We start from the raw sequence: 144,179 nt of genomic DNA, 5'->3' as shown, positions 1-144,179 counted from the left end.
TCTGGATCAGATAGAGGACATAAATAGAAAGAGAAAGCGCAGTGCATTTTGGGTAGGAAAATGAAAGCCAGCCTATAGTTCTCCTCACATAATAGGCTGGCTTTCGTAATTCTGCCCATTTAAAATATATGTACCCAATCGTAGTTACATTGATAAGGTCCATGTGAACTAGTTTGTTGAAGCTTATTCATTATAATGAGCGAAATCGCTATCACCTCGCGTGGCCGTACTGCACGAACGCCGTGCTCCGCAGAGCGGATCGTTGTTGAAAGCCTGAAGCAACATTCTCCACTGCACAAACTCCACCCCCGATAGCAAAAAGTCAGGGGGTCTCAGGGACCAATCAGAAGGCTGACAAACGGTGGATTGGCATCCAGGGAGTGTGTGTGCTCAGTTTGGCAGCGACCGGGCCAACGCCTCCGGAGATTAGCTGGTAACAAACTTTGTGGACACACACACACACACACACACACACACACACACACACACACACACACACACACACACACACACACACACACACACACACACACACACACACACACACACACACACGGACGGAGGCGAAAACATAGTCTATGGCTAAAGTGGTTTATGTATGTTTTATAATATTATAATTTATACCTTTAAAGTAACTAGTAACTAAAGTTTTCAAATAAACGTAGTGGAGTAAAAGTACAATATTTGGATCTGAGATGTAGTGGAGTAGAAGTAAAAAGTATTGGATATTGGAAATGCTCAAGTAAAGTACAAATACCTCAACATTGTACTCAAGTAAATGTACTTAGTTACTTTACGCCACTGCGACTCACTCTCATACACCCTGCGAGGTCTTCCTTCTGCGCCTCCTCCTCTGAAGGGAGGCCCCGCCCTCCAGGGCTCTGCCCCTCCTTCCTCCTCGGCATAAGGCCCTCTGCCAGGGAGCGGGGCCAGGCTCAGGGGCCGGCCCTCCGCCACGGAAGGGGGAAGAGGCCGCGCTCCGTAGTCTCCCTCGTCATAGTAGCCACCCGCACTGGAAGTGGGAGAAAGAAGAGATGGTTTCAGTTTACTAATGCGGTGGTTTTCAACCAGTGGTCCGGGGACCACCAGTGTTCCTTGAGGGGGTTCCAGCTAAATGATGGAGAGTTGGTAAACAAATGAACCCTTATTGATCTTTAACTCTTGGGAGCGTAAAATCAAAATGGACCCGTACGGTTCCGTTTGGTTTCATTTTACATTTTCAAGAGTTAAATATGTTAAACAACCCCCCCCCCCCCCCGCCTCCAGTGGTGTAGTTATGACCCCATAGGAAAACCTTTGGAAAAACACACAGTGAAAAGCACAAAGCCACGTACAATGTTAATTGTAACAATATAAGAACAATAGATTAAAAAGTAGCCAAAGAAGTGGAAGCAGCAACATCAGCCAGAGAGCAGAGGGAGAATAAAGTGTACTGGTGTGTGTGTGTGTGTGTGTGTGTGTGTGTGTGTGTGTGTGTGTGTGTGTGTGTGTGTGTGTGTGTGTGTGTGTGTGTGTGTGTGTGTGTGTGTGTGTGTGTGTGTGTCCTGGTGCGCAATTGAAACAAGTAATTAAACGCCTTCCTTCATATAAGAGCCTCCCTTTTTTCTTTTCTTTTTCTCCAGCGCTGTTCACTACTATGACTGAGATCGGTAATTTACCGCGATACGTTGAAGCATAGTCCAAGAATCGTCTGGACACGGAGGTTATATTTAAAGCAGCTCTACACAGACAGACACGCAGCACGCACAACCTCTGTGCTGAAGAGGAATAGTGCAGTCAGACAGAGCGCGTCTCTCCAACTGCAGCCTGCATTCCTCCCTGCCCCCTGCCCCTCTCAAGACAAGTAGAAAGGAACAGAATAGCCTACCAACCTGTAGCAAAGCTTTGCTAAATTGCTGCCGGAATGAACCAAGTAGAATCCACAGTTCCAAACATGTCAGAGAGAGTCTAACATTAGCGCTAGCCTGTAGCCTAACGCAAGATTAACATCAGCTGTGTTTGTGTGTGTGTGTGTGTGTGTGTGTGTGTGTGTGTGTGTGTGTGACTTCCCCAAAAATGAATGGCAGGCCTAATATTAATGATAGAATTAGGCCATAATGTGCACTTATGCAACTGAAGACATATTACCTTTTATTAATTAGGCTATTTGATATTTGTTTTGTTTATTTTTAATTCAGATTTATTTAATTTGCAATAATTCAACTGTATGGCATGCAAATGTTTTGAGATAGGCCTACTACATTGTCTTTTATTACTACACAATAGTAAATAAATAATTCTACACACTAAATAAATGCTTTAAATAACTGATCTTAATATTATGGACCCATGGTGATAATAGGTTTTGCCATACTCATGTTGCTCTACAACAGAGGCACAGCCAAGACTGCACTGTTCATTTAATACAGTACTTGGTTTCAATAAATGAACCCAGTACATTTTACTGGGTTCAAACTGACACAAAATGTTGATTTATTCATTCTGATCTTTTTGAAAAATAGGAATAAATGCCTTCCTTCTTATACCCGCCTCCTTTCAATAAACGCCTGGTGCCCACTACTGTTGAGACAAATAAGAGCCCGGGTTACTATAAGGCAGGCTTGTCAACACTCCTGGATTTCCCAGGAGTCTCCTGGATTTTGACCCCATCTCCTGGCATGCTCCTGGATTGGCAAATCTCCTGGATTTCTCCTGGATTTGGTATCAAACTCCCAAAATTCACCAGAACACAGGAAATTACATCTACTATGTTAATTTTTTTCTGGGGGAGGACCCCCAGACCCCCCGCTTTAGGAGTGGGGCAATGAATGCAAGAAAGATCAGACACTATTCACTTAAGTAATGACTTACAAATTAGAAGTCAATATTAAAGATGTCCTTTGGTTCAGTCATCAAATCTGTACACCTACATTTGACATTTTAAGGCTGAAATTGTACCCATGCTAGTAAAGCAAGCCTGATACACATATAAAACATGCACAAAATTCACCAGAGCACAGGAAATTACATCTACTATGTTATTTTTTTTCTGGGGGAGGACCCACAGACCCCCCGCTTTAGGGTTGGGGGCAATGATGCAAGAAAGATCATTGCGACCGTCAGGGAGCAGTTTACTATGAAAACCTCCACCGGCCGTCCGTCCGTCGGTCGGTCCGTCGGTCGGTCGGTCACACGTCACACGTCACACCTTTGCCCTGCTCATATCTCCGCATCAGTATATAGGGCTTGTTTGTTTATTGTATGACATCACGCCACATCATCAGCTGTGGACTCTGTGATGTCATCGTATCGCATCAGTATATAGGGCTTGTTTGTTTATTGTATGACATCACGCCACATCATCAGCTGTGGACTCTGTGATGTCATCGTATCTCCATATATGGCCATCTCCGTATATGGAGATATAAGTCGTCCATGCCCAAGTATGGGCTGGTGAGGTCAGACTTTGTGTGATGCGTAGGTTATCTCCATATATGGAGATTCAACATTCCAGGCAATGCTCTCTTCCCTGGTGAGAATTGCCCCTTTATATAGGGCTTGTTTGTGTATTGTATGACATCACGCCACATCATCAGCTGTGGACTCTGTGATGTCATCGTATCTCCATATATGGCCATCTCCGTATATGGAGATATAAGTCGTCCATGCCCAAGTATGGGCTGGTGAGGTCAGACTTTGTGTGATGCGTAGGTTATCTCCATATATGGAGATTCAACATTCCAGGTGTAACTATGGCTACCCGTATGACGTGAGAGGTGGAGGTTGTGATATTTGTGGAGATAAGCGACCAACGGTCGCTTATCTCCCGATTAGGGAGTCTTACTGGTATACATGTAATGACTTAAAGATGAGAAGTCATTATTATTCACCTACATTTGGCTTTTTAAGGCTGAAATTGTACCAGTGCTAGTAAAGCAAGCCTGATAAAAGTATCAAACATGCACAAAATTCAACAGAACACGGGAAAATATATATCTGTTAAGAGGTTTTGGGGAGAGGACCCCCAGACCCCGGTAGGGGAGTTCCGCGCACCCACCAAAAAATAAATCTCCTGGATTCTGACCGTCCAATGTTGACAACCCTGCTATAAGGGGATTTACGGTACCCATATCCAGTGGGCCTGGAGGTAGGTATTCTCCCTCTGAAACGAGAACTGCTGCCCCCTGCTGGTGAGTAGTCATCATAACTACCATAATCTCTGCCTGGAATTACAGCCGGGGAGTAAGGAGATCCATGAGGAGGAGCTGAGAAGAGAAGAGAAGAGAAGAGAAGAGAAGAGAAGAGAAGAGAGGGTTAATTTCCTTTGTTGTTCTAAATGATCAATGTTTGTTGTTAAACTTTTTATATCCCCAACTGGGCAATCGTTCAGATCGTCTTATTATGCTTTACTGCATCACGCAAAGCATAATAAGAAGATGAGGGCTGACCACTCTAATAGATGCCACTTTCTTAAGCACTTGCTTATCATATATACTGTATACATTTCAGACGATCAATAATAGAACCGAGATAAAGTATAAGACAAGTGGTTACTAAATCTGCCTGGCCATTCATGACACTGAGAAGCTTGTGAAGATCATATAAAATCAATGCAGGAATGACAGGAATGCCTCTTCACACCAGGAAACAAATTCATCCTATATGCCTGTCTGATTCCTATGTGAATTGTTAGGACCTGATCATCATATCAACATGCTTACTGACATAAAAGCAAATCAATGCCATCATTATCATGTCATCTACTGTATCATACCTCCTCCTCCAGGAGCCAGTCTGGACCCAGAACCTAGTCTGGTTCCAGGTTCAGGTGAATATCGGTCAAGGGAGCTCTCTGGGAAAGGTGGGGGAAGGACAGAGCTGCACAGAGTAGTGCAGTCCTCTGGGAAGAGAGAGAGAGAGAGAGAGAGAGAGAGAGAGAGAGAGAGAGAGAGAGAGAGAGAGAGAGAGAGAGAGAGAGACATAGAGGCATACACAGATACACAGAGAGACATACAGAGAGTGATATAGAGACAGAAAGAGACACAGAGAGAAAGACAGAGAGAAACAGAGGTAGAGAGGGGGGGGGGGGGGCGGTGGGGGGGGGTCAGACAATGAAGCAACACGATCCCCATCCTTAAAGGACGACTTTGTTTTTTTACAACAAGGGTTCATATTTTAGATTGTAATTAGAGAAAAGAAAAAGTGAGTGTTCAAATGTTTTCATTTGCTCCGTTCTATTGTTTAATCGTGTTTTCTATTGTTTAATCGTGTTTACCGTGTTAAAATGTGGGGCATGCATACGCATGGGGGCATGCACACAAGTGGCTAAATATGTCTTTTTAGACACAATAAGCCAGCACTAGCCCCCATAAGTCACATCCAACCATGAACGGTTGCGTTGTATCTTGGGAATGGGCTTATTCTGTGTAAAATGACATATTTAGCCACTTGTACACATGCCCCCAACCACTGAAATAAGAATCTCTAAAACAATAGAAAGAAGTAAATGAAATAATTTTAACAATTATCTGTTATATTCTTTAATTACAATCTAAAATCTGAACCCTTGTTGTAAAACAATTAAGTTGTAACTTGTTAAGTTACAGATTTATTGCCGTCAAATAGTAATGTTATGTTACCATAAAAAAAAAGTTATGTTTGGTAAATCCAGAGTGCAGCCTACCCGGAGTGCTCTGGACTTTCAGCAATAAATCCAAAAATAGTGTGAATACTTCCACGGACTTACTAAAAGGCAAACTCTCTGCCATCTCGCAATCTCTGCCATGTCGCACATGTGTGACAAATGAATGTAAACAAGACTGTAACGCAGTCACTTGTGTGTGACACCACAAGTGGTGACCCATTGAATACGGTAGATTACAACAAGAAGACAGAGATGCAGACGAGCTCATTCATTTAGGAAAGAGCACAAATGTGTCAGGTGGATTCTTTTTCCATTGTGGCAACAGAAAGAACAGGGAAATATAGGTCTTAAAAGTAACTAAGCCTTGCCGAGCCATGAGGCCCCCCATAGGGCAGAAGCCTATCTCCTGATTCTGTACTGTGAGGCAGTTTGATAATACAAGTACACCCCCTGGACATGACGCTAGTATGTCGCAGGGACTTACCCCCAATCCAACCCTTGATGCTGAGTGCCAAGCAGGGAGGCACTGAGTCTTTGGTATGACCCGACCGGGGTTCGAACCCCGAGCCCCCAGTCTCAGGGTGGACACTAACCACAAGCCCACTGAGCTGGTACAAAAGTAACTAAGTAACGCCGTTATTTTGGAAATGGTAACTAGTAACTAATTCCTAAATTGCAAAAAAAATTAACTTGTTGAGTTACTCCGTTACCCCAAAAAGTTATCTGTTACAGTAATGCCGTTAATTCTAACGCTGTTACCCCCAGCACTGGAAGGGAGATGGTTAAAGAGAAGTCAAAATAGTGTGTGTGTGAGTGTGTGTGCAGTGCATGCGTGTGTGCATGCGTGCGTGTGTGTGTGTTTGTGCGCGTGCTAAGTTGTTCCTACCCATGGTGAGGTCACTGTAGTTGACACAGTTGCGTTGCGTATCGTCCAACTTTCACCCTGTTCAGTTTGCGTGGGGGCAGGCAGGATGGAAGGACTGAGGACATTTCTAACTAGAAGCAGTGCTCTTCCGAGCACAGGTCTCCACCAGGTCAGATATTCATTATTGTGGCCTCCTAGTGGCGCTACATGTGAAAAGGGTGCCATGTCTTCTTTGGCCTTTAACGGTGACGATCACATGACGGTTGCGATACTGGCAATTTCATTACAATTGCACGCTGTGTTCATGATTTGAGGCATTTTGTTCGAAACGGATCAATCCATTTTGGCCTCCAAAGTTTGGAGGCCAATCAGGATGGAATATTTAATATGGGGCAAATTCGTCTTGATCATATGACTGTAGAGATACAGTCTACTGATTTTTGAAAATCTGAAGGAATAATATCCAAAAATGTGTCTTACAGTCGGCCTCCTGGTGGCGCTATAAAAGGCTGATGTGAAAAAATGCAAGGAAAGGGTTTTTCCTTGGCCTCCAGGGAATGTGCTTACAAAGTTTGAAAGTGATCGGTGGAGTTATAGGTAAAACCACAAATCGGCCTGTTATAGCGCCACCATGAGGCTGATTTAACAAATGTGAAGTGGCATTTCTTCCTTGGCCTAGTGGGAACGTGTGTGCACGATTTCATGATAATTGCATTCTGTGTTTGTGATTTGAGGCATTTAGTTCAAAACGGCCCAATCCTACAAACTTTGGAAGCCAATATTAGCCAATCAGGATGGAATACGGAAAATCAGACAGATCCATGTCGATCACATGACTGTAGAGATACTGTCTACCGATATGCGGGATTTTTGGACAAAATCTGTAGGAGTACTGTCAAAAAATTTGTTTGACAAAAACAGCCTCATGGTGGTGCTATAAAAGGCTGATGTGAAAAATGCAGGGAAAGGGTTTTTCCTTGGCCTCTAGGGAGTGCGCGTACAAAGTTTGAAACTGATCGGTGGAGTTATAGGTAAAACCACAAATCAGCCTTTTATAGTGCCACCATGAGGCTGATTTGAAAAAGTTGACGTGGCATTTCTTCCTCGGCCTAGTGGAAACATATATGCACGATTTCATGATAATTGCACTTTGTGTTTGGGATTTGAGGCATTTTGTTCAAAACGGCTAAATCCTACAAACTTTGGAAGCCAATCTTAGCCAATCAGGATGGAATATGTAAAATCGGACAGATCCGTGTCGACCACATGACTATCGAGATACTGCCTACCGATTTGTAGGATTTTCGGACAAAATCTGTAAGAGTAGTGTACAGAAATGTGTTTTGCAAACATCGGCCTCATGGTGGCGCTAGAACAGGCCCATTTGAAAAATGTGGGTCAGAGGTTCTGAATTGGCACCCAGGGAGAGTGTGTGCTCATTTTGACAGCGACCGGGCCAACGGCGACTGAGATTAGGTGGTAACAAACTGCGAGGATGCACGCACACACGCACGCACGGACAGACGCACAGAGAGGAAAACATACTCTTCCCCCATGCCTTCGGCTGGTGGAGACAAATATTCTAGAGAATTTGATAGGCTTATTGCGCAATGACATCATCTTTTAAAAAAAGGCTGATGCACACCTCAAGGTTGGTTACCAGGTGCGTAGGACAAAAATGCATATATCGAAAAGGTTTCTCTGATATTGGAATCAAAGAAGTGGACCCGCACACTGTAGAACTTGCAAAAAAGTAGAAAAGTAGCTTTATTTTGACGTTAAGGTCGAAATGACCGAAACGTCAAAATAAAGCTACTTTTCTACTTTTTTGCAAGTTCTGTGTGCAGTGACATCATCAAAATATTAGCAAATAAAAGGGCAATTTTCCCTCCTTTTTTTAGATATCAGCGCCCGTTTAAAGTGAAACATTTGAGTACTTTTCCCCACCACTGCCGTATACTTGTAACATATAAGCGACAACACACTCACCATCCCTCGCAGGCGTGCGGATATCACGGACATTTTCCACCACAACGGCTGCCTTCTCGACCTTGGGCGTGCATCCCATCTTCCCCTGGTGGATTCTCAGCCCATGGTAGGTCGTCACCTTAGACCATCCACAGTGACATCGCTCAATTCTTTCTGAAAATACAGAATGAAAAACAAAAGTAATAAACACCACACACACACACACACACACACACACACACACACACACACACACACACACACACACACTCACACTCACACTCACACTCACACACACACACACACACACACACACACACACACACACACACACACACAGAGAGAGATTGATCAACACGAAAATGCCATGGCTAAACTGGACGCAACTAGAAGTGGGACGTTCGTGAACAAATCAAGTCTTTTGAACGGCTCTTTGAAATGAACGATGGGATCCGGTTCGCAGTAGGGAGCCGTTCCTTTCTAATGAACAGTTGTGGGAAAATTACTACATTTCTTTAATGAAGTAAATATATCAATACTGCAATCAATGTGGAAATACTCTGCCACGAGTAGAAGTTTGGAACGTTACTTGAGTAAAAGTACAAAAGTATTGGTATCAAAATGTACTTAAAGTACCAATAGTAGAAAGTACTCATTATGCAGAATGTCCTGTTTCATAGGTTTTCAAATGAATAAAACATAAATAAATAAATGTGAAAATAGCAGATCTACAAGCTGGTAGATCGTCTATTTTCAAAAGGCAGGTATGTGCCTATATGTCCGAAATAAATGTATATAGGGTTGAAGTTATTTGTAATTATAATCAAAATAGTAACTAGTAACTAGAATGAGCCAGTCTTTTGAACGGAACAGATTGTCTGTTCTGATGAAGGTGGAAATGACCGAAACTTCAAAATAAAACTACTTTTCTACTTTTTTGCAAGTTCTGTGTGCAGTGACATCATCAAAATATTAGCAAATACAAGGGCAATTTTCCCTCCTTTTTTTTAGATATCAGCGCCCGTTTAAAGTGAAACATTTGAGTACTTTTTCCCACCACTGCCGTATACTTGTAACATATAAGCGACAACACACTCACCATCCCTCGCAGGAGTGCGGATATCACGGACATTTTCCACCACAACGGCTGCCTTCTTGACCTTGGGCGTGCATCCCATCTTCCCCTGGTGGATTCTCAGCCCATGGTAGGTCGTCACCTTAGACCATCCACAGTGGCATCTCCGCTCAATTCTTTCTGAAAATACAGAATGAAAAACAAAAGTAATAAACACACACACACACACACACACACACACACACACACACACACACACACACACACACACACACACACACACTTTCGGCCTGGTGGAGATTATAACAAGGATACCATTTTATATGCCTCAGACGTTTCAGCAATCCAGCCCTCATCAGTAATACCAATACGTAAACGGCATACTGATTATTTGTAATTTGTCTGAAGGCTACTCTGGTGAAAGATAACATCCTGAATGTTATAGCCTACACCAGGGGTAGGCAACCTAAGGCACGGGTGCCAACAATGGCACAGGGGAGGGTGATCGAATACCAGTCACTTCGACAAAAAACCAACTCGCCAAATCAACTTGCTATAGGACACCTTGCCAATGAGCAGGCCTGTCAACATTGTCCAGGAGAATCCAGGAGATGTATTTTTTAAGGGGTGCGCGGAACTCCCCAACAGGGGTCTGGTGGTCCTCCCCCCAAAACTTCTTAACAGATATATTTGCCTGTGTTCTGTTGAATTTTGTGCATGTTTGATACTTTTATCAGGCTTGCTTTACTAGCATGGGTATAATTTCAGCCTTAAAATGCCAAATGTAGGCGTACAAATTTGATGACTGAAGAAAAGTAAGACATCCTTAGTAATGACTTCTCATCTCGGGGTCCTCCCCCAGAAAATATTTAAAATAGTAGATGTAATTGCCAATCATCCTGGCGAATCCAGGAGCATTGACATGCCTGCCCAATGAGCGTGGACAATTTGGCGAGTTGGATTTTTGGCGAAGTGACCGGTTACCGGGTGATCACTGGCACACTGGCAGAAGTATGAGAGAGAGGATTTTTATATTAAAATCAAATATTCTTTCAAACATGGTCAATTAAATTAAGTAATCTAATTTGCAGCAAATTACATCCTCCACATAATTTTACATTCATTAAAATTCTGAAGGGAGTCAGGGACATAGGTGGGTTATTGCTCTAATGATCATTATAACAATGTCCTGACAATCAAAATATGTCCAAATTTTGATGGGGCGTCATTAAAATGTATATTGACATGGCACACTGACTATCTGGAAATAAAAACATGGCACTTCATTTCAAAAAGGTTGCTGACCCCTGGCCTACACCCAAACCTATGAGCCCCCAAAAAAGTTTGTATAATTAGGGTGACCATTAACGGCCGGACTACACCAGAAAATGCGCGCATACACGCATACTGTCCGTGAAGACGCTTGCGTATGCGCAAACGCTCCAGGCTACACCAAGGAGGGAGTATAGGTGAGGAATACCAGATAGTCTGTGTACAAAACGCATACGCGTGCTTAAAAAATAGAACCGATCCTATTTTTAGGGAATGCGTATCCGTGGTTCCCGCTATCCGTACGCCTGGTGTAGCCGGCTGAATTGAAATACATTGGATCTATCCAAAACGTGCATACGCGCGCACGCCCCGCATACGCACGCATACGCACTGACGCGCACGAAACGGCTTGGTGTAGCCCGGCCGGCTATTCATCCGCTCAAACCGGGACGCGAACATAGAGTTACAATAAGTAGTAGTCTCGCGTGGCCAGACTGTTGACTCCGCGATTTGGAAATGCTCCCGTCATACAGTCTGGTGCATCGAAAGAAGAACGATGAGTACCGGTTAAAGCGGAAGTGAAGCCTCCTCGTCACTTCCGTTTCCGTCTCACATTGCGCACATTTATCATTATATAAATAAAAATCATATAAGCATGTTTAGCTTGATGCTTAGCAGAAATGACATTTTAAAATATATTTTCTTGAACGGTAATGCCCGTTTCCATTACTCTCCGTTCGGGAGCTGCTGTTCCAGACTCTATATAGCATTCAGAGATTGTGGAATAGTTGTCTGGCTACGCGAGACTATAATAAGTAGGGACGCGAACCACTGTTCCCTAAAACAGGGACCATAGACCGGGACCCTCAGAGGCCAAATTCCAAACCGTTGACTTGCTGACTCACTCACTGCCATCGTGGACGCCATCTTGAAAATGATGCCTTTCCGTTAGTTATTTTTTCCTAAACTTTTAGTATGTTGTTTATCATACCCAATAGTAACATCTCTTTTATCTCTTTTATCAATTATTTGGGGTTTCAACCATATACTGACAGATCTACTATTGAATTCATTGCAAACAGACCACTAGGGGGCGAGCCCAACTTGTTTGCGATGTTTTTTGAAAACCTTCACCCATACCTAAAACCATACCAAAAATCAAAAAGTGCTGATTAATTATGTTTTTTTACACATTACCAACCAGTTTACAGGCATGTTCAGCTCCCGGCAGCCATCATGGACGCCATCTTGAAAATGGTGCCTTTCCGGTAGTTATTTTTTCCTGATTTTTTAGTGTGTTGTTTATCATACCCAATAGTAACAGAATCCATTGAAAAATCTATTTCACCAATTATGTGGGGTTTGAACCATATACTGACGTATCTAATATTTGATTCATTGCAAACAGACCACCAGGGGGCGAGCCCAACGTGTTTGCGATGGTTTTTGAAAACCTTATACCCATACCTAACACCATACCAAAAATGAAAAACCTTTCACCAAGTGCACAAAATTGATGATTTTTGACCAGTTTCTACCCAGCTACAATGTTTTTGACACTTTAGATTAGAAATGTGCAGATACCCTCTATAAACTTCATGTTGGTTTGTTTCCTGTTGAGAAAACAATGTCACACATTACATTAATAATCATCTGGGGACCTCTCAAAATAATTTGCGGACCCCCAGGGTGTCCCAACCCACAGGTTGAGAACCACTGATCTAAAGTGCTGTTCGTTCCCTTTGGAGCTGTACCCTCTAGCTGAGTCCACAGAAGTTCCTTTGCTCACCACTAGGGGGTGTACCCTCAAGCCCTTACCATGTTGACGTCACCTAAGTCCATGAGTTAAAGGGATATTTCACTTTCAAAAAAACTTTTTGTCATTTTATCATCTAATCAGGCTTTTGGGAACACCCTGGACAGATTTTGAATTTCTTCATTCAGTATTTAGATATTTGATATTAATTTCCCCCCATTTTTCCCCTACCAGGACCTTCCTATACAAACCCATTATAACTTCAAACTCCATTTTAACCATGATAGATTCAATTAAAACACCTGTCCTTTTTTCTGGTGACTCCTGACACCCTTCAAATATGTGAGCAGGCCGTGCTTTTTTGATACAAATTTTCATTGATTTCTATTAATCTTTTGGGGAAATTAAAATTATTAAATACAATAAAAGATTATAAAAAATAAATGAAAAAAGTTATCGAAAAAGCACGGCCTGCTCACATATTCAGAAGGTGTCAGGAGTCACCAGAAAAAAAGGATGATTGTTTTCATTGAATCTATCATGGTTAAAATGGAGTTTGAAGTTATAATGGGTTTGTATAGGAAGCTCCTGGAAGGGGGGGGAATTAATTATAAAATATCTAAATACTGAATGAAGAAATTCAAAAACTGTCCTGGGTGTTCCCAAGAGCCTGATTAGATGATAAAATGACAAAAAGTTTATCACAAATAATTGATAAAAGAGATTTTTCAATGGATTCTGTTACTACTGGGTATGATAAACAACATACTAAAAGTTTAGGAAAAAATAACTACCAGAAAGGCACCATTTTCAAGATGGCGTCCACAGCCATTGTGCCGGGAGCTTAAAATGCCTATGGGTTTTAATGTGTAAAAATTCATAAAAAAAATATGCACTTGGTGAAGAGTTTTTGCATTTTGGCATGGTGTTAGGTATGGGTATAAGGTTTTCAAAAACCATCGCAAACAAGTTGGGCTTGCCCCCTAGTGGTCTGTTTGCAATGAATCAGATATTAGATAGGTCAGTATATTGTAGACCACAAGGGGATGAGCCCAACTTGTTTGCGATAGTTTTTGAAAACCTTATACCCATACCTAACACCATGTCAAAATGTAAAAGCTAGTTACCAAGTGCATATGAATTTTTACACATTAAATAGGCATTTTTAGCTCCCGCAGCCATCGTGGACGCCATCTTGAAAATGATGCCTTTCCGTTAGTTATTTTTTCCTAAACGTTTAGTATGTTGTTTATCATACCCAATAGTAACAGAATCCATTGAAAAATCTCTTTTATCAATTATTTGGGGTTTCAACCATATACTGACAGATCTACTATTGAATTCATTGCAAACAGACCACTAGGGGGCGAGCCCAACTTGTTTGCGATGTTTTTTGAAAACCTTACACCCATACCTAAAACCATACCAAAAATCAAAAACTCTTCACCAAGTGCTGATTAATTATGATTTTTTACACATTAACAACCAGTTTATAGGCATGTTCAGCTCCCGGCAGCCATCGTGGACGCCATCTTGAAAATGGTGCCTTTCCGGTAGTTATTTTTTCCTGATTTTTTAGTGTGTTGTTTATCATACCCAATAGTAACAGAATCCATTGAAAAATCTATTTCACCAATTATGTGGGGTTTGAACCATATACTGACGTATCTAATATTTGATTCATTGCAAACAGACCACCAGGGGGCGAGCCCAACGTGTTTGCGATGGTTTTTGAAAACCTTATACCCATACCTAACACCATACCAAAAATGAAAAACCTTTCACCAAGTGCACAAAATTGATGATTTTTGACCAGTTTCTACCCAGCTACAATGTTTTTGACACTTTAGATTAGAAATGTGCAGATACCCTCTATAAACTTCATGTTGGTTTGTTTCCTGTTGAGAAAACAATGTCACACATTACATTAATAATCATCTGGGGACCCCTCAAAATAATTTGCGGACCCCCAGGGGGTCCCAACCCACAGGTTGAGAACCACTGATCTAAAGTGCTGTTCGTTCCCTTTGGAGCTGTACCCTCTAGCTGAGTCCACAGAAGTTCCTTTGCTCACCACTAGGGGGGTGTACCCTCAAGCCCTTACCATGTTGACGTCACCTAAGTCCATGAGTTAAAGGGATATTTCACTTTCAAAAAACTTTTTGTCATTTTATCGTCTAATCAGGCTTTTGGGAACACCCTGGACAGATTTTGAATTTCTTCATTCAGTATTTAGATATTTGATATTAATTTCCCCCCATTTTCCCCCTACCAGGACCTTCCTATACAAACCCATTATAACTTCAAACTCCATTTTAACCATGATAGATTCAATTAAAACACCTGTCCTTTTTTCTGGTGACTCCTGACACCCTTCGAATATGTGAGCAGGCCGTGCTTTTTTGATACAAATTTTCATTGATTTCTATTAATCTTTTGGGGAAATGAAAATTATTAAATACAATAAAAGATTATAAAAAATAAATGAAAAAAGTTATCGAAAAAGCACGGCCTGCTCACATATTCAGAAGGTGTCAGGAGTCACCAGAAAAAAAGGATGATTGTTTTCATTGAATCTATCATGGTTAAAATGGAGTTTGAAGTTATAATGGGTTTGTATAGGAAGCTCCTGGAAGGGGGGGGGGGGGATTAATTATACAATAACTAAATACTTAAATGAAGAAATTCAAAAACTGTCCTGGGTGTTCCCAAGAGCCCGATTAGATGATAAAATGACAAAAAGTTTTTTTGAAAGTGAAATATCCCTTTAACAGTCAACAGTGTTTAGGGGGGAGATTGGAATTTGGCCAAAGCAATGCGCACTTTCACCTCCATTCTCTAACGTTTGTGCACGCGCAAGTAGCCTACGCACCAGAGGGTTGCATAATGCATACAGGCAGTGAGTAATTGACAAACAGCCTCAGCTTGAATTCAGACCATTATTCAGACACGCAATGAATTTTCATGTTTTCTGATTGGTTAGGTGAGCATTTCATGAAAAGAACAGTTAGACCTACTATTAGGCTATTTTAATTAAACCCCAGGGACAATTTTGTAGTGAAAAGGGAATGTTGAAAACTGGGACATTTTAGAGATATTTTCCGGGACTCTGATCTGGACACAGCAGCCAATATAGCACCCCCCCCCCCAAAAAACCACATCAAGTGCCCACTGCCCAGTTTTCTCCACGAAAACAAGCAAAAAACATAAACGTTCACATGCGGTTTGAACTTACTGGATAAAAGTGTAAATCTAAAGCATTTTAAATAAAAAAAAGACAAACGTGTTAAACCAGCGCTAAACAAATCCATCAAGTTAATAAAATAGTATGTAGTCTATATTTGTGAGAATTAACTACTAAAGTGAGTAGGCTATGTCTGATTGTCATTACCTTCATCTTGATTCTTCTTCATCTTCTCTCTTGTGCTGCATACAATTAAGTCAGTTTCAAGATTTTTTTAGCACAGTTTATTTTGAGCACTGTAGTGAGAAATTAATAGTTGTGCATTGTGCAAATGCAGGCTTTTCTCAAGTTCATTCCCCAATGAACCAGTGTGATCCGGTTTAAAGCCCGCCTTCTGTATCCGGTCATTTGCGCGCTCACATACATTCATCACGCCGTTTCCGTATCCGCTCTGGACCCAGACCGAGACCGGATCCTACAAAGACTGGATCCTCCTGCTGTTCAACTGAGTTTCGTTTCCCAGTAAATAGGCAGGAAGCGTCACGCTTCCTGCCTATTTACTGGGAAACGAAACGTGTATCTATTCTGCATCTAGCTTAAGGCAAGACCCACATTTGTGAACATTTTTGACACAAAGCTTTGCTTCTGGGGGTCTCTGGAACAAAACATTTTGAGATGGGGTCCACGGCTAATTACATATAATTCTGGGGGTCATTGATATGACAACCTTTGAGAACCACTGATATATAGCCTATATTTTATTTTATTTTAATTGTTAGGCTATTATTTATGTATTATTATTTATTTATTTTTTCAGGAAAGAAAGAAAGAAAGAAAGAAAGAAAGAAAGAAAGGGTGTAAAGTAACAAAGTAGATTTAGGCATACTTAAGTAGTCTACTGTTCTTGTACACTTTTGAGGTATTTGTACTACTTTTTTGTACTTTTGTACTTTAGTTGAGTATTTACTTTTGTACTTTAGTTGAGTATTTCCAATTTACAGTAGCCTTTTACTTCTACTCCACCACATCTCGGATCCAAATATTGTACTTTTACTCCACTACATTTAATTGAAAACTTTAGTTACTTTGCAGATATAAATGATTATATTATAAAACATACATAAACCACTTTAGCCTTATTTTATACCTTAATTGGCTCGTGTTGCATCGCGTTGTGAGCTTGTAGATCTGCTATTTATATTTTCAAGTTATTTTGTACTTTTGGTACTTTAAGTACATTTTGATGCCAACACTTTCATACTTTTACTCAAGTACATTTTGAATTCCGGACCTCTACTTGTAGGGTGCCCTCACACCAAAATACCTATCAGAGTGGAATCCGCGTTCCACCAATGCATTTCAATGATGAGGGAGCGTTTTTTGCAGAAATCCTCTGCTGGCATGAAACCGCTCCATTCTCATTGAAATGCATTGGCGGAACGCGGATTCCACTCTCATAGGTATTTTGGTGTGAGGGCACACTAACAGATAATTTCTGCAGTATTGATACTTTTACTTAAGTTAAATGTGAGTATTTTTTCCACCACTGAGAAAGAAAGAAAGATATTGAATTCGTACATTTTTGTATTCATGCAGGGTTGGTTTCTTTTTGGCTCAAGGCTGCTCCAAAAAACGAATTATGCAAATAACAGTTGTAGGCTACTTTGCAGAGGTTAGATAAATATACATTATTTATCTTAATCCCTTGTTTAATTAATAATAACTAGAAGCTCGGCCGCCCTTGGGGCGGCCGAGCGTCTAGTCGGCGCCCTGGCCAACTCGGGAACAATGTAAATAGGGAATGAATGCCCCGCCCTTTAATCCAAACCTCATTATACCTGTTGTCATAGGATCTGTTTTGACCATCTGTTTGCGTGTGTCCATTTATGCCCATGTATGGAGATATCTGTCTGTCTACGTACATTTTATGCCCATATATGGAGATCTCTGTATGACCCGTATTGACCATCTGTTTCCTGTGTCCATTTATGCTCATATATGGAGATATGCGGCCGAGTGTCTAGTCGGCGACCTGGCCAACTTGGGAACGATAGGGAATGAATGTCCCGCCCTTTAATGCAAACCCCATTATACCTGTTGTCATAGGATCCGTTTTGACCATCTGTTTGCCTGTGTCCATTTATGCCCATATATGGAGATATCTGTCAATGTCCATATAATATAATATAATATAATATAATATAATATAATATAATGCATTTTAGGAAAAGAAAACTCAATTAAACATCAACAACAATAATGTGATCATCACAAAACAGTGCTCTTTGTCCGTTTTGCTCTTTATAACATGTATGATGTCATAAACCCAATGATTTGGCGAAGAGAATATCATGTCATATACCAAATGGAGAAGATTTTAAAATAAGAAAAAATAAAACATTAACATCACATTCAACTTCTGACTGCTTTAAAATCAGCGGTGGGAAAAGTACTCAATGTTTTTACTTACAGTAAGTAAAAGTATCAATACTGCAATGTAGAAATACTCGACATGTTGTGAGCTTGTGGTTAATGTGTGTTTTGTAATAATAATCAAAATCTACAAAGTAACTAAGGGCACTTAAGTAATTAAGCTCTTATAGTGGTATGTGCTACAAGCTTTTATATCTGCTATTTTAGAAGAGTATAAAACAATGCTTTTAAGCTAAAATCGAAAATGACACATGCTTTCCCGGTCTTAAATACAATGTATATTTAAAACATCAAAGCTATCCCATAAATAAACCAAAAAAAAAACTTTCATGAGGTGAAATGTGTTGTGAGCTTGTACAGTAGATCTGCTATTTTCACCATGTTGGGTCCCAGGGAGAAATCAAACGTCTCTTTTGGGTCTTGAGCTAAAAGGTTTGGGAACAATATCCGGTCCTTAGGGTGTGTCACTGCATGATGTCACTCACGGAGGTGTGTAAAAATCGCTACAAGGGAGACAACAGACAAGAGAGAACCAATGTTAAATTTGGAGACTAAAACTAACTAGCCCTGAATGAACATAGCTGGTCTGTAACTCTGAGAGTGTTATGGGGGTCCACTAGCACCTGTGGACTCGTAATGTCATACTATCGTAGTAAATGAGCAGGCACGTGCACACATAGACATCAAAGGGGGCTTGAGCCCCTGCCCTTTTATCCGTCTGTAAAAAGTGCCCTCTCCAGTCCATGAATGCAGTTTTTACTATGGTTAAAGAAATGCAAATGCCCTCTTTCCATACCATACCTGAAGGCAGCATTCAAGAGAATTGACGAGTACCGGCTCCGCCCCCTCCAAAAGCTGCCTCCGACCACAATCACAGCGCACCGCTATTGGCTTTATTCACTTCAATGGGAAATACGGCGGATTGTACACACATTTTACACATTAAATACTAATTCAGTGTTGGACCCAGAGCTTCGAAATCTCTTCCTGGTCCGTCGGCAGGGCAAGGCATGCGTTGGAGGAAGGTGTAGTAGCCTACACGGCTAACGGAACAAAACTATGGAACAAAACCGCAGAGGAATATTTGGGGAAAAAAAGGAATGAGGAAGCCCCTGTCTGTTGGACCATAGATCGCCGTTTTTTATATAAAAAAGCCGATTTAAATATGAAGTTTTACAAAACACAGGATAAGATGTTAATTTCCTTTGTGCAGGCACATGCGTGTGAGAGTGTGTGTGTGTGTGTGTGTGTGTCATCTTGGTGGTGAATGACGGATGCAAGGGAGGGGGGGCTGGGGTTAGTTTTCAATCTAGGACGCATCATCAGTAGTGTTCCTCCAGGTCTTAGGGTGTTTCGGCCATTATACACTATACACCCTCTCCGGAGGCGGCCAGCTCAGGGTCATGAGTCCCGAACTTGCGTCATTTCCAATTAATCATGAGAGTATCGTTCATCTTATGGATGGCAGACTTCTCATGGGACTGTGCAAGGCAGGGGCGTCCTTTTCCCTGAGTCAAGCCTATAGGCTGACCGCATACCTCCTGGCTCCAGTTTAGGCATTTAGCAGAAGCTCAATGCCCAAACTGGAAGCTCCAAGCGACCCACAACAAGCAAAGCAATACAATAAGCAATACGCAATACAACCATCAAAGTGATTAAGCATGAGGATAGCGTTATGCCACCTCCTCATGGGACTTAATCAACATCAATACCCAAACTGGAAGCTTCAAATCCAAAGCGACCCACAACAAGCAAAGCAATACACTAAGCAATAAGCAATACAACAATCAAAGTGATTAAGCATGAGGATAGCATTATGCCACCTCCTCATGGGACTTAATCAACATCAATACCCAAACTGGAAGCTCCAAATCCAAAGCGACCCACAACAAGCAAAGCAATACAAAAAGCAATAAGCAATACAACAATCAAAGTGATTAAGCATGAGGATAGCGTTATGCCACCTCCTCATGGGACTTAATCAACATCAATGCATCAACTGCATAGAGATATCAATCCAGAACAAAGAACAAATCGTATATACCTATACGAACGCTATCTAGCTTGGTTACTTTGGGGCCCAGCAGGGGTCCTTCCTCCTCATGAAAAGCCACTGGCTGCTTCTTTCGGCTGCCTCCGATGCAGCTTTGATGGCTGAACGCTGGCTTTGGCCTCTAATTCCCAGGTCTGCAAAGAGCCTGGTTGTAGATCTTGCCACAAACCCTCTGCATCCCACCTCCACTGGGCGGACTTCAGTGTTCCAGCCGCGCTGTTGTGCTTCAGCCGCGAGCTCTGCATAGCGTAGGTGTTTCCGCTCGTAAGCCTCATCCACTGAGTCCTCCCAGGGTAATGTGAGCTCAATGATGCACACCTTTTTTAAAGAAGGGGACCAGAGCACCAAGTCAGGTCTCAGGGTGGTTGTAGCGATCTCTGGAGGAAACACAAGTTGTCGGCCAATATCAGCCAGCATCTTCCAGTCGCGAGCCAAACGTAGTTGGCCTCGCTCAGATGGTGTCACGCCACTCCTGGTTACCTTTGCCCCCTCACGGACAAAGGTGGTTGCCTGTTGGTGGTTGGATGCTGGTGACGGTAGGGAGTTGGTGGCAGCTCGTTTGTCCTCCAAGGTGGAGGCAAGGATCTTTAGGACTTGGTTGTGGCGCCATGTGTAACGTCCCTGGGCGAGACTGGTTTTGCACCCTGATAGAATGTGCCTTAGGGTGGCTGGAGTTGAACAAAGGGCACACCCCGGGTCTTCACCAAACCACTGGTGAAGGTTGACTGGTGTTGGAAGAACGTCATTATTTAGCTCTTATGATAAAGCTCAACTGCCTCGCTTCCATGGCCCACATATCCTTCCAGCTGATCTTCCTCCTCTCCACACTGTCCCATCGTGTCCACTGGCCCTGTTTTGCAAGAGAGACTGCCTTGGCCCAACTTCCAGCCTCCTCCTGATGGCGTACTTCCTCCACCACCATCTTTCTCCGTTCTGGTGCTGCTGCCTTACTTCAAGCAGGGCGAGTAGCTGTTAGCCCAAAACCTCCTCGTCCCTGCTGAACATAGCCCACAATGTCAGCATGTTTGAGGGCTGCTGTTGCTTCCTCCACTGCTTTGGCTGGTGTCCATTTGCGCCCGGTTGCCAAGGTCGGTGCGTTGTTGCTCACCACTAAATCTCTGGATTCATTCAGTGTCATCTGGAGTCTTGTTTTTGCACACTTGAACTCCTCTGTGAGACTGGTGAGGGGGAGCTTGAGGATGCCATCTCCATAGAGGCCTATGGTGGTCAGGCATCGTGGAACTCCGAGCCATTTCTTGATGTAGCCTGTGACTCCTCTTTCCAACTTCTCCACCGTTGAAATTGGGACCTCATAAACTGCAAGGGGCCACAACATCCGGGGTAGGAGGCCAAACTGAAGGCACCAGGCCTTTAACTTTCCAGGTAGTTGTGTGTTGTCGATGGACTGCAGGCCACTGCTGATGTCTTTGCGCAGTTGTTGCACCTGGTCTTTGTCCTTCAGGCTTGAATCATACCACCTGCCAAGGCTTTTTACAGGCTGCTCAGACACTGTTGGGATTGGGTCATCGCCGATGAAGAATTTCAGGTCGGAGAGCACTCCCTTCACAATTGAGATGCTTCGTGACTTGGATGGTTTGATCTTCATGCGGGCCCAACTGATGTTCTCTTCCAGTTTTCCGAGCAGCCTCCTGGTGCACGGGACGGTGGTGGTCAATGTTGTAATGTCGTCCATGTAAGCTGGGAGGCGCTGACCAGAGTCAACCCGCTGTCCGCCCACAACCCATTTTGAGGCTCGAATGATGATCTCCATTGCCATCGTGAATACCAGAGGTGAGATAGTGCATCCCGCCATGATGCCTACTAAAGCAGAACTGCATGTCTTGGAAGTAGGATTTAACCAGGGCTGTGATGGTGTCCGGTATGGAGAAGAAATCAAAGGCAGACCACAGAAGTTCATGGGGCACCGAGCCAAAGGCATTGGCAAGGTCCAGAAAGACTACATGGAGGTCCCTTCTCTCCACCTTTGCCGTTTGGATCTGGTGCCAGATCATGCTGGAATGTTCTGAGCACCCTGAGAGTCCCGATATTCCTGCCTTCTGTACAGATGTGTCAATGTACTCGTTTCTTCGCAGATACTCGGACATCCTCCGAGCAATGACACTAAAGAAGAAATTTGCCCTCAACGTTTAGCAGGGAGATTGGACAGAATTGGCTGATGTTCACTGCATCCTTCTCCTTTGGGATAAGGACTCCACCTGCCCTACGCCACACTTTAGGTATTATCTTCTTCTGCCATGCTGTTCTCATGAGCCTCCAGAGAAACCTCAGTACATCTGGTGCGTACTTATAAACCTTGTACCCCGGGGATGATGGATGTTTCGGCCATTATACACTATACACCCTCTCCGGAGGCGGCCCTGTGTTACACTGTGTTGGCTAAAAGGCCATTGACCCATGACTACAACACCTTATTTGTTATGTAAAATAGCTACTGATAAAGTAGCCTAATGATGAATGATAATGAACGCGTGATTCCTAAACCCACCAGGATTGAGTTAAGACCCGCCTCCTCTCGATAATCTTAAGTATGAAAGTGCCCATGAACGTTAGTGCTGCTCGCTCGCGTGCAAAGTACCTACTACCTACTGATCCATTACAATAATACATGCAGCATAATAGGCCCAAAGCCATATCCAAACCATAACAATTTAACTGATAATCAGTAAGAGTTTTTATTTTGAGCACAGTAGTGACAAATTAATAGCTTTCTCAGTACGTTTTTCTCTTTAGCAAAGTTACAAAGTTTTCCCTTTATTAAGCACAGTCAGTTTCAAGTTTTTTTTAGCACAGTTTATTTTGAGCACTGTGGTGAGAAATGAATAGTTGCGCATTGTGCAAATGCAGGCTTTTCTCAAGTACAAGTCTTCATGCCTCTGACTTTATCCACCCTCCATGTGTCAGTCAGGCAGGGATTTCAGCCACTCCTGGAAGTCCTCGCGTTTCCGCGAGGCGGGTCTTAACTCAATCCTGGTGGGTTTAGGAATCACGCATAATGAACAACGCAAAGTGTATTTCTGACATGCAGCAGGATTTGTGTAGGTGCGTCACAAGAGGGGGGAGAGGGACTGAGTTACTAAGGCCCAAGGTGGAAGGGCCTTAATTATTTTATACTTTAGCTATTGAAAAATTGCAGATATATAAACTCGAGAGTGCCGCGCTGCGAGCTTGTATCTGCTATTTTTGAAATCCCCAGATGAAGAACATTCATGTGGGCCCGCAGTGAATCCTTGTACCCAGGGCCCAGAATTTGGTGCGACGAAACCCTTGCTCGTTTTGTGACTCGCACGGCTAAAACTTTTCGGAATCGAGACGTTTTAACGCCAGAGATATCAAATGTTCTAGGTTTATAAGCAATCGGCATGATAAGAAACATGTAGGCCTAGCCTACATTTGAAGCAGTTTATTCTGGTTGTTGTGAAATAAGAGAAATAGACAGAGTAGGATACTGCCTACCTCATTCGTCGCTATAGGCTGTTTAAACACCATCATCACAGATCAAATAAATACATTTTAACACGCCGTTTAGGTGTCAAATTCACTTATAGGTATATTTATTAGGTTGTTGTCTTTCTTACCTTATGTACACAACTGTCCAGTCCAGTGATAAGTTGCTTTATATCAGATGAAGTAGCCTATTCCTTGGTGCTTCTTGATATAAACACATACAATGTTTGTGTTGGTATAAATGTCAGCCTACACATATTTTCTCAGTTCATATGACTTGATGAAAGTAACTCATTCCGCCCAGGTCAATAACACTAATCATTATAATGGCATGAATCGATCTAAACAAATAAAGTCTGTGCTGCTGATGATGATGATGATGATGTTGGTAGTATGCTTATGGCTGATGTTAGGCAGGCCACTTAATAGATATATAGATAGATAGATATCTTTCTTATCCCAAGGGGGATAATCAGTAGCTATTTAACATAACAAATAAGGTGTTGGTGTTATAGTCATGGGCCATTTAGCCAATACAGTGTATTCATATTTAAATCTTTCCGAGTCAGTGTAAAACGGCTCTGAATCCAGCAGAGAGATTTCCTTCTGTATTCTCTGCTGGTTTGTTTTAATAGGCCTACATATTTTTCTAATTTCATGCCAGGTCTTGTTGACGAATTTGGAAGAGATTTCGAGGCTTTGGGTCCAAAACGCGACATGCAGTGTGTCTGTGTGTGACATTCTCCTCCATTGTGCTGACAGTGTTAATGACTGAGTGGGGGCTGTCGGACTTCAAAGCTTGACGGACATAGCGACAGTAACGTGGAGGGAAAGGTGGGGGCGGAGCTCCCGGTAGTCATGAATTCAGGTTCAGGTTCAGGTTTATTAGTCAAATGCATATCCATACAGGTATAGACATACAATGAAATGCTTGTGCCAAGAGCACTCTCAGCCTTATTACACACAAAAAAAAAACAAGACAACAACAGGTCACCCAGGACAACCCAAAAACAACAAAACAACCATACAGTGTAACAGTGTACAGTTTAAAAACTGCGTATATTGCACATGACTACCTACGTCTCGCTTCCATCTCTTCGTTAAGCATCCTGATTGCTTGAGCATAAAAACTATTACTGAAACGGGTGGTGTGAGATTTGATGCTCTGGTAACGTTTTTTGGATGGGAGGAGATAGAACAGGGAATGGGCGGGATGACAGCTGTCCTTTAAGATGTTCTCTGTCTTTTGCCTTGTCTAAACTCTCCTGAACTTGAATGCAGCATCTTATGTTGAAAGAATCGCCCTCTCTGTGTAGAAATCCATGCCGTTACACCACATCTCCAGCATTGACTTGATTATGCTTGGTTCAGTGTGGTATCAAGCACCGAGAATAGCAGACCCCCAAGCTCACAACGCGTTGCAGTGTTGTGAGCTTGGAGGTCGGCTATGTTCGATATTCCCACCAAAAGGCCCTTTTAGAAATGTCAGCCCCTGCCTCTCTAACATTCTCTGCACGTCCCTGTAAATGAGTCATACAGATTCTGAAGAAAAGCTGGAGACTGACGTTTAGTAATTGGGTCATATGATCAAAATAAGAATATTATAATGGTGTGTAAGTAAGAAAATGAAAAAAAGACCACTGTGGCATATACAGTACCTGTCCTGGTATATTTTCCCATGACTTTGTTAGATTGGCTTAGTAGCAGATCTATTAAAGCCTAAAATGCATCATCTCGTGCCGCGTTTCAAGATTGTAGATCTGCTACTTCCGATGCTGTTGTCCGAGGCCTACGCTGTAGTACGATAAAGTATAGGGCATTGATTTAGAAAAACAGGGGAAAAAAATAAAGTAAATACAATATGGAGACAACTAGATGCATAACGCATAGGCTCTAATGCGTGACAGCGGGTTTGAGTCCTGTTCCCTGATCTTTGCTGCGTATCTCTCCCCATCTCTCTCCCTCTTTCCTATCAATCTTCACTTGAAAAAGTTGTAGTTTTAAAGGAGCAGTTCACTCCCAAAATTACTTTTTTTCCTATTGATTACTCATGCCATGGAGACTTGAGTTCTATAATATTTTTTTGTATTTGTCGAATTCCTAAGACAAAAAATATATTATAGTACATTTAGCCCCATTAATTCTGGATGGGGACCCAAATGCTTTTGGGTCATAATCAATGGGGGTAAATTTAGGGTCAAAGGTCAGGTACATTTTACCCCATTGATTCTGACTCTGAACCGGAATCAATGGGGGGTAATTTTACTATTATAATTAATGTTTTGTCTTAGGAATAAGACAAATACAAAAGATTATCAATGAACTAAAGTCTCCATGGCAATCAATAGAAAAAAAGTCATTTTGGGGGTGAACTACTCCTTTAACCCTATTGTAAAACAGTGTGTGTGTGTGTGTGTGTGTGTGTGTGTGTGTGTGTGTGTGTGTGTGTGTGTGTGTGTGTGTGTGTGTGTGTGTGTGTGTGTGTGCACACAGGACAGACCTGCAGGAAGTGGAGGTGGTCCTGGACCAGTGAGATCTTCTCCAGCTCAGTGTTTCTCCTGGAGCACAGAGATCTCCTCCTCCAGGTCTCTGATGATCTCCTCACCGCACGATGCCCTCCTCCTCCTCCTCCTCCCCACCACGTCTTCACAGAGGTCCACACAGCAGCGTCTGACGTTCTCCACTTGACTCTGTCTCTCCTCGATCGTCTGCGCGAGCCTCGCCATCCTCGTTCTTAATTTCACCTGATGTAGAATGAATGGGGGGATAATATAAGTATATTATACTTACGTACAGTATACTACATACATAGTATGTGTATATACTTAGTTTATACACACACAAATATGACAAGCACTTGGAATTGTAGGAGTTAAGGCATTGTATTTAGTTTGACTCCGTTCCAGAGATACAGTAGCCTACATATCGTGAAAGTAGCGTATCCACAAGCTCTGCTTTTCTCCCACAATTTTTCCAGTCCCAACCGGAAGCATGTTGGAGTCTATTATTTCCAATGGGAGAGTGAACGTGAACACATCAGCTTCTGAACCGTTCTTTAACCCCATGTTCAGTTGGTCACTGAACTAAATATTGGTCATGTTATATGAGATACTTTAATGGTTTCCTGTGGAAATAAGCTTAAGCCACATTCTCATAATATAATTTGGTTTAGTCGTGCGAATGGGAGGGGTGAAGTTGCCACATTCTTGCATATTTAATTGATACGTTTGCGCTCACACACATTGTCATCTGAAACAAGGAATCACTGAGTTCACGTCTATCCAAGCTGCATAATAATGCCTCCTCCATCTCCCTGTGTTTATTAATTCTTCAAGTTCAACTCACAATGTAACCGCAGGACCCCCGCAAATATTTATCTGCGGTCGACGGTCGTAAACGGGCGATCGAAAAATAAAACCATGCAGCGGCGGGAGGGACTCGCAAAATCTACCAGCAATAGACCAGACAGCAAATAGGCCTACTTTAGCAAGATATGAATATCCTCTCTCTCTCTCTCCCCCTCGTCTTGCCCTCCGCTGGCTCCTTCTCTGGGCTCCGCACGTAAAGCACCTCCATTTGGACATGATTTGGCACAGAGAGCAAGAGAGAGAGCAAGAGAGAGAGCAAGAGAGAGAGCAAGAGAAAGAGCAAGAGAAAGAGCGCGCGCGAGCGAGCAAGGGCGAGAGACCCACACATCGGCCTATATTATATTAGGCCTATAGCCTATATATGATATACAAGTGACTCCAGTGGCACTTTCCTTTCATCTAACTGTGAGCAACTCCTCACAAATAATACACTATGTGCGATCGAGGGAGCGGTGATCAGAAATTAAATCAATGAGGGTAGGAGGCGGCCAGAATGGTCAGAAATCTAATGAGAGCAGACGGTCTGGAGGGGGATTTAACCTTTTATAAATAACTTTGGATTCAACCCGCACATGGCTCTTTATATTGCCTGTATTTGAGACGGATGGATTCACACCAACAGTGAAGCGTTTGCTGTAGCGAATCGAAACCACTGTGTGTACTTACATGGCCAATAGGAATTATCCGTAATTACTTAAGCCCCACCCCATCTGCCTTCCTATTGGCTGGGCTTTAAACAGCCATGTCTCCACTTCCCAACACGTTACTGGTCTCAAACTCGGTGGGTGGTCCCACAGCCCCAACAGCTAACCGCTAATGCTAACAAATGCTAATGCTGCTAATGCTAACAAATATTAATGCTAACAAATGCTAATGTTAACAAATGCTAATGCTAACACATGATAATGCTAATGCTAACAAATGCTAATGCTAACACCAACTGCTATACAAGGTTGTGCATACTTAGTGAGCTGCAGGCACACTTAAAATTTCTTAGAACTTTTCTTTTCTAGTTATGTATACACTCAGTGTATGCATAACTGTATTGTCCAGATTAATCTAAGTATTTAAAAAAGTGGAGGTTAAGTTGTAATGAAGAAATTATTATGTCAAATATGGCCCTTAAAGTCATATACTGAGGATGTTTTCCAATAATTGTTTTATTGTATTTTTAATGCAAAGATAACACAGAGAATAATACAGTTGTATTTAAAACATGTAGAAGGACAATGAAAAAATATGCAGTGCAACATCAAAGCGTGCATCAGTTTGCGATCCAAATTAAGGCATGTTCAATATCTTTAAAATGACTACTATTTCATTATTAGTTTTTTTGTTTGAAGTTACATTATTCAGCGATCAGGTGTCCAGGATTTTTACCCTAAACCCTACTGTGTCACACACACACACACACACACACACACACACACACACACACACACACACACACACACACACACACACACACACACACACACACACACACACACACACACACACACACAGCCTAGATCCAGGGGGGTCCCCACATGATTTTAGGGGGGTACCCAGATGATTACCCATAGCTAAATGTGAAACATTTTCTCACTCAACAGTAAAAAAACAAAAAAAAACAATGTACAGTATAAGTGTATAGAGGCTATCTGCACATCTAAATTGACAATTTAAGGACTTTTAAGATCTTTTAGGTGATGAATAAACATTTTAATTTTGTCTAAAGTAATCAACAGCATTTTAGTTTCTGTGGATCCGAGTCAAACTAAATGTGATGCCTCAGAGACCCACACATCGGCCTATATTATATTAGGCCTATAGCCTATATATGATATACAAGTGACTCCAGTGGCACTTTCCTTTCATCTAACTGTGAGCAACTCCTCACAAATAATACACTATGTGCGATCGAGGGAGCGGTGATCAGAAATTAAATCAATGAGGGTAGGAGGCGGCCAGAATGGTCAGAAATCTAATGAGAGCAGACGGTCTGGAGGGGGATTTAACCTTTTATAAATAACTTTGGATTCAACCCGCACATGGCTCTTTATATTGCCTGTATTTGAGACGGATGGATTCACACCAACAGTGAAGCGTTTGCTGTAGCGAATCGAAACCACCATTTTTTTGTGGATTTGCATTCGTTTCTTTGATTCGAAAAAGAATACGGATGTGTCTTCACACATGCCCAAACGTTGTGTATTTTCCGACAATACGTTAGAGGATTCGTTTTAATCGCAATAAAACGTGCCTGTGTGAATGCCGCCTTAGTCTTTTCATGGATCTCCTTTTAGTAGACCTTGTACCAGTGAACTGTACCGTCATTAAACTGTACCTTTTCCTATGCAAACTTCTAATAAAGTCTTCAATCAATCAGGTCCTGATCTTCACAAACCAAACAATGCTTCCACGTTTTTCATACTAAAATAGCTTTTTTCAGAGGGACAAATCAAGAGAAAATCTACTTTGTTATCAACCTTTCTCTGTCCCAGCAACACTCTCGCGCGGGATGTGCCACCAACAAACATATAGGACATTCGTGAGAGTTGCAGTCGGATTCCGGCACCCCCATATAGACGGTGAGCCAGGACCCCAAACATGGCGTCATCGGTTTCATCTGGGGGGATTAATTAAGTGTGCCTGCCATGCAACGCAATGGCAAAACACTTATTGTAATCCGCCATACTTAAGTAAGTACGTAATTAAGTAAGTCACGTTCTTGCAAATTTCGGCACATAATAACTGCTGCACAATTTACACCACCGCCGCAATATATACATCAAAGCGTGCGGCTCGGCCGGGAATGGTGTGCTATTACTTTTCTTTCCGATCCGCGTTACCATTGCGACGTAATTCGCAAAAAACGACGCCCAAAAACCCCATTGACTTAGAATGGGGGAAATTTCGGCACGTAATAACTGCCGCACGATTTACGCCACCCCCGCAATATATACATCAAAATGTGCAGCTCGGCCGGGAATGGTGTGCTATTACTTTTCTTTCCGATCCGCGTTACCATGGCGACGTAATTCGTAAAAAACTATGCGCAAAAAACCCCATTGACTTTGAATGGGGGACTCGGGGGGAAAAAAACAGAAACTTTGGCACCACATAACTCTGCCATACTTTTGCCTAGCAACGTCATTTAAACTTTAAAATGCACACACAACTTTGGTCTTCTTCCAGCCAATACGGATGAGCTGTAATTGATTAAGCCCCGCCCCCTCTGTATTCCTATTGGCTGGGTTTTAAACAGCCACTACTCCAGTTCACAGCATGGTACCGTCTTGAAACTTGGTGTCTGGACTTAAACGGCCAATAGAGACTTATTACTTAAGCCCCGCCCCCTCTTAAGCCCCGCCCCTATCTAGCTTTAAACAGCTATATATCCAGTTTGCAGCATGGTACCGTCTCGAAACTCGCTGTGTGTACTTACATGGCCAATAGGAATTATCCGTAATTACTTAAGCCCCACCCCATCTGCCTTCCTATTGGCTGGGCTTTAAACAGCCATGTCTCCACTTCCCAACACGTTACTGGTCTCAAACTCGGTGGGTGGTCCCACAGCCCCAACAGCTAACCGCTAATGCTAACAAATGCTAATGCTGCTAATGCTAACAAATATTAATGCTAACAAATGCTAATGTTAACAAATGCTAATGCTAACACATGATAATGCTAATGCTAACAAATGCTAATGCTAACACCAACTGCTATACAAGGTTGTGCATACTTAGTGAGCTGCAGGCACACTTAAAATTTCTTAGAACTTTTCTTTTCTAGTTATGTATACACTCAGTGTATGCATAACTGTATTGTCCAGATTAATCTAAGTATTTAAAAAAGTGGAGGTTAAGTTGTAATGAAGAAATTATTATGTCAAATATGGCCCTTAAAGTCATATACTGAGGATGTTTTCCAATAATTGTTTTATTGTATTTTTAATGCAAAGATAACACAGAGAATAATACAGTTGTATTTAAAACATGTAGAAGGACAATGAAAAAATATGCAGTGCAACATCAAAGCGTGCATCAGTTTGCGATCCAAATTAAGGCATGTTCAATATCTTTAAAATGACTACTATTTCATTATTAGTTTTTTTGTTTGAAGTTACATTATTCAGCGATCAGGTGTCCAGGATTTTTACCCTAAACCCTACTGTGTCACACACACACACACACACACACACACACACACACACACACACACACACACACACACACACACACACACACACACACACACACACACACACACACACACACACACACACACACACACACACACACAGCCTAGATCCAGGGGGGTCCCCACATGATTTTAGGGGGGTACCCAGATGATTACCCGTAGCTAAATGTGAAACATTTTCTCACTCAACAGTAAAAAAACAAAAAAAAACAATGTACAGTATAAGTGTATAGAGGCTATCTGCACATCTAAATTGACAATTTAAGGACTTTTAAGATCTTTTAGGTGATGAATAAACATTTTAATTTTGTCTAAAGTAATCAACAGCATTTTAGTTTCTGTGGATCCGAGTCAAACTAAATGTGATGCCTCAACTCCTGCAATTCCAAGTGCTTGTCTGGATGAGGGGTCCCCACTCCCCAGTTCACATGTGATTATTTTGGGGGTGTTGCAGCCTGAAAAGGTTGAGACCCACTGTCAAAGATATCTTTATTTAGATACATAGAAAGAGAACATTGACATCACACCATTGAAAGTAATAGCTTGAAAAACCTCTCAAGATGGTGCCACCTGTCCATTGAACTCAATGGACCGGTGCGGGTCAGTCAGTGGTCACTAGTCCTAAATGTCTTTTACAGAGGACTCAAGTTATGGTTGAAATCAAATCAACTGTGTTCACATGAATAGTTTCTGAATTTCTACTTGCTGTGTGACTTGTTTGATTATGGCTATTTATGATGTTGTATGTCCCACAAGCTGAAGGGTCAGATTGTTCTTATTGGTAACCACATATTATATTTTTTTGTACTTGACTGGGTTTTAGATTAGTATTATTGTTTTTGTACTTAATTGGGTTTTAGATTAGTATTAACGTTTACTGTACTTGATTGGGTGTCAGATTTGACTAATGTAAAATAGAAAAGCCTCCTGTGGACAGGTGATGAGAATTAGTACTTGTGCTAAAATCACTTATATCAATGCATCTGGTTCGTCCAATGTGATTGTGATGTCCATATTCAAATAAATAAAACATAACATAAATATTGTACTGTACCGTACCTAAATATCTTTGAACCCTGTTTTCAAACTTAATAAAGTATCCAATCAATCAAACATATTATACTAATCAATTACCAATTTTGTGTCTCTCTCTCACACAATATTGTGTTTGTTAAACCAGTCCAAGATGTCTTGTTTGTTCTCTTGCAGCCAGTTGATGTTGGCGGTGGTCCTCTCATAGGCCTGTTTCAGAGCCAGCGTGGCCGAGCCCAAGTCACCGTTCTCCTCCTCAAAGTCCTTAAGCTACAAGGACACAGACATGGAGGTAAAATGGTAAATAGTGCATTTATATAGCGCTTTTATCCGAGGCGCTTTACATAGATTGTTCACCCATTCACACACCGATGGTGGAGGAAACCATGCAAGGCACCAACCTGCTCATCAGGAGCAACTAGAGGTTCAGAGTCTTGCTCAAGGACTCTTCGACACTAACTCTGGGGGAGCCCGGATTCGAACTGGGAACCCTTCAGGAACCCTTCGTGCTCTAATGGCGGTTTCTCTACCCCTGAGCTATGGTGCTCCTCTAGGTTCAGTTAATAGAAAATGGATCATTCTTCTACATAATACCACTAAGTTAGGCACTACGTTGATTATTCCAGCACAAACCTGCTGCAGTCCGGCTTCACTAGAGAATCTCTCAGTGACTCCACTGATCAACTTGGCAAAGTTGAAGGAGTGCGCTCCATAGCTGAAACAAAATGAACACGGTTCAAAGGTTTATTTTCCAGTGTCCAGCACCCCACTATAAAAATGCAAAGAAATGGACACCGAATCATCATCTCTCTTTCTTGCGCCATGTCTTGGCCGTCTGGACAGTGATGTATATCGGACCAGTTACCCATACATGGAGACCCCTGGTACCCATATACAGTATGGCGATCCATATATGAAGATATGTGAGAGCCCAAACATGCTTACTCAGTTAATCGTTATGTGAAAGTCCTATGACGTCTACGACATCTGACATCATACATACAATCCCTTTTAAGCCCATACATGGAGATCCCTGTCTGTAGAACCAGCCACACAGATACGGGCTGTCTTGGCCTTCTGTCTTGGCCATATATGGATTCTGTTAGTGTGGTATGTGGCCGATGTGGCCTCCATAAATAGGCATTCCCATATGTAGTCCTGTTAGATATGGACTTAATATTGATGACATCAAGGAACTCCATCTATGGGTATAAAAGGGATTCTGTTAGTGCCGTGGTGTGGTTCCCCTGACATCACAGTAAAGCCAGAGCGTGATGTCAGAGCAGCAAACCCATTCCGTTAGAGTGGTTCCCCTGACATCACAGTGATGTCAGAGCGACAAGCCCATAAGACCGTAAAAAAAAGTGTACACGTCCAGACAGACAGACAGAAAGTCTCAGCATGTGCCGTTTCACATACTAAATACTCACTCTGTGAACATGTGTCTCCAGTTCTCCCTGACAAAGTTCCAGGCCAGATCTTGCCCCTCTCTGTTACCGGCGATGGAGACGATGACTGAAGTGGCGTCCTGTTTCCGGAATAGTCTACATTTAAACGTTATGTTGGTTAATTGTTTACTATTGAGTGAGAAACAATGTTGCACATTAAATTAATCATCCGAGGACCCCCCCAAAATAATTCTGGGGACCACCTTGGGCCTGGGACCCACAGGTTGAGAACCACTGTTCTAAGAGATAAGAATAGGAGGCTACATAGTAGGCTAGCCTAATGAATTATGGTCGTATCTCACGACCGTCATGTTTCAGCCAGGCTGAATGAACTCCAGCAGCATTTTATTGGGCTGTTAAGAAGGTCACACGGATTAGGCTATTCATGTTAATAATAAACACTCACCATAATAACAGCGAAGCGTAATGACGTCTAGAGTTTAAGACGCTCACTGTTGTTTTATAAACTTTGGCGAGTTCTCTTTCAGGGGCTGCAGAGCAGGCTGCTGCACTTCATTTTGTTTGGGCTTTATTTAGGCTGGATCTTTCCAAAAACGAGTCAACAGTCAAGTCGGAATTCGCTCGACTTCTGTTCTGTTCTGTAGACTCTGATTCTGAGTGACTACGTTAAACCAGCCGTGCGTCTGGGTTCGGTTTAACCTGCCTTTGCCAGATGGTGGCAGCATGGAGTCATGCTACAGCATCACTCAATAATGTTTTATGCCCAAATCAGATTTGCTGATGTTGCCAGATTTTGCAACGTGCAGGTCTAAACAAGCTCAAAAGAAACGACTGGGACTGGGTCACACTTTAAACCGACTGTTTAGAATAGATACATCAGCTATCGTCACGTTTTGAGTTTGTAATTAAGTCAGCCATTAAAAAAAAAAAAGAAAGAAAAAAAAAGAAAAGAAACATGAATCTAAAAAGATACACGTGTTCATTTGGGGTCCTCCTTTTGATTGATTGATTTATTGAAGAATTTATTTGAAATTTGCAATAGAAAAAAGTACATGTTTCATGAAATCTACGAATCACTGGTAAGGTCAACTAAAAGGAGATCCTAGTATTGATTGATTGAAGACTTTATTAGAAGTTTGCATAGGAAAAGGTACAGTCATGACGGTACAGTTCACTGGTACAAGGTCTACTAAAAGGAGATCCATGAAAAGACTAAGCTTATTTCCACAGGAAACCATTTAAGTATCTCATATAACATTGAATGACAGACGAATAGAACACAGTACTATGCAGTAGATATGTAAAGAAAAGAAAAATGTGAGAAAAAAAAGAGTCTAAAACAGTAAGTAAGTAAGTATATACAAAGAAGGGGCAGGGGAGGGTAGGGTTGGGCTACGTTAGTTTTTTTACCAGTTGCGAATGGCTGCTGCCTGTAAGTGGTTTTTCAGGGCAATTTTAAAGGATGCTAGTGATCCACACTCCTTTATGGCCTTCGGTAAGGCTTTCCACATTTTGGTGGTATAGCAGAAAAAAAGAGTTTGACCCTTTGTTGGTTTTGACTCTGGGTTGAAAGTGATCTGTGGCGCTGCCTCTGGTGTTGTAATTATGGACATCCTTAATGTTTATAAAGTATTTTGACAGGTACTTGTATCATGGTGGTGTAGTGTATCTTGTACACCAGGCCCATTGCAAGTTGCTGTACTCTGTCATCTACTCTGAGCCACCCAACTCTGAACTGGTGAGTAGCGGTGAGGTGAGTCTGATAGGGAAGGTTAAGCAGGACCCTAATTATTAGTTTATTTTGGGCTGTTTGGAGTTTTGTTTTCAGGGCTTGTGGGGCGTCACGATACCATACGTGGACTCCGTAGTCAAAGAGGGGCTGGATTATTGCACCAGCTATGGTCTTCAGTGTGATGAAATTGACCATTGGGGTGATCCTCTGTAGGAAACGAGTTCGTTGGTTGATTTTATTTATTACTTTCACTGGAAAGATTAGCTTCAAGGATACATCCTAAGTAAGAGATTTTGTTTTTTCGTGTTATGACCTTGTCACCCACTTTGATTGTGAAGTTATCGACTTTTTTGAGGTTATGATTTGATCCACTTTATATTGGGGCCTTTTCCACCGGCAAAGAACCGGTTCCAGAACCAGTGCCGGTTCAACTTTCTTGGAACCATGGTTCGTTCTTGCGAACCGGCTTGCGTTTCCACCAGATTGAACCATGATTGAACCAGAGGAACCAAGGATTTTGTGGTTCCCGTTCGGAACCAACTTTAACCGTTCGGAACCAACTCCGGTTCTCGAAAAGCTAACCTCTGGTTCATCCCATAGTTGGGAGAAAGAACCAGAACCGGTTCTTTGCCGGTGGAAAAGGCCCCTTGTGTCTCAACATTGAAAGACGGATAGAATCATAGAACACAGTCTGTTTACAAGTTTTGAGTAAGCAGCCGCTTGTTGGTGACTTTTCAGACCGATTTTGAAAGAGGTTAGGGATTACACTCCTTTAGGGCTTGCGTGAAAATGAAAATGTTTGAGAACCATTGAAACTTTCAACCATAATAAAAAAGTTAATGACATTTTAAATTAAAGTAATTAAATAACAATAACGCCCAAATAAGCAATTCTACCCTTTCGTTTTAGACACACAATCCCCAAAGACCGCAAGCCACCTGTCCGTTCGCCCGGAGGTTTCGCCTAGCAACCGATTTTTGCTTTTAAGACATGTCCGTTCGCCATATGTGTACTATGTAAAACATATACTTTAAATAAACCCCTCTTTAATCAAGCCCTGTATAGTTGTGCATATCAATGTGAGCACATAACTGATTGTTAGGGTGACCACCTGTCCCGCCAGGTCAGGTATGTTATTGTGGCCTCCTGGTGGCGCTATAGTCCAATGTGAAAAGGGTGCCATGTCTTCTTGTGCCTTTCACGGTAATCTGACGCTGCATTCATGATTTGAGGCATTTTGTTCCAAAAATGTGTGTTGCAAAAGTGGACCTCCTGGTGGCGCTATAACATGCCAATGTGAAAAGGATGGTATTTGTTCCTCGACCTAGTGGGAATTTGCGTTAAAAATGTCGCGGAAATTGCACCCTGCGCTCATGATTTGAGGCATTTCGTTCAAAACGGACCAATCCTGCAAACTTTGAAAGTTAGCCAATTAGGATGGAACATGAAATATCTGACAGATCCGTCTTTGTTCACATGACTATAGAGATACTGTATACTGATTTGCGTGATTTATTACATTAATTATTAGCCAACATGAATAAAATCAGTTGCAATATTTTCTTGTGGCTCTGTCAGTAATTGTCTTCGCCAGGCTGAAAGGCATGGCTGAGACACTAGCCACTTCCCAATCGGGGGGTAGATCCTACTAGAGCTCTTCACGGGTCAAAAGAAATAAAGAAATAAAATCTTCAGATTCCGACCTGTTCCGGAATAATAATGAAATGACAAAACTAAACCCGAGTGGCCCAGTAACGGTCTAGTCCGTTTCCGCCCCGTTCCGACTTTCTTTCTTTTTTTACAGATCCGTTTCCGTACTGTACCCCGTGAAATTTGTCCCGGAATCCGATTATTTTCAAGATTCCGACAGACCTGACCATTTCATGATTATTAAAGTGCCTGCCTTTTCCTTTAATTCGCGAGGTCCACTCGCTCACTGCAGACGTGCATTGTCTCACTGATTGACAAGGCACTGTCAGAAGTCAGAGCGGAGGTGCAAACCTTTTATCGTGTAATTCATTGCGTTTCGCTCCGTCTCCTCATCAGTGCGCGCAGCTGCAGCAGCGTACGCTAGCGCACACACACACAAATTGATTAATTACTTTATTAACAGTTTGCAAAAAAAGTACACAAACAGTATGAGTCTTCTCGGACCCACTCGGGTAATACCTCTATGGGTAATATCTGTATTACCCATAGAGTATGTGTAATGATTGACAGTGTCCGAAACCCGTACGAGTCTCTCGGGTATTCGGGTAATTTCGGAATCGGGGGCCCCATGAAGAGCTCTAATAGTGAGTGGAGGTGGGTTAAAGTGGCATGGGTACAGATGGGTGAAAGTGGATGGAGATGGGTGAAAGTGGCTAGAGGTGTCTGTCCGTCCGACATCACAGACTGGCCCGGACACAGAACACCTTATATGGGCATAAAAGAGTGCCAGCCAGACAGACGGATACAACAGGTATTGCACAACTGGACCGGTCTGTGTTCTCCAACATTACTTCAGAGAATCCTCATAGAATCCATATTTAGGCACAGTTGCCTAATCCATATTTGTGCATGACTGACCCATGTGACCTCATAAAGAGGAACATAAGCATTCGTCTGCGCTACACTGATCAACATAGTGGCCTGCTAATCTTTGTGAGTACTAGAGTAGACGTCACTTGTTAATTCCCCACAAACACCACTGCACCCACGGATCTAAAAATATAATCCTTTTTTATTCCATTCCAATATTATTTGTCAGAATAATAACATAACATCATTGTAACGAAGGCTCTCAATTGCTCTCACGTCATACGGGCAGTTGACAGATTGCCATGGTTACGCATTGGAAGTTGAATCTCCATATATGGAGATAACCGACGCATCGTACTAAATCTAACCTCACCCGCCCATATTTGGGCACGAAAGACTGATAACTCCATATATGGAGACAGCCCATATATGGAGATATCTAGCTGCTGACAGCATCATGATGACATCACCCTGACATCACGCAGATGTCATGCCGTACACGAATGAGCCCTATAAATAGGAGCCTCTCTCAAGATTCAGAAGTATTCCTCGACTCTTACTCTATCTCCAGGATCACCCAAGCTTATAGCTTATCATCACATCCAGCCATCTCAAGACCTTCAGCTAGTTCTCCCATCAAGACAAAACCTCAGAGCCTTCCATACGATTCAAGACATCTCGGTTAGGTTCTTACCAGACACCACCGGACACCACTGCGGGTCCTAATCCTTGAAACCAGTCCCTTTGGAGAAGTAATTAATAATCATGGATGACCATAATCTAGACCTGGCACCACAGAAACAAGCCACAAAAGCGACATACTGTTTGGATCGCGACGAGCACGAACTAGACCTGACGGCGGCACAGAAAGCCACAAAGGCGAAATACCCTCCGATCAACAAGAAATACGAGTATTTGGATCACACGGCTGACGTGCAGATCCATTCGTGGGGCGACTCTCTGGAGGAGGCCTTTGAGCAGTGTGCCATGGGCATGTTCGGCTACATGACCGACACGGAAACGGTGGAGCCCCTCGACACGGTCGAGGTCGAGTCGGAGGGCGACGACATGGAATCTCTTCTTTTCCACTTCTTGGACGACTGGCTGTTCAAGTTCAGCGCTGACGCCTTCTTCGTGCCCCGGGAAGTGAAGGTCGTGCACCTCGACAGGGCGTGCTTCAGGATCCGTTCCATCGGGTGGGGCGAGGAATTCAGTCTGCCCAAGCATCCGCAGGGGACCGAGGTGAAGGCTATCACGTACTCGGCAATGCAGATCTATGATAAAGAAAAGCCGGAGATCTTTATGATTATTGATATATGAGGATGATGGTTGGTCAGTTGGGTGACTGCTCTCCATTCCGACATGTCTCCACTCCGACAGTGACTTCTTATTGTCGGAGTGGCAGCACTTCCATAGAGGTTAGGTTTAGGGTTAGGGTTAGAGATAGTGTCAGAATGGAGACATGTAACCGGTCGGTTGAATGGGAAAGGAAATGGAAAAAGTCTAATACAACTTAAATGGAAGAAAGAAGGACTACAAATGAATGGAAAAGGACTGCACTGGAGTGGAAAAGGACTACAGATGAACGGAATAAAGTCCACCACACGGGGCATCTGGCTTGGCTGAGCGTCAATTTCAGTGGCTCTCAGACATTTAGAGCGCTGCTCCCGGAACAGGAACTATAGCTCCAACATGTCCGCTCAAAAACTGATGGGAATATGTGTAATACACGTTTTTCCCTTTTTAAAAAATGCCCTGGGCAAAAGTAAACTTAAGTGTGGCATACAGCTTGACACAAACGGCTTCAAATCTTGAGCCGTTTGTGCCAAGATGTTGGCCAGATGTAGGCCACGATTCAGTTTACTTACGCCCGGACATTGGGCGTACAACAAACCTTGTTGTACGCTCACGATCCCATTGGCCAAGCTTCGCAGGATGCACTGTGATTGACCATAACTCTAAGGGTGTACAGATGGGAACCATGAGGACCCTTATGGGTATTGTGTTGTACTAAACAGACACAAATGGATCTCCATATATGGGCATAAAGGGACACAGACAACCAGTACGCTGACAATGGGCACAACGGATATATTGCATAACCGGGTGGGGCATGCAACAGGTCTCTAATTATTTCACTAAGAATTTCATCCAATTTTTGAAGCGGTGAAAGCCGCTTCCAAGGTGTGGCTTTGTCTGTCCCATGTCTGTCCCGTACATGTCCCGTGCATGCAGAATTGAGCTTCACATGACAATTTGGCCCTCCAGACGAAATCATTCATTAATTCAGAATTCATAAAAATATAGAACTAAAGCACATAGAAAGTATAGATCTAGAACACAGAATGTATATCTAGAACACAGATTTCATAGCTCTAGAACACATAGAATAACACATAGAATTCACCGTTTCACTTAGAACCGAGGTTTGATTTTTTTATACTCTAAGGAGAAAGATGAACTAGAACTGCATTCTGTCGAGGTGCCAACTTGCGACTTGTGCACTGAAGGCCAGAAGGCCATGTATGGCCTAATTGTGTGGCTACGGGCTTAAACAATGGAGAACACCGACATACATACCTAGCTGATCGCATTACTTGCGCGCTCTAGTTTCACAAGTAATGACTCAAGAGGTGAGCATCCTTATAGCTTAATCAAAGATAATATAACTAGTAAGACACCCCAGGGCAACAATCTGGCCATGCAGATGTATATCGGACCAGTTACCCATATGGAGACCCCTGCATGATAGTCAACAATGTAATGTCAAAACATTGCCATATGCAACACATTTTCCTACCACAGCCTGAGCATATGTGTTGTGTGTGCGTGGTGTTTGGTCAGCTTGTCCGTATGTGTGTGTATCTGTCGGTCTGTCACGCCTGACACTGTGGTTCTGTGGGTTTGTCGCTCCGACATCATGCTCTCTGATGTCAGGGGAACCCCTCTTAACAGAATGGGTTTGCCGCTCTGACATCACGCTCTGGCTTCAATGTGATGTCACACTATCAGAATCCCTTTTATGCCCATATATGGAGTTCCCTGATGTCATCAATATTAAGCCCATATCTAACAGGACTTCACATGGGAATGCCCATATATGATGGCCACATCGGCCACATACCACACTAACAGAATCCATATATGGCCAAGACAGCTGGCCAAGAGAGCCCATATCTGTGTGGCGGGTTCTACAGACAGGGATCTCCATGTATGGGCATAAAAGGGTATGATGTCAGATGTCATAGGACTTTCACATAGGCCTATCAAATAACTGAGTAAGCATGTTTGGGCTCTCCATATACAGTATATGGATCTCCATATATATATGGGTACCAGGGGTCTCCATATATGGGTAACTGGTCCGATATACATCACTGGCCACATGGCCAAGGGCGAGGTCGCATGTCGCCCTGAGGCGTCTTACTAGTGGTACGTGTGTTTGGTGTTGGGTGGCCATGTAGGTGGGAGGGGTGGTCCACTAGTGTTCCATGGACCACAAGTTGAGAAACAGTTGACTCAACTGGTGACCTAAGTTGAACACAAGTTGAGAAACAGTTTGCTCAACTGGTAACCTAAGTTATGGTTGACAGCAGTTGCTGCTGGGAAGTAGGAGGTCAAGAACTTCCTCGGAAAGGGCGCTAGATTCTCAAGAAGAGGATGTACCAGATTGCCTTAGTCACCATCAATTATTAGGAAATGTGCCCACGTAATAGGGGTGTGTCTGCTCACTCAAAGCTGGGGTGCATTCAGAAATGTGCATTGGGTGTGCGCTCAGTGTAGGGAGTGCAGTGGGCGGTGACGTTGTAGTTTGCACTCTCAGTGTATTTACGAATGACCAGTTAAGGGGCAGCTGTGTGCTTTTTCACTCTGAACTCTGAAGGAAAACTTTCTGAAAAGCAGCAGTTGCTAACGCAATGTTGCTACTGAAAGGTAATTTAATTCATAACATTGGCCTACATGCATTTAGTTTACACGTTGATGCGTGTGTAACAATGAAGGGGTTGGTCAGTGCGTGCATTGAGCACACTGGGGGCGCAGCGCACTGGATTTTCGAACGCCAGCGCACCAAGTGCACCGAATAAACGAACGACAAGACGGCACATCAGTGCGTTGATGTGCATTTTCGAACGCACCCATAAGTTACAACACACTGAACACAGTATATCAGGCTGGATTAAGACGTTCTAAAAAAAAGAAAAAGAAAAAAAAAAGTGAAAAGCAGTGGTTCTCAACCTGTGGGTCGGGACCCCAGGGGTCCCCAAATTATTTTGGGGGGTCCCCAGATGATTAGCTTAATGTGAAACAATGTTTTCTCACTCAACAGTAAACACACTAACATAAGGTTTAAGTGTATAGAGGGTATCTGCACATTTCTAAAGTGACAATTTAAGGACTTTTTTAATACTTCTAAAATGACAAATTAAACATTGGACAAATTGTCAAATATTAGAGGCAGAAATTGTGAAAATAGCCGATCTACATGCTCACAATGCCTCACGTTGCGAGGCCTTGTGAGCATTACATGTAGATCTGCTATTTTCACAATAGAACCCTGCTAGAAAAACCAGCACAGACCAGCACAATTTTCATGCTGGTCTGTGCTGGTCTATGCTGGTTTATGCTGGTTCATGCTGGTCTGTGCTGGTGCTGGTGCTGGTCTATGCTGGTCTGTGCTGGTCCCATGCTGGTCCACCAGCACAGACCAGCATAGACCAGCACCAGCACCAGCACAGACCAGCATGAACCAGCATAAACCAGCATAGACCAGCACAGACCAGTACAGACCAGCACCAGCACAAACCAGCACATGTTGTGTTTTACTGCTGGTCTGTGCTGGTGCTGGTGCTGGTCCAGCATAGACCAGCACCAGCACAGACCAGCATGAACCAGCATAAACCAGCATAGACCAGCACCAGCACAAACCAGCACATGTTGTGTTTTACTGCTGGTCTGTGCTGGTGCTGGTGCTGGTCCAGCATAGACCAGCACCAGCACAGACCAGCATGAACCAGCATAAACCAGCATAGACCAGCACCAGCACAAACCAGCACATGTTGTGTTTTACTGCTGGTCTGTGCTGGTCTGTGCTGGTCTGTGCTGGTCTAAGCTGGTCATATACAAATAGGGACAAACACCCATTTTAACTAACAGGTTCCAGTGGCGCCGAGGATGAGTGCAGGACTGAAGCGCCAGAGGTAGTAAGTTCGAATCCCACTCACAATGTCAAAAATAATGTCACAATCAAATATGGTCAAATACCCATGGAGCAGAGCATCAGAACAGGACTCAAGCACCAGAGCAAAGAGCAAATTAAACCTAAACCTAAACCAGCTAATAATACCAGCACAGCACCAGCACAGCACCAGCACAAACCAGCAGTAAAACACAACATGCGCTGGTTTGTGCTGGTTCATGCTGGTTTAGATGGTGGGACCAGCACAGACCAGCAGTAAAACACAACATGCGCTGGTTTGTGCTGGTGCTGGTGCTGGTCTTACTGCTGGTCTTGTGCTGGTTTTTCTAGCAGGGAAACGTTATACAAAATGTAATGCCTCAACTCTTAGTGAGAACCACTGGTGTAAAGTAACTGTACATTTACTCAAGTAGGCCTATACTTTATTTAACACTAAACAAGGCGCTAACTCGTTCTCCTGCTATACCATCAACATGTGGAACGCCCTTCCACAAGCCATAAAGGAGAGCAAATCCCTAGCCTCCTTCAAAATTGGTATGAAAAGTCACCTTCAGACAGCAGCTACCCGTGACTTGTAAATAGACTAAGCCCCCATGCTCCCCCCCCCCCTTTTTCTTTGTATTCTGCCTTTTGTATTTGATGTTATGCTTTTGAAACTGATATTATCCTAGATAAAGTACTATGTTCTATCCGTCTGTCTTTCAATGTTATATGAGATACTTAAAGTGTGGTTCCTGTGGAAATAAGCCTCGGCTTTCTAGGATCTCCTTTTAGTTGACCTTGTACCAGTGATTTGTACTGTCATGAAACTGTACTTTTTTCTATTGCAAACTTCTAATAAATTCTTCAATCAATCAAAAACTTAAGTACAAGTTTGAGGTATTTTTTACTTGAGTATTTCCAGTTTCCAGTGGCCTACTTTTACTTCTACTCCTCTACATCTGATAGGCAAATATTATACTTTTACTCCACTGCAATTATTTGAAAACTTAGTTACTGGAGTGGTTACTTTGTAGATTTTGATTATTACTACGAAATTACATGCACTTCAGCCTATATAGGCCTACATTTCGACCATTTGAAAATAGCAGATATACAAGATCTGCTATTTTCAAAAGATTTGTATACATTTGAGAACTTGAAAAAGGACATTTCAATTTATGTTACTTTATAAGTAGGCCTACGGTACATTTTGATGCCAATACTTTTATACTTTTACTCAAATACATTTTGAATTCAGGACTTTTACTTCAAGTGTCAGAGTATTTCTTCATAGCAATATTGAATTGATACTTTTACTCAAGTAAAACATTTGAGTACTTTTTTCTACCACTGATTATCTCTTGCAGTCTGCAGGGAACATGAGTGAAAAATGTCACCTGTAATAATGATTTTGTCCTCTTGAGGGCGACAAATGATTCCAATAAAAGTGGGTGTGGTGTGTTGCACGTGCAGCGTGGGCGAGGCTAGTGACGCATGATTTCCAGACCTAGGATAACTTATGAAGGAGAAGCCAAACATACATTTTTCAGTGGTGGAAAATTACTAAATTTTATCTAAGTAAAAGTCCGGAATTAAAAATCTACTTGAGTAAAAGTAGGCCTGGAAAGCCTTACCGAAGGCCATAAAGGAGTGTGGATCACTAGCATCCTTTAAAATTGCCCTGAAAAAACACTTACAGGCAGCAGCCGTTCGCAACTGGTAAAAAAAAATAACCTAGCCCAACCATCCCCTCCCCTGCCCCTTCTTTGTACTTACTGTTTGTTTAGACTTACTGTTTTCTTTTTTTTGTTCTATCATTTTTTTTTCTTTACATCTACTGCATAGTAGGCCTACTGTGTTCTATTCGTCTGTCATTCAATGTTATATGAGATACTTAAATGGTTTCCTGTGGAAATAAGCTTAGTCGGTAACAGGTAGAGTCGCCGGAATGAAGCTCGCCGAGAAACGGGGGGTGCGTTCGGAAATGCGCATCGGGTGGGGCAACGGTGCGCTTTTTCAGTCTGAACTCTGAAGGTAAACTTTCTGAAAAGCAGTAGTTGCTACCCTAATGTTGCTATTGATGTTTATAAACTAGGGTAAATTATAATAGAATATTAGAATATCAATTCATGTTGATACTGAAGAAGGCATACTGTGATTGTTTGTCCTACTGTACATGTTTGTTGTTTCTAGCATTAACATTTGTGATAGTGTGAGATTACGACTATCACCATAATTTACAGCAACATTAGGGTAGCAACTACTGCTTTTCAGAAAGTTTACTTTCAGAGTTCAGACTGAAAAAACGCACCGTTGCCCCACCCGGTGTGCATTTCCGAACGCACCCCCCGTTTCTCGGCGAGCTTCATTCCGGCGACTCTACTGGTATTCGCTTAGTCTTTTCATGGATCTCCTTTTAGTAGACCTTGTACCAGTGAACTGTACCGTCATGAAACTGTACCTTTTCCTATGCAAACTTCTAATAAAGTCTTCAATCAATCAAAATCAATCAAAGGCCTACGAAACTATTGGTATGAAAATATACCAAAAGCAAAAAGCACTAATTAAGCAGAAGTTTTCAAATGTCTAAAAATCTTTTGAAAATAGCAGATCTACAAGCTCACAATACGTCACATCACGACACATGGTGAGCTTGGAGATCGGCTATTTTCAAATGGCTGAAATGTATAGGGCTGAAGTGGCTAGGCCTATACGTTTTTTAATAATAATCAAAATGTACAAAATAACTAGTAACTGTATAGTTGTCTATTAATTGTAGGGCGGATTAAAAGTACAATATTTGCCTCTGAGATGTAGAGTCTGAGTCAGACTGTGGAGTAGAAGTAAAAGTATCATGTAAAGTACAAATACCTCAACATTTTACTTACAAGTACAGCACTTGAGTAAATGTAGCCTACTTTAGTTACTTTAGTTTACACGACAGATATATTTTATCGTTGACATCAGTGGCCTCTCCTTCTTTACATCACATCCTTGTTCTAGCCTGAACCATGACGGTCGCCCACAACCCTCCGTCATGGTTCTGCGTTGAAATGGTTTTGGGCAGAGCGACTTATTTCGCCCCTTACAGCTACACAAACATTCAGGTTTCACAAACAAAGTGCTTAGTAAAGACTCACACGTGTCTAAATACGGTACGGCTTACTATAATTACCCATATCCTCCGTATTCTTTAATAAGAAGTCTTTTTATCCGATCGTTTTCAGTTTTCCCATGTATTTCCGGACCGATTTGTGCAAGGCCACGCCCACATCTCAGTGTCCATAGATGGGGTTGGTGCGCATAGGGAAAAACAGGAAATTTCCATGGAAACACGGACAACGACCGGATAAAAAGGCTTTTTATTAAAGCATAATGGAGGCTACTGGTAATTATAGTAAGCCGTACCGTATTTAGACTCATGTAAGACTTTATTAAGCACTTTGTTTGTGAAATGTTAACGTTTGTGTAGCTGTAAGGGGAGAATTATGTCGCTGTGCCCAAAACCATGTCAACGCGGAACCATGACTGGTTCAGGGCTACATCACATGATCCTTGTTCCGAACGCGGAAGCCGACAGTCAGCAGTGAGTGTGTGTTTTGGGCGTAACTTCCATGTCAAGCTCATATTTTAGGTCTGTACTAAGTTGTCTATTCATTTGGATATTGGTCACCACACTGGTAAGTTACACCTCAAACCATTGATTCATATTAAACCGCTCTGAAAGCATTAGAGCAATGCTATTATGAACATGTCATTGTCATAGTAAATAGTTTAATTTCATTTGCTATACAAAAGGTGATCAGAATAGCAACAAGTGTATTTATTTAATAATGATCCTCTTCCTTAAATGGATCCAGGAAGAATGGGCATATGGCACCTCCTAAACATTGTGGGCACCAGGACACCTTATTATTTAAAAAATGTCAAAAGAAGTAATGAATAGGACAATATTGAAGTTCATTAACAGTTGACATTTTAAGGTCCAAATTTCACCAAACTTTGTAGCCAGTCAGTCAGTCAGTCAGTCAGTCATTGTGGGCATACAAAAGTTAAAAGGTAAATTTAGGTCTGATAAAGATGCTATGTGCATGTTCAAACTACTTTGCATAACTTCTCCATTGTCCAATTGTGTAGCTTTTTTTCCCCTTATATTTTGGGGATACAATAAATCTATCAATTAATTGTTACATTGATGTTCCCACAATGTTTAGGTGGCTACTCCTTAATGTGTGCAATAATTTATTTTAAATAGATGTCTGTGTTTTTGTGACCATAACTTTTAAGGTGATGTGGTAGGTACTGTATGACTACCTAAGCCATTCAACTGTGTAAAGAGTTGTGTGTAATATACACATGGTATTAAAAAAGCTAATGTTTAACAATGTAAATAATTTGTGTGTGTATATACATAATTACAGTTTAATAATGTAAATATAGTGTGTATATATTGTGTATTGAACTGCAGTTTAAAGGGGGTCTCATTTTGGACTGAAAACACATCCTGGGTTCAGGTCACTGATATTGCCTTCTAGTTCTTATGTATATGTATATGTATATGTATACATATATAAATAAAACATTAATAATCTAATGCAGGGGTCTTCAATGTTTTCAGGCCAAGGACCCCTTAGTTGAGAGAGAGAGAGAGAGAGAGATGAAGCAGGGACCCCACAACCTTTTCATAGAGTCCATATCGTTTGGCAGCACATTATTTTGGATTTTGGATTCATGTCAATTTGTGTTTTCAGATATTTAACCACTTGAACCGTCAATACTTAATAAACTTGACCTTTCACTCTGTACATAGTCTGCTCTTTTTCCCCTCTACACCAAAGCTCTTTGCCAAAGATAGCAGATCTACAAGCTCACAACGCCTCGCGCTGTGAGGCGTTGTGAGCTTGTAGATCTGCTGTTTTTGGCTAAAGTTCTCAGAATATGGACACTAGGGTTCAAGTGGTTAATATAAAAAAGGAGATAAAAACTTTCTATCACTCAAAGATTTGGAGGACACCCCCCTCTAGTAACTCTGAGGACCCCTTAGGGGTCCCCGACCCCTTGTTGAAGACCCATGATCTAAAAGGTTGTTTTATTTCTCTTCACAGCAGATCATCACCATGTCAGCCTCCTCCACCCCCCTGTCAGCCGCCTGCACCACCTTCTCCCTGTCTCTGTTCAAAGAGCTGACGGAGAACAACGGCAAGGCCAATGTCTTCTACTCTCCTATCAGCATCTCCTCTGCTCTGGCCATGGTGCTGCTGGGAGCCCGTGGAAACACGCACGCACAGATGGCACAGGTGGGTGCACGGCACGCACACTTGCACAGTGCACGCACATCTCATTTTGTCACGATTGTAGGGTGAATACAATCTTCTTAAACACATGAACCCTAGTGTCCCTGTTCTGGGCATTCTTAGTTTGTGGTTTTCGTTACGAGAGTTTGAGTACAAAAGGAACAGCGTCCCCGTCTGAGACTAAATGGAATGAAACCCAAATACATCTTTTATCTTTACATTTGAGAATGTACTGTAGGCACTTATCTGTTCTTTTCAAATTTTGTTGGTTTTGCACAGAGAGTAGTAGACAGTGTCCGATGTGATTGATACTGTTACTATATTATTTGCAGAGCAGAGATTTTGTACCTGGCAGTGGCACTGTGGTACACCCTAAGCATTGTAGCCTAGCCCTAGCAGTTTTACTTGAACATTAACATAAGTGGTGTATTTGCTACTGTATATTAAGGTGCAATGGCATTATGTTTATTATTTTTTGAGATTTCGTTTTTTTTCTCTTTTTGATATTGCACAGTAGAAAAAAATACTTGTTCAGAGTCATGTGGTTGGTTATATTTAGCCTAAAAGACTTGGCCTGAAAGACTAAGACTAAAAGACTAAGACTAATCGCAAAAGACTAAGACTAAAAGACTAAAAATAGGCTAAGACTAAAATGTCTTGATATTTAGTCGACTAGACTAAAACAATTTCAGAAGACTAAACCGGACCAAGTCTAAATTGTATGATTTAGTCTTAAGACTAAGACTAAGACTAAATCAAAAATGTCTGACAAAATTAACACTGGTGTACGATTATACTTTTGTTATGCACAATGAAGGTTCCATGCTCAAACATTATCAGCCTCATGTAGCATAATAAAGAATGTGCATCTGAGGTAACAGTATTGCATTTTTATTTTTAGAGTGCTGCTACCACACATGTAGTGCATTCTTTTTTATACACACTCTTTGGTCAGTAAAATTATCAACACTAGATTTAAACACCTGTTTATGCCATTTAAAGGAGTAGTTCACCCTCAAAATTAGTTTTTTCACACCATGGAGACTTGAGTTCAATAATATATTTTTTGTATTTGTCACATTCCTAAGACAAAAAACATTTATTATAGTAAATGTACCCCCATCGATTTTGAAATGGGACCCAAATGCATGGGCCTGGATTGGGACCCAAATGATTTGGGTCAGAATCAATGGGGGTAAATTTAGGGTCAAGTAAATTAACCCCCTTTGATTCTGACCCAAATGCATTTGGGTCCCCATTCAGAATCAATGGGGGTAAATTTACAATAATAAACTTTTTGTCTTAGGAATGTGACAAATACAATACATTTTTGGGGTGAACTCTCCTTTAAGCCATATAGTTGGTCAAAAAAGTTAAATAGCCAGAATGTTATTCAGCAATTTTGTTACAAAAGCAAAGAGGGGTGAGCATGACTATGATAATGCAGTATTATCTTTGACAACCAGAAAACCCTGTTTCCTCCTGTTCATACTTCCATTAGCCTTGGTAACCAGGATTTTCTTTCCTCTTCCATTGACTGAGAACCAGAAGACTCACATTGTAGGGCGGGTTTAACTTTCACATGGTGCATTCTGGAATGTTGTTGTAGAATGTTGTTGTGACCTGAGAAGTAGCATTACTGGTACTGGTATGGAGAAAAATAAATGAATATCAATGTGAGATCTTAAATATATTTCCACATGTAGGGCCCAAACTATTTTTTGGCACCGATCTGATAGATTTATGAATCAAATACATTGTGAGGTACTTCTTTGGTCTACTGGTAAGGACCATTCAAACCAAGCACTATAACGCTATTAGCTATAACTACCAGTAAGACTCCCTAATCGGGAGATAAGCGACCGTAGGTGGGGGCGCCACCACTTTTGCATCCGTTCTGGAGCAGCAGGAGTCGGTGGTCCCCGGGAATTCCCCGTGAGCAGCCCCGTTGGGGTGGACATTTGGTCATTTTTGCACATTTGGTCATTTTTTACATCTGGGGGTCCCCCAGGGACCTGGGGGTCCCTGGGGCTCCGGGGGTCCTTGGAGGTTGTAGTTTGGCAGGCAAGGAGTGTGTGTGTAAAATCTGGCATGGATCGGGTCAACGGGTGCGGAGATATAAGCAGGGAAAAAGTGTGACGTGTGACGTGTGAGCACATTTGGTCATTTTTTACATCTGGGGGTCCCCCAGGGACCTGGGGGTCCCTGGGGCTCCGGGGGTCCTTGGAGGTTGTAGTTTGGCAGTCAAGGAGTGTGTGTGCAAAATCTGGCATGGATGGGGGCAACGGTTGTGGAGATATGAGCAGGGCAAAAGTGTGACTGACTGACGGACTGACTGACTGACAGACAGCCCGTGGAGGTATAAATATATGTTTTGAAAATCCCTCTAATTCAAACCACAACTACAGCCGTTGTCAGGGGTGTTGCACCAAATCCTGGGCCCTGGGTACAAGGATTCACTGCGGGGCCCCCATGGAATGTTTTTCATAGGGGGAGGGGGTTTAACCCATTTATACTGGGAACACATTATTTTGTGCTTTAACTATTGAAAAATAGCAGATAGACAAGCTCATCTGCTATTTTTGAAATATTTGAATATTTCAAATCCTTCTAAGGTTCTTTTGAACAAATAATATGTTTTCTATGTCAGTGGTGCTCAAACGTTTTCATGTGAAGGACCATCTCAAAATATTTAGTTCCAGGGACCCCCCAGAAGCAACATTTTAGTTAAAAATGTTCGCTTATAAAATACATATATTCAAAGATTTGCATGTATTTTCATGAACTTTAAAAAAAAAAATTGCAGATCTACAAGCTCACAGATCTGCTATTTTTCAATAGCTGAAGTATCAAATAATTAAGGCCCCTCTACCTTGGGCCCTAGTCCCACTCCCCCCCCCCCCCCCCCCCCTTGTGACATCCCTGGCCGATTATTAGTATTAGTATTACTAGAGTGGTGGCACAGTCATAAAGTACAGTAAGTCCTACTGTAGGATGTGATAAACTATAATCTGCCCACAGTGTTGTGTTGGCTAATGTTTTATCAGTTTGTTACTTCTTTGTCATAACAACAGTACATACATACGTATCCAACACACATGCATATCCTTTTTAATTCACTATGTAATCCTGCCTTATCACCCACCAACCATAAAAGCCCAGACATAGAGCAGGCATATGTTATTGGCCTTTTGGAGGCAGGAGGAAGTATATTATCTTCACACATTCTGTATGGGTAAATTGTTAAAGGGGAGAACCACCCATTTTCAACATTGAACTATGTCAGGGTTCTTCAAAGTTTTCAGGCCAAGGACCCCTTAGTTGAGAGAGAGAGAGATGAAGCAGGGACCCCACAATCTGTTCATAGATATAGTTTCATTGTTTGACAGCACAATAATCAGTGTATTTTGGATTCATGTTAATGTGTGTTTTCAGATATTTAACCACTTGAGCCGTCAATACTTAATAAACGTGACCTTTCACTCTGTACTTAGTCTGCTCTTTTTCCCCTTCTACACCAAACGTCTTAGCCGAAAATAGCCAATCTACAAGCTCAAAACGCCTCGCAGTGCGAGGCGTTGTGAGCTTGTAGATCTGCTATTTTTGGCAACAGTTCTCAGAATATGGACACTAGGGTTAAGGATTGGAAGATTTGGAGGACCCCCTGTAGTAACTCTGAGGACCCCCTAGGGACCCCCCTGTGCTAAGGAATTCATGTTTTGCCATGTCGGGTTGCAACGAAGCCAATTCAGGCTTTTGCAAATCCCACCCCATTCTGCCCTGTTACTGTGGTGGGACATTAACCCTGGGCAGATTGTTTTTATAGTGGCAGTGAATGGGATTTTTTTATTTTTTCATAGCCTCATTACAGCTATATAAAGTACCAAAGGAAAAACATCTAGGTGATATTAATAAAAGGGGAAGACAAAGGTACAGTAGTTACATTGCAAAACAGGGGGTTTCCCCGAAAATATATGTTTTAATTTGTTTAATCCCAGTGGGACAGAATCACCCATTGCAGATTCTTTTATAGTGGCAGTGAATGGGATTTTTTAATTTTTTCATAGCCTCATTACAGCTATATAAAGTACCCCAAAAACACATCTACGTGATATTAATAAAAAGGGAAGAAAAAGGTACAGTAATTACATAGCAAAACAGTAGTTTTCCCCCGAAAATATATGTTTTAATTAGTTTAATCCTCTGGATCAGAGAGAGAATAGAAATAGAAAGAGAAAGCGCATTGCATCTTGGGTAGGAAGAGGACAGCCAGATTATAGTTCTCCTCACATAATAGGCTGGCTTTTCGTAATTCTGCCCATTTAAAATATATGTACCCAATCGTAACTCTTAGTTACATTGATAAGGTCCATGTGAACTAGTCTGTTGAAGCTTATTCATTACAATGATCGCAAACGCTATGGTCGCGAGCGGCCTGGCCGTGCTCCGCAGTGCGGACAGCCGGTGAAAGACGGCTGCCACTTTCTCCGACTGCAGAACTCCACCCCCGCTTGCAAAAAGTGAATGTATTTTTCTGGTTGGCCAGTCAGGGAGTCTCAGGGACCAATCAGAAGGCTGACAAACGGTGAATTCCTCTCATGGCAAAAAGCAGCCTTAATGGCACGTGTCCATTACACTTTTTTAACAGCTCCACACCCAACTTGGCACATTTGTTGAACTTTGCACATATACCATGCTTCAAATATTTAGTACTAATCCACCCACACATTGAGCTATTGCTGTTCTCAATAGGTTAATGCTTCAAACTTAAGTTGTCAGTTGGTAAAAAAGAAAAAAGAAGTTCATAGAAGTAACAAGAGTAGTAACAAAAAGGAATGCATATGTGCATGCATAGCAAAGATCGGAGTGCTAATTTAACACCCTCTCGTGTAATATTGCTTAATCAACCTTGAACATTGAGGATACACATACTTGCCACAGTGGTGACACAAAGCATTTATTTTTACACACATGAAATGCTGATCATCACGCCTCCAGGTCCTCTGCTTGTCGGAGGCAGAGCAGCCCAGACGGGCAGCAGCAGAACAGACACAGATGCAACAGCAGGTCCAGATGACCAGACTACCCGCTCACCTGCAGAAGGTTCTACCGGAGCAACGCTAACTAACTACGATCGCCTGTCGGGATCTTATCACTCGATAATGACCACTGAGGCAGACGTTATCCCGCTTATTACATGGCTACTTAATAAATACATTCAAAGAAAAATAACGGACATCCTCCGTTCTTCGGTGCCGAGCTAAAACTACCAACGCAGTAATACTAGGAACAAAGAAAGTAGCTCGCGCTCACTTTTTTGGTCGCTCCAAACATTTATTGACAAGCAAAAATAGACGTTTTCATGTCTATTTGTGCTTGTCAATAAATGTTTGGAGCGACCAAAAAAGTGAGTGCGAGCTACTTTCTTTGTACTTTGTACTTTGTACTAAATACATTCATAATTTGACCAAAAACTTGAAACAAAACAAAGTATTTCCTTGTTTACAGACTGCTGAAAGTGTCCCTCGGTCGCCTTGGAAAACAAGGAAGTGCAGAATCCATTTTCTGTCACTGCGTCGTCTATTTCTCGCTTCAAATATTTTTTAAAACCTTCTTGGGAGCAACGTTTAGTTGTAAATGACACTGTGTGTTTGTTTACATGGCTCTCACCTTGGATACGGCACTAAATCCACACAGTGCAGCCTGAGTGCAGCAGGTGCTCTGAGACGTTGATTAGACAGCGGTCCGTTATAGAGCGGAGAGGTCATTATACAGATGTAATATAATTCCCTGCTGATTTCAGCGATTGACCAATCAGAATCAAGCATTCATCCAAGCTGTGTAATAATGGGCTGTATTACTAACGGGCAGTTGTGTGCTGACTCACTGGTGATGGGAGCGTTCTCTCTGTGTTGTTGGACTGTGTGAGAGAGCCTATATGAGTCATTTGGTGTCAGGATTAATGGGCTGTGTCCACTGAATTGTTTATAATGGTAGCTGCCTCTTCTGGAAACCCTCAGCAACCTATTTTATACTTACAATGGTGTCATGCAAAGGCGTTGTTCTTTTGTCAGTTTTTCCCCAAATTCGATCATATTATTCAAATTGATTAGTACGATTAAAGGTTGCACGCCTAATAAAAACGAATGTACTTCTTTCAATGAAACCAGTCGACATCTGTCACTAGAACAATGTCTTCGCTCACTCAGGGCGCTTTCCGACCGGCAAAGAACCAGTTCTGGTTCTTTCTCCCGCCTATGGGATGATGAACCAGAGGTGAGCTTTTCCACCGAGAACCGGAGTTGGTTCCGAACCGTAAAAGTTGGTTCAGGAACGGGAACCACAAAATCCTTGGTTCTTCGCAAGCCGGTTCGCGGCCGGCTCACAAGAACGAACCAAGGTTCCAAGAAAGTTGAACGGCACTGGTTCTTGAACCAAGGTTCTTTTGGTGGAAAAGGCTCCTCAGTGGTGGTGTAATGTTTTGATCAAACCATTACCATTTAAATTGATCTAATGTGTGCTTTGATCGTCCACAGTCCCTGCACATCCACAATGTCTCGGGTGACGTCCATGTGGACTTCTCCAAGCTCATGAGTGAGCTGAACAAGACTGGAACGTCGTATGCCCTGAGCGTGGCCAACCGACTCTACGGAGAACAGTCCTACCAGTTTGTTGAGGTGTGTGTGTGTGTGTGTGTGTGTGTGTGTGTGTGTGTGTGTGTGTGTGTGTGTGTGTGTGTGTGTGTGTGTGTGTGTGTGTGTGTGTGTGTGTGTGTGTGTGTGTGTGCGTGCGTGTGTGTGTTAGGGCATTCACCAAATATACGAATATTCGAATATCAAAGTCACTATTCGACGTTGTTCACCGAAGTCGAATGTTCGCTTATTTAAATGTTCTTATTGTTTTATCTTTAAAAAATATATAATTTATAAAGCTTGGCTAGATAGGAAGTCATAAGAATGAGTTGTCAATGCCCAGGGGTTCTCAAACCTTTTTAGGCCGTGACTACCAAAATAAACATATTTGAACTGGGGACACCCACCCCAAGCACTTGGAATTGTAGGTATTACATTTAATGTGACTCGGTTTCACAGATAAATATTGTGAAAATAGCCGATCTACATGCTCACAAGGCGTTGTGAGCATGTAGATCGGCTATTTTCACAATGTTCGCCTGTTGCTTACTTAATATTTGACAGTTTGGCCAGTCCTGTCAAATATTCGACTATTAGAATACTTTGAGGTCGAATAATTCGAATACTAAAAATCACTATTCGTGAATGCCCTATAGCGGGGCAGGTAAATGCATTTTTGCACTAAAATACTTCACAAGTGGAAAGAAACCTAAAACTTTTCACAAGTACTCCTTAGGGGTTGTTCCTATGATAAAACACGTTAGACACTGAAAAATCAAAATGGCTGCCATGTTTCCAAGATGGCTGCCTCTGAACAGTACGCCAGCCAGTTAATGTCCGATTTTCATAATATTAGAGTTGTTTTGTAGGTTTTAAAACATCGTGAGTTCATTTATTACTCTTTTAAAGCAGCCAGAATAACTTTTCTGACTTTTGGTTGGGGTCTTTCCTCACCTGGGACCCCCCAAACAGACCCCTGAGCTTATCTGAGTAGTCGCTTTGCTCCTGCTCCAGAGCAATGTTAAATTAGATCATAACTGAAGCATTAAAGTTGTTGTAACTGGGCTCTGAAAGCAAAAATGAGTAGTAGCAAATACCCAGGGGCCTTCCACAGGGGTCCCGGACCCCTAGGGGGTCCTCAGAGTTACTACAGGAGGCCTGCCGAATCTTGATGGGGAAGTTCCTTTTTTTTTATATGTATATATATTTTTACATTTGAAACTGTTTTTATTAGTATTCTCAGTATTATTTATAACATGTGTGTGTTAGACAGACAGGTTCACAGGTATTGCAAGAATTAAGGTATTGCAACTTCTCACTTTGGGCGCACAGTCTAACATGTCCATTTATTGCATTGCACTAACACTGACAACACAACACACACACCTCTTTGTTATCGTCACCCCAAAACCCGCACCCTATCCTCTTAAAGAGCTCACGGTCAATTGTACCCAAAGAAATTCACTACTATACATGTCCTCCCTAATAATGTTGACAGTTTCCACTATATCATTTGCAGGGAGGAGAGTGCAAGGCAGGTTATTGTTTGAGCAGCTGCACAGTCCCTTGTAACCTGCTTTGCAAACACATTTGATGAGCTTTGCCTTTGCAGCAGGGATGGCAAGAAACCTGACTGGAACATACCCTCCACTCTCTGAATTCCATCTATTTTTTCAATTGATGGAAGCTCAGGGCAATTTGTCAGGTATGACGAAGTAGGCATCATAATACGATACCTTCATCAAGGGACATGATTTTGAGGAAGTGCAAACACATGAAGAGGCTGATACCCCGATTCCTTATCAAGTCCTTGCCTCCGGTACAAAAAAAGGAAATTGATATATTCGAGTGAGTTCAAGTTGATGTTACAAATGTCAAGTGTTCCTTTGCGTTTTTCAGGTGTTGACTGGGGAAGAACATTTGTTGGAATCACCAAAAAGACATGGGTCAATGCCTACTTGATGATGATGATGATGATGATGACCAAGCCACTAACCGCTTCAAGGACCTTGGCAAGGTCATTGGCCATTCCTCCTGAGCTTATAAATTGTGAGCTTCCATCAACATTGCAGTCCGAACATTTTGCATGCCATGTTTACAGTTCAAAAGGTCCAACAACCCTGGGATTACTCAGATGGGAACTATTTCTGTCAAATAACTTGGAGGGTGAGATGCTACCTCCAACCTAGTGCTGCACTGCTACCACATTACCTCCGTGCCAACTCCGTCACAATGCAGGATAAATCATACCTGACAAATTTCCCTGTGCTTCCACCAATCGAAGAAAATAGATGGAATTCAGAGAGTGGAGGGTATATTCCAGGTTTCAGTTTTCTTGCTCTCCCTGCTCCAAAGGCAGTACTTGAGCCCATCAAATGTGTCTGCAAAGCAGGTTGTAAGGGACGGTGCAGCTGCTCAAATAACCTGCCTTTCACTCTATGCTATGGTGGAGACTGTGTCAACACTATTAGGTTGGACATTGAAGATGATGATGATGATGAAGACGAATATATCCTGCATGTCTGAAATTACTGTAGTGTAGTGAATCTCTTTGGGCGTAATTAACCATGGGCTCTATAAGAGGATAAGGTGAGGGTTTTGGGGTGACAATAACAAAGAGGTGTGTGTGTGTGTGTGTGTGTGTGTGTGTGTGTGTGTGTGTGTGTGTGTGTGTGTGTGTGTGTGTGTGTGTGTGTGTGTGTGTGTGTGTGTGTGTGTGTGTGTGTGTGTGTGTACAAACATTCCCGTGTCATTCCATCCATGTTTCATCTCTGTGATAACTTGGAAATGTTTGCATCTTTGACAGCTAATACACCAGATGTTGTTGTGGTTGATGAAGAGTCCAGGGAAGTGTCTGTATTGGAGATGGCCTGCACCTTTGACCCTAGCCTAGAGGAAGCTTTCATGACCAAGGTCATTAAATACCAACCTCTCCTAAATACGATCTCAGAGCTGGGGTACAGGTGCAGACTATTTGTTTTCATATTTGGCAGCCTAGGACATACCCACAGGCTGGTTGTTAGAGGGTTTCAACAACTTGGAGTGCCTAAAAAAGAGGCAAAAAGGCTGGCAAAGTATTGTTCTGTCTCCGCTATAATCGGCAGCCGCCACATATGGCGGAGACGCTGTTACTTATACCCGTAGAGTACCAAGTGCCTTGCTATTGTATCATGAAGACATAATGCCATGATTTTGTAAATGTTACTCTACTGCACCTATACTATTTGTGTCCTTGTATGCATCTCCTTTGTGTGGACATAAATAAATGGTTAAAATGTGTGTGTGTGTGTGTGTGTGTGTGTGTGTGTGTGTGTGTGTGTGTGTGTGTGTGTGTGTGTGTGTGTGTGTGTGTGTGTGTGTGTGTGTGTGTGTGTGTGTGTGTGTGTGTGTGTTGTCAGTGTGAGTGCAGTGCAATAAATGGAAATGTTGTTCTGCACCCAAAGTGAAAAGTTGCAATACCTTCATTATTGCAATCCCTGCAGTAACAGCTGTCAACCATAACTGTTTTAACACAAAAAACATTATAAATAATACTGAGAATACTAATAAACCATCAAAGTACAATACATAAAACCAGGATACATAAAAACATTCAAAGTTTCAAATGTAAAAAAAAAAGATCTCATCGAGATTTGGCAGGCCCCCTGTAATAGCTCTGAGGACCCCACCAGGGGTCCCGGACCCCCCGTGGAAGACCTCTGTTATTTGCTACTAGTCATTTTTTATTTCAGAGCATATTTCAGATCTAATTTAACATTGTTCTGGTGCAGGAGCAGAGCGATTACTGAAATAGGCTCAGGGGTCTGTCTGGGGGGTCCCAGGTGAGGAAAGACCCCAACCAAAAGTCAGAAAGGTTATTCTGGCTGCTTTAAAAGTGTATTAAATGAACTCAGGATGTTTTAAAACCTACAAAACAACTCTAATATTATGAAAATTCGATATTAACTGGCTGGCGTACTGTAAAACATATCCAAAAAGGCGGCCATCTTTAAAACTGGCGGACATTTTGAAAATGAAGTGTCTAATGTGATTTTTCTAAAGAATGACCCAAGAGGTACACTCTGTAAAATTGTGGTGCTTCTTTCCAGAACTGAAGTATTGTTCTCCTTAACAGCCCCGCTACTAGTGTGTGTGTGTGTGTGTGTGCACAACTCGTGTAGTATACTGGTAATCTTTTTGTCCTGCACTGCCGATGTGATCATGAATGAATGTGAGAGAGGGTTAGTGAATGATCGCTCTATTGAGACTACCGACCAGCAGAATGAACGCCTTCTGGTTGTCATCCCTTAAAGGACAACTTTGTTTTCTTTACAACAAGGGTTCATATTTTAGATTCATCATTAGAGAAAAGAAAAGATGAGTGTTAAAATCTTTTCATTTACTGCTTTCTATCGTTTTAGCGATTTTAGAGAGTTTGATTTCAGTGGGTTTCATGCATGCAAGTGGCTAAATATGTCTTTTTAGACACAGTAAGCTGGTGACTTCTTTATTACTATTACTGGCCCCCATAATAAGTCTACATAAATCTACCCGTGAAAGATTGTGGTGCATCTTGGGAATGGGCTTATTTTAACTCTTCTTTTCTCTCATTACAATCTTCTCTCTTTTTCTCTCAATGCAAAGCACTATGTAAACTGATGATGATGATGATGATGATGATGATGATGATTATAATAATTATTATTACAATTATTATTATGATTATTGTAATACACAGTAAAACCGTATCATGTTTTCAACCAGTTTAATTAGAATGCAATCGTGTGTGTGCGTGCGTTCCAGGAGTTCTTAAGTGCCACCAACAAACACTACAATGCAGAGCTGGAGTCTGTGGACTTCCAGACCAAGGCGGAGGAGGCCAGGGTCAACATCAACAGCTGGGTGGAGAAACAGACACAAGGTACACAGGTGCACACTAGGGCATTCACCAATTCGAATATTCGAATATCAAAGTCAGTATTCGACGTTGTTCACCAAATTTCTTTTTTGTTTTCTCTTTAAAAAAGATATAGTTTATAAAGCTTGGCTAGATAGGAAGTCATAAGAATGAGTTGTCAATGCCCCTGGTGGATGAATTTGTTAATGCTCTATACCAGGGGTTCTCAAACCTTTTTAGGCTGTGACCCCCAAAATAAACATATTTGAACTGGGGACCCCCGCCCTGACAAGCACTTGGAATTGTAGGTATTACATGTGATATAAATATTGTGAAAATAGCAGATCTATATGCTCACAACGCCTCGCACCGCGAGGCGTTGTGATTATGTTGATCGGCTATTTTCATAATGTTCGCCTCTTGCTTACTTAATATTTGACAGTTTGGCCAGTCCTGTCGAATATTCGACTATTCGAATACTTTGAGGTTGAATAATTCGAATACTAAAAATCACTATTCGTGAATGCCCAAGTGCAGACATGCCATGCCATGCCACGCATGTCATGCCACGCCACGCACAGGACGTTAGTCAGAGTAAGGTCATGAGAGGCCATAGAAATACAAATAGGACATTGCGTGGCTGTCACCTGCCATGGAATGTCCACTGTGTTCTGAAATACAGTAGGTGTGGACTAGGAGTACCCACCTCACCTTCTCTGGTGTTTTCAGATGCTTTATACATAACCATTTAGTGGAAGAAAACGCAGTTGTAGTGTGTGTGTGTGTGTGTGTGTGTGTGTGTGTGTGTGTGTGTGTGTGTGTGTGTGTGTGTGTGTGTGTGTGTGTGTGTGTGTGTGTGTGTGTGTGTGTGTGTGTGTGTCGCTTCTCATCTGAAAAAGCTCTACATCATACGTAAACATTGTCCATTGAATAGATTTGTAGGGGAGTGCCACTCAGCTTAAAAACCATTACTATACTAGGTTTTGCATTGGTCACCATATACCTCCAAAACCTGATCAACCCCTACAACCCCACCCGTTCACAGATCAGCCAACACAGGGATGCTGACAGAATCCTCGCTAAAAACCCCAGGACAAAATCCACTCGTCCTAGACAATTTGCCCCCAAACTGTGGAATAAAGTCCCTGTAGCACTTAGAACAACAGACTCACTCCCTAGCTTCCGCCGTGGACTGAAGACTCACCTCTTCAGACTCCACCTAAACCCATAGCACTACTGTAACACTCCCCTTCCCTTGATGACCACACATGAAGCTAGACAGGATTTAATTTTTTTAGGTACGTGGTCTATTTGTTTTTTCTAGATTGATATTCCTATGCATTGTTATATTGTTGTTGATGTACTGACATATTATCTTGCTTATTATATTGATGTATATTACCTGCTTGTTGTAAGTCGCTTTGGATTAAAGGCGTCTGCTAAATGCCTAAACTGTAAACTGTAAATTGTATAACTCATGTAAACAGACCAGGGAGAGAGAGAGAGAGAGAGCAGGAGATGACAGCTGTTTAGTTTACCCCTCGCTTGATGAATTGGTAGGCCGGAGAGAAGAACCAGCAGAGAGTTGGTGAAAATGTTTATGAAGTGAGGAATTGCTTGTCCGGAGAAGGTACATCGAAACTAAAGGAACATTTAATATAAACAGCAGCGGGGCTCTGATATACCAACATGCTGTAATGTGAAGAAAGGTCTGACCCTGGAACAAACCATTGGCAATTATTTTGTCCCAGATGAAGATTGATATTGATATTGATAGGACTGGGAGAAGAGTTTTAGAGAGAATTGGGTAACATGTCCACTAGAGTTAGACAAGCTGCAATGCTCTCTTATAGATGAGAATTACAAAATCTCAAATGAATCTGCAAGGGCTTAATCCTTACTCTTGGGGAATCCCAGTACCATTACATCATGCTATCACTGTCTCAGTTCTATTGCCTGTGTTTCTATCTTAAGTGATTAAATTGGGTTCACTCCCGATAGTCACGAGAATTTCCCTATGTAGCTCACAGCCTTTCTTCTCTTACCTTTTAACGTGGTCACGAGAATATCCGTCGTGCACGATCGGACTTCAACCATGAAGTGTGCGTGTTTACGTTGTCCACAGCTTCAAAATAAAAATAAAAGTTTGAAAAAGTGTTTGAAAAAAAGGGTTGAAAAAAGCGGTTGAAAAAGCGACCATCCGTTCAAGAACTAGCTCCTATATTCAGTGTTGGGCAGTAACGAATTACTAATAATATATTACTGTAATATTATTACTTTATCCAGTAACGAGTAATATAAGGTATTACTCTGTCAAAACTGGTAATATGTAACGCTTTACTCCGCAAAAAAAAGCCCTCGTTACCCGTTACTTGAAGTTGCCGCATCATGCAAAAATAGAACAGACCTACAAACTATAACACATATCAACAGAGATGCTATGTAGCTTGTAGATCTGCCGCAGCTTGCGCACAGTTATGACGTAGCTTATGAGACGGGTGAGCGCTGCTGTCAAACAGTCATAGAAGATAGGCTGGACAGCACAACATTCTGTCGTCCACAGTGCACGGCGCGCTTACACAGCTCGGCCCCAGAGCCACCTGGAGGGACGGGGCCGGCTCGCAGGGGGTCGGGTCCCCCACCCTTGGGGACCCCCGCGGACCCCTCGCAGCCCGAAAAAACTAGGCCAAAACGGCCAAAAGCGGCCCGTCCACCGCATCTATAGCGGATCCCCAAGCTCGAAAACGCTAAGTGGATGGCTGGGACATTTACATTTAAAAAGCAATCGGGAGCGTGGAGTCCCGTGGACAAAAGCACGGCTTCGCAAATTATGCTTTGCATATCACCGCAGTACATCAAGCCTCAAGCAACGCAATGCGATGTTGCTGTTTAGCCGTTAGCTTAGCCTCCACTACACTGAGCCCTTGTGCTAACTGCTAGCCTCTCGCCTGTTGTAAAATGTAAACATAAGAAATACACATAGTTTCACTACTCACAGAAATAGACAGTTTTAGGGAGTTGAAAGCCTACTTTCCTTAATGGGAACCCCCCAGAGCCCTCCACATCACTTCTAAAATACACTTTTAAGCCAGAAAAGAAAATATTTATTTTAAGGATAACATAGGCAGGGGTCTTCAACATGTCGTCCGGGACCCCTAGGGTCCTCAGAGTTACAACAGGGGTCTCCATATATCCTTGTCTAATAGCTGATAGGACCCTTTTCTTTTATTTACATCACCACTGACTAAACCCTAATATTTATTTATTCTGAGGAGTGTAGAGGGGAAAGAGCAGTCCAAGTACAGAGCCTAGGATCAAAATACTAAAGTACTGGGGTGTTTTAAATGTAATATAAATAAGCAATGTGTTGTTGCTTAGCTTATATATATTAATTATTAATTGATTTGCTTGTATACCAAAATCCATTAAAAAGGTTTATCACTGTTCCCAGGTCAAATATTGATGTGCGATTAAAATGTGATTATTTGCGATTAATTAATTACAAAGCCTGTCATTAATTATATATATTTTAATTGCATCCCAGAGACTCTTATTGTTCCAATAAATTTGATTCAGTTCTAAAAGGAGCTGGCAAAACAGATTCTGTTGTAGGCCTACATCTATTTTCTTTTGCGGGGTAAAAAAAAAAAAGTAATATAACTTAATATATTAGATATTACTCTTGATTCCAAGTAATAAGTAATATAATATTATTACTTTTTCCAAGGTGTAATAAGTAATAAGTAACGATTACTCTCCCAAGTAATATTGCCCAACACTGCCTATATTGTATAAACAGTGAGTGAATGGAACCATCCCATGGCTCGGAAGGATCTGCTTCCGGTTGCCATGGTAATAGTTCCGAGAGGTTTCGTTCCGCTTTTTTAGTTCCGGTTTTCGATAAATAAAAAGTATTTTAATTAAAGCTTATTAAATTCTCTGGATTATCGGGCCTGGCAGGGAGCCAGGGCAACACATTATAGTCCTGGGGAAACTTTATTTATTACTAGGGTAACTTTTCTGCTGCCATTGGAAATGGCAGGGATAGGGAATCAATAGGGAATCAATAGGGAATCACTTGGTCGAGCTTCACTTGGTCGAAAATAGTCAGAAACTGTCAGCAACCACACTCGCAATTTCCAATTGCATCTTTTCTAGTTCTCAACTATAAGCCAACAACTTTGACAAAAAGAAAACAAGACTTTTCTATATACTGTAGGACGTTTTGTCCCTTGAAGAATGGATTAACAGCCCCATACTGTAGCCTAACTCCACGTGTTGTTGTGTGTGTTGTTGTTTAGATAAGATCAAGGATTTGCTGGTTCCGGGTGTGGTGGACGAGATGACCAGACTGGTGCTGGTCAATGCCATCTACTTCAAAGGCATGTGGGACAAGCCCTTCAAGGCAACAAGCACCGCTGACGCTCAGTTCAGGATCAGCAAGGTAACATCGGTTATACTCAGTTGGGTTTGCACACTGTCGGGCAGAAACCTTGTACTGTATCTCCAAGTTTTCTTTCATAAAGTAAAGGTCCTGTTTCATCATACAAGACTGTAACACAAAAGCAGTGAAAATAGCAGATCTTACAAGCACACAACGCCTCGTGGTGTGAGTGAGGCGTTGTGAGGGTGTGTGTTATCATGATTATCGTCACGCCTGCGTTGCTGCAGGAACGAGCCGAAGGCGCGTTCCGTAGGCAGCGCAAAAGTGATGACAACGATACGGCATGTAGAAATGAAATCGATTCATGTCATACTGTTGTAGGTTTATACAATGGCAGATTGGTTTGAGTAAGGTTTTTGTGTGATGCAAGCTGTCTGCAAGATTCTAAACTCGTTTCATCTCGTCGTGAACCGGGTGTTCAGAGGGTGTGTTTGCAAGATCTTGGATGAAAGAAAAGGTGATCTATCTCCCTTCTGACATATTTACTAGTCAGTGTGCTTACTATACCTCAGTGGTTCTCAACCTTTTCTGGATCACGGCCCGCGTGTAAATCATGAAAGCTTCCGAGTCATATTACCTTTCAAATCTTAAAGGTGATACACCATGAAATTTCACTTTTCCTATTTTAAAACCTTTTTTGGGGTCCCACTAGCACCTTCTATCCTCACAAAGTCCCATTTCAGACCGTTGTGTCTTTCTCTGGTTTTGGGAAGGTGGAGGTTAAAAGCATCCCACAGGTTCTCAAAACAGGCTGTCCAGATTTGCTGCCGTCGATGACGTCATCGACGGCCGTTTTTGAAGAAAAAACTTTTTTTTTTTTCAAAAATCTTTTTTTTTCAAAAAACATTTTTTTTTTTTCAAAAAGATTTTTTGGGGGGGTGGCGCAGTTCAGGCCAAAGGTGGTACTGCAGCTGAAAATGCTCTGAGAGCCATTCAAAAATGAGAGGCACTCTATTCAGGAGTGGTAATTTAGCCTCAAACCTTTTGAAAAACGTTTTTGGGACATAAACAATATGACATAAATACTTTTTAAATGCATGGTGTATCACCTTTAAGTGTTTTGCCAATTATTAGGGGGCCCACTTGCAATATCCTCACAGCCTCACCCGTGGGCCCCTGACATGTACAGACAGCTTATTTAATAATAAACTTTATTGTCCAAATTGGGAAATTTGTCTTACCAAGTCTGTTCAAACAGAGAAACAACACATAACCATTTAAGACAGCACAACATATCATAAAGACGGGAGGCTCTCTCCATTCTGACATGTCGCCACTCCGAAATTGACTTCTTATTGTCGGAGTGGCGACACTCCCATGGGCCTAAGGTTTAGGGTTAGGGTTAGAGATAGCTAGGGTTAGTGTCGGAATGGAGACATGTCGGAAAGGAGACATGTCGGAGTGGAGAGATGCACTCCATAAAGACAGATCATCAGGACGACCCCACTATACACAGAAAACCCTCTTAGCGACAGGGGCGAGGCAGATTGTTTAAACTCCTGCTAAACCCAACCTTGTGCCACTTCAAGGTTCTGTACCTACGCCCCGATGGGATGAGGTCGAAGTAGCGATGCAGAGGATGATCAGGGAGTGCTAAGCGTGTTCATATCAGCAAGAGTGGGTGTGGGAAGTCTGATGATGTTGGAAGCAATACGGGTAATACTGTAACGTTTGTTTCTGTTTGGCATGGACAGTCTAGTATTTAAGGGTGGATGAGTATTGCACTGTGAACCTGATAAAGAACACGTTTGTATGTACGCAGTCAGGGGCGTCACAAGGGGTAGGAAAGTGGGACTGAGTTACCAGGGCCCAAGGTGGAGGGGCCCTAGTAACTTTAGCTATTGAAAAATAGCAGATATACAAGCTCACAGCGCGGCACAGCGCGGCACCGAGTGCCGCGCTGCGAGCTTGTAGATCTGCTATTTTTGAAAAGTCGTGAAAATGTGCGCAAATCTTTGAATATATGTATTTTTTTAAGTGAACATTTGTAACTCAAATTTTGCTTCTGGGGGCTCCCTGGAACTAAATATTTTGAGATGGGGGGGTCCTTCACATGAAAAAGTTTGAGCATCACTGACATGGAAACATAGGTTTCTTGGCACACATTTTCACGATTTTTCAAAAATAGCAGATCTACAAGCTCGCAGCGCGGCACTCAGTGCCGCGCTGTGAGCTTGTATATCTGCTATTTTTCCGAATAGTTAACATTCATGGGGGGCCCGCAGTGAATCCTTGTACCCAGGGCCCAGAATTTGGTGTGACGCCCCTGTACGCAGTATGACTAAACGTTACAGTACAGACAGACACACCCTCTTACAATGGGAAGTGTTCACACAAAAGATGTGCTGAGTGGCACAACGTGCTCACCCCCCCTCCCCCCCCCCCCCCCCCCCCTCCACACACACACACACACACACACCACAGACACACCCTGCTTGTGCAACCTGAGCCGTCCGTCCACGCCTGTCCTTATGTCTCTGTGTAAATAAATGATTCACCAGGCTGGAGGTCACCAGGTTCCTGTGATCACACTGGTCTGATAGTCGGGGGCCTTAGGGTTTTTTTTTTCTCTCGTGCAAATCAGTCTAAAAGCACCACATTTTGTACAGATGTAGCCCAGGGCATGCTCTAATGATTTAGCTAGGGCGCCCGAGTCGGCAACCTTCGGGGTCGCCACAGCGGCCAAATCAAGTTGGGCTCCCATCGACTTTCTATATACAGAAGGAAAATACCCAGAAAGAAAATCTGCTTTAGGTAGGATGTGAGGGGTCTAACTAGGGGTTTGTCATGATTCTGAATCCATTGCAAGCATTTGTTTTACACAAAAAACATTCCTTGGGCTAAAAATGGCCCACAAAATGCCCACAAAACTGATGAAAAGTGATGACTCATCAGATCACTAAACCATCATTTTGTGGGGCCATTTTTAGCCCAAGGAAAGTTTTTTTGTGCGAAACAAATGCTTGCAATGGATTCAGAATCATGACAAACCCCTAGTTAGACCCCTCACATCCTACTTAACCCTATAAGTGCCTATCCCGAACAAGTTCGTCTTTATTTCAATCCAATCCAATATTTTATTTGCTATTTTACTTACCCCGAGCTGCTTGGAGCAACGTGGGTGGTCCTTGCTCGTCCAGCGCTAGCCAACGAGAGACGCTAGATGGTCCGACGATTTATTCCATTGAAAATGGTTTAAAATAAAGTTTAGAGCCCCCCAAAAAAAACTCAATATATACTGTCGGTGGCGCGACGTATTCCAGGGTGCCTATCCCGAACTAGTTCGGGATATTTAATAAAATGAATTATTTAATCGGAGGCCTCAACGAAGCCCCGGTCTAAACGTCCATCCATGGTCCAGGCCAACACTCGGCCATACACGGGCCGTAGTCGCGCTAACGGCCGCATCGCGCCGCCCACTCCAATAATAAATCACATCTTTAGACAGGATTTTCTCCGGATTGTGTTCCCAGACCCAAAGAGAAAGTTTTTTGCGACTGAAATAGCTTTAGATCGGGCTTCTAAATGGGTTAGCATTTTGGCTACGTGTCAGCTAGCTTCCTCCTCTCGTCACCCATAGCATTGGCTGGAGTGAAATCCCAAGGCACTTGGGACAGTGTCGACGGAAGCTAGAGCGAAGGTCTATAGAGAAATTTCTGGCACTCTAGCGCCCCTTGTGGCCGGCGGCACTGTATGAGTTAAAGGTGATACACCATGAAATTTCACTTTTCCTATTTTAAAACCTTTTTTTGGGGTCCCACTAGCACCTTCTATCCTCACAAAGTCCCATTTCTGACCGTTGTGTCTTTCTCTGGTTTTGGGAAGGCAGAGGTTAAAAGCATCCCACGGGTTCTCAAAACAGGCTGTCCAGATTTGCTGCCGTCGCTGACGTCATCGACGGCCGTTTTGTTTTTCAAAAATATATATATTTCTTTTCAAAAAGATTTTGGGGGGGTGGCGCAGTTCAGGCCAAAGGTGGTACTGCAGCTGAAAATGCTCTAAGAGCCATTCAAAATGAGAGGCTCTCTATTCAGGAGTGGTAATTTAGCCTCAAACCTTTTGAAAAACGTTTTTGGGACATAAACAATATGACATAAATACTTTTTAAATGCATGGTGTATCACCTTTAAAGCAGGGTATTTTCCCCCTGAATAGAAAGTCGATGGGAGCCCAACTTGATTTGGCCGCTGTGGCGACCCCAGAGGTCGCAGACTCGGGCACCCTAGCTACAGTAAATCATTAGAGCAAGTCCTGGGCTACATCTGTGGAAAAATTGACGCTTTTAGACTGATTTGCACTAAATGACAATTTTGTCCCCTTAAGGCCCCGGACTATGACTGCCTCAGAGGGCTCAGATGTGACATGATGACTTATGACCATGGTATACAGCGTATATACTATGCAATATACAGTACATGCTGTCGGGGAAACTGTGTATGCCCAATGCTGTTAATGTTCAGGAAATGGAAAACAAAGCCTGTGTTCCAGTGTAGTTATTGTGGGCTCGCCTATAAGGCGAGCACACTTTAGATATTGTCATTGTGGGCTCGCCAGTACCTGGCGAGCACACTTTAGATGTTGTCATTATTTCTATACTAGTCATACTAGTCAGTGCAAGTATCAAAAAACTTCGGTTCCTTTCTACTCCTACATACTTAGTGAGAAAATGAAAATAAAAACATCAATGTGTTCAGCTTACAGTGGTGAAGTGTGCTATTACTTTTTACAGCAATCGGCCAAATGGTGGCGCTGTAGGAAGCCTTCGAAAGTGCGATCTTTGAACAGGTATAGCTCATGCTGTGTTTGAGGTACAGCCATGAAACCTGTATACACTTATGCGTCTCCTCATGCCGAACAACTTTTACCCTCTAACTTTTGACCTCTGACCTTTAGGTCTCCCACAATTCGGAATTATATGAAAAACAGTAAAAATCTATCTCCTCCTGGGATTTTCGCGATACGCGCATAAAACTTTTTTCACATGAACTTTGGACCAATGCGGTCAAACTAATCTCGGCGGATTTCTTTTAAAGTGAAATATAATTTTTTAATAATTCAATCAATAGTGCGGTTTTATGCAAATTATTCTTCGGCCTCTAAATCATACATGCAAAGTTACACGTTCATGGCATTTGGCAAAGATGTGGAGGGTTAGTCAAAGTATCACTGAAACCAATTTTATTCCAATCGGCCAAAGGGGGGCGCTATACGAAGCGTCTGAAAATTCAAACTTCAAACGGGCATAAGTCATGACTCGTTTCGTTCGAAGACATGCAACTTGTTACACGCGTGCTTTGACTCAAGCGGAAGACATCTGTGTCGTTGTTAAGTAAGCTCCGCCCTTTGATTTTCCGCCATTTTGAGCAGTTTGTAAAACGCGTAAACCCGCTTTTATTCTGGAATTTTCGCGTCACGTGCACAAAAATTTTTTTACGTGAACTTTGGACCGATATCTAAAGATCTGTCAGATCGGATTTCTTTAACATTGAAACATGCTTTTTTAAATAATTCAAACAATATTGCATTTTTATGCAAATTATTCTTCTGCCTCTAAAACATACATGCAAAGTCACATTTTCATGACAAAATAGTGTAGAGGGTTAGTTCAAATATCACTGAAACCAATCTTACCCCAAATGGCCAAAGGGGGGCGCTATATAATTTTGAGCAGTTTGTAAAACGCTTAAACCCGTTTTTATTCTAGGATTTTTTTTGCAATTTGCATGAAACATTCTACACGCAATCTAAGGACCTTTATCTAACATGCCTATGAAGTGCACACAAAAAAATTATAAAATAATAATAATAAATATAGCTGCAAGCAGCGATAAAGTGTCCAAAGCCAAAAACACCTCAAATCATGAACACAGCCTGGGATGTGCGTGAAATCTTGCAAGCACATTCCCAATAGGTCAAGGAACAGATACCAACCTTCTCACATTGGCCTGTTATAGCGCCACCAGCGGGTCAACTTTTGCACAACACATTTTTGGAACAAGATGGACCAATCTTTGACGTCAGTAACGTCAAAGAGAGCACTGCCTGCGATCTTGACATTTTGTGCTTTTATAGCCATTGTTTTCCGGCTTGAAGCGAGCCCACTATTGTTTCGAAGGAACAATATTTTTCTAGTTATTTATTTGTTTATCTATCAGACAGTAGACGGGAACTTCGGTTCCTTTCTACTCCTACATACTTAGTGAGAAAATGAAAATAAAAACATCAATGTGTTCAGCTTACAGTGGCGAAGTGTGCTATTATTTTATACAGCAATCGGCCAAATGGTGGCGCTGTAGGAAGCCTTCGAAAGTGCGATCTTTGAACAGGTATAGCTCATGCTGTGTTATACATACAGCCATGAAACCTGTATACACTTATGCGTCTCCTCATGCCGAACAACTTTTACCCTCTAACTTTTGACCTCTGACCTTTAGGTCTCCCACAATTCGGAATTATATGAAAAACAGTAAAAATCTATCTCCTCCTGGGTTTTTTTCGTTACGCGCACGAAACATTTTTCACATGAACTTTGGACCAATACGGTCAGATTTATCTCGGCGGATTTCTTTTAAAGTGAAATATAATTTTTTAATAATTCAATAGATATTGCGGTTTTATGCAAATTATTCTTCTGCCTCTAAATCATACATGCAAAGTTACACGTTCATGGCATTTGGCAAAGATGTAGAGGGTTAGTCAAAGTATCACTGAAACCAATTTTATTCCAATCGGCCAAAGGGGGGCGCTATACGAAGCGTTTGGAAATTCAAACTTCAAACGGGCATAAGTCATGACTCGTTTCGTTTGAAGACATGCAACTTGTTACACGCGTGCTTTGACTCGAGCGGAAGACATCTGTGTCGTTGTTAAGTAAGCTCCGCCCTTCGGTTTTCCGCCATTTTGAGCAGTTTGTAAAACGCGTAAACCCGCTTTTATTCTGGAATTTTTGCTCCACGTGCACAAAACTTTTTTTACGTGAACTTTGGACCGATATCTAAAGATCTGTCGGATCGGATTTCTTTAAAATTGAAACATGCTTTTTTAAATAAATTCAATGAATATTGCAGTTTTATGCAAATTATTCTTCTGCCTCTAAATCATACATGCAAAGTAACATGTTCATGGCATTTGGCAAAGATGTAGAGTGTTAGTCCAAATATCAATAAAACCAATCTTACCCCAATTGGCCAAAGGGGGGCGCTATATCATTTTGAGCAGTTTGTGAAACGCTTAAACCCGTTAGGATTTTTTTTTGCAATTTGCATGAAACATTCTACACACAATCTAAGGACCTTTATCTAATATGCCTATGAAGTGCACACACGCAAAAAAAATATAATAATAATGAATATAGCTGCAAGCAGCGATAAAGTGTCCAAAGCCAAAAACACCTCAAATCATGAACACAGCCTGCAATGTGCGTGAAATCTTGCAAACACATTCCCAATAGGTCAAGGAGCAGATACCACCCTTCTCACATTGGCCTGTTATAGCGCCACCAGCGGGTCAACTTTTGCACAACACATTTTTGGAACAAAATGGACCAATCTTTGACGTCAGTAACGTCAAAGAGAGCACTGCCTGCGATCTTGACATTTTGTACATTTATAGCTATTGTTTTCCGGCTTGAAGCGAGCCCACAATTGTTTCGAAGGAACAATATTTTCTAGTTATCATTAATACTTTTCATCAGTTAAATATATAGAACCGTCGTCACCACTTTACACTTTGGGCATGTCATTATAGGCGGATTCTTTCAAAATCTAAAATAAAAAGTATTTCAAAATAGCAAAAATGTGCTTGTAGATCAGCTATTTTCAGCAAAGAGCTTGTAGACCCCTGGGTCAACAAAGTACACAGGGTTTACGTTTTGAATGATTTCCATGCCATACTGTACTTGGCTCAGTGCATGTGTCTGTGTGTTGTTTCTGCAGACTGAAACCAAGCCGGTGAAGATGATGTATCAGAGTGCCAAGTTCCCACTGGCCTTCATCCCTGATATGAACTGTCAGGTAATCAATTAATGCTTCCTTTTATTTTGATCTGTGTAAAAGCAAAATGACACTTTGGTAGGGACCAAAACTAAGGGATATTTTGATTTGAGAAACAAGGATATTGCTAATCGGCTCAACCAACCGACCAAGCATTATATTAGGATAAACATATATGTGTTTTAAGCGGTATGGCCCACTGTGTTTGTCAGGTCCTGGAGCTGCCTTACACAGGTAAAGACCTCAGCATGCTCATCTTTCTGCCTATTGAGATGGAGGACAACACCACAGGCCTGGAGAAGGTAGGACACAATGCTCTCTCTCTCCTCTCTCTAATCTCTCTTTTTCCCCTAAATTGTTATCCCACGATTTTGTAAGTCATTTTTCACCCGATGTCAATTATCTAATGCAGGGGTCTTCAACAGGGGGTCCGGGACCCCTAGGGGGTCCTCAGAGTTACTACAGGGGGGCCACCAAATCTTTGTGTGGTAGAAACCTTTTTTCTGCTTTTTATATTAACCATTTGAACCCTAGTGTCCATATTCGGAGAACTTTAGCCAAAAATAGCAGATCTACAAGCTCACAACGCCTTGCGCTGGGAGGTGTTGTGAGCTTATGGGTCGGCTATTTTTGGCAAAGAGCTTTGGTGTAGAGGGTAAAAAGAGCAGATTAAGTACAGAATGAAAAGCATTGACGGTTCAAGTGGTTAAATATCTGAGAACACGAATTGACATGAATCCAAAATACACTGATGATTGTGCTGTCAAACAACTATATGGAATCTATGAACAGGTTGTGGGGGTCCCTGCTTCATCTCTCTCTAAACTAAGGGGTCCCTGGCCTGAAAACGTTGAAGACCCCTGATCTAATGTAATCCTGGGCACTACACTCCCTCTGCCAACCTGGGGAGAGCAACAGACTGACCTCATGCTTCCTTCTATGCATGAGGAGTCCAAGTTGCTTCTTTTCACCTGACAGGGAGGGAGTTTCCCCCGGTTGGACATAGTGCGTGGAAGGAACACGTTATTCCAACCAGTTCCTTTCCCCTCCATCAGACACCCCGGCTGGCCAGGGGGAGGCAGAATAGAGAACAGGATTACTGCATGTTTGTTGTGAGAGTACTTACCCTAGGACAGTGGTTCTCGACCTGTGGTTAGGGACCCCCAGGGGGGCCCCCAAATTATTTTGGGGGGGTCCCCAGATGTTTAGCTAAATGTTAACATTGTTTTCTCACTCAACAGTAAACAGACCAACATACAGTATAAGTGTATACAGGGCATCTGCACATTTCTAAAGTGACAATTTACGGACTTTAAAGACCTGCTATTTTCACAATGGAATAGATTGTGTCTAAATTTAATACCAACTCCTACAATTCCAAGTGCTTGTGTTCAAATATGATTATTTTGGGGGGACGCGGCCTGAAAAGGTTGAGAACCACCGCCCTTGGAGACACGGGGAGAACATGCAAACTCCACAATCTCTGCTAATCTAACCATTGTATCTGCAGCTAGAAAAGGCACTGACCTACGAGAACTTTGTGGACTGGACCAACCCCGACATGATGGACGAGATGAAGGTGCAGCTGGGTCTGCCTCGCTTCAAGATGGAGGAGACGTACGACATGACGGAGGTTCTAACCAAGATGGGAATGGTGGACGCCTTTGACATGGGACGGTGCGACTTCTCCGGTACGTTCTGCTGCTACACAATACCACTCAGGGGTGTCACATCAGATTCTGGGCCCTGCCTGGGTACTTTAACTATTGAAAAATAGCAGATATACACGCTCACAGCGATCCGCTATTGTTGAAAAATCGTGAAAATGTGTGCAAGTCTTTGAATATTTCAAATGTTTCTATGTCAGTGGTGCTCAAACCTTTTCATGTGAAGGACCCCCAAAATGAGATGTATTTTATTTGGCCAATTCTTTCTGTCCGTCCCGAAATGCATCCGTCAGTTTTTTGTCCGCCCCGAATCGACGTCCGAGTATTAATCATTAAAATGTGTCCGACCCGTGCCGAGGCCTGACCCTTAGATTTCACCGCTTTTTCCCCTCATTTCTTTTTCTTTGAGGAAGCCACTGATTTACTCACTATCAAGCTTGTTCTAATGTGCAGTGCATGGCTGCTTTTTACCCTTAATGTGAATATTAAGCCACAGCTTGTGAAAGTGTTTAAATAGTAGGCTACATCGATTATTAAAAATAATAATGTGCGCTGCGCTAGACGTCTGACTAGTTTCTGTGCCTGAAAAATAGCAAATCTACAAGCTCACAATGCGTCGCGGATGCGAGGCATTGTGAACTTGTAGATCAGACACTTTCGGCACGGAACACGCCGTGATGAAGAAGTATAAGCCAAGATTTACTTGGTGCATGCACTGCACATAACAGCGCCGAAAAATAAACATCCAATGCAAGGGACAGTAGGAGCTCCATTCAGCGGCATGCCACTTCCAATCAAACCACAACAACGCGTTTACCTCAGCGTGGGACTTTTCTCCATGCTCAGAGTTATGTCTCCGTGGCTGCAGCATTAGCGCGAGCAGTACACACACACTGCCACACACAAATACGCTGTGTGCATCATCAGAGAGAGTGCATGATGATGCATGTCATAGGTAGGCAGAGGCTAGGCTATATCAACAATATGTCCGACCCGAATCGACGTCTGACAATTAATTATGAAAATACGTCCGCCCCGAGCCCGTCGGGCTTGTCGGGCCCCACGGGTTTTCGGTCGGGTATCCCAGCTCTAATTTGGCCACAGACCCCCATCTCAAAATATTTAGTTCCAGGGACCCCCAGAAGCTAAATTTGAGTTGCATACATATACAGTATTCAATATATACTTGTAGATCTGCTATTTTTCAATAGCTAAAGTATAAAATAATTAAGGCCCCTCCACCTCCTTGGGCCCTAGTAACTCAGTCCCACTTTTGCCCCCCTTGTGACGTCCCTGGTAGCACTCACAGCACAACAGATGGGTTTGCAAGCAGTGGTACCAATACAGCTGGACTTAAAGGACAACTTTGTTTGTTATTTTTTCACAACAAGGTTTCATATTTTAGAGAAGAGAAAAGATGGGTGTTAAAATGTTTGAATTTGCTGCTTTCTATCATTTTAGCGATTGTAATGATTTTGATTTCAGCATGCATGCAAGTGGCTACAGTAAATATGTCTTTTTAGATACAATAAGCCCATTCCCAAGATGCACCACAATCTTTCATGGGCAGATGTGACTTATGGGGGCTGGCAGTGTTACCGTAAATAGTAATAAAGAAATCGCTGGCTTATTGTGTCTAAAAATACTTAGACATAATTAGACACTTGTACGCATGCCCCCACCCACTGAAATCTAAATTGCTAAAACCACTAAAACGATAACAAGGCAGTAAATGAAAACATTCTGCCAAAACACCTTAGCCTGAGGTAGCAATACACACATGCGTCTGATTCCTCACCTTTACTAAATATTAGGGGTGTAACGATACATTTTAATAGCGATTCGATACATATCACGATACATGGTTGACGATACGATACATGGACGATATTGGTTCATTCATGGCGATACGATGCGATTCAATGATTTAAAATCGATATAGCAACTATTTAGCAAAGACATTAAATCTGTGTGAAAGGTGTCTGTGGATAGTGCAGGTTTTTAAGGGAAACATGTCCATTATTATGGATATAAATAAGTAAACACAGTGATTATCTGCCAAATACATGGACATTGTATATTGACAAACCTGCACCTTGACATGAACCCAGAGATTACACACATTTATCGATAGACCAGTGTAGCTATATGGAATGGAAAAGTAATTAAACTCCTCCTTTTAATTTTTTCTTCTTAAAAATGCAAAATACAATGCACTAGAAGGTAGTATCGATACAATCGATTCTTTGCACTGCCGATTCGATACGATACAAAATAAAACGATACGATTCGATTTTAGCTGTTTTCATTTCGATATACTTCGATACTTCAAGTTAAAAACGATATTTCGATACAGTTACTACATCGTTACACCCCTACTAAATATCCAAGCTGGAAATATTTGCCAGATGTAATATTTGTTAGATCAGTGTTTCTCAACCTTTTTTCTGCATGGGCACACTTTTCATGTCCCAAGAATCCATGGGCACACCAACATAATATGGGGGTATAAATATCGTCACTGTGGGGAAGAAACCTTGTATCTCCAAGTTTCAAATGTGTACGTTTCTTTGCAAAGTAAAGCCCTGCTTCATCCTACAAGGCTGTCGCACAACAGTAGTGAAAACAGCAGATCTACAAGCACACAACGCCTCGCACCGCGAGGCGTTGTGTGCTTGTAGATCGGCTGTTTGATAAATACAATACTGGCTTTCAAGCAGTTTCAAGGGGCACACTTGACCCTTCTCAGGGGCACACCAAAGGTCCCCAGGCACAGTGGTTGAGAAACACTGTGTTAGATCCTGTATGCCTTTCAATCCTACAAATTGTCTGTGAAATATAGGCGACACACCCAAATCAGCAATGAAACAGATGGGTTTCAGCTCACAGTACATGTCTTACTATGTTCAGCAGCACACTAAAATTCATTTTATGCTTTGTGTAATGAACAATGTGTTGCACGATGAAACGACTAAGGTGAGTCGCATATATAAACTTCAGAGAGGGGTACCTCTGGATTAAGGCTGGGCAATATATGGAAAACGTATCGATATCGAGGTATCAACATGCAAGGTATACATATCGACGAAGACGGCTTGAAATGAGGTATTAGTTTGTGTCAAATTCATTAAAGGACACACTATGCATGCACGTAGCACATGCAACAAAGCAGTCCATCTGTAACCAGGTGTGGTTATTTCAATCAAAGCATTGTTGGAAAATGGAAATAAGGCCTTTCATTTCTTTATTCTATGTGTACTGTGCAGTGTGCATACATGGATATGCTATTCATTATATGGGTTAGGCAGGCAGCATAAAAACATTTAAAACTATATAATGCAATTGGTTTTACTAATACCGTAATATTGATATCGAGGTATTCAACAAACGTTATCGAATATCTAAGGTTTTCCTAAAATCGCCCTGCCTGACTCTGGATAATCATAAAGGGCTCCAGTTTAGTGGTTAACCGGTCATGTGTCATTCTTTCTTGTCTTGCCTCTGGTCCTGCTCAGGCATGTCTCCAGCCAACGACCTGGTGCTCTCCAAGGTGGTCCACAAGGCCTTCGTGGAGGTGAACGAGGAGGGGACGGAGGCCGCGGCCGCCACCGCCGCCGTCATGATGATGCGCTGCGCCATGATGCCCGCCAAGTTTGTGGCCGACCACCCCTTCCTGTTCTTCATCCGACACAACCCCTCACAGAGCATCCTGTTTGCCGGCCGATACTGCTCTCCTCAATGAGTCGCTTCTCAACTCAACTCCTGGTCAGCTGGACCATAGTCTCTCTCACCAGACACAGACTATTCCACTATGAGCCCTATTCACGGCCCGCCCACTCAGCAAATTTCTCAGCAACTTCCTGGTGTGACGTCAAATTAGAAGGGGAAATTAATACAGAAATAGCTGGACTTAAAGCCAATAAATCATTATTTCGAACGGTAAAGTAAATTATAATGCTTTGTGCCTTTTACTATCTTGTGTTCTTGTTCATGCTAGCCGTATTTTATACTGTACTATTCGGAAATTGCATTAAATCTGCGATTTCTGTGTTAATTCTATGGGCTTAGCAGGGTTTTACCCCTTCAAAACGTGACTTCAGCACCGGGGGGATGCTGAGTGGGTGGGCCGTGAATAGGGCTTATCTCTGAATGCTACATAGTCTGTAAAGGGGTCATGACATCAAAAAAATACAAATATTTTTTATGGCTTTTTTTTATGTTTCCTAACCTCAATTACACCCCCAAAAAAAAGAACATTGAGGTCACGAAACATGAAAAAGCCACAAATCTAAAAAATGTTGATGTCACGAATCATGATCCCTTTAACTACACCTCCTGAAAGCTGAGAACACAAGCGGTCACCTGTTTGTCGTTTCCATTCACCAAAATATCTCTTACAATACATTTTTGAGCTTCTCCATGTAACCCGAGTAAATTCTTAGCTCTCCCAGAGGGCTAGCCTGCAAAATATTTCCACAAACGTAACACTTTAATGAACTTGTCCCGTCCCGTCCCGTGGCACCCGCGGTGGACCGGAGCATCGCGGAGGGTTAGATTTTCACCCCGGCGCTCTGTATCGTCGGTAGGTTAACATTTCACCTGCGTCACTTGAGGGGCCATGGGGACGTAAGACGGGCACACAGACCTACTGTTGATTATTGAGTTATTTTTGCTTTCTTGTTTTTATTTGATTTGTTTCAATGCAGACAGAGATAAAGGAGAAAAAAAAGTACTGTATTTTCCCAAATAAAAATGTTTTAAACTGGGATGGCAAAAACAAATGTGCAAATGATTAAAATAAAGAAAAACTATTGAAAAAACACTGTTGTTGGAGTAACGCATTCACTCTATATTGGTCAAAGACTCAAAGATGAAACGGGAACATGTTTAGTCTGTCACAAGATGGGCAACTTTCCTACAGTATGTGGTCGCATTATGAGATGAAACGTAGGCACTAGGCACCATTTAGACCTGGAATTATTTTACTTTAGCTATTGAAAAATAGCAGATCTACAAGCTCACTGCGAGCTTGTAGATATTTTGAATATATATCTTCGCAAAACTTTGAATATATCTTTTTTTAAGACACATTTGTAACTCAAATATTTGCTTCTGGGGGATCCCTGGAACATCATATTTTGAAATTGGAGAATTTGAGATTTTTGGTGAGGTGAGACGCAAGCAAAAGGTGATATAAATTGTTTACCCGGGAGAGACACAGGTTGGGTGGAAGAGAGGTTAAAGCCAGGAGGAGCAGACACCGTGTTGTTGATAGCTGTAGCTTGGAAAGGAGAGGCGGCCGTCGCCGTGAGATTGGGAGAAGCGATAGGCACGGGCACAGCTGAGAACCCAGCGTAATTCATTAGGGTGGTCATGGCTGTCATCAATAGGGCAGAGGCACTGGATTGCGGTGGGGATCCGCCGGGATTGTGAGCCGGCGAAGAGGGGCCCGGAGAGCCCAATGCATTGCGGCTGCGTGCCGCTGAACGCTGCGGGGTCGATACGTTCTTCTTTTTAGCCTTAGCTTTGCCTTTTGTTTGAGCTGGTGAGCTAACGGGATCGGAGGCTTCATCGGTCTGGGCCTGAGGCTGAGCCTCTAGAGTAGACAGGAGGAGATCCACAAGTTGTGGATGAGTCAGACCTGGTTCGGTGGTGACACCATGTTGAGAAAGAGTCGCAATGATTCGGTCGTCGGGCCATAAAGCGAATTCAGCTGCAGCAAGTCGATTACTGCGACGAGGGGTAGAGGAGACACGCTCCTCGGCGTCTGACATGACGGCGGTGCTACTGCTACGGTGTGCTGCTACCTGACCTGCACAGATAGCATAGGTGAGGCAAGGAAGGAGGAGGCGACATTTAAAGGGACGCCGTCATGAGATAGGCTAATCTGATTGGAACAGAAATGAATGAGTTGAATGGATTGGGGAGGGACAATAGAGATGACAGCTTGTTCAGACTCTCAGTCGAACCCACGTAATCAAACGTTCATATCTCCAAGTTTCAAATGTGTACATTTTTTCGCAAAGCAAAGCCCTGCTTCATCATACAAGGCCGTCGCACAAAAGTAGTGAAAACAGCCGATCTACAAGCACACAACGCCTCGCACCTGTGCTTGTAGATCGGCTGTTTTCACTAGTTTAAATCATTTTTAAAATGATAAATACAAAACTAACGGTTTTGGACATACAAGGTTTCCACCCGACAACGACGAAATATAACTCATGTAATTGGCCCACTTGTCATGATCTGAAATGGCAAAGTAGCAGCAGCGCTATAGAGAGAGATCTCTCTCTATAGCGCGCAATGAGGGCCTCGCCAACTCTTTTACCCGGGCTGAATCAGGGGCCCAGCACGTCCCTGAGTGGGAACGTTCCTGCAGGGTCGCTACAATAAACCAATCTACTCTGAATCACTCCATTAAAATAACCGAATCCAATCCATAAACATTTTCATACATGTTAGAAATAGCAATAATATTATAAAGGATCAAGGATGTCAATGAATGTTGTTTGTGTTGTTGTCTGACTCTGGTGCATTTGACTGACCAAAGTCACCACCACAGATTACACATGCGTGTTCATTGGGCCTAAGGTAGAAGCCCCACATATCCTGATTTGCATCCCTATTACCATATAGACTGCATGGTGCTGCCTGCAGTCAAACGTGTGATTGCTGCACACAAGAAGTCACAGGAAATCACACACACAATTAAGGTTGAGAGAGGTCAAGAATACCTAAACTAAAGTCTACTAAACTCCAGACTCCAAACATAAAGTATATCAATACTCCTTTGGAGGTACCTCTGAAGTGAACAGCAAATTATTTTCATTATTATTTGACATTGATAAACATATCACCACTGGAAATGAATGTAAATTTGCTGAAATTAGCGTGTTTCTATATTTCATGTTCAGGAGTAGATTTTTCAAGATTTATAAAAATGGTTAGATAATATCCGATATACAATCTCAAAACACATAAAGAGATAGCCCTGAATGACCAGGTCTGTGGTTACATTTGTACACTCTCAGAGTTATGGGGGACCTTGCACTGGATTCCTAATATGCCTGAGTATCGAGGTAAAGCAGTGTCATACTACATAATCTGAATAAAACCTTGGCATATTCAGTAAGTGGGTCTTGTGATCAAAATAAGAACATCAGTGTTCGGACATATTGATGACCCCGGTGGTTTATATATATATATTAGGGCTGGGATGCGATTTTAATCTAATTAATTACAGGCTATGTGATTAATTAATCGCAATTAATCACATTTTAATCGCACATGGATATTTGACCTGAGAAGCATTTTTTTTTTCAAGTGAAACACATTTTGTTGTACGAGGGAATCAACAAGTGAGTTTTTTAAATCAAAATTTTGCATCCACTGGGCCAAGCAAAGCACTCTGATCGGCTACTTCTCTCACCACTTAACATTAATTATACTTACTGTCCGGCATGTGACGTCACGGTACCGACCGTGCCACCCGACTTCATACAGTGCAGTCTGATGCCATTCACTGCCGTGTCGTCACCTCTGCCCTGAGGGGCCTCCACCTGTGAGAGACATGCAGACCAAGAAGAGCATGGAAACTTTTATTTTATTTTATTTTTACAGTGGGGGGAAGACATTTAGGGCTGTATTTTGATTGTCTTAAGTACCAGCTTTATAAAGGCCTGTCACCAAACCTTTCATCGGAGAGTTCCGTCTTTCCGAAATGCAGCTTTCCGAACTCTAATTCGGGGTAATGCTTTTCAGAAGATTCAAGTGATGACATTTTGTAGTTGAACCGGACCTTTCCGACAAAAAAGTTAGGTGGACGGAGCCACGGGCACGCGCGTTCTCCATATATGGGCATAAAATGAATGCCCCCATATATGGGCATAAAATGGATAAAGGGACACAGACAGACAGATTCAGAGCTCTCCATATATGGGCGTGAAATGGACGCAAATAGACAGATATCTCCATATATGGGCATATATGGGCATAAAATGGACCCAGAACTATATGGACGCAAATGGCATATATGGGCATAAAATTTACGCAGAATCACAAAGATCTCCATATACGGGCATAAAGGGACACAGACAGACACACAGACAGACGGATACAGAGATCTCCATAAATGGGCATAAAATGGACGCAAATGGCATATATGGGCATAAAATTTACGCAGAATCACAAAGATCTCCATATACGGGCATAAAGGGACACAGACAGACAGATTCAGAGATCTCCATATATGGGCGTGAAATGGACGCAAACAGAGATCTCCATAAATGGGCATAAAATGGACGCAAATGGCATATATGGGCATAAAATTTACGCAGAATCACAAAGATCTCCATATACGGGCATAAAGGGACACAGACAGACAGATTCAGAGATCTCCATATATGGGCGTGAAATGGACGCAAATAGACAGATATCTCCATATATGGGCATATATGGGCATAAAATGGACCCAGAACTATATCTGCAGTGATCTCCATATATGGACATAAAATGGACGCTGACAGACAGACAGATAACAGATATCTCCATATATGGGCATAAATGGACACAGGCAAACAGATGGTCAAAACGGGTCCTATGACAACAGGTATAATGGGGTTTGCATTAAAGGGCGGGGCATTCATTCCCTATTTACATTGTTCCGAGTTGGCCAGGTCGCCGACTAGACGCTGGAAGGGCGGCCCAGCTTCTAGTAACATTAATTATACTTACTGTCCGGCATGTGACGTCACGGTACCGACCGTGCCACCCGACTTCATACAGTGCAGTCTGATGCCATTCACTGCCGTGTCGTCACCTCTGCCCTGAGGGGCCTCCACCTGTGAGAGACATGCAGACCAAGAAGAGCATGGAAACTTTTATTTTATTTTATTTTTACAGTGGGGGGAAGACATTTAGGGCTGTATTTTGATTGTCTTAAGTACCAGCTTTATAAAGGCCTGTCACCGAAATGCAGCTTTCCGAACTCTAATTCGGGGTAATGCTTTTCAGAAGATTCAAGTGATGACATTTTGTAGTTGAACCGGACCTTTCCGACAAAAAAGTTAGGTGGACGGAGCCAGTATAGACAGTCCTTTAACTTAAGGCATAAGAGCTGGAACTTAAGAAAATCAAAATAGAGCCCTTAGCATTCAGTAGTAAAGTGATAAAACAAAAATGGGTGACATGGAATACATATGGTACATTTAATGATTTAAAGAAACTTTGTTGTTTTAGTGTTAAAATGTTTTCATTTACTGCTTTCTTTCATTTTAGAGATTTAGCAATTTGGATTTCAGTGGTCGGGGCATGCGTACAAGTGGCTAATTATGTATTTTTAGACACAATAAACCGCGATTCCTTTATTACTATTTATAGTAACATAGTACATACAAGCCCCGAAAGTCACATCTGCTCATGAAAGATTGTGGTAGATCTTAGGAATGGACTTAGCTAAAGATATTTAGCCACTTGTACACATGCCCCCACCCACTGAAATCAAAATCGTAAAAAAAAGAGATAGAAAGCAGTAAATCAAAACATTTTAACACTTTTCTTTTCTATGATTACAATCTAAAATATGTACCCTTGTTCAAAAACACAAAGAAATAAGTATATTTTCTCACCCGAATGCTGAAGCCTCCAGCCTGTGAGCCATGAGGGCACTTATCCATTTTTGACCAATGACCCCAAGTTTGGCCATTATTAACCGAGACTACTTTCCCTTCCGCCAGGGAGAGAGCGAACACGAGCAGGGTGGTCAGGAACATTGCTGCAGACTGCATGTTTTGAGTTGAAATCGCCAGTCTATGCGCAGTCCGTGGAATTAAGAGGAGATCCAGAAAAAAGTTAGCTAGTGACTCTCTTCCAGGGGTCAAATCAGAAGTGGAGACAAAACAACATGTGGACACAAATATACCTTTCTAGATCAGAGGCAGGGCATCGCTTTTAGCCAATCAATGAACAGAAGACCTATGCTAATCTGAGGTGAGATAAAGTCCCACAGGAAGGTCCTGTAACCCAACAATGATGACTAATTGTAACTTTTAATCTTTAACTATGTATAACCATCAAAGATATACATACAAGCATGCATGTTCAAACATATTCTTTTTATATGTGTACAGGGCAAAATCCATAGGAGCAGTTTCCAAAAATGTGTCGTGCAAGAATCGGCCTCATGGTGGCGCTAGAAGAGGGCCATGTGAGAAATGAGAATTTGTATTGTTAAATGTTGATCAAATCAATCAATCAAACTTATTGAAGATTTTACCAATTCAAATAGTAGCTCAATAAGCTCACAAAATGTGATGTGATGCATTGTGAGCTTGTAGATCAGCTATTTAATCAAACTATCCCAACGTTGGCCATTATTAACAAAGATTGTTTTCCCTTCCATCAGGGAGTTTGTAGAGAGAGTGAACACCAGCAGGATGATCAGGAACATTGCTGCAGACTCATGTTTAAGTTGAAATTGTCTGGGTTTTTATAATGCTCATACCATAAACCATGGCGACTAATAGTAACTTTTAATCTTTAACTATGTATAACCATCAAAGATATTGTAGCCCTATGGAAAATAGGAGCTACTAAATACATAAACTACCTGACAACGCCAGTTGGATTTTCACCAACGCCATTTAAGGCTTTTACTTAGGTTCGTTACAGAGCTTTAAGAACTGGGTAGGAGAGGTCAAGAAAACCACAAGGTTACAAAAGTTGACATTTTATTTACATTAAAAAAGGTAAAGGCAACATTGTAGGCCACATAATAAATCAGCTCTGGTCTTCCTTATAAATTACCATTAGATTTGACTCCATAAAACAGCAAATTAGACACAGCAAACACAGCACACAACACTACAAGGCGTTTACTGAAATCAAGATAAAAGGCAAATAAAAAGGTAGGACCAATACTCTAATAAATCAGTGGTTTTCGAAGTCACAAAGTAGAAATAAAAACAATCATTAACATCTTAAAGTAAACATTACGTGCACGTAATACTAACAAAAACACTTACCATGGGGCGAGCAGAGTGCAGTGCACCATTGCAGAAAGCTGCCTCACTTTTACATCTACATCTTCCATTAAAAACATACAATACATCATATAAGTTACCCCCATGCCAACAACCCCTTTCTGGTCACACTGTCCCACTCCGCTCACTCCATGATCTTCCAGTCTGCTGTTGTGCCTAAACACACTTCTTTTAAAGGCACCTGGACCACACCCACAATCACCTGAAAGCAATCACAACACAAGTGGTCAATTGGTTGTTCATGACAGACACACCCACACATGGGCAGTGGGAATAAAACACAAGAAAAAACTATAAAGTCCACCTGGTTACATTCACCCCAACTTTTACACAGCCATGTCCTCATGGCTCACACATAATAGAAGGGCTTCAGGATTGTCCTGCTCCTTTAGGAAGGGCCTCAGCTCTGTTGCATCTGGTTAGTGGCATCACACCTCACACACCAGCCGTTGCTCAGACTCAACCGGGTCCACCTTGATTCCAGAACCCCTCCAGGCTACACATCCTCCTAAAGGAGAGACAAAGCGCAACACAAAGCCTACCAGCAATTTACTTTTCAACCAGACCACAATGTTACTACATAGCATCCATTACAAATTTAGCATTGCCCAGCACCACCCCCCCAGTCACACAACACTCACATTTTGGGGTACCTCCACGCCACCTGCACTCCTACCATGCGTCCCCCCCTTTATGGGGTGGCTGCACCTCATGAGCGGTTTGACACAACTTGGGCAGGGACAGGTCCACCGGGTGCCCTATAGGCATGACCATCAGCATCGCCCATAGCACCTGAACCTCGATCCCCCTCACAGCCCTGTCACAGCGGCATTACAGAAAGGAGTGGCTCCAGGGAAATGGTCCCTTTGGACCACCTCCAACTTCCATTAAGGACTGGCAACCAACCCGATCAAGCCTCCTAACGCCCAGTCCCTTGACGGGAATGCCTGGACCCGCACTGGAGCTACAGAGGCTCTCCTCCCCATGTTCTCAAACTCAAAGAGGGCTAGTGGGGCAAACACACACCATTAATTAACACATAGCTTAAAAACATTTGCTGGTCTGGCAAAAGAGTAAAATAAAACATGGTGATCATTACCAGACTCCCACCCAGTGCTCTGTCCTGCCGACTAACGCCAAATGTAGCCCTATGGAAAATAGGAGCTACTAAATACATAAACTACCTGACAACGCCAGTTGGATTTTCACCAACGCCATTTAAGGCTTTTACTTAGGTTCGTTACAGAGCTTTAAGAACTGGGTAGGAGAGGTCAAGAAAACCACAAGGTTACAAAAGTTGACATTTTATTTACATTAAAAAAGGTAAAGGCAACATTGTAGGCCACATAATAAATCAGCTCTGGTCTTCCTTATAAATTACCATTAGATTTGACTCCATAAAACAGCAAATTAGACACAGCAAACACAGCACACAACACTACAAGGCGTTTACTGAAATCAAGATAAAAGGCAAATAAAAAGGTAGGACCAATACTCTAATAAATCAGTGGTTTTCGAAGTCACAAAGTAGAAATAAAAACAATCATTAACATCTTAAAGTAAACATTACGTGCACGTAATACTAACAAAAACACTTACCATGGGGCGAGCAGAGTGCAGTGCACCATTGCAGAAAGCTGCCTCACTTTTACATCTACATCTTCCATTAAAAACATACAATACATCATATAAGTTACCCCCATGCCAACAACCCCTTTCTGGTCACACTGTCCCACTCCGCTCACTCCATGATCTTCCAGTCTGCTGTTGTGCCTAAACACACTTCTTTTAAAGGCACCTGGACCACACCCACAATCACCTGAAAGCAATCACAACACAAGTGGTCAATTGGTTGTTCATGACAGACACACCCACACATGGGCAGTGGGAATAAAACACAAGAAAAAACTATAAAGTCCACCTGGTTACAATATACATACAGTCATGCATGTTCAAACATCTTTTTTATGTGTACAATATAAAGATATTTTAAAATCCCAAACAGAGATCCCTTGAGAGTTAAGAGGCTTTTCACACATGTTAATTCATCTAGAGTGGATGAATGGTCCTTCTCGTGAAAGTGGAGGCCTACAGCTTTCAATATAATAGGTGAGAAGTTTCTTTTTGTTTTAATTCCAATCAATTCCCCATGAAGCGTCCACTGTTTGGCCAATCTTATGCTTACTGTAAACACACTCTGTCAATGCCTGAAACTGCAAGGGTTCATTTGGAATACAAAGGGACAAAGGAGTGAGCCTCAGACTGATAAACATATATGATCTCTTCATTTGATGCTAAAAAGGCAGGCTTTAGTTTAACGTCACAAAATGTCAGGGACATACTTAAAGAGCTTATTTGTATTTCACTGTGTCTGTAAAGTTTCCCTCCATGCATGTATCTCCTTATTTGCAGAGGTGGAAAAAGTACTCACATTTTGTAAGTAAAAGTATCAATACTGCACTGTAGATGTACTACGTTACATGTAAACGTCCAGAATTCAAAATGTACTTGAGTAAAAGTATGAAAGTATTGGCATCAAAATGTACTAAAAGTACCAAAAGTAAAAGTACTAAATGTTTGAAAATAGCAGCTCTACAAGCTCACAACGTGAGCTTGTAGATCGGCTATTTTCAAATGGCCTTTAGGTATAAAATAGAGCTAAAGTGGTTCATGTATGTTTTATTATATTATAATTTATATCTGAAAAGTAACTTGTAACTAAAGTTTTCAAATAAATGTAGTGGAGTAAAAGTACAATATTTGGATCCCAGATGTAGTGGAGTAGAAGTAAAAGTACTGAAAACTGGAAAAACTCAAGTAAAGAACAAATACCTCAAAACTGTACTTAAGTACAGTACTTAAGTAAATGTACTTAGTTACTTTACACCACTGCTTATTTGCATCACACACTTGTTACAGAAACACATTACACATTCTATAAAGAGTTTTTTTTTATCAAGTTTCATAGCAAGCCATGACAGAATAGTTGATCTCATAACAAAGGACATATCCAAACGTTTTACATCTAAAAGTTCACAAGCTTGTTGATTGGCTATTTTTGGTTGAAGAGATTTGGTGTAGATTGAAACAGAATGTGCAATGAACAGCACAACTCTGCCAAGTACAGAGGCAGAGGGTTTAACTAAAATTATTGAATGTTTAACCAGTGAAAAATAGCAGATATACAAGCTCACAGAGCTTGTATATCTGCTATTTTTGAAAAAGTTGTGAAAATGCGTGCAAATCTTTGAATATATGTATTCTCAAAGCGAACGTTTGTAACTCAAATTTTGCTTCTGGGTGGTCCCTGGAACTAAATATTTTGAGATGGGGGTCCGTGGCCAAATAAATATCATTTTGGGGGTCCTTCACATGAAAAGGTTTGAGAACCACTGTCATAGTAGTCTCTCAAGAACAGAATAACTGAGCTCCAGTTAAGTGAAAAGGACCTTTTCTTTGACGATGGCTGGCCAGATTGCTGACATAGAAACATAGGTTTTTCAAATAACCTTAGAAGGATTCAAAAGACACTTATGTAATCGGGTCAAAAATCTAATTTTCACGATTTTTCAAAAATAGCAGATCTACAAGCTCGCAGCGCGGCACTCGGTGCCGCGCTGTGAGCTTGTATATCTGCTGTTTTTCAATAGTTAAAGCATAAAATATTGCGTCATATTGTGTTCAGGCCTAAATGGGTTAAAGGGGAAATCCTTCCAGACCAAAACATATCACCCCTGAATGTCCATGTTTTCATAAATGTTCCTACCTGGTTTGGTGGATTATAGATTTTAAATATTATCAAAGTATTCTGTGGAACAACTTTGAGAAACTTTGCTATAAGCAAATGTGGTCTAAAATGTGATATAGTAGACATCTCCATCGGATGTGATCTCTATGTGGATCAATCGCTATTCTAATTATTTGAGTCCGATATTTGGAGATGAGTTATGCAATTTACAGTTTTTTTTATCAATATCTATTGAATAATGGATTAAAATTCAATGTGCCATGGACCCCATAAAAGAAGATTTGTATTGTTTTTTTGGGGGGTCGCATCCTGAAAAGGTTGAGAACCACTGCCATAAACCACTGGCCTCATCCCGCATTTCATTTCACTGTGACAAGGAGACCTGCCGACCCGTTTCCTCCATCCACTTCATACGTGTGTGTGTGTGTGTGTGTGTGTGTGTGTGTGTGTCCAACTAGGGTCTGATGAATGAGAACCAGGTCCAGATTACAGTCATCAACCCCAAGTCGGTCACCATGGGCCAACTGTACGGCCAGTTTGACCCTGTCTCTCATGAGTGGTCTGGCGGCATCCTCGCCGTCAGCTACAGAGCCTTCGCTGTCTCACAGGTAGTGTGGTTGGTGCATGGTACAAATGGGTTTTGTTAGCCAAAAAAAATGTATCAGTCCTCTGACTGAGCCAAATGCCATATTTTACACGATTAAAATGTTCTACTCTTATGCCTCATTCACATACAGAAAAGCCAAGCTAATGGTTTGCTTGGTAATTCAATGTATTCTCTATGCCGGCCGATACTGCTCTCCTCAATGAGTCGCTTCTCAACTCAACTCCTGGTCAGACACAGTGGCGGCTCCATTAGCACCCCCTAAGCCCCACCCCCCACCCCACAAACCCAATACAGATGAAAAATATTTAAGGAATAAATAAAATGTATATGAAAATGGGAAAGCCAATTGACTGACTTCTATGTAAACCATACTATAAAATCATACTTTTTATGCTGGAAAGCATCTTCAGCCTCACAAAAGCCCTATTCAATCACCTACAGTCCTCAGATTTGGAGCTGGAAACTGCCAATGATCTGTTCTGTTCAATTATCCATACTCTTGAAGCGAGAGAATCTTGTTTATTATATTAGTACTATTCGTTATTGTTTGTTGCCAAAATTAATCAGCCCCCGCTCTAAAAAAGCCAGCTCCCCTAGCCAATCTACAGATCTGCTATTTTCAAAATTTCTGCCTCTAATATTTGACAATTTGGCCAATGTTTAATGTCATTTCAGAGGTATTAACAAAATCAATAACCAAAGACAATGCACAGATAATTTATAAAGGACCTTCCAGGACCATTGATCAATTCCAAAACTTTTCCAGTACTGGAAAAATATTTTTCTAATTTCAAAATATTTCCAGGAATTCCATGACCGTGGGAACCCTGTTTAGCTATTGAAAAATAGCAGATCTATAAGCTCACTGCGAGCTTGTAGATCTTTTGAATATATATCTTTGCAAATCTTTGAATATATCTTTTTTTTTAAGACACATTTGTAACTCAAATATTTGCTTCTGGGGGATCCCTGGAACATCATATTTTGAGATGGGGGTCCACGGCCAAATACATGATGTAATTTTGAGAACCACTATTAGAATTAGAACAAAGACTTCAAAGATAGCAGATCTACAAGCTCGCAGGACGGCACCATCTGCTATTTTTTTAATAGTTAAAGCATAAAATAATGGTTAAAGTGGGGTTCAAATCTAACGTGGCAACGATTTGGAATTAATTCTCGGAAGAACAGGATTTATGATGTTGTTTTTACTTTCTGGGGCCATGTGCGCGCGCGCGCAAAACAGTCGATTATACAAAGCGTTTAACATATATTCTTTTATTGACATGGAAGTCAAACAAGTCTGGAAAAACAAAACAAAACAAAACACTTAAGCTAAACAAATGTCAGCCCTCTATGTGCTGTGACATAAACAAATATTCTTCATAATAATACAAATAAAAATAATCAAACTTTTTTTCTTTTTAAATCCTCAATCAAAGCAACAAATTAAACTGGACACTGGACTAGATCAGCAGGTCACATCTTTTTATCCCCTCTAGACTAGGGGTTACAAACCTTTTGTCCTTCTCAACATTTATCTGAATAAAAATAAGAAAAATGTCAGATGCTTGGGCCACGTTGCATTTTCAGAGCACGTATATTTTTAACGATGTCAACGTAGAATATGACGTATAAATTATGTTAACAATAAATTAAATTCTTATTCTGATGTTGACATGCCTCAAATCAAGTCTGGTTTAAAGCTTTTCAAACTAAAGAATTTCAGATTTTATTGTTTTTTTTTAAATGAAGAATTTGGCAAATTAAAGACATTCCTTTTTTCCTGATTATTAAAAAAAGAAAAAAAAAAGAATTCAAGACATCGTTTCTGAGATATGATTTACATGACCGTTAAAAATATATAAAAAAATAAAACTTAAAACGATTATTTTAACTTTTACTCAAATGATAAGTATCGTTATATAGGATCGAGCCCAACAGATTGGCTAACCTCAGCCTGTGTGTGTGTGGATTACTGTACTCGTAAAATTTAAGAAAAATACTTTGTGAGGACAAATGTCCTGGTCATCACAAGATTATCTCAGGAAAATATTCAAGGTTGGGATTAGGATTAGGCATTGGGTTAGATAGGGTAAGACTGTATATTAAGGTTGTGGCTATAATGCACTTACAATGCTTCATAACACTCGTTATACACGTTTATAATCATGCATGAAAACGTATAACGTTATAATGTGCTCGTCTGCTGAAATTATGCATTTCAGCAGCATTATGACCAGCACTTATAATACTTCAGAAACCTTGTTAGAAGTTGTTGTGCATACTTATTATAAACATTTATAACCAGCGTTATAATCTGTTAGTCTTGCCAAGGTTTAATGATATAGTCTTACCCAACCAAAAAAGTAAAAAATAAATAAAAGGTTTTATATTATTTGTTTGTTGCTTGTAGAGTGGCCGTGTTCGACGTGCGGCTCAATTGTACGATAAAGAATGAATTGTATGAACTATGGCGATTTCAACACAAAAGACGGCAATGGGAACCGGGGAAATAGCGCCATCTAATAGCGGCACGACGTCAGGATGGTGGTGGTTGTCTATTAGGCGTGTGCGTTCAGGTAAGTGTTGATGGTGGTGATCAGCGCCCTCTCCTCTTCCAGGTCCACGTCCAGGTAGTCTTCTTCATGGCGAGGAATGTCCTCCAGAACCTCGTTCACCATGTCCTCTGCACACAGCGCGCAAGCACGCGCACACACACACACACACACACATGCACACATATTACTATGCTTGTGAGGAGATTAACGTTTTAAGACAGTGATTTTATCAATGACATTATGTGTTTAACCAATACCTTTACCTGGTAGAAGTCTTAAAATACACACTTAAAAGGTTAAGGGAAAAACGATTATTTCCTAAATAAAGTCGGTGTGCTTTAATCTTAAAGGAGTATTAAGCATTTTGATTAATTCCCTGGGTAAGAATTGTATCCGCAAAACAAATCGTTTGTTTGTGTCAATCTTTGTCAGCCTTGGACATGTACCTATAGGTTGGTTGTAGCTTCCAACAACTTGGGATGTAAAAAAAAAGCAGCTAAACGGCTTGCAAAATTCTGTGCAATGTCTTCTACTATCGGTAGCAACCAAACAACGAAGGCGTTGTTACTTGTACCCTTGAAGGGGTGTGTGGGCATTGGATATTTTGTCCAGGATTTGCTGACTGTACATTATTTACAGCACCTTGTAATATTTGTGTCCTTGTATTGTAGCTCTTATGTGGACATAAATCAATGATTAAAGTGTGTGTGTGTGTGTGTGTGTGTGTGTGTGTGTGTGTGTGTGTGTGTGTGTGTGTGTGTGTGTGTGTGTGTGTGTGTGTTAGGGCATTCACCAAATATTCGAATCAAAGTCACTATTCGAAGTTGTTTACCGAAGTCGATTATTCGCATATTCTTTTTAGAATGAGTTATCAATGACCCTGGTGGATGAATTTGTTAATGCTCTATACCAGGGGTTCTCAAACCTTTTTGGGCCGTGACCCCCCAAAATAAACATATTTGAACTGGGGACCCCCACCCTGACAAGCACTTGGAATGGTAGGTATTACATTTAATGTGACTCGGTTCCGCAGATAAATAGTGAAAATAGCAGATCTACATGCTCACAACGCCTCGCAACGCGAGGCGTTGTGAGCATGTAGATCGGTTATTTTCACAATGTTCGCCTCTTGCTTACTTAATATTTGACAGTTTGGCCAGTCCTGTGGAATATTCGACTATTTGAATACTTTGAGGTCGAATAATTCGAATACTAAAAAATCACTATTCGTGAATGCCCTAGTGTGTGTGTGTGTGTGTGTGTGTGTGTGTGCGTGTGTGCGTGTGTGTGCAACCTGTGTTTTCAGAGTCAGGACTGGAGGATGTGCTGGGCTCCTCAGAGGAGGAGGAGGGACAGGAAGGGGCGGGACTTTCAGACAGGAAGCCGTGGCCGTCCAGCAGCAGCTGGGTGGCTGATTGGACGTCACCGTCTGTCAATCTGAGGGCCGTCTGACAGCTCTCCCTGGGGAAGCCCAAGTATAACAACTACATACACACGCACACAAACGCACGCACGCACGCACGCACGCACGCACACACGCACACACGCACACAGCGACTTACAATAAGCAAGGTAATACATCAATTGCATAGAAATATATATAAATATAATATATAAAAATAACATAGGTAGACCAAGCACTTACTTAATCAGTAAAAAGTACAAATGCTATTAGGCCAGTCAATCTAAGCTAAAAAATCACACCCGTGTGAACTGAGCGGTGGTCGTGGAGGCTGCACAACAGCAAAACAAATATATAATAATAATCATATTCGTGTACACTGTAGGGAGCTACAATGGAAAAAACTATGGCTCGTGGACCAACCGGTGACTTTGTACACGACTTCGTACATTTCCCATAGATTCTATGGGACTTGACCACTTGCTCCTGCCCTTCGTGTACACGGTCTGTGCCGTCTATAGTTTCTTAATGGGGGGCAGCAGAGAGCCATATGTACACAGGCCCTAGGTGGTGTCCACGACCAGTAGTTTTACATGAACCCTCAGAGGGACACTGTGGGCTTAACAAGTGGTCCGTGGTGGTTCTCAAAGTGAGGTCGGGGGACCCTCAGAGGGACACTGTGGGCTTATCAAGTGGTCCATGGTCGGTTCTCAAAGTGAGGTCGGGGGACCCTCAGAGGGACACTGTGGGCTTATCAAGTGGTCCGTGGTCGGTTCTCAAAGTGAGGTCGGGGGACCCTCAGAGGGACACTGTGAGCTTATCAAGTGGTCCGTGGTCGGTTCTCAAAGTGAGGTCAGGGGACCCTCAGAGGGACACTGTGGGCTTATCAAGTGGTCCGTGGTGGTTCTCAAAGTGAGGTCGGGGGACCCTCAGAGGGACACTGTGGGCTTATCCATACCTTGGCTACAGGGGGGAAATAATTAAATGTACTTTTCATCGTGCCTGTTGCTAAGGTATGGCAACATGATTGGTGTCTTGCAAGACACCAGTCATGTTGCCATACCTTAGCCTTTCCTGAACTGACGCAGCTGTGAACATGTGTACACAGCCAGCATATTACTCAATGCCAAACTTTGCACACACACTCCTTGCCTGCCAATCCACAACCTCCACCCCTCCAGGGACCCCCAGGGCTTATCTCCCGATTAGGACACTTTCCAGCATAGTGACATGCAGAACAAACTGTCCATATAGTATGGTTTACATAAAAGTCAGTTGTCTTTCACACACACACACACACACACACACACACACACACACACACACACACACACACACACACATATATATATATATATATATATATATATATATATATATATATATATATATATATATATTTCATTTATTTATTTCATAAATATTTTTCATCACAATTGGGTTTGTGGGGAGCCATCCCTGCTTCAAGCTGTCACAGCATGGCACCAACACTTCAAACTAGTTAAAAAACCCAATACAGCAGATCTACAAGCACCTCACAGATCTACAAGCACCTCGCACATGCCAGGGACAGAGTAGGTTGGCCTGTATAAGCCTTGCTGTCAACACACTATACTACACCACTCAGGCCACCAAGCCAGGTGTGGTCAATTAGTGCCTTCTTCTGATCAGTGGCTTCTGCTTGATGAGTGGCACCAGTCTGTCTTTGTTCCCTGGTCAGTCAAGTTCACTGGGAGAGAATGTTTCAGATCAGTGCAAGTGTATTTGTTTTCCATTTGGACTTACTGTGTTTTGTTGGTACAGTATGCGTGCGACTAACTAATATTTCTGATAATTCCAATTTGTTTGTTGTTTAATTAGCCGGATTGTGAATGCCCTGCATTTTTCTTTCATCTTTAGAACCACACGTGTGTAACAAAACAGAGTGGTGATCATTTGGTGTGGGTGAAGAGAAGAAAAACATTTCATTAAAGGAGTAGTTCACCCCCAAAGTGACTTTTTTTCTATTGAACTCAAGTCTCCATGGCGTGAGTAATACATTGAAAAAATAAGTCATTTTGGGGGTGAACTACTCCTTGAATGTCAGTTTTGTGGTGTTTTGACTGGACACCCTGAGGATATTGCCAGATAGACAGACAGACAGACAGACAGACAGACAGACAGACAGACAGACAGAGAATTGTAGGCCTTGCATTTATTTGACTTGGTTCCAACAGATGGCGAAAATAGCTAATCTTCAAGCTCACAATGCCTCACTGTTTGGACAAAGAGTTGAGGCGTTACATTTTGTAAAACACGGCCTTGTGAAAATAGCAGATCTACATGCTCACAACACCTCACAACGCAGGGCGGCGTGAGCATGTAGATCTGATATTTTCACAATTTCTGCCCCTAATATTTAATTTATCATTTTAAAAGTATTAAAAAGTCCTTAAATTGTCTCTTTAGAAATGTGCAGATAGCCTCTGTATACTGTTGAGTGGAAAAACAATGTTTCACATTAAGCTAAACATTTGGGACCACCCAAGATCATTTGGAGACCCCTCTAGGGGTCCCATAGTTGAACCACTGACTTATAAGGGGAGTATGGAGACCCCTCTAGGGGTCCCATAGTTGAACCACTGACTTATAAGGGGAGTATATGAGGCTGGATCCGTCTGGAACACTGCACTAGGCTCTCGCCAGCTCTGTAGCTCTCCACACTTGAACAGTTGTGTCCTTAAATTCAATTATAATAATTAACCCCTGTATATACGGGCAATAGTTTCACATGACTTTGTGTACACAGCCAATAGTTTTACATGAACATGTTCAGGCTTTAGTACTGTACTGTCTCGTGTAGCCCAACAGAGCCCATCACAGCACAACACGGCCCACCAGAGCCCAATACAGCCTACCAGAGCCCAATAGACTCCAGCAAACCTAAGTCCAGCCCAGTCCTGCCCAATAGGAGTATAGACCAGGGAAGGGGGGTAGTTAGATGACTGCACCAGACTCCACCAGGCTGCTCCATGCTCCAGCCAGCTCTGTAGATCCTGTGTACACGGCACTCCTAACTCGAAAGGTCAAGGAAAAGGGTCGTTTTAGGCGTCAAAACAGGCCCTTTGTCCTTAAAATGAATAAAAAAATCAAAAAAATATGTTTTGTTTCAGGCAGGACACACGTTTCATATTTGAAGCATGCCCGATCTGGTCCATGGCCGGTTCTCAAAGTGAGGTCGGGGGGCCCACAATGTCCCTCTGAGGGGACACGGCACAGATTGTGTACACGAAGGGCAGGAGCAAGTGTTCAAGTCCCATAGAATCTATGGGAAATGTACACAGGCGTTTACAAAGTCTCTGAGTGTCCCACCAGGCTGGAGCAGCCTGGTGTTGTCTGGTGCAGTCCTGTCTACCCTAGTCTGGCCTATTCAAGCCAGATCTGGACAGTAATGGCCTGGTGGAGTCATCTAACTACCCCCTTTCCCCGGTCTATACTCCTACTCGGCTGGGCTGGACTTAGGTTCTCATGACCCTTTACGATTGCGAAAAAGACACCGAAACCCGGATTTTTGTCCTTAAAATCAATAAAAAAATCTAAAAAAATCTGTTTGTTTTACGCAGGAAACACTTTTCATATTTGAAGGATGCCTGATCCGATGGAATGGGTTTCGTGTCTCTCCGACACTTTGAACCCTTTATGATTGCGAAAAAGACACGAAATTTGCACGCCACCAACACGATTACACATTCTTTCGGATAAAAGACACTTATTCTGACTTACTTTTTGACGCTGAATCCAACAAACCCGGTCTCGTGTCTCTACGACACTCCTAACTCGAAAGGTCAAGGAAAAAGCCACTGTGTACACAGGCAATAGTTTTACATGACTTTGTGTACACGGCCAATAGTTTTACATGAACATGTCTAGGCTTTAGTACTGTACTGCCTCGTATAGCCCAACAGAGCCCAGCACAGTACAGCACAGCCCACCAGAGCCCAATACAGCCCCCCAGAGCCCAACAGAGTCCAGCAAACCTAAGTCCAGCCCAGTCCTGCCGAGTAGGAGTATAGACCGGGGAAAGGGGGTAGTTAGATGACTCCACCAGGCCATTACTGTCCAGATCTGGCTTGAATAGGCCAGACCAGGGTAGACAGGACTGCACCAGACTCCACCAGGCTGCTCCAGCCAGCTCTGTAGATCCTTGCACATGCGATTAACCACTGTGTACACGGGCATTAGTTTTAAGTTTTACATGAACCCTCAGAGGGACACTGTGGGCTTATCAAGTGGTCCATGGCCGGTTCTCAAAGTGAGGTCGGGGGGCCCACAGTGTCCCTCTGAGGGGACACGGCACAGACCGTGTACACGAAGGGCAGGAGCAAGTGTTCAAGTCCCATAGAATCTATGGGAAATGTACACAGGCATGTACAAAGTCACCAGTAGTTTTACATGAACCCTCAGAGGGACACTGTGGGCTTATCAAGTGGTCCATGGTCGGTTCTCAAAGTGAGGTCGGGGACCCTCAGAGGGACACTGTGGGCTTATCAAGTGGTCCATGGTCGGTCCTCAAAGTGAGGTCGGGGGACCCTCAGAGGGACACTGTGGGCTTATCAAGTGGTCCATGGTCGGTTCTCAAAGTGAGGTCGGGGGCCCACAGTGTCCCTCTGAGGGGACACGGCACAGACCGTGTACACGAAGGGCAGGAGCAAGTGTTCAAGTCCCATAGAATCTATGGGAAATGTACACAGGCGTGTACAAAGTCACCAGTAGTTTTACATGAACCCTCAGAGGGACACTGTGGGCTTATCAAGTGGTCCATGGTCGGTTCTCAAAGTGAGGTCGGGGGACCCTCAGAGGGACACTGTGGGCTTATCAAGTGGTCCATGGCCGGTTCTCAAAGTGAGGTCGGGGGGCCCACAATGTCCCTCTGAGGGGACACGGCACAGATTGTGTACACGAAGGGCAGGAGCAAGTGTTCAAGTCCCATAGAATCTATGGGAAATGTACACAGGCGTTTACAAAGTCTCTGAGTGTCCCACCAGGCTGGAGCAGCCTGGTGTTGTCTGGTGCAGTCCTGTCTACCCTAGTCTGGCCTATTCAAGCCAGATCTGGACAGTAATGGCCTGGTGGAGTCATCTAACTACCCCCTTTCCCCGGTCTATACTCCTACTCGGCTGGGCTGGACTTAGGTTTGCTGGACTCTGTTGGGCTCTGGGGGGCTGTATTGGGCTCTGGTGGGCTGTGCTGTTCTGTGCTGGGCTCTGTTGGGCTATACGAGGCAGTACAGTACTAAAGCCTAGACATGTTCATGTAAAACTATTGGCTGTGTACACAAAGTCATGTAAAACTATTGCCCGTATATACAGGGGTTAATTATTATAATTGAATTTAAGGACACAACTGTTCAAGTGTGGAGAGCTACAGAGCTGGCGAGAGCCTAGTGCAGTGTTCCAGACGGATCCAGCCTCATATACTCCCCTTATAAGTCAGTGGTTCAACTATGGGACCCCTAGAGGGGTCTCCATACTCCCCTTATAAGTCAGTGGTTCAACTATGGGACCCCTAGAGGGGTCTCCAAATGATCTTGGGTGGTCCCAAATGTTTAGCTTAATGTGAAACATTGTTTTTCCACTCAACAGTATACAGAGGCTATCTGCACATTTCTAAAGAGACAATTTAAGGACTTTTTAATACTTTTAAAATGATAAATTAAATATTAGGGGCAGAAATTGTGAAAATATCAGATCTACATGCTCACGCCGCCCTGCGTTGTGAGGTGTTGTGAGCATGTAGATCTGCTATTTTCACAAGGCCGTGTTTTACAAAATGTAACGCCTCAACTCTTTGTCCAAACAGTGAGGCATTGTGAGCTTGAAGATTAGCTATTTTCGCCATCTGTTGGAACCAAGTCAAATAAATGCAAGGCCTACAATTCTCTGTCTGTCTGTCTGTCTGTCTGTCTGTCTGTCTGTCTGTCTGTCTATCTATCTGGCAATATGTTCAGGGTGTCCAGTCAAAACACCACAAAACTGACATTCAAGGAGTAGTTCACCCCCAAAATGACTTATTTTTTCAATGTATTACTCACGCCATGGAGACTTGAGTTCAATAGAAAAAAAGTCACTTTGGGGGTGAACTACTCCTTTAATGAAATGTTTTTCTTCTCTTCACCCACACCAAATGATCACCACTCTGTTTTGTTACACACGTGTGGTTCTAAAGATGAAAGAAAAATGCAGGGCATTCACAATCCGGCTAATTAAACAACAAACAAATTGGAATTATCAGAAATATTAGTTAGTCGCACGCATACTGTACCAACAAAACACAGTAAGTCCAAATGGAAAACAAATACACTTGCACTGATCTGAAACATTCTCTCCCAGTGAACTTGACTGACCAGGGAACAAAGACAGACTGGTGCCACTCATCAAGCAGAAGCCACTGATCAAAAGAAGGCACTAATTGACCACACCTGGCTTGGTGGCCTGAGTGGTGTAGTATAGTGTGTTGACAGCAAGGCTTATGCAGGCCAACCTACTCTGTCCCTGGCATGTGCGAGGTGCTTGTAGATCTGTGAGGTGCTTGTAGATCTGCTGTATTGGGTTTTTTAACTAGTTTGAAGTGTTGGTGCCGTGCTGTGACAGCTTGAAGCAGGGATGGCTCCCCACAAACCCAATTGTGATGAAAAATATTTATGAAATAAATAAATGAAATATATATATATATATATATATATATATATATATATGTCACCGGATGATAGAGAAACAGGACGGTCGAGAAACGTAGCACTCGTCATGCAGCACGGGGCGGAGCGGAGCCGCTCGATTGTCCACGACATTGCAAGCGGCGCGCAGGCCAGCGGACCTTGGTCCTGCTCTTCGCCCCCGAGCACCGCAGGTGCGAGTGGCCGCGAAGAGCGGGCCAGGGCCGCGCGGCCGGCGGAGCGCCGCGCGAGTTACGAAGCCGTGGTGAATGCAATCGTTATATTTATGCCCAGGCCGTAAGGCCTGGGCAAGCCCACGATAAACGCCCTGTCCAAGTGACTACAATGGAGCTAATGGCTAAGCTAGGCTAGGCTAGGCTAGGCTAGTAGATAAAGTCGCAAATAGAGTCGCACACGAGTGACGTCAGCGCCTTCACTAGTGAATGGCTGTTGTCGCCACCTGGTGGTGATTGGTGTGTGGTGAACGACAAAACAAGCGCTCTTACATAGAACGTCCTGCGTTACCCAAACATCCGGTAACATATATATATATATATATATATATATGTGTATATATATATATATGTGTGTGTGTGTGTGTGTGTGTGTGTGTGTGTGTGTGTGTGTGAAAGACAACTGACTTTTATGTAAACCATACTATATGGACAGTTTGTTCTGCATGTCACTATGCTGGAAAGTGTCCTAATCGGGAGATAAGCCCTGGGGGTCCCTGGAGGGGTGGAGGTTGTGGATTGGCAGGCAAGGAGTGTGTGTGCAAAGTTTGGCATTGAGTAATATGCTGGCTGTGTACACATGTTCACAGCGGCGTCAGTTCAGGAAAGGCTAAGGTATGGCAACATGACTGGTGTCTTGCAAGACACCAATCATGTTGCCATACCTTAGCAACAGGCACGATGAAAAGTACATTTAATTATTTCCCCCCTGTAGCCAAGGTATGGCAGCTGCCATAGCTTGCCATACCCAATTGACGCCCCTGCATGTTCACCTCCAGTAGGTTGGGAAAGTAGCCTGCCACCCTGTGGAAATAGGCTTGAACTGCAAGATAGGACCCTAAAACAAATAAAATGGAATAAAAAAGCATCCGTAAGACGGATGGGCGAACAAGTGGTGTCCATACGTAGATGGGGTCCCAGAGGACATGTAGAGCCCACCCCCTTATTTTTCACGCCCCCAGGGAACACACAGCGGGGTTTGGAAATTTGTCGTGTACACCAGCCCTAGGACCTCGGCTTCGTGGACCGATTTAACGATAGGGGTAATAATAATATTTAAAAAAAATATTAATAATAAAAATAATAATAATATGGGGGGGTGCTTGTTTGCGTGCTAGAGAGAGAGAGCGCCATCCATCCATCCATCCATGCATGTCACTCAGGCCGCCACTGTTGCAGTTGATGCTCAGGGCAGACTAGACTCAACAGCACCTCTCTGGTATCCATCCATCCATCCATCCATCCATCCATCATCCATCCATCCATCCATCCATCCATCCTTCCATCCATCATCCATCCATCCATCCATCCATCCATCCTTCCATCCATCATCCATCAATCCATCAATCATCCATCCATCATCCATCAATCATCCATCCATCCATCCATCCATCATCCATCCATCCATCCATCCATCATCCATCCATCCATCAATCATCCATCATCCATCCATCATCCATCCATCCATCCATCAATCATCCATCCATCCATCCATCATCCATCAATCATCAATCATCCATCCATCCATCATCCATCCATCCATCCATCATCCATCCATCCATCCATCCATCCATCCATCCATGCATGCATGCATGATGTCACTCAGGCTGCCACTGGTATTGCAGTTGATGCTCAGGGCAGGCTAGACTCAACAGCACCTCTCTGGTCACCCAGGGTACTCAGGCTACACCAGAGGCTACATACAGACACACATACATACATACACGGCCACTCTATGGAGACGGTGTGACCACCGCTCAAAAGGGACATGACCCAAAAGAAATCCAAAACACATGTTAAAAATCTTCCAAAATATTCTTAGTGCATCAAGGTAAATTCAGGGGGTTCAAGTTTGGGTCCCTTCAATCTAATGAGCTCTAATGAGCGAGATCTGCTCGTTAACCAGAATTACCCTAATTGTGAAAAATAAGTGAAAATCGATTTGATTCGTTTTTTATTCTTCCAAAGAAACCAATTTAGATTAAAATCGATTAAACTCCCCGCCCTATGCGACACACACACACACACACACACACACACACACACACACACACACACACACACACACACACACACACACACACACACACACACACACACACACACACACACACACACACACACACACACACACACACACACACACACACACACACACACACTAGCTGCCGCTGATTGGTCCGGCCCGGGACTTTACGAGTGATATCAACTCTCCCTGAGCAGGTTCAGATTTTTTTTTTTTTATCTAAAAATGCAGTTGTCTAGTTTCTGCCGGATGGCATGAATTTCGTAGACATAAATTGCAGCCTTTTTTTTGTCAAAGAAAAGATAGCCGAGCTCAGAGCTACTGATGTGTTGTGGGCTTGAAGAGCTGCTATTGACTCGCTATATTCTACCAATAGGCTAGTCAATCTAAGGTTTGACCCAAAAGAAATTGCAATAGTAATGGTTCAAGGTTTTTTATGATCCTTAGGGTCATCCAAATAACATATTAAAAGTTGTGAATTATATATTTAGTGGATCAAGGTAAATTTAGGGGGTTCAAGTTTGGGTCCATTCACTTACTATACAGGAAAAAAAAGACCCCCCAAAAAATCTTCTTTAAGTAGCATGTGAGGGGTCTAACTAGGGGTTTTTCATGGTCCTGAATCCATTGCAAGCATTCGTTTTGCACAAAAAACATTTGTCGGGTTAAAAATGGACACCACAAAACGGAGCTGACCCCAGAAAAGTGATGACTCATCACTAAACCATAGTGCTATGGGTCCGTTTTTAGCCCAAGGAATGTTTTTTGTGCAAAACAAATGCTTGCAATGGATTCAGAATCATGAAAAACCCCTAGATAGGCCCCTCATATGCTACTTAAAGAAGATTTATTTTAGGGTCTTTTTTCCTGTATAGTAAGTGAATGGACCCAAACTTGAACCCCCTGAATTTACCTTGATCCACTAAATATATAATTCACAACTTTTAATTAGGGATGGTCCGATCAGGTTTTTGGGAACCGATCACCGAGCACCGATCACAAAAGTTTGATCACCCGATACCGATCAATCACCGATCCGATCAAGTTATTATTTATATATTATTTATATTTTCTAAATGTTAATGTTTTAACTTTAATTAATTAATTCACTCATGAATTCATTTATATATTTGTCTTATAGTTATTTACCAGCATTACTATGTATTTATTATCATAGCAGTAACTAATTATTCCTTCAGCACTGTGGAAATCAATACCCCAAAATGGCCTCAAGTGGGCATACTGAACGGCTGGTTGATCGGATGCACCGATCGGATCGGATCGGTGAATTTACCTTTTGATCTAAACCACCGATTATCGCCGATCACGCTTTGATCGTCCCGATCCGATCCATTGCCGATTGATCGGTAACATCTCTACTTTTAATATGTTATTTGGATGACCCTAAGGATCATAAAAAACCTTGAACCATTACTATTGCAAATTATTTTGGGTCAGGCCCTTTTTTTAGCTTAGATTGACTGGCCTACAATGAAAAGTGAGAAGTATTAACAAGAGCTAGTGACTACATAATAACAATATTGGATCCATTGGGACAGATTTTTATTTTTTTTTTACATTTCCCGAAAATGAATCGTTTGGACAATGATATATCAATCATAGTTCATATAAGCCCACCTGTGACAGCTTGTCTTCACTGACCGCCTCTCCTGTGTTGTTATTGGTCGCCTGGCTGGCCTGGGCGGAGTCTAACAGGATCTGAGAACACAATAATAACAACAACAATTACAACAGTTATGCTGGGGTGAAGTGTCCTCTCTGGTTTGTTTTTGTCAGGCGCAGTACAGACATTTGCATGAAACATCTTCTCCGTATCGTCTGAGAATGGCCACTGGGAACGCCGTACTAATGCATTGTCAATGGAAGGTTGTTTGGTGTTTTGTCGTTGCCGTGTCTCTTGGCCAAAAGACAGGCTGTGGTTGAGCTAGAGACACGGCAACGACAAAAAACCAAACAACCTTCCATTGACAATGCATTAGTACGGCGCCCCCAGTGGCCATTCTCAGACGATACGGAGAAGATGTTTCACGCTTATGTGAGCAGTCTTCTAGTCCCATGCAGCCATACCATCAGAGATCTCCGTCTGCTGTTATTTACTGAGTTTTATTACACAGCTTGGTTGAATGCTTGATTCTGATTGGTCAATCACTGACATCAGCAGTGTGTTACATGCAAAAAAGCAGTCCATCTGTAACCAGGTGTGGTTATTTCAATAAAACCATTGTTGGAAAATGGAAAGAAGGCATTTAATTTCTTTATTCTATGTGTACTGTGCAGTGTGCATGCATGGATATGCTATTATCTGGGTTAGGCAGGCAGTGGACCTAAAGCAGAAAAAACATTACAAAAACGATATAATGCAATTGTTTTTACAATAATATCGTGAGTAATATCGAGGTATTCAACAACGTTATCGAATATCGAATGTCTTCCTAATATCGCCCAGCCAACACAAGGGTCTTCAACAGGGGGTCCGGGATCCCTAGGGGGTCCTCAGAGTTACTATAGGGGGTCCTCCAAATCTTTTTTACCCCTTTTTGCTACAATAACCGTGTAGCAAAACGTCCATATTCTGAGAACTTTGGCCAAAAATAGCAGATCTAAAAGCTCGTATATCTGCTATTTTTGGCAAAGAGGTTTGGTGTATATAAGGAATATAAGGAATCTATGAAAAGGTTGTGGGGGTCCCTGCTTCATCTCTCTAAACTAAGGGGTCCTTGGGCTGAAAACGTTGGAAGACCCCTGCTCTAACATTCTCTGCACTAACCACACTGATCAGGAGGTCTCCAGACAGATAGACAGACAGACGTACGTTGTAAGCAGTGTTGAGGTCTCCGTCAGCTTGCTGCAGGGCTCTGGCTGCGTCTCTCCTGTTGATTCCCATGGAGGTGAGAGAAGCTATGTTCTCCATCCTGGTCCGCCTCTTCTCTCTCTCCCTCTGCTTCAACTCCTCTCGCTCCTGCACGCACACACACACACACACACACACACACACACACACACACACACACACACACACACACACACACACACACACACACACACACACACACACACACACACACACACACACACACACACACACACACACACACACACACACACACAGAACTTCACTGAGAACTTTAGCCAAAAATAGCAGATCTACAAGCTCACAGTGAGCTTGTAGATCTGCTATTTTTGGCAAAGAGCTTTGGTGTAGAGGGGAAAAAGAGCAGACTAAGTACAGAGTGAAAGGTCAAGTTTATTAACATAAACTAAACTTAACATAACCCAGTGGGTTCTCAAAGTGGGGTTCGGGGTCCTCCCGGGGTCCTTGGGGGGGTTCCAAGGGCTCCCCAGTGAAATTTGCTAATATAGTAACAAAATATAAGATCTACAAGCTCACAATGTCAAGGGGTCCTTGACCATAAAATGAGAACCACTGACCGTGTGTGTGTGTGTGTGTGTGTGTGTGTGTGTGTGTGTGTGTGTGTGTGTGTGTATGCGTGCGTGTTACCTGTCTCCTGTTAGTGATGTACAGCACAGATGATTGGATGTCTCCCTCGCACGCCCTCAGTGCCAGCCTGCTCTCTCTCTCACTGAAGCCCATGGACATCAGCTGAGTCATCTTCTCCGAGTCGTCGCTGAGCCTGCTGTACAGCGCCTCCACCTGGACGACAATGGAACAACAACATATGGACCGTTTTCACCAAGCACTCCCCTGTAGAGAGCACCGCCGCCATTGCCGCGGTGCAAACAGCAGCCAGTGGTGGAGTAGAAGTAGAATTATTGAAAATGGGAAATACCAGGGGGCAGGGGCGTCAATTGGGTATAGCAGGGGTATGCAGCTGCCATACCCTGGGTCCAGGGGGGAAAATAAAAGTTACTTTTAAATATAAATACATGAATGTCTCTTTGTCTATCTGTGCTGCATGGTTATTATGTTGTTAAAATACAGGAAAATAACTACAAATGCAACATTTTACAAAATGGTCACTTCAACAAGGTATTATAATTATATTCCCCACATTTTTATTCATCTTGACAAGATGGTATATTCCCAGGTTCCGCAGTTCAGCTGCAGAGGTGCAATGCATTATTGTTAATTGTGGCACGTTTACGAACATGTTTAGCTGCACTTGAACAACCGTTCCAGGCTGCCATATCCAGCCCAAGAAACCGTAGAAACGGGAAAAAAAAAAGAAAATGTACTTCTCAAAATAAATGAATCATGCCTGTTGATAAGGTATGGCAACATGACTGGTGTCAGTCATGTTGCCATACCTTAGCTTTTTCTGAACTGACGCCACTGGGAAATACTTAAAGGGGCACTCCACCACTTTTCAACCTATCTTCATATAATAGGTCCTCACTAATGTTCATGATAAAATATCACAATTTTTTTCTACTCAGTTTGGGTCTCATAGGAGAGCTGTGGGTGGGTCAAATCCTTCTACCGGTGACATCATCAATGGGAAATGCAAGCTAATAGAAACTGCAGGCTTTCTATTCCTGAAAAAGTTGCAATGTTAAAGTGGAAGCCATTGTTCTCGTGATAATAAAAATCTTTTTTCAAAAATATATATATATTTTTTTTTTGTCAAACGATGATGTCACCGGTAGAAGGATTTGACAGCTCTCCTATGAGACCCAGACTGAATAGAAAAAATGGTGCTATTTTATTATGAAGATTAGTGAGGACCTATTATATGAAGACAGGTTGAAAAGTGGTGAACTACTCCTTTAAGTAGAGTACAAATACTCAAAATTGAACTTTGATAACTGAACACTCATGGGGGCAGGGGGGCGCTGTGCCATGGCAGAGCTATCTCAACCACAAACAAGTTAACTGTTGCCATGGTTACCAGCTGAACAGGTGCCGCGGTAACGGGCTGGTGAGCGAAAACACTACATATCCCATCATGCAACTCAGCCGCCAGCATCATGGAGTGTCTCTTCTCCATAGGCTCCGGTTCATTGCTGATGCAAAGAAACGCCTTTATCTCAGAATCTTCTTCTATAAACGCCAAGAAGGCCGAGAGCCATTCTTTTTCATGGCGAGACTGGGCCGTGACGGTCGGCCAAAACAATGGCATTCCCATGTGTTAAGGTGTACCTGATGCAGTTTGTCTCTGGCCAGGGTGTCGTTTCCATCGATGTAGGACAGCAGACTCTGCAGGAGGTAGAGACGTAGAAACAGAACCTCTTCTTTACCTGTGCTCCCCTGAAACACATCATGATTGTAGATGATGATTAACTTGATGTGCAACACTGTTCTCTCACTCAACAGTAAACAAAACAACATAAAGTTTAAGTTTATAGAGGGTATCTGTACGTTCCATAAGTGACAAATTAAGGACTTTTTATTGGCCAAATTGTCAGATATGAGAGGCAGAAATTGTGAAAATAGCAGATCTACATGCTCACAACGCCTCGCAACGCAAGGTGTTGTGAGCATGTAGAGCATGTAGGTTCTATTTTCACAATAGAACCGTGTCATACAAAATGCAATGCCTCAACTCTTAGTGCTCGTCAGGGTGGCAGTGTGTGTGTGTGTGTGTGTGAGTGTTTTAACTTGATGTTTATCAGGCAGCTGTACTGCGTTCCGTAGCACTGTGTGTGTGTGTGTGTGTGTGTGTGTGTGTGTGTGTTACCTTGATGTTTATGAGGCGGCTGTACTGCGTTCCGTAGCACTGTGTGAAGCACTCCTCCGCCCTGAGGAGGCGGAGCTTGCCGTCGTCCAGACAGGACAGCGCCTCCAGAGCGCGGTAGCACCACACGATGTCCAGCTGCAGTACTGCATAGTTATCCACTGTACTCAACAGAGCAGAGTCACATTTCCTAGAACACGCACACATGCACGCACACACACACACGCATACACACATACACGCACAGCCACACACACCAGTGTTAATTTTGACGACTAAAGTGACAAGGTCGCCCTTCTGGCCAGTGATGTATATCGGACCAGTTACCCATTTATGGAGACCCATGGTAGTACCCACGGATATTCACAGATATGGGCTTAAAATTGATGACATCAGGCATGGCATCACAGGTATCTCCATATCTCCATATATGGGCATAAAGGGGATTTGGGTCCCCTGGCATCACAGGGATCTCCATATATGGGCATAAAAGGGATTTGGTTCTCCTGACATCACAGTGAGAGCGTGAGAGTCAGCGTGATGTCAGAGCGGCAAACCCATAGACCAGGGGTGTCCAAAGTCCGGCCCGGGGGCCAAATGCGGCCCGAGGACACATTTTATATGGCCCTTGGCTTCATCCCTAAATTGTATTATAAACGGCCCGCCAGTACCGCCAAACAAGAATATTTTCCCTGAGTATAATTTGTCAGGATTGTTCCCTGTTGTCTCATTGTGAAGAGGTTGAAGAAAGGCAGTTTTATTGTATTGTTTTACCTTGCATATCTGGTTACATTTGGTAATGTGAAATAAGGCTGAGTTATTTGTGTTTTGTTCAGAGCACACATGACAAAAGACCATTTTATATTGAATGTTGATGATGATAGTTAAATAAAATCCTTTAAAATCGATACATTTTGTTATGGTCCAACCGAAAGTACATTATTTGAGGAGATAGTCGGCCCTTGGGTGTTTTAAAATGTTCTAATGTGGCCCCCTTTGAAAAAAGTTTGGACACCTCTGCCATAGACCGTAGAAAAGTGTACGCGGACACGGACATGATGTGCCGTTTCTCAAAGTAAACTGCAACCTTCGGTAGCAATATAAATACCAGTAAGACTCCACAAATAGGGCAAAAATTTGTTTTTCCAAAATCTTCCTGATCCATGTTGATGAGATGAGTGTATATTTTCGTGATTTTAGGGCAAAATCTGTAGGAGCAGTGTCCATAAATGTGTTTTTAAAAATCGGCCTGAAGGTGGCGCTATATGGGACAGATTCATGTTGATGGGATGAGTGTAGACATACTGTGTAGCGATTTGCGTGATTTTAGGGAAAAAACTGTAGGAGCAGTGTCCAAAAATGTGTTTTAAAAATCGGCCTGAAGGTGGCGCTAGAAGAGGGGCATGTGAGAAATGAGGGGTGGGGTCTCCGCGTTGCCTTGGCGGACGAATAGGTACCGGCCCCGGCTCTCCCGGACGCTCCTAGCCCGAGTTACGGCATTTTATGTGAGCTGCAGTGGAGGGGGTCCTCCACTGGGGGCGCCACCACTTTTGCATCCGTTCTGGAGCAGCAGGAGTGGGTGGTCCCCAGGAATTCCCCGTGAGCAGCCCCGTTGGGGTGGTCATTTGGTCATTTTTGCACATTTGGTCATTTTTTTACACCTGGGGGTCCCCGAGGGACCTGGGGGTCCCTGGAGCTCCGGGGGTCCTTGGAGGTTGTAGTTTGGCAGGTAAGGAGTGTGTGTGCAAAATTTGGCATGGATGGGGGCAACGGTTGTGGAGATATGAGCAGGGCAAAAGTGTGACTGACAGACAGACAGACGGACAGCCGGTGGAGGTTTTGGTAGTAAATGCGACCTACGGTCGCAATAATTGACAATTTCATCAACGAATAAAAACTAGACTAAATGTTAGGGAGGGACTTGTGGAGAAGAGATCCAGTAGAACTAAGACTTGCTCCTTGGGGATATACCTTGATTTGATGAAACATAGGTTTATCGCCTCGGCACTGATAACATTATTAAAGGCTGTTTCACGTGAATATGAATGAAGTTGAGACTTGACAGTTGGACTTTTTGTGTGACTTGGACACACATACCGTTCTAATATCTGATTGTGTGTGTGTGTGTGTGTGTGTGTGTGAGCGTGTGTGTGTGCAGACCCAAAGTGCTGGTCGGCCTGCAGCAGATGTGTGTGTGCGTGCGTGCATGTGTGTGCGTGTGTGTGTGTGTGTGTGTGTGTGCGCGTGTGTGTGTGCAGACCCAAAGTGCTGGTCAGCCTGCAGCAGATGGCACAGAGCATCATCGTAGAGCTTCCTCTTCATCAGGGCGCGACCTTTCTCATGTAGACCCATCGCTACGATCAATGCCTGGAGACACGCACTAGTGTTAATTTCGTTGACTAAAACTAAGACGAAAAATTTTAGTCGACTACCTTTTTTTCACTGACGAAAACTAAATAAAGAACTAGATAAAAACTAAGCTGATGACTAAAACTAATACTAAATGTATTGACAATTTTGACAACAAATACAAACTAATAAAAAAAAACAGTAAGACTCCTGGTTCTGACCAGACAATATTAGGCTGTACTGGGATAACCAGGTGTTGTCTTGTTGTACTGTATATCTTAAAATTGTGTTTTTCATCAAAAGGATGAGAGAAAATGCTATGTGAAATAATTTTGGATAATATGTTCTATATTATTTGCTGACCAAAAAAATGTAAAGGGGTAAAATAATTGTCCTGACTAAAGCTAGACTAAAATGTCAATAGTTTTTGTCAACTAAACGAGACTAACTAAAATGATGTTGTCTTGGACTAAGACTAAAAAAAACTAAAAAAACATTAATAATTATTTTAAAATATGTTTAAAAAAGAATGGCAGTAATGAACTCGACACCTCGGTATGCATTACAAAACCGCAGTGTTGCACATTTCTAAAGTGACAATTTAAGGACGTTTTAATACCTCTAAAATGACAAATTAAACTTTGGTCTAATATTATAGAGAAATTGTGAAAATAGCCGATCTATATGCTCACAACGCGAGCATGTAGATCTGCCATGTTCACAATAGAAACGTGATATACAAAATGTAATGTCTCAACTCTTAATGCTCATCAGGGTGGGGTTAAAATATGATTATTTTGTGGGTCACGGTGCTGCGGTTATTGCACCCATCTCTAAAAATCTATTTCTCAAATGCTGCTATACTTGTGGGGGCGTTGGGTATAGTCACACACACACACACACACACACACACACACACACACACACACACACACACACACACACACACACACACACACACACACACACACACACACACACACACACACACACACACACACACACACACACACACACACACACACACACACACACACACAACCTTCTTCTCCTCGTGGGGGATCTTCAAAGGGTTTCCTTTCTGGTCGGCGATCTCCAGGAAGGGGGTGGAGCCTGGGTCATCAGTACCATCTGCAATAACACACTTTTATTAGTCTCAACACTTGGGATGCCATTATTTTGGTAATTATTTGGCTACAGAGGGCCGTCATTCACTTGCGCTTTATTCTGAAGAGCCCTGGAAGCCACGATCGTGTCCACGTTGTGGAAATTCACATGTTGTAATGACGACCAGTATGTTTATTTTCACACGGAAACGAAAAATTCTAACTCCGACCGCCGTGGCCCAGTAAAGCGGTTCTCACCGATCAAAGCGTTTTTGGAAGTAGATTCCGAGATAAAGCCGTTTCTTTGCAGCAGCAGTGAATAATAGTAGGCTACCCCCTTTTCCTGATTGCTGAATCCAAGCAATCGACAACATTTTGATTAGAAAATACTGACATCAAAAGTCCAGTTTTGATGTAAATATGTAAGTAGCAGTAGCCTATTGTTTGCTATTCAGTAACAGTTGTGCTAGTCAACATTCTTACTTCATTTGGTTTAAAGCTTTCCAGAGCAGCATTTTCACATACATGTGTCAATGTTTTATCATGAGACATAACAGTAAAATAAATGTTTCCATTTTCTCTCAAGTACCCCCTGTAGTACCTCTGAGGAGTAAAAGTACAATATTTGGATCCGAGATGGAGTAGAAATAAAAGTACTGGACATTGGAAAACACAAAAGTAAAGTACAAATACCTCAAAATTGTACTTAAGTACAGTACTTGAGTAAATATACTTAGTTACTTTACACCAGTGACCCTACATTTGAGAAACACTGAGATAACAGACCTAACAGACCTCTCTCAGACTAGGATGGATGAGACCAGATAATAACTGATCTCACAGACCTCTCTCAGACTAGGATGGATGAGATCAGATAATAACTGATCTCACAGACCTCTCTCAGACTAGGATGGATGAGATCAGATAATAACATTTCTCACAGACCTCTCACAGACAGGATGGATTAGACCAGATAATAACTGATCTCACAGACCTCTCTCAGACTAGGATGGATGAGATCAGATAATAACTGATCTCACAGACCTCTCTCAGACTAGGATGGATGAGATCAGATAATAACATTTCTCACAGACCTCTCACAGACAGGATGGATTAGACCAGATAATAACTGATCTCACAGACCTCTCTCAGACTAGGATGGATGAGATCAGATAATAACAGATAGGGGTGTCTTCAAAAATTTGACGAATCGACGCGTCGTTTTAAGCCCCCGGAATCGACGCCAATTGTTTGAGTCGAGCCGTCAAAAATATATTATTTTTTATCACACCGGTGCGGTATGAGAGCGCTGGACTGTCATGTTCTTCCTATTTAGTCTATACTTCCTACTGCTTGCAACTAGACTTAAAAATAAAACCAGTTCACGTGACTTGAAAGTTGCCTTGATCATATAACAAGGTGCTCTTATTTTGAAGTTAACCGCTTTGAGAGGAAATGCGTCGACTTGTTGTTATTCTACTTGTTAAAGCTGACCAAGAAGCAGCAGCGCGATGCGCTTTCACTTTCACTCACTGCCGCTGACTCGCTGAGTGTGGCTCTGTGGTGGTGGTCTAAGGCAGAGGACTGCGGTGGAGTAGAGGACTTCTTAAAAAGTTTTAGATTATGACAATTTGCTTGCATTGTGATGCTGCCGTGTGCCGCCCTGCATCGACGCAGTGATGTTAGATTATTGTTACCTTTAGCCTACTTTGGTGTTGTTTTTCCTCCTGAAGGAACAGGGCTAAATCGTTAGCATGCTAGCGCTTTAGCCCTGTTCCTTTAGCCTTGGAGAGGCATACAATCATTACAACCAGGCAGTTTTCAAAGCAGAGAATCCACCAATCATAGTGGTTTACAACAGCTGTTGTACCGGTACTCTATCAATGCGTCGCGGTCGCGCCTCCTCTCCAGTCATTAAAGCACAACTTTTTTTTTTTTTACACATAAACGATTCGTCGACGCGTCGGATTAACCCCCGCGACTCGAATCGACTTGATAAATCCTGAGTCGAAGACAGCCCTAATAACAGATCTCACAGACCTCTCAGACAGGATGGATTAGACCAGATAATAACTGATCTCACAGACCTCTCTCAGACTAGGATGGATGAGATCAGATAACAACAGATCTCACAGACCTCTCAGACAGGATGGATTAGACCAGATAATAACTGATCTCAAAGACCTCTCTCAGACAGGATGGGTTAGACCAGATAATAACGGATCTCACAGACCTCTCTCAGACAGGATGGGTTAGATCAGATAATAACAGATCTCACACACCTCTCTCAGACAGGATGGTGAAGGCGCTGCTGGTCCTCTGCAGGTCGTGCTTCTGTTTCTTCTTCTTCTGCTCCTCAGAGATCTGACGCTTGCGGTCCTCCTCACTGACCTTCAAGACCATCACCTTGCTGTTGTTCCTGAACTGCTGCTCGTCCAGGCGCAGATCTACAAAACATGCGCACCACAACAAGACCATCACCTTGCTGTTGTTCTTGACCGTTATTGAAAGTGGCTATATAAATCAAATGTATTTAATGTTCTTGTTATTGTGTGTGTGTGTGTGTGTGTGTGTGTGTGTGTGTGTGTGTGTGTGTGTGTGTGTGTGTGTGTGTGTGTGTGTGTGTGTGCATGCTCACCAGCTGACACAGTTCTTCCGTTCAGAATCAGTTTGATGTATTTGAGTCCGTATTCCTCCGCGATCCTAGACAACAATCAATCATGGTGATAAGAGAGATGATCATTTTTAAATGCTTTCATGAACCATTAACCATTTAACACAAGGGTCTTCAACAGGGGTCAGAGTTACTTCCAGGGGGTCCTACAAATCTTTGGGTGATAGAAACTTTTTTATATTAACTACTTGAACCCTAGCGTCCATATTCGAGCTTGTGAGCTTGTAGATCGGATATTTTCGGCAAAGAGCTTTGGTGTAGAGGGGAAAAAGAGTACAGAGTGAAAGGTCAAGTTTTATAAGTATTGACGGTTCAAGTGGTTAAATATCTGAAAACACAAATTGACATGAATACAAAATACACTGATGATTGTGCTTTCAAACAATGAAACTAAATGGAATCTATGAAAAGGTTGTGGGGGTCCTTGCTTCATCTCTCTCTCAACTAAGGGGTCCTTGGCCTGAAAACGTTGAAGACCCCTGATTTAACACATTTAACTGATAATGATTAAAATGCACTATTTTGAATGGACACATAATGGACTCTCTCTCTGTGTGTGTGTGTGCATCTGTGTGCATACCTGTCCATGACATCCTGAGCCAGAACATCCAGTTTGGTTTCCAGATAATGTTTCTTTTTAGCTTCCTGGAAACAAAGACAAAAACAATGGTTGAAGCAATAAGCCACAAGAGGCATGTGGTTACCTGGTATTTTATAGCGGCTGAGAGGTGTGGTGAGACACGAGACGAAGCCGAGTGTCTCCAACCCTCTCAACTGTTATAAAATACAGGTAACCACATGCTTCACGTGGCTTATTGCTTATCTAAAACGGTTACAATATGGCAACATGAAAAATCATAGACATGATGTACCAATTAAAACTGTTCTATTTCACTAATAATTCACTACAAAGTCTGCAAGAAAGTGGATTATAGTCTCATATACCACAGCAATTAAAGGGCAACCAGCCAATCATAATCAAGGAATGGAATTAGACATTTTAGAATAAATCTTTTACTCTTTATTTCCCACCAGATATCAAACCTACACAAAACTACAATTTAGGAATTTAGCAGACGCTCTTAATCCAGAGCGATTTACAATAAGCAGATAATACATCAATACAATAGGCAAGGTAATAAATACATCAACATCAGTACATCAAATGCATAGCAATATCAATCTAGAAAAAATAAGATAAAATAAAAAAAATAACGTAGGCAGACCATTAAAAAACTTTATATAAAACCTAAAAAATGCTATCTACTTTTTATGTATGGTCATTGTGCTACGATAAGTGCTATGGGTTTAGGTGGAGTCTGAAGAGGTGAGTCTTCAGGCCACGGTGAAGCTAGGGAGTGAGTCTGTGCAACAGGGGAGTTTATTCCACAGTTTGGGGGCCAGGAGGGCGAATTGTCTAGGACGAGTGGATTTTTGTCCTGGGGTGTTTAGCGAGGGTTCTGTCAGCATCCCTGTGTTGGCTGATCTCTCATGACTGAAAACATTTGTTGGGGCAAGTTCCAATCTGTTATTGGTGAGAAAATTGTGAAAAGAATCCTCCTCAATAGCGCTACGTTCCCTATCCCAGTGGTTCTCACACATTGTCATATCAACAACCCCCAAATGTTGTCCATGGACCCCCATCTGAAAATATTGTGTGACAAGCAGACCTGGGTGGGTCCATGCTCAAGTGCCCTCAGCCCTATGTTCCCTCAATGTTAAACCACTATACCAAACCCAAACCCTAACCCTAACCTCAGTGAGGGAACATCCAACCCTCATCATTTTAGTGGGCAAATGACAAGGTAGGAAGGTCATCAAAAAATATATATGTCACGTTTTTTTTGCGTCTCAGAGAATTAGAGAAACGGAGCGCTTGCCGTGCCGCACAGGGCGGAACAAGCGGTCGCCACAACAACGTCCTCCAGGCGGAGCCACTCGATTGTCCACGACATTGCAAGCGGCGCGAAGGCCAGCGGACCTTGGTCCTGCCCTTCGCCCCCGAGCGCCGCAGGCGCGAGTGGCCGCGAAGAGCGGGCCAGGGCCGCGCGGCCGGCGGAGCGCCGCGCGAGTTACGAAGCCGTGGTGAATGCAATCGTTATATTTATGCCCAGGCCGTAAGGCCTGGGCAAGCCCACGATAAACGCCCTGTCCAAGTGACTACAATGGAGCTAATGGCTAAGCTAGGCTAGGCTAGGCTAGGCTAGGCTAGGCTAGTAAATAAAGAAAGAGAGTCGCAAACGAGTGACGTCAGCGCCTTCACTATTGAATGGCTGCGTCGCCATCTGGTGGTGATTAGTGTGTGGTGAACTACAAAACGAGCGCTCTTACCACAGTCTCCCTGAGTTACCCAGTTACCCTGTAACATATATATGTCAAGTTTTTTTTTTGTTTCAGTGAAATTGAGAACAGGAGCGCTCGTCGTGCGGCGCGGGGCGGAACAAGCGGTCGCTTTGATCCACAAAAACGACAACGTAGCGCCGGCAGGAATGATAGCGCCTCACCCCACGGAGGTTAGGGTTAGGGTTAGGCATAGTTTTACAGAGGCTAGGGTTAGAGTTAGGCATAGTAAGCTAATGGCTAAACACAGCTAAGCTAGGCTAGTAGATAAACAAAGAAAGAGGTGTCGAAAACGAGTGACATCAGCGACTACACAAGTGAATGGCTGTTGTCGCCATCTCATGGTGAATACGCAGAATTACACAGGTGCGCTGATAAGAGACTATCAAGGTGAATTGATCCAGGTGGTGTTAGGGTCTTCAACAGGGGGTCCTCAGAGTTACTACAGGGGGTCCTCCAAATCTTTGTGTGATAGAAACTCGACTTTTTTATTAACCACTATATTAACCACTTGAACCCTAGCGTCCATATTCTGATAACTTTAGCCAAAAATAGCAGATCTACAAGCTCGCTGCGAGGCGTTGAGAGCTTGTAGATCTGCTATTTTTGGCAAAGAGGTTTGGTGTAGAGGGGAAAAGAGCAGACTAAGTACAGAGTGAAAGGTCAAGTTTATTAAGTATTGACGGTTCAAGTGGTTAAATATCTGAAAACACAAATTGACATGAATCCAAAATACACTGATGATTGTGCTGTCAAACAATGAAACTATATGTTATCTATTAACAGGTTGTGGGGGTCCCTGCTTCATCTCTCTCTCAGCTAAGGGGTCCTTGGACTGAAAACGTTGAAGACCCCTGTACTAATAAAAGTAGTAATACCTTCCTGAACTCTGGAGGCAGCAGCAGCTCCAGCGTGGCGATGCTGGTCTCTCTGTAGGTCTGGTTTCCTCTTCCTCTGTGGACCGCCTGGGCTCTGATGCACTCCAGAGCGCCCCCTACCAGCACCACCGAGACACACAGCAGCGATGCATAGCGCTCTGCAAGCTCCTAGAACACACACACACACACACACGCACACGCACACACACACACACGCACACGCACACGCACACACAAAGAGAGAGGAGAGAGAGAGAATAACCACCTTACAGGAGTAGTTCACCTATATGACCTTATATCACCTTAGGCCGAAACGTTGGTCATCTTCGTTTAAAATGTTTTCCTTTGCTATGAAGTAAAATACAATATTTTGTACTTTGAACTGAACAGAGCTGCCTTGGATCCTTTTTAACTCATTTCTAGCCGATCCCGAGTATACTCGTGAAAAATACTGTATATAGAGTAACGCCGGTTCTCCTACCCAATAGCCTGGCGGAAGGTCCTGGCACTATCGGCCTCGCCGATTCATCATCATCACGGATCCACGTGCACAAAATAGTAATCCCATAACATGGAGGCCGACGGGGAATCTCATCTTTAATGTCCATTTTCTCCAAACAACACTTTTAAAGCCAAGGATGGCATTAGATTCTCGCTACAAAAACATAATAACAAAGGCATCGATCGGCCATTTTAGAAACCACATGGTGTGACGACCGCTCCCGTTGTATGACGTCATGACGTCAACCCGGAAGTATTTACGCAATGGACTTCTGGCCTTCAAAATAAGACAATGGAGCGTAATGGAGCCCTGCGAGCGGCACGCTACACATTTAACCCGTTCATGTCTGGAGCACTAAATGGGTTAAGTTCTCCACGTCATCTGTGCACTTTTCCTGATACCCTGTTAACGGAAGTGAACTTGAACTTTTTGTTCTCTAAGTAACTGTACCCTCTCCGAAGAGCACCTGTTTGCCATACTCAGTAGACAGGGAATTTTAATAAGACCCTGGGAATAAATACCTTACCAAACAATTTCTTCACCAATGTGTTCGTAAAGTTGTCTAGTAACATATCTAACAAAGATTGAAATTCAACATCCCTAGCAAAATATTTGACAGCTAGGGTAATTCTGGGTCTCATTCACTTATTATACACTGACTGTACTATAAGGTAAAGAATCACTCCCAAAAATATGCTTTAAGTAGCATGTTAGGGGTCTAACTAGGTGTTTTTAATTATTCTGAATCCATTGCAAGCAATTGTTTTTTGCACGAAAAACATTCATTGGGCCAAAATCAGACGCAAAAAAGAAAACGATGGTTTAATGATGAGTCATCACTTTCACAAGGTGTATGGGGTCCATTTTTGGCCCAAGGAATGTTTTTCGTGCAAAACAAATGCTTGCAATGGATTCAGAATAATTAAAAACACCTAGTTAGACCCCTCACATCCAACTTAAAGCATATTTTTGGGATTGATTTTTCCCCTTATAGTACAGTGTATATAGTAAGTGAATGAGACCCAGAATTACCCTAGCTGTCAAACATTTTGCTAGGGATGTTGAATTTCAATCTTTGTTAGATATGTTACTAGACACCTTTACGAACACATTGGTGAATAAATTGTTTGGTAAGGAATTTATTCCCAGATTTGACAGGTATTCTGCTAATTTTCCCTGACTACAGGGACCCACGTAGTGCTTCTTCATCTATTATCTATTCATCATTGAAAAAATATTGCTGTCAATAGTATCAAACGTTTATCCCAAGCTAACCTTTTCCTATGTGGACGTATAACTAGTTCTGTTTTCTCATGCCGATAAAGCCCCTTTGAATTGGACTGAATTTTTCAATTGGACTGAATTGAAATTGAGACAGACAGTAGGACAGGTGAGAGGCAGACAGTGACATAGAGTAGACATTTCTGTCTACTCACCTTGCATCTCAATGGAGGGGCTGTGGACAGTTTAGAAACCGGCCTACAGACAGTCACACCTGTGTGTAATGGAGTCCAGGTTTTGTATCTACACACCTGCATGTGTTGTAGTCCAGGTTTTGTGTCTTCAGTAAAAGGAGGATTCCATAGCTCAACCTTCTCCTGTTTGAGACGCTGCTTCAGTTTAGCTTCCAGATTCTCCTCTGACATCACTGCTGTTACAGAGAGAGAGAGAGAGAGAGAGAGAGAGAGAGAGAGAGAGAGAGAGAGAGAGAGAGAGAGACAGAGAGAGAGAGACAGAGAGACAGACAGACAGACAGACAGACAGAGACAGACAGAGACAGAGAGAGAGACTGATTAAGTATCTAAAGCAGTGGTTTTTAATGCATTGGGCTTCCTACAAACAGTAAAGTCATATATCCTCTCCATGTCGTTTGAGAATGAGGGGGCGAGGGTTCATTCTCTATGGAGGTCACATGGTTTCATGTCTCTTCCAAGCCTCTTGGGCTGGACTCACACATATGAGTGAAACATCTTCTCCGTATCGTCTGAGAATGGCCACTGGGGGCGCCGTACTAATGCATTGTCAATGGAAGGTTGTTTGGTTTTTTGCCGTTGCCGTGTCTCTAGCTCAACCACAGGCTGTCTTTTGGCCAAGAGACACGGCAACGACAAAACACCAAACAACCTTCCATTGACAATGCATTAGTACGGCGCCCCCAGTGGCCATTCTCAGACGATACAGAGAAGATGTTTCACGCAGCTGTGTGTAGGGCGCCTTGGTCAAGAGACAAGAAGATTCAAGCCAAGAGGCTTGGAAGAGACATGAAACCATGTGACTTCCATAGACTTCCCTCGTATTCAAACGACACGGATAGGATATATCACTCTTTAGTGTGAATGCGGCCTCACAATCTGCTCTTTTCTGAGAAAGATTTCCTCACAATACGGAGGGACCGTACCTATGTTCCCCAGGTTCTATGTTCCCCACTTCCCCCCAAAAAAGGTTCTGTTTCCCAGGTTCTATGTTCCCCTTGCCTGACTGCGATGCAGGTAATGGTGGGCGCAAACCAAAAATGCAGGTAATGGTGGGCCCTGGTAATGGTGGGTCCTGGGCAATTAGCCTTCGGTATATCCTTTTCAATAGAGGCATGATCAACATTAGCCATCATCTGCAGTTCCCAGGTGCTTTATTTATAAAGCAGATAAGAAAAGTGTTTTACACACAAAAGTAAATAGGCCTACAATTATACAAGCTGAAAGGACAACTTCACCCATTTTCAACTATCATCATATAATTGGTCTTCACTAATGCTTATTATAATATGGTATAACTTTTACTCTGTGTGTCAGAGGAGGTCTGTGGACACTACCAGTGACATAACAACTGGTGGCCCCATCTTCACTTAATGTGGCCCACAGGTTAACATCAGAATTCTGATATATTGTTGATTTCAGCTGTCAAAAAACACGAATTCTAATTCAGGTGAGCCAGTTGTCCAGGTGCCCACATGTCCCTATAATGAACAGATGTCTCCACCCCTAAGTGCCCACTCGACTAGGTGCCCACTTGTCCAAATGCCCAGTCATCCCAAAGATATGGTGCCCAGATTTCCCTAGTGCCCCCCTGTCCCACTATATAGTATTTGTAATTGTTTCTTGCATTTTTGTATGAGCGGGGAACATAGAACCTTTTTTAGGTAAACGGGGAACATAGAACCTTTTCTTTGTGAAAGCAGGTGGGGAACATAGAACCTGGGGAACATAGAACCTGGGGAACATAGGTTGGACCCCCACACGCACACACAGGAGAGAGACAGAGAAAAACACGGTGAGGTGGAACGTTACACGGGCGCGCGCGCGAGAGAGAGACACACACACACACACACACACACACACACACACACACACACACACACACACACACACACACACACACACACACACACACACACACACACACACACACACACACACAACGAACGCACATGACACGCACACATACCGTGTGTTTGTTGGTTTGTTGTTGTTCTGGTGTGTTGCTGTTGTTGTGTTGTCTTCTGGTCGATCACACACAGCTGCTCTCTGCTTGTTGTTTTGGTCACGTGATCGTGATCCCACCGTCACGTGACCTTAGGTTCTTGTCGCATCTTCTACGGCGGCCGGGAGGGGACAAACCTTACAAACCCGCTTCCATTTGCAGTTTATATGCTCCGAAAATGAGCAGATCTACAAGATCAGTGGCGTCAGTTCAGAAAAAGCTATAAGGTATGGCAACATGACTGGTGTCTTGCACGCGCGCAGCAAGACACCAGTCATGTTGCCATACCTTAGCAACAGGCATGATACATTTATTTTAAGAAGTACATTTTATTTCATTTTTATTTTTTCGGTTGTGCAGTGCAGCTGGCATGTTAGTAAACGTGCCACATATTGCACCTGTGGAGCTGACCTGTCTGTGAAACGGTGACCTAGGAATATACCATTTTGTCAAGATGGGGAGAATAGTCTACAATTGTGGAGAATATAATAATAATACCTTTGTTAAAGTGACCATTTTGTAAAATTTTGCATTTGTAGTTATTTTAGTGTAATTTAACAACACAATAACCAGAACAGATAGACAAAGAGACTGATGGATCCTGTTTGTTAATATTATTAATATAATATATAGTAGTGTGTACCAATTTGTGTATAACGGTCAAATATCATAATTCTTTAATTATACTGTTTGTCCCTCTATGTTCCAACACAAAATTATTGTTATTCTAACATTGTGATGCACGTGATGAGATATGCTTCACTGCAGGTCTGTACAAAGGATGTTGACCCGAGAAATGATATCTCAACTAGAAGCAGTGCTCTTCCGAGCACAGGTCTCCACCAGGCCGTGCGTCCTGGTGGTGCTACTGTATAATAGACCAATGTAAAAAGGGTGGCATATGTTCTTCACCTTAGATCTTTCATGGCAATCGGACGCTGCATGCATGATTTGAAGCATTGTGTTCCAAAAATGTGTTTTGCTAAAGTCTAGCTGCTGGAAGCGCTATAACAGGCCAATGTGAAAAAGGTAGCATTTGTTCCTTGACCTAGTGGGAATATGTGTGGCAAATTTCACGGTAATCGCAAGCTGCGTTCATGATTTGAGGCATTTTGTTCAAAAACGGAGCAATCCTGCAAACTTTGGAAGCCAATATTAGCCAATCAGGATGGAATATGAAATATCAGACGGATCAGACTTAATCACATGACTATAGAGATACTGTGTACCGATTTGCGTGATTTTTGGATAAAATCTCAAGGAGTAATATCCAAAAAATTGTTTTACATAAGTCGGCCCAAAGGTGGCGCTATAAAAGGCTGATGTGAAAAATGCAGGGCAAAGGTTTATCCTTAGCCTCTAGGGAGTGCGCTTACAAAGTTTGAAACTGATCGGTGGAGTTATAGGTAAAACCACAAATCGGCCTGTTATAGCGCCACCATGAGGCTGATTTCAAAAATGTGCAGTGGCATTTCTTCCTCGACCTAGTGTGAACGTGTGTGTGCGATTTCATGATAATTGCACTTTGTGTTTGGGATTTGAGGCATTTTGTTCAAAACGGCCAAATCCTGCAAACTTTGGAAGCCAATCTTAGCCAATCAAGATGGAATATGCAAAATCGGACAGATCCGTGTCGATCACATGACTGTCGAGATACTGCCAACCGATTTGTAGGATTTTTGGGCAAAATCTGTAAGAGTAGTGCACAGAAATGTGTTTTGCAAACATCGGCCACTAGGTGGCGCTAGAAAAGGCCCATTTGAAAAATTTAGGGCAGAGGTTCTAGATTGGCATCCAGGGAGTGTGTGTGCTAGAGCTGGGATACCCGACCGAAATCCGACGGGACCCGACAAGCCCGACGGGCTCGGGCTCGGGTCGGACGCATTTTCACAATTAATTGTCGGACGTCGATTCGGGTCGGACATCATTTTGATTCATAGAAAATAAAGTGTAAAACGATACAACTATCTGTGTGTGCTATTTCCTTGTCTTTCTGGTGCACTGCATGTGGCTACGCTCAGTGCGTTGTCTTGACAACCATGCACACATGTTCATGGGGAAAAGGAAGTGGGAGACGGAGTGTCATATGTGACAGAGAACAAACAAACAAACAAACAGATACACGAGAAGAAAAAGCGAATGAGTGAGAGATAATGTTGCCGCCAGCCGAGATAAAAGTTAACTTGTCTACGGTAAAGTTTAAAGCAATTGAAAACGAAAGAGGGAAATCAGCGCCGCGGTATGGACGCATTTCAACGTAGTTGTCAACGCAGACATAATTAAAAAGTCCGATGTTGAATGCAGCCTTAGCCTAAAACCCATAAACCATAATGGTTGGATTAATAATAGTTTTTGATTAAGAAAGACGGCCAACTGGCCGTGGACTGGCCGTTTGTGGACGCTGGATATTAAAAGCAGATGTCAGATTTGTCTATGCTGGTAAGACTGAATACATTTTGATATTGATTGAACATGTGGAAAAGGTTTGTGTGTGAATACTTTATTAACAGTTTGTAAAATAGGATTTTAAGTGTGTGACTGCAGCGAGTCACTGACTGCAGTCAGACAAGAGTCACCAGACGCGCAGTGCACGTTATAGCCTATTATTTAATAATCTAACGTAGCCTACTTGTGTAATTATTTAAAACACTTTCACAAGCCACAATGTGGCTTAATATTATTAAGGGTAACAAACAGGCACGCTGCATGCACTCACTGCACATTATAACACGTTTGCTAGTGAGTGTAAATCATTGGCTTCCTCAAAGAAAAAGAAACGATGCGAAAAAGCGTTGAAAACATAAGGTTCGGGCCTCGGCTCGGGTCGGACGCTTTTTCATGATTAATGCTCGGACGTCGACTCGGGTCGGACAGAAAACTGTCGGACACAGGTTCGGGTCGGACAGAAAAAATGGGCCCGATCCCAGCTCTAGTGTGTGCTCACTTTGGCAGCGACCGGGCCAACGGCGACTGAGATTAGGTGCTCACAAACTGCGAGGACGCACGGACGGACGGACACACGGACGGACGGACGCACGGACGGACACACGGACGGACGGAGGAGAAAACATACTCTCCCCCATGTCTTCGGCTGGTGGAGACAATAAGGTCATAATGCCCAGGACACTGGATAACACATTGGCTTGTCCTTCGGGCTACTGGGCCCAAGAAACGAAAACATCTGATATCCATTGTTATAATTGTCCAATCAGAAGGTGACTAATGCCTTCTGTATTACTCCATATATCTGTGAAATTATGTTTTGTATAGGCAGAAGGTACTATGGGTGAATTGCTATACTGTACGTTGAACTCTGCACTATTCTTGATACAACTAACAGAAAAACGAACTTGCACAGTGTGTGGACTCATTTCTTGTGTGCGAGTACTTTAATATCTTGGGGGAAACTGTCTATTCATATGGAATATAACAATCTTTCCATCAGAGACATTCATGGACCCAGGGTATGGCAGCTGCATACCCCTGCCATACCCAATTGACGCCCCTGGTTCATATTTTAGATTGTAATCAGAGTAATTAATAAAGTAACTAATTACAATGTAATTGTAATCAGAGAAAAGAGAAGATGAGTGTTAAAAATTTCATTTACTGTTTTCTATTGTTTTAGCCATTTTAATTATTTCGATTTCAGTGGGTGGGGGCGTGCGTACAAGTGGATTTCAATCGATAAAGATGTATTTTAGACACAACTAGAAGCAGTGCTCTTCCGAGCACAAGTCTCCACCAGGCCAGGCGGCCTGTTATAGCGCCACCATGAGGCTGATTTGAAAAGTTTGAAGTGGCATTTCTTCCTCTGCCTAGTGGGAATGTGTGTGCACAATTTCACAAAAACTGCACGCTGTGTTCGTGATTTGAGGCATTTTGTTCAAAACTGACCAATCTTACAAACTTTGAAAGCCAATCTCAGCCAATCATGGAATATGGACAATCAGACAGATCCATGTCGATCACATGACTGTAGAGATACTGTCTACCGATTTGCATGATTTTTGGACAAAATCTGTAGGAGTACTGGCCAAAAGGTAGTTTTGCACAAATTGGCCTCCTGGTGGTGCTAGAACAGGTCAAGTCCCGCCCATTGTCCTGCCCCTCTCCACACCCATTGGTTGCTGTGTCTTGGTGGGACATTCAGTGGGACATTCCATCCACTGCCATGTTAATTCAGTTGCTTCATATTGTTATTCTGTGTGCTCAATTCTAATTTCAAACTTTGTTTCAGTCAATTGGAGCTGCTCAGTGGCAGCATAGGGAATCAGCATGTTTTTAAATGTTTTTATTTCTCCAAAAATGATGTTTTAGCTAATTCAACATAAAAAAGGCGGAACCAGGGCGGGACAAGGCAGATAGAGCCTGCTGGTTGGTCAGTCAGGGACCAACCAGGAGGCTAACAAAGGGTGGCATGTGTGTGCTCAGTTTGGCAGCGACCGGGCCATAGAGTATATATAATAGAGAGCGGACAGCCCCGCCCCCAGCCATTCACTTCAATGCAAGTGCTCAGTGGCGTTTTGAAGCATGCGGAAGTAGCTGAATCCAGGTGCATTCTGGGGGAAATTGGAACCAAATTTGGTTCCAAAATGTTTGACGTCGAGACGTAATGACGTCACGAACGACGTCGACGTCCATTGAACCCTATTGTAGACCCCGCAGCGGCGCGCTCTTATGTTCGTGCATGTATGTTTCCGTGCATGTATGTTTCCGCCTGAAATTCCAGCTTTGGCAAGAAGGGCGGCCGCTTCAACGTTTACAAGCCATTCTGGGGGCTTGGACCGGGCCAACGGCACCGGGGATTAGCTGGTAACATACTGGAGGACACACGGACGCACGCACGCACACACGGACGGACGGACAGGGGCGAAAACATACTCTCCCCCAGGTGAGTTAGGGCCTTGGTTTGATGCCTGTGGATCTCCATATATGGGCATAATGGGGTACCCTAACATTCTCATTTTCGGCCAGGGATTTATTACATCAGAAATCTCCATGTATGGGCATAAAAGTTTTTTTTCTTTTTCTGGGAATGACCATATATGGACTTTTATACCCTGAGAGATCTTGTAGCTTGTCTGACTGTCAGTACAGGAAGTGATGTCACGCATAAAAGTTTTTTTCTTTTTTCTGGGAATGACCATATATGGACTTTTATACCGTGAGAAATCTCGTAGCTTGTCTGACTGTCAGTACAGGAAGTGACGTCACATGACATCCTTTTTATGCCCATATATGAGTCATTCTGTACCACATCACTGTGACTCACTGACATCACACTGACATCACTTCCTGTACAGCCAGACAGACATACAGACAGACATGCTACAAGGTTTTTCAGGGTATAATGCGACCTTCGGTCGCAATTAGTGTTGCCCGATCCCGATCACGTGATCGGATCGGCCGCCGATATGGCCGTTTTTATAAGATCGGAGATCGGGGGAAAAAAAAACGAAAAAAACCCCCCCCTTTTTTTTTTTTTTTTTTTTTTTCAAAAAAATATTTTCTGGGAGTACTGAAAGTTACAGGTAAGGTGAATGCGATATGAAATGTAAGCTTACCATAATCACAGTAATCCTTAATCATTTTCAATCATATTCAAGGGCTTTTGGAGAAATGAGACAGAGCACTGCAGAGGGAAGGTGATTGTGTCAGACTCTGTGTACAGCTGGCAGCTGATGCCAATAAGTAGTAATTGGCCCCTTGCTAATGGATCAAAGGAAGGCAATTATGTCTCTCTGCACTGTCAACTAGCTCAGTGGTTCTCAACCTGTGGGTCGGGACCCCCAGGGGGGTCCTCAAATTATTTTGGGGGGGTCCCCAGATGATTAACTTAATGTGCAACATTGTTTTCTCTCTCAACAGTAAACAAATCAACATAAAGTTTAAGTGTATAGAGGGTATCTGCACATTTCGAAAGTGAAAAATTAAGGACTTTTTAATACCTCTAAAATGACAAATTAAACATTGGCCAAATTGTCAAATATTAAAGCCAGAAATTGTGAAAATAGCCGATCTACATGGTATATTTTGTATAACACGGTTCTATTGTGAAAATAGCAGATCTACATGCTCACAACTCCTCGCGTTGCGAGGCGTTGTGAGCATGTAGATCTGCTATTTTCACAATAGAACCGTGTTATACAAAATATACTTCCTCAACTCTTCAGGGTCGGGGGTCCCCAGTTAAAATATGATTATTTTGGGGGTCACGGCCTGAAAGGGTTGAGAACCAAGTGATAGAATGAATAGAATTTTTTTTTCTTCTTAATGCCTTGCCAAAAGATCGGATCGGGAAAGATCGGGATCGAATCGGAAGCAATAATATTTGATCGGTATCGGATCGGGAGCAAAAAAACCCTGATCGGGGCATCCCTAGTCGCAATAATTACATTCACCCATTCACACACACATTCATACACCGGTGGCAGAGGAAACCATGCGCAGCACCAACCTGCTCATCAGGAGCAGTTAGGGGTTCAGAGTCTTGCTCAAGGACTCTTCGACATAAACTCAGGGGGAGCCCAGATTCGAACTGGGAATCCTTAGGGAACCCTTCGTGCTAACGGTTTCTCTACCCCAGAGCTATGCCGCCCCAAATCTTTTGAAATAAGAATTAAACTCAGATATTGACTTGTTTGGGAAACATTGCTGTAGATCAGCTGTTTCAACAGCAGCACATTTCACCCTACAACGCACACGTGTCCAAAGAGCGACCCGGTGACCAATCACATTTAATATGTTAATAAAATGTATTATTTCTGTCCCGCCACACATAGACCACCAGTGGTTCATTTGTTTCATTTCAAGGACTATTTGGTTCCATTTGTACACTCTCAGAGTTACAGAGCTGCAAGGGTCCATTTGGTTCCATTTGTACACTCTCAGAGTTACAGACCTCTAAGGGTCCATTCGGTTCCATTTGTACACTCTCAGAGTTACAGACCTGTAAGGGTCCTTTCAGCCCAGCTCCTCATCCAGACATCTGTCATATCAAAACTTGACTACTGTAACTCTCTCCTCACTGGCCTCCCGGCATGTGCACTTAAACCTCTCCAACTGATCCAAAATGCCGCGGCACGACTGGTCTTCAACCAGCCAAAATGCTCATGTCTCCCCCCTTCTTCGCTCCCTCCACTGGCTTCCGGTTGCGGCCCGCACCGAATACAAAACACCGATGTTGGCCTTCAAAACAGCCAAAGGTACGGCTCCTCCATACCTCCAAAACCTGATCAACCCCTACAACCCCTCCCGTTCACACAGATCAGCCAACATAGCTAAGCAGATTAATGAGGGAATCGTTCACTTTGTGATACAAGCATGACATTTGGCACATATACTCTTCAAATCCCTCTCTTTTCAAAAATAGCGCTGGCCACACAAAATTCCAAGATGGCGGCCCCCAAAATCCAAGATGTCGATCCAAAAAAATTTGTTTTTCCTTTATAACTCAAATTGCATTGATTTTAAGACTAATAAATGTATTACAGTTGAATATAATGATGGGCATTGCGGACGTTTTGGTACCAAGTACATGTCTGTATCTATTACGGTATTGAGATACAGCATATAGTTGGAGCAGATTAATGGCAAATTTCATAAGAATCGTTCACTTTGTGATGCAAGCATGACATTTGGCACAAATACTCTCTAAGGGCCACTCTTATGGAAAAAGGCGCTGGCCACTCAAAATTCCAAGATGGTGACCTTTTTTCCCAAAATGGAAGCCACCTTGTCAGAGGAGATCTTGATATAATAAGAATAGAATACAAGGATGACATTTGGCACATTTACTCTGTAAGGGACACTCTTATGGAAAAATACACTGGCCACTGAATAATTTGTTCCTATTTTCAAAATGGCAGCAACCTTAGCGGAGCAATCTGTGATTGCGACCATAGATCGCAGTTAACTATGAAAACGGGCACATCTTGTCCTGACGTATCTTGTCCGTAACGCCTCAATGTCTATAGCTGCTGACCTGTTTGTTGACATTGTGACTTCACATTGTTGTGATGTCATCAAAGATCAAACACACTTTGGAAATACGGCACGTTAACCTCTCGGAATCTCCGCAGCAGCATATATGTGAGTAGAGCATCTCACCTGTCTCTCTGTCTGTGTCTCTCATGCTGGTTTATGTCGCATCACAAGGCTTTCACGTTGTGGGAGCAGAGCTTGTTGCTCCAATAAAACGCTTGCTGTGCAGTTATCAGGTGCAAACGACGCATCGCCGGCGTCTTTTCTCTTTACTAGGCTATTATTTATATTGTCTTGCATGAGCAACTACGAGGTGTGCACTGTGCAGCATATCTTGATACAATCTGCCATAGTTCTCCATCTATTCATCATTGCTTTTAAAAATGGCACTGTTGAATAGGATAACTATTTAATGTGCAGCTCTGAAAGGCTTGCATAGACCTAGTGTTCTATTTATTTGGTCATGTCAGAGCCTATTAAAAAAAAGGTGCGCACCAAGCAACATATCCAGGTCCTCCCCTGAAGCCCCAAAGACACCCGAAAATGACTTAATAAAGGAAACCCGTTTTAGTCGTTTTAGACGACTTTATAACCGCAAATAACCGATTTTCGCGGCGCCGCAAAAAAAAGAAAAGAAAAAAAGATTCCAGGATTTGTGCTCCCCCTAGTGGGGACAGAGTTAGGCGCCGGTGCTGGGAATGGCCATATATGGACATATTGTGTCAGTTTAACCAGTGTGGTTGCCGCGACACAAGTCACACTTGCAAATGAATTATGTCCTTGTCCCTTTTATGTCTATATATGGAGATCCCTGCCCTCTACATCTGATTCTCAGATGATGCCCTGTTAGGGCTAACCACACTAATATAATCCCTTTTATGCCCATCAATATTAAGCCCATATCTGGGAATGCCCATACAATAGAATCCATTAAGCCCATATCTGGGAAAATGGCCATATATGGACATATTGTGTCAGTTTAACCAGTCCAACTTAAACAACCAACCACAACTCGAATAACACTGCAAATGAATTCCGTCCTCTGCAAATTCCGTCCTGTGTGACCTCGCCCGGCAAGGTCGCATTTCACCCTTAGGGTCGCATTTCGCCCTCACTCCCTAGTTTCTGCCGTGGACTGAAGACGCACCTCTTCAGACTCCACCTAAACCCATAGCACTACTGTAACACTCATTGACCATACATGAAGCTAGTTAGCATTTTTTTGGGTTAGGGGTTATAGTGATGTGTATTACCTGCTTATTGTAAGTCGCTTTGGATTAAAAGTGTCTGCTAAATGTCTAAACTATAAAACTGTAAAACATTGGTTCCATTTGTACACTCTCAGAGATACAGAGCCGTAAGGGTCCAGGACCATTAGTTCCATTTTCAGGAGAATGTGTAAATCAGAAGAGTCCGAAGGGCTTCTGCTGTAAAGGTCTTTGCACACTGCTGCGTTTTTAGGGCCGTATATCGGAGTGAATTTCGGAGTGTGTGAATAAAAAAATCAACCTCACGTTATGTCAATCACGTTTGCACACTGCCGCCCGTTTCCTATTTATTTTCGGACCAGGGTTGATTTTTTTCCGATTTTCGCAGCTGTTGCACTGAGTACCTTGCTCGCTCTCTCTTTGCTCTCTCTCTCCCTGGCTTTTGGATTTCGGATTTCCAAAACACAACGAAAACACGCAGAGCAGTGTGCAACCAGCTTTACTGTTGTCTATCAGTTCACATAATGTTCACATGCATAAGTAAATATACTAATAGAGCATGAACAAGAGTTTCACGGTTTCACTTTATAGGCTATTTACAACAGTTATAGGCTACGTTCCATTTCTGACAAATGAATCCGTCTGTCTTTCAATGTTATATGAGATACATGAAGTGGTTCCTGTGTAAATACATCGAGAAGCTTACTAGGATCTCTTTTTAGTTGACCTTGTACCAGTGATTTGTACTGTCATGAAACTGTACTTTTTCCTATGCAAACTTCTAATACATTCTTCAATCAATCAATCAATCAATCAATCAATCAACCATGAATGGTTGAAATAACTTATATCATATAATTGGGTTTCCATACACGATCAACAGTAACAAGCGAGACCTGTGTGAATAAATAGTTTTATTTAGATCATTTATGATTTCCAAGATTTCAAATAAAAGATGACATAAAAGGCTTGAAAAAAGACATCAAGACATCGTCAGCACAATCACTAGCAGCAGCACCTCCACATGTGCAGGCTGGCTGACAACGACAAAGGTATGAAAATAACAGATAACACATTAGCTTACTCAGTTATTCCTTATGTTAAAGTCCTATGACGTCTACATCTGACATCATACATACAATCCCTTTTATGGCCATACATGGAGATGTCTGTAAAACCAGCCACACAGATATGGTCTGTCTTGGCCATCTGTCAGTATGGATTCTGCAAGTGTGGTATGTGGCTGATGTGGCCTCCATATATGGGCATTCCCATATGAAGTCCTGTTAGATATGGGCTTAATATTGATGACATCAGGGAACTCCATATATGGGCATAAAAGGGATTCTGTTGGTCAGAGCATGATGTCAGAGCGGCAACCCCCTTTTATTCATTTCATTATTTTTATTTTCATACCACAGCCACAGAAAATTAAATCCACAGATAGTCTTTTCAATAAAAGATACATAAATCATTTGCTTGATGTTTAGATCACACACTGGCATTGCAATATAAAACAATGTTTATCCGCCTCCTGGTGGTGCTATAACAGGACAATGGTGGTGTTTCTTCCATGGCCTAGTGGGTGTTGAGGTTGACCTTTGGACTAGTGTTTTATTTGTTTTATTTTTAGGTTGACCTTTGGCCTAGTATTTTTTCTTTTTTGGTTGACCTTTGGCCTAGTGTTTGTTTTTCTTCAACAGATCCAGGATTTGTCCGAGAGCGTTCTCCACCTAGTGGACACACACACAGTAAAAACAACATGAATGTCAACATTTAAACCAACATGTGTAGTAAACTGTTGAGGAGTCATATTTTTAACTAAGGAGGCCAGAGAAGGAGGAAGTTATCACTACCATACAGGGCCGGATCTAGCCTTTAGCACTAGGTGGGGCAGGAAGAAATAATAGGGGTGTCACCTCCAGCCCATGCCACGAAGCGGCGTGGGCGGGGAAGAAAATGGGGGGACAAACCCCCTAAAACAACCGAAATGCATAGAAAACTAAGCATTTTGGCACACTTATACCTATAACACACAATACAAACAACATGTCTTATCAGTGTATCTATCCATCTACATAGTTGCAGCATAACATTTCAAATAGTTTAATACTTTTGAAATTTTAGATTTTTGCATGCCATCATGTTAGGTGGGGCAGACAGGGCATTTAGGGGGGCATTGCCCCCCCTTGCCTATGGCTAGATCCGGCCCTGCTACCATAGCCAGAGGAGGAGGTAGTTATCACTTCTAATTATGTTGTCGCATTCCTAAGACAAAAATGTGATTACAATAAATTTACCCCCATTGATTCTGGATGGGTACCCAAATGCATTTGGGTCCCCATCCGGGGTACATTTACTATAATCAAATTATTGTCTTAGGAATGTGACACATACAAAAAAATATTATTGAACTCAAGTCTCCATGGCATGAGTATTCAAAAGAAAAAAAGGAATTTTGGGGGTGAACTCATTTAATGTTTATCAGTAGAACAGACTTTGAGGAGAGTATTTAAATAAACATCTGGACGTTACCTTGGTCTCCAAATCTCTCTGTCTCTGCTCCAGCTGTTGCAGTTGTTTCTGTTGTTGCTTCTCCATTCTGTACACACACACACACACACACACACACACACACACACACACACACACACACACACACACACACACACACACACACACACACACACACACACACACACACACACACACACACACACACACACACACACACACACACACACCACAACACAACACAACACAACACAACACAACACAACACAACACAACACACACACACACACAACATACATTAACCACTTCAGCCCCTATACATATGCAGGCTATTTGAAAATAGCAGATCTACAAGCTGTGTTGCGGTGCGACCCGTTGTGAGCTTGTAGACATGCTATTTTAACTCTTTCTGTGCCACTTGGGGCGCCAAAGCCAAAGTCTGTTGAGTGGCCAGGCTCCACTCCATAGACGAGCGTTGCAACAGACAGGGACCCACGTAGCAGTCACGTGCGTGGTCACATTTGTGCATGTGATGAAAAAGACCCGGATGAAAATGGCTTCAGATAGCTATAGGCTGATAGCTCATTTAGAAGATAGATATTCGGCGATTTAAGCCGTAAATAAAACGTTCCCGCTACGATAAGAACACAGTTCAGAGAAAATGCTCACTTCAAACTTGGGTTTGATTTTTTTTTTTCAACTTTCAACTTATGTAATCTCATGATGGAAATCGACTTATATAATCAAATCGATTGAATCGATTTGTCGACTTTTTGGTTAATGCCCTAATGTGTTGAGTGTGTGTGTGTGTGTGTGTGTGTGTGTGTGTGTGTGTGTGTGTGTGTGTGTGTGTGTGTGTGTGTGTGTGTGTGTGTGTGTGTGTGTGTGTGTGTGTGTGTGTGTGTTCGTGTGTTTGTGTTCGTGCGTGCGTGTGCAGTCAGTGGAGTGATTTAAATGAGCAGCAGACTAATATGTATATAGACATTTAAATTATTCATCATTGATAAAAGTGAACAACCTGACTGTTTCTATCTGTCAGGACCTTTAATGATTGACATGAAGTCATTATCATCTCACCTGTCAGTCATCTGCTGAATCTTCTGGTCAATGGTTTGTGTCTGCTGGTCCAGCATCCTGGACACTCTGTCCTTTCTGTCCTCTGTCTGCTGTTTCCACATGTTGGCCACTCTGTCAACCCGCCCTGAACAACTCCAGCAACTCCTTTTGTTCCTCTGATCCTCTCAGTTCCCTGGCCGCCTTTAACAACTCATCCCAGTAATGTTGTGTAGATGCTGTATTAAAACCACAGTTACACAGAGTGTTGTACACATTAGACCAGTTGTCATGTAAAAGTCCTCAGGAACGATACATGATTTGTGCATGTAGTATACAAGTAAACCAGGGGTGAGGAGAAGTCTTGTGTTTTCCTCGCAAGGAGAAGAACAGATGAGACAGTCAGGCCGTAACTTTATAATAGTATAATAAAAATAGTTTATTGTACACAAAGTCCCAACAGTCAACAGGTGATCCTGTCATCGGTAGTGGGAGTCAAGGCAGTTTTTCCAGGGTATTTACGTATGCTCCGTCCTACTCTGAATGTCTGTCCACATGCACATGCTACATATGGGTGCATGTGCATGTGACCCTGTATGTGTGTGGGACTAGGAAACATGCAGGTTCATACCATGTTTGGAAACATTCTGACAACTTGTGCGTGTGCATGATAGTGCATGTGAGAATGTCCTTCATCAATCACTTTTGGCACCAGCTAGTCTGGTCTTTAGTTCATCTCTGTTGCATCCTGTTATCGGGAATCCTAGTGTTATCACGAGTGTGTACATAAATCCATATGTGTCTATGGTGAGAAGGGCCTCACCTAAGTCTAGTGTTAATTTTGTGAGCCATATTTTTACTTTTTGTCAGTCTTAGTCCTAAGACTATCGGCCTTTTCAGTTTTTATCACATTTAGTCAACTTCATCCGGTTTTTATTTAGTCAAGTTTTAGTCGACTAAAAGTCGAGCATTTTTAGTCTTTATCTTAGTCCAAGAAAACGTCATTTTAGTAAGACTAGTTTAGTCGACAAAAATTGTTGACATTTTAGTCTAGTTTTAGTCAGGACATTTATTTTACCCCTTCACATTTTTTGACAGCAAATAACATAGAACATATCCAGTTATTATTTCACATAGCATTTTTGCTCATCCTTTTGTTAAAAAAAACAAAAACAATTAGACCTTTAGGAAACACCTCTATTCAGAAGATTGACTTCCATTATTCCAAATAGAGGTGTCACCTAACCCTAACCTAAACCCTAACCCTAACCTCAGTGGGGGTATTGCTGAATGGGGTGTTTCTAAGTAGGGGTGTTTCTGAATAGAGGGCTGCCCCCAACCTTTAGATGAGCTCATTTAAGTCTGTATACAAATGGAACCAAATGAACCCTAGCGGGTCCATTCGGTTCCATTTGAACACCAAAATAAATGTTAATAGTGCCGTACAGTAAATTGCCCTTGATTTATTGTTCACACTGTCGGCTGTTTGTAAGCTTCAAGGCTCACAACTTTCACAAGACATCTCCGCCGATTTACACGCCCACAAAGCGTCGAGGATGCAACGTGCTGTGGGCTTGTAGATCAATGGTGTTGCTTCCCTGTGTTGTTCAGTGCGTTGTACACCGAAGCATTAGGTAGGCTGAGAGAGCAGCAGGCGATACACAGCATTTAAGATTAAAGCAACGTCAAATGTAAACTGTGAACAACCAGCCGCGATTTTCCATTAGTTCACCGCGGGGACATGTTGTTGTGTTGAACGTGCACGTGAAGCGACACACTCCCAAACTAAAGTGCTATGCTACTAGCCTAGGTAGCAGCCTGCTACGCTACGTTCCATGGATTGGCCCCGTCACATCGCCTCTCAGTCTGGCCGGACAGGCTCGAGGCACGGGAAACAGAAAACCAGTGGAAAACACTTGAGAAGCGTACTGACAAACTAATAGTCCATGAACTAAAATGACCATAGATTTTAGCCTACTTTTTATTTAGTGAACTACATTTTTGTCTCGTCTTTATTAGTCAACAAAAATGCTTACTGATTCAGTCATAGTTATTGTTTATGGGCGTGGTGTTTCGTCCATTGAAAAATGGTAGTTGACAAACATATATCGTCATAGATTTTGTTAACAAAATGAACACTAGCTAAGCCCCCCCATGGAGCATGTATCTGTGTGTAGTGCGTCAGACGATACCTTGGGTTATCAATCGTTGTGGGCTCGTATGGATGTGTATGTAGGTGTTGAGTGTGCGTGTGTGTGTGTGTGTGTGTGTGTGTGTGTGTGTGTGTGTGTGTGTGTGTGTGTGTGTGTGTGTGTGTGTGTGTGTGTGTTACTACAATGTGTTGGTTATGGGGTGCCACTTCATATAATATTGTAACTTAATACTACTCATCATTGTAACATTGTGCATTAATCAATCAATCCATCCATCCATCCATCCATCCATCCAGCCATCCATCCATCCATTCATTCATTCATTCATCCATTCATCCATTCATTCATTCATGTCTTTGAATATCTTTGACCCGATTCTATAAATGTCTTCATACAGTCATACATGAAGGTTCTCATAATAAAATAGACAGTTAGCAATGTTTCTGCTTTGTTCAAGTCTTCACCCAGTATTCCAAATCACACAATAACCTTTTCCTACAGATACAATATGTATTATTCAGTTGTATTTGTTCCAAAAGAAAATACTGACAATCTTTCCGATGACTGGCGGTTGTGCTGGAAGGCTTGCTGTGGATTTTCTTCCACAGAAAAGAGAAGAAGAGATAAAGGTGGTTGATGATGATGAAAGGAGGAGCCAAAACAGGACGGGCCTGGTACTCTACGATGAGGTTGTAATGCTGGAACTTCCAGTGGTGGTCGTTCTCGTCCTCCACATTCTGGAATGTGTTGCTGCATGGAGGGTTGAAGGGACAATACAACAAACTATTAATCATATTCAGGGTTGATTGGATCTTGCATTCATCATACCTGTCCTTTTACATGCTGGGTCAGTTTAGCTTGGATGGGAGGCAGGATATCAATAAGGAATGTGCTCTACTCCATTGTTCAATTATTTTTCTATGTGTGACGTACATAAGCCGCTTTTTGAGCGGTGCCAGCCGCTCCACCATTTAACAGTGTGTGTAGGTATGTCCGTATGAGATCTGTATTTATGTATGAAGATGTTGAGCAGCCTTGAAACTGGATAACACAATAATTCACATAAAATGTATGTTGAATTTATGCTTTGGGTGCTAATGGTCATACCGGTAATAAGTTATAGTTTTATAGATAGATGGATTTAATCACAAATCAGAATGTGTTTCTAAAGCTAATATAAAATCAACACCAAATTTGCCGAAAGTGTCAAAAGTTACATTTTCGAAGGAAGGTGGCTAACAGATACAACAGGGAACCTACGTGAGCATGGCGATGAGCAAGTTGAGGAGCAGTATGACGGTGACCAGCAGGAAAACCACCAGCAGGATGATCACCAGCCAGTAACTCAGCCAGTACTCGTTCCTGCATGGCTCAGCACCGCTCTCTATCTCTGTCACGTTGGAAGTGCAGCTGTTGGTCTTGTCCCAATCTAATCCCACTTTGATTAAAATAACAGCAATATTATCAATATTATTGTTAAAGGAGCTATAGTCAACTTTTTTCTTGAAAAACGGATGCTTAAATAAAAATGTTTCGAAAATATTTTACATCCCTCTTCTATTCTTTTATATCCATATAAAAGAATAGAAGAGGGACTAAACAAAGTCAGCCCAAGGGCCAAAATGATTATTTTATCATTATTTTACGCTTTTTGTGGTCATTTTTGAAAAGAAACACATATGAAGCTTAATCTGTTTTATAAAATATTTTTGAAACATTATTTTAATTTTAGCGTCCTTTTTTCAAGAAAAATGTGACTATAGCTACTTTAATAATAATAATACATTATAATGCATTAACAACTGATCAGTCAGCATATAAGACTCAAGCTGAAATTTAGATTTACAAATAAGACAAGTTAATGGGCGATGGCATTTTACGATGTTGTAAGTGATACAGTATATATTTAAAACAAAATGTTGTAATTATCAAGTTAAATCTCTATATTGTGACAGTAACAAACCACATTTTGTGCAAAATAGCACAAACACACACACACACACACACACACACACGCACGCGCACACACACACACACACACACACACACACACACACACACACACACACACACACACACACACACACACACACACACACACACACACACACACACACACACACACACCATCTATTTCCTCTCCGAAGATGTGCAGGTAAGGTATGTAGAACACTTGAAGGAAGATACGATATGGGTCGGGATCGTAGTGATACTTCAGCCCCTGATTGGCTACTCCATATGCCACTATCCACACCCCCAGGAGTAAGATGAATGAGAAGATATCTTTCACCTGAAACAAGACATTTAGTGTTTATTTAGTCTGTCTTTGACCTCTCCCTCCACTCTAGCTCCGGAGCTATAGAGCTGAGGGAGAGGTCACAAACAGGGCTAGAGTTCATTATAATATCAGTGACCAATGCGACCCTCACAGCGTGATAATAGAACATTAATCCAGCAAATCTTACCATCTTGCCAACAATAATGATTTTTGGTCCCATCTGTTTGTCTACAGCGAAGATGTGAATGAGACGGAGTGTGAAGACCATGTAGTCGATACACAGGACACATCGTCCAAACTCATAGCCGGACCCCTCAAACATCCTGAAGCACACAAAAATAATACATCATTTTGTTATTATTTGAAGATTATTAGTGTGGTTGCCCAACAGGGGCAACACATTATAGTTCTAGTGTAGCTTTATTTCTAAATAAACTTTTGGTGACGTCACATACGTATGTGATCGGGTTCATGGCTGTGTATTCTGTGGTCCATGCGTGCTGATTAACAGTGAAATATCAACATTGCTGCCAATATTTATGGCAGGTGAATTTTCCCACAGGGATCAATAAAGGTCTACCTACAGTATATGGATAACCCTAAACCTAGCAGCGGTTCCCAAACCTTTTTTTGTCTGTGCACCCCCAGTTACCTCCCTACCTAGCTGTCGCACCCCCCCCCCCCCCCCCACATGGAAAGGAATTATATGAACATATATGTTTATATATATATATATATGCAACATATATGTTTATCCTATGTGTGACATATTATTTGAAACTGTCCGCCTGCATAGAGCGTCGCAGCGGAAGTGGATTCCTGGGGTCACTTAATATTCCCCATTCATTTTCGCCATAGACTTTTACAAATATATTTATAACAATTATGTTAAGCCTCGAACCAAGCCATCCAGGATGGAGGTGAATCATTACCATATAACCTTTGATCCTATGTGAAAACATATTTTAATATTACATTATTTGATATACTACATTTAATAACTACCCTTTGTTTAGCGATTTTCAAAATGTTCTTTTCATAGAAAAAAAGGTTATATGGTCATGATTCACCTCCATCCTGGATGGCTTGGTTCGAGGCTTAACATAATTGTTATAAATATTTTTGTAAAAGTCTATGGCGAAAATGAATGGGGAATATTAAGTGACCCCAGGAATCCACTTCCGCTGCGATGCTCTATAACGTCTCTCTATATATAAACATATTTATATCCATATATGTGGCATATATGTGGACATATAAGCTACATGAGACATATTTCCTATATATCCACAGATATGCACACAGGGTCGATTCATACTCCACTTTTAGAGCCTAATTTATTTTGGTCGGTTCTGTCTAAACTATGATATGGCGTCATTGAAAGCCGAATTAATGACGTTACCCCTGTGTTACCTGCCCCCATCTGTAGGAGCAGTGTCCAAAAATGTGTTCGAAAAAATCGGCCTGATGGTGGTGCTAAATGGGACAGATCCATATTGATGACATGACTGTAGACATACTGTTTTCTGCTTGGCGTGATTTTAGGCTAAAAGCTGTAGGAGCAGTGTCCAAAAAAGTGTTTTGCAAGAATCGGCCTCATGGTGACACTAGAAGAGGGCCATGTGAGAAATGAGGGGCGGAGGTTGTGGTTTGGCAGCCAAGGAGTGTGTGTGCGAAGTTTGGCATGGATAGGGGCAATGGTGGCGGAGATATGAATAGGGAAAAAGTGTGACGTGACGTGACGTGACGTGACTGACTGACTGACTGACTGACTGACAGCCGGTGGAGGTTTTGATAGTAACTGCGACCTGATGGTCGAAATAACCCAGATAATGTTTACAGTTTTATTTTTTTTAGTTTGTTGTTGTTTTTTCTGTCCTTGCTTGAAGTACTATAATCCCTAATAATGAATCATTTGTACCAACCTGCTGATGAGACCAACAATGAACAGAAGGATGGCAGTGCAGTCATACATGGTCCAGACATCCTTCATGTACAGCTTCATCCTCTGGCGTAAAGTCATGTCACGCATGAAGAATGCCTGAAAGTTCATAAACACATCAATATATAGCAGCTACTGTAAACACACCTGCATTATTGTGTGCAGAGCTGTTCCCACCAGCAGCTTTCAGAGCACTTTGTAAGAACTAGACTGAAAGCTATGCGGACGGTCACTGAGTTATTGACATGTGACTTAAACACTGCTTTAGTGCTCCATGAGTCTGCAATTTATTTGTTTCTCCTACGTGACTATTTCCATGGCAGACCCCTGAACAGTGTTTGTGCCCAGTGTGGATGTGGCAGGTCTGAATGTTGCGTCCACCCACCCTCTAGGTAAATGTAATATAAGTGTCACATGTAACCACATGTAGGCTGCCTTAGGGTCGATTCACTCCACTTATATACCCTAATTTATTTTGGTTCGGCTCTGTCTAGCACCAACTGTGTTCCGTCTTACTCTAGAAAAATACAGCGAGGACATGCAGGCATGCACAGACACACACACACACACACACACACACACACACACACACACACACACACACACACACACACACACACACACACACACACACACACACACACACACCTCCTTCCACTCACCTCATAGATCTCCTGACATAAGAAGGTGAACACCCAGAAGTACAGCACGTATTCACTGATGGACGGCCCACTAGGGGGCGCTGGCTTAAAGTCCGCCAGCAGCACGTAGGCAAACAGGAAGAGGAAGGGGAAGTACATCAGGGCATTTCCCACAAAGGAAGTGACGGGAGCACTCCAGAACTGACGCCATCTTGATACGACGAAGGAAGGCTTGGGCTTCTCGCTAAGCCCATTAGCTAGTTTTTGTGATTCATCTGGTTCCCTGCAAGTGGAGCATCAACATAAACACACTCAACTTAATGAATTCATATAGTTTCAGTAACAAGTATAATATGCATATGGCACGACCCCCATATGGCACGACGTTTATTATTAGTGTTAAGGCTGGGTGCTAACCTGTAGGAGATGAGGTTGGTGAAGCAGAGTGGAAGGCAGAAAAGGGTGAGAAGGACTTTCCACACTGCTGTATCCTTCTCCATGTCACCACACCAAGCCTGAGACAGAGTGGACTGAGAAGCAGAACGGTTTGTTTTAGCTGTTTCTGTAGGGTCAGAAATGTCCTTCTACTAATGTGTTTCCTGATAAACCTGTTTCTATTTTTCATTGTCAAGGACCCCCAAAATTATATGTATTTTGCCGTGAGCCCTATCTCAAAATATTTTGTTCCAGGGACCCCCCAGAAAAAGATTGTAATGTTCACTTATATATAAATATATATATATCTACAGTATGTATAGATTTGCACACACGGTAGGCTATTTAAATAGCTGATCTAGACTACAAGCTCGTAGCGCAGCACAAAGTGCATGCTACGAACTTGTAGAAACCATTTCAGGCCCTCTAAACTAATAAACTAGTAGGATTACCTAAGTTAGATATATGGATAGAACATAAAATCTTGTCCTTGTCTGTGCCACCGCTATGCATACGCACAGCACGCGGTGTGTATGCCCCCCCCCCCAACAAAATTGATTGATTAAAGTGGCTGAAACCTTGACCAAGACACTTGAGGGTACAAGCTGAGATGGACCAACCTCTAATCCATCGTGTTTGAAGAAACTGTGTGATCCAACAGCTATGCCCATCTGGAAGCAGTTTGTGTCCCAGACTGGAGACTTTCTGTTGAGCAGCTCAAAGGAGTTACTCTCATTGCTCTGGTAACATGAGTCCAACACACCTGAGGTTAGGAAAACAGCACACAGGACAATCATTACAAAATAAATACTGTATGATGTATTTAAATACTTAGAATGGCTATATTAATATGTGAAACATATATTTCCATTCCATGTTCCAATGTTTCCAAAGTTGACATAGTCTCCATAGGAGCCACAACCTAAAAACCTCAGTTTGATTATTTATTCACCATGTGCCCTGTTCCCAAACTTCTGTGCCAGCTTTTCCATGGAGAGTTTGGTGTCTGTCTCAGTTTCCAACGTTGACATCTCTTTAAGCATCTTACAGGCACTCAGCGCATTCAGCACTGGCTCCTCTGCCTGGGAGATGGACAGAAAGACGGACAATGAGACACAGGGAGGGTCAGACCGACCGACCGACCGACAGACAGACAGACAGACAGACAGACAGACAGACAGACAGACAGACAGACAGACAGACAGACAGACAGACAGACAGATGTTTTAAATCCGAACCATGACTCTCACTTGCTACTTTTATGTGAGGGAGAGGCCCCGGGGTAAAGATAATGGAAGAGTAAGACAGGTTGCAGGTGTAAATGGCACGATATTGGAGAGACACAATAACAATTATATTTGGTTACAGTAAATTTACCCCCATTGATTCCGGATGGGGACGGTAAATGTATTGTACAAATTATTGTCTTAAACCCTTTCAGTGCCCAGAATCACCACTAGAGGGCGCCCAATGGCCATAGAATCCACCATAGACATACGCTGTATATGCACAAGCCGTGCGCAGCCATGACGCGCCTGAACACTTTCCTTTGTGCATGAACAGGAACAGGATGAAGTTAGCTTGAAGTTAGCTATTGGCTACCAAGCATTTTAGAAGCCCTATTTTCGGCGATTTAGCCGTGATTAAACCTTGCACACCTCATGGATATGCATGGAACAGAGAAAATGAGCTCTAAAGATCCTGGATTGCATTGGAGTGGATGGCAAATATCGGCGGCGCAACGCTCTCGCGGGCCATGTAAACAGATGACGGCCGGCGGCCCGGCTCGAAAATTTAGCCCGTTGCTTCGGTAAGGCCTCTGGATTTATTTTTTATTTTCTTAAAAAGCCGAACTAGTTCGGGATTGGCACCCCGAACGTTAATAAGGTCCAAACTATCCCGAACTAGTTCGGGATAGGCACACTAAGAGTTAAGAATGTGGCAAATACAAAAAGATATTACTGAACCCTCCATGCCTCCATGGTGTCATTTTTGGGTTGAACTACTCCTTTAATGTTGCAAAGACTAAGGAAGCTAGTCAGATTTCAGGTGGATTTTCTTATCTCTTATATATTAATGGCATTGATGATTCTGTTCTACAAGGCTTTCATAGAGTCTGTTATTTCTAGGGGTGTAACGATATAGTAACTGTATCGAAATATCGTTTTTAACTTAAAAAATCGAAGTAGATTGAAATGAAAACAGCTAAAATCGAATCGTATAGTTTTATTGTGTATCGTATCGAATCGGCAGTGCAAAGAATCGATTGTATCGATACTACCTACTTGTGCATTGTATTTAGCATTTTTAAGAAGAAAAAATGAAAAGGAGGGGTTTAATTACTTTTCCTTTTAATATAGCTACACTGGTCTATCGATAAATGTGTGTAATCTCTGGGTTCATGTCAAGGTGCAGGTTTGTCCATATACAATGTCCATGTATTTGGCGTATAATCACTGTGTTTACTTATTTATATCCATAACAATACATGTTTCCCTTAAAAACCTGCACTATCCACACCTTTCACACAGATTCAATTTCTTTGCTAAATAGTTACTATATCGATTTTAAATCATTGAATCGAATCGTATCGTATCGCCATGAATGAACCAATATCGTCCATGTATCGTATCGTCAACCATGTATCGTGATATGTATC

General features: G+C 42.4%; 4 protein-coding genes across 7 annotated transcripts in view; 2 read left to right on the top strand and 2 right to left on the bottom strand.

The window, feature by feature from the left end:
* The window catches only part of LOC308306617 (uncharacterized protein), a gene marked incomplete at its 3' end in the record, with an annotated part of 17,536 nt that extends 7,829 nt beyond the window's left edge, over positions 1–9,707 (bottom strand). The window contains exons 1-4 of the mRNA XM_080751656.1: positions 9,556–9,707; positions 8,478–8,630; positions 4,106–4,244; positions 813–1,012 (exon numbers count right to left, since the gene is read on the bottom strand). Coding sequence (XP_080607782.1) covers positions 813–1,012; positions 4,106–4,244; positions 8,478–8,630; positions 9,556–9,634 — 571 coding nt within the window. The 5' untranslated portion in view covers positions 9,635–9,707. The remainder of the gene's footprint in view (positions 1–812; positions 1,013–4,105; positions 4,245–8,477; positions 8,631–9,555) is intronic.
* Positions 9,708–38,927: 29,220 nt separating this feature from the next.
* Positions 38,928–39,260, top strand: LOC308306904 (protein archease-like; the record flags this gene model as incomplete). Its single annotated transcript, XM_080751960.1, has 1 exon — positions 38,928–39,260. The coding sequence occupies one exon, from the start codon at positions 38,928–38,930 to the stop codon at positions 39,258–39,260; it is 333 nt and encodes a 110-aa protein (XP_080608086.1).
* A 7,461-nt stretch (positions 39,261–46,721) lies between these two features.
* Positions 46,722–78,823, top strand: LOC308306492 (leukocyte elastase inhibitor-like). 3 transcript variants are annotated; one of them, XM_080751507.1, is made up of 9 exons: positions 46,722–46,799; positions 48,225–48,416; positions 54,950–55,090; positions 59,828–59,945; positions 64,223–64,365; positions 72,300–72,377; positions 72,569–72,658; positions 73,867–74,047; positions 77,539–78,823. In XM_080751507.1, the coding sequence occupies exons 1-9, from the start codon at positions 46,734–46,736 to the stop codon at positions 77,763–77,765; spliced, it is 1,236 nt and encodes a 411-aa protein (XP_080607633.1). In that variant the 5' UTR covers positions 46,722–46,733; the 3' UTR covers positions 77,766–78,823. The 3 variants fall into 3 exon arrangements, with proteins under 3 accessions (XP_080607633.1, XP_080607634.1, XP_080607635.1); XM_080751508.1 differs by having other exon boundaries at positions 46,731–46,799; positions 48,228–48,416; XM_080751509.1 differs by lacking the exons at positions 46,722–46,799; positions 48,225–48,416 and adding an exon at positions 53,479–53,516.
* Positions 78,824–90,686: 11,863 nt separating this feature from the next.
* Positions 90,687–121,361, bottom strand: nub1 (negative regulator of ubiquitin-like proteins 1). Of its 2 annotated transcripts, none has more exons than XM_080751618.1 (15): positions 121,275–121,361; positions 119,366–119,484; positions 117,332–117,499; positions 114,694–114,758; positions 114,078–114,142; positions 113,722–113,886; positions 111,376–111,464; positions 110,245–110,351; positions 107,988–108,174; positions 107,450–107,557; positions 105,851–106,003; positions 105,164–105,310; positions 103,969–104,049; positions 93,273–93,462; positions 90,687–92,106 (listed from the first exon to the last, which is right to left on the bottom strand). In XM_080751618.1, exons 2-15 carry the CDS (start codon positions 119,477–119,479, stop codon positions 91,982–91,984), a joined length of 1,764 nt encoding a protein of 587 aa, XP_080607744.1. In that variant the 5' UTR covers positions 119,480–119,484; positions 121,275–121,361; the 3' UTR covers positions 90,687–91,981. The 2 variants fall into 2 exon arrangements, with proteins under 2 accessions (XP_080607744.1, XP_080607745.1); XM_080751619.1 differs by having other exon boundaries at positions 119,366–119,481.
* Positions 121,362–144,179: the final 22,818 nt, after the last annotated feature.

Source organism: Nannobrachium achirus (genome assembly GCF_963921795.1).
Source record: "Nannobrachium achirus genome assembly, chromosome: 21".
NCBI lineage: Eukaryota > Metazoa > Chordata > Actinopteri > Myctophiformes > Myctophidae > Nannobrachium > Nannobrachium achirus.
Note: the sequence above shows the minus strand (reverse complement) of the source record. Positions and strands in the feature narration are given on the sequence as shown.

Bases quoted from the DNA above. Each gene is read 5' to 3' on its own strand.
- LOC308306492 (XM_080751507.1), top strand. From the start codon at position 46,734: ATGTCAAGCTCATATTTTAGGTCTGTACTAAGTTGTCTATTCATTTGG. The intron at 59,946-64,222 runs GTACACAGGTGC...GTTGTTGTTTAG, and splicing joins GGTGGAGAAACAGACACAAG to ATAAGATCAAGGATTTGCTG. The intron at 72,378-72,568 runs GTAATCAATTAA...TGTGTTTGTCAG, and splicing joins TCCCTGATATGAACTGTCAG to GTCCTGGAGCTGCCTTACAC.
- nub1 (XM_080751618.1), bottom strand. From the start codon at position 119,479: ATGTCAGAGGAGAATCTGGAAGCTAAACTGAAGCAGCGTCTCAAACAG. The intron at 114,143-114,693 runs GTATGCACACAG...ATTGTTGTCTAG, and splicing joins GCTCAGGATGTCATGGACAG to GATCGCGGAGGAATACGGAC. The intron at 104,050-105,163 runs GTACGTCTGTCT...TTGTGTTCTCAG, and splicing joins ACCTCAACACTGCTTACAAC to ATCCTGTTAGACTCCGCCCA.